Consider the following 132191-nt stretch of genomic DNA (forward strand, 5'->3'; position numbering starts at 1 on the left):
CAAATTATAGGAGGATTTTAATTAAGTTTTTCAAAATTGCTTCATTTTTTTAGTTTAGAAGCACTGGAATAAGAAAAATGAGGTGTAAAAGAGGACATTCCCTTTAAGCAAATCCATGTACATAGTGTAACAAAAAATAATTCTAGCCACATTTAAATGCAAAGAACGTGTAACAAATGCTTGCTAAAGGTTTACATATACATTTTCTTTTTATTCATAATAAGACATTTCCAAATATAAATAATTACGAAGACATCTACTATTTTCCTTTAAAGAGGACCTGTCACCACTCCTGACATGCCTGGTTTAATAGCTACATGCATTCCCCATGTAATACCAAATCTGGAGCATCTATTCTTATGGCTCTATGATGTGCCATTCCTTTATTATTTCTACTAGCCTTCAGTAAGGGTACAGAGGGGTGGTAACCAGTTGGAGGGTGTACCTGAACAGTCTGAAAATGGCAGCACTAATTGGATAAAGTCAGTCTGTACAGGTACTCCCCCCAACTGGTTACCACCCCTCTGTAACCTTACTGAAGGCTAATAGCAATTAATTCATAACTTCTAGTGCAAATAATAAAGGAATGGCACAATATACAGACATAAGAATAGACGTTCCAGAATTATTATCACATGGGGAATGCGTGAAGCTATTAAACCAGACATGTCAGGAGTGGTGACAGGTCCTCTAAGTCTTTACATGTATGTACAGAAAACAAGTATCCTATTGCTGCAGCACAAGGTGCGTGAATAAGGCAGAGGCAGTCTTCTTAGCTCTTCTTCGATTGCTGCATATGTAGCCGTAGAATCAAGTCTCTAATCTTATCCCTTTTATGCTTAACTGCACTCGCAGGAAACCAGTTCTCCAAATGCATTGGAGGAACAAAGCTTTCAATGGGTTTCTATAGGAGAAGGAAAAAAAAAATAAAACTAAAATGTTTTCTAGAAATGAACATTTTTGAATAATATTAAAGAAGACCTATAAGAAAAAAGTTTTTTTGTTTTTATATGTACAGAGCTGTGGTGTTCTGGTTCTGTACACTATTTAATTCCAGAACCGTCGACTGCTGCTAACAGCTGATACTGATATCATATTGATAACCTATTTTATGAATAGGTCATCAATATGTTGGTCCTGAAAAACCCTTTTAAGGTGCATCTGTCACAATGATCAACCCTATTACACCAGACATAACACCTGGTAGGGCTGATCATGGTGAATAAAATGAGCCCTCTATTGCTGTACACGGATGTTGCTTTGCATCCTAATTATTACTTTTATTTAATGCAAATAAGTTGATCAGAGCACTGAGGGCCTGGCTTAACCCCTTGGAGCAGCGCTTCACCTCCTTCTCATGGCCTGATTGACAGGGCCAGGCATCATAAGTGTTGGAGTGCCTGGCCCGAATTCTTGTGCCGTCGACACTTCACTCGGTGCATGCATAGTTGATGTCAGGAGGCTCTTCCCACTCCCAATTATACATAATACGATTCTTAATGTTGAAACATCATGCAAACTGTTTTATATCTTGTAATTAACTTACTACTATCACCTCTACATAATGTACACACCTGAGCAAAGCTTTCCACGTATTGCAAGACGTACAAGCCGCAGTCTGTGCTGTTATTCTGTTTTGGGACCTTAGGATATAAGTCTCTCATGCTTGACCTGCTAAATTCCCTTGGAGTTTTGCGTTTAACATCCCACTCAGCTTTTAGATACCTGCATCAGAGAATAATGGAAACTGTTACTTGAAAAAACATCCTTTCAAATTCATATAGATTTATCAATATGTATGCAGCAGATGCAACAAAAATCCATGCTAATTTGTCTTCAAGAAAACATGAACAATTAAATTACAATAAGACACACTGAAGGAGAATTATCAAAATGAAAAGTCCAGCAAGGGTACCCTGTAATAACATCAGATAACTAAATTTATTAAGAAATGTAAGAAAATACACAATCAAAGAAAGTCTCACAACTGGATCCGGGGTAAGAGGCCAGTGTAAACCAGATGCAGTGGGTAAGTGGTGGGGAATAGGTCCCTAGCACTAATGCCCTAAACTGGTCCTCAGCCCAGGGACGTCTCCTGATGGTGGGGACGCCCTGTCCACGTACCTAATCTCAACCTCCTAGCTGTCCCTGGTAAGGTGAACAGTGGGGGGAGATGGGTGAAGAGTGGTACCCGTACAGATTCCCAGCACACAATTAGAAAATAGAGAAGATGTCCCCTGTATGCTGCCCTCGTGACAGTTTGCCAGGAGGTACAGGGTCCACCGAGAGGATAAAACTATACAGACAAAATCACGCACACAAACATAAATCTAACAATGTAAATAGATGACCTACAACCCCGACGCGTTTCACCCACAGCAGTGGGATCATCAGGGGGTGATATGGGTTAGGTAAAGTATGGACCGAACGCCCGTGACAGTAAAGATAACGGGCGCAGTCACATGATATGCGCGTAGATACATGTGTATATAAACACTTATAACGCTACAGCAGACCCAGAATAAGTAAGGAGTTGCCAATTGGCAGATAACATACTTTCAAACAGCGGCATGGATAGTAAGTTCGACCGCCTAGATGCAGCCTGCAACTCTGAGATAGGCGATGGCAAAAGGATCATGTAGGTATACTTTGTGCAAGGGTTCATGCAGGGGCATAGAGAGTGATCACCCCGGACCTACCTAGCTATTCAGTGCTCCAGGAAAATAATAACAAGGTTCGTAGCTCCTCAGGTATAGGGCTACCCGCCTGGAAAATGCATGGTGACGCCGTCGGTGTGGAAAGCTGGGTCTGAATTATCAAAATGGGTGCAAAGGAAAACTGGCTTAGCTGCCCATAGAAATTAGTTCTCAAAAATTAAAGGTGGAATCTGATTGGTTGCTATGGGCAACTAAGCCAGTTTTCCTTGGCACTAAGCTTAATCCAACTACCCCACTGACTTCTTAAAAGGATTATGCCATGATTGATGTAAAAAAAATCTAATTTTGCACATTCTACTCCAATGATACTCTAAGGGTACGGTCACACAGGGCATAAATGCATCAGATTCTCCACAGAGGAACAGTGTGTGCAAAATCTTCAGCATTTTACATTGCTTGCATAGTGGAAATCTCAATGCATAGGTTGAAATCTGCAGCATCAAAAATTCTGCTGAGAAATCACAGCAAAATCCACAGTGGAAATTCCACTCCTTGTGGCGATACCCTAATGCATATCCCCAATGACGTGAGTGAAACATTTCACCAGGCTACGAAAGAGGTCATCTGCAGTCCAATGACTGGCCTCAGCAGTGACGTGTTTACAAGTGGCACATGGTCTAGTAGGGTAATACCTAGGGACACGGCACAGCTGAGACTGCAGAGATGCATGTGACCAAGTCTGTAGCCCGGCCAGAAGTAAACAAGCCAGGGATGGGAAGTTTGCTGAATACAGCCAGGACGCAGAACTGAAGGTGCGGGCATCAGGCGAGTATGACTACTGAATTAGGTCAAACTTGCTATTTAGGGTCCATTCACACATCCGTATGTGTTTTGCGGATGCGCAAAACACGGACATCGGCAATGTGCATTCCGCATTTTGCGGACCGCACATTGCCGGCACTCTCATAGAAAATGCAATTGCGGACAAGAATAGGACATGTTCTATTTTTTGCGGAACGGCCCCATTGAAAATGAATGGGTCTGCACCTGTTCCGCAAAATTGTGGAACGGATGCAGACCCATTTTGCGGACGTGTGAATGGACCCTTAGAGATGAGCGAATTTCAGGTTATGAAATTCATTCACGCTTCTTTTACTGGTAAAAGGGGAATTGCGCTATGGATTCCGTTACCACCGACCAGAACGCAATTCTACGACGGAATGCAGTTATTCATTCCGCTATAATAAAAGTCTATGACCTGCAAAAGAGATCCGTCCCGTTTCCGTTATGCAGGAGAGGACTCCCCTGCATAACAGAAATGGGACGGATCCGTTTTGCAGCCCATAGACTTTTATTATGACGGAATGAATAACGGAATGCCTCTAAAGGCATTCCGTTATACATTACGTCATAGAATTGCGTTATGGTCCGTGGTAACAGAATCCATAACGCAATTCACCTTTTATCACTAAACGAAGCGTGAATGAATTTCAAAATATGAAATTCGCTCATCTCTAAAGCTATTGCCTGGCTTGAATGTAATGTACATAAAGGAAAGAAAGAAAACTAAACAAACATTCACGTCACTTACTCCCGTAAAACCTGTACAGTTGTGTGTGCAGATCCGATTTTTAGAGAATCAAAGATGAGTAGACATGGCCTGCATGGAAGAAAGAAATATGTTTCACAACTGCAATTTCATGGTATATATTTGCTGACATTCAATCTGCTAAAGACTATTTTTACATTTTTAAGATAAAATCCTGACAGTTTCTCGCTGTTAGGGCCCATGCACAAGACTGTATGCCCTTCGAGACATACGGTCTGTGAGCACTGATGGTGTGCACGGGAGAGCCCAGCATCATAGGTTACTATGGCGCTGTGCGTGTCGGGCCGCCCGTGGGACTACTGGCCCGCACTCATAAAACATATGAGTGCGGGCCAGTAGTCTCATGGGCGGACAGATCCGCACAATGTCATAGTAACCTATGATGCTGTGTGCTACTGTGCACACGATCAATGCCACTCACGGACCGTATGTCTCGGAGGGCAAACGGTCGTATGCATAGGCCCTTAGGGAAAGAAATCATAGAAAGATCAGATAGTTTGTTTGGCTGACGGCTGCATTACCATCTGAAGTGAGCTATACGTGCTCTGGTAATGGGATATATGGGCTGACCACAGATGGCTATTCGACAATATTTTTAAGGGATAAGGATTTTTGATCACCCGAAGCACTTGTTAGTGCACATATTTTCAAATAAGGATGAGAAACACAAATTTAGATGTTTAACCGCTTCCTGTTACAGAACTGACCATTCACATCCTAATAAACTGAGCCACTTTCCACAAGGACATGGATAACGGTCTTCTGTTCCTCCTCTCACAGCATTCTGTGCCCCCTTTTCTGACTTGCCTGTGGTCACCATGATTAACTCCTTCAATGCTGACCATAGCACTGACAAAACTGGATTTTTGTACTCCCCTTTTCTCGTAGGATGCATTGGGGGACACAGCACCATGGTTATATGCCCAGCTGACACTAGGAGGCTAACACTAGAAGTAAAAAGTGTTGGCTCCTCTTATCTGGGCTATACCCACTGCAGATGCAGGAGCAAACCAGTAGGTAGAAAAGCAGTAGGAGCACAATACAAAACTATAAGCCAACAAGTCCTAAACCAGAGAGGACCAACAGAAAAAACTAGCCACAGAGGGTGGGATCTGTGTCCCCCAATGCATCCTACGAGAAAAGGATTTTACAGTGAGTACAAAAATCCAGTTCTCTCTTAAATGCATTGGGGGACACAGCACAATGGGACATCCTAAAGCAGTCCACAAGGGAGGGCAGAAAAAACGAGATTTTTGTATAACTTACCAGTAAAATCTCTTTCTCGCTCTTCCTTGGGGGACCACAGGAAACCATGGGTATAGCTCAACTCCCTAGGAGGCGTGACACTAAGTGAAAACTGTTAAGCCCCTCCTCCAGCAGCTATACCCTCAGCCTGGAGAGAGAGACTACCAGTTGCGTGGCCAAGTAGTGAAAGAAAGGCAATGACCAACCAAGTAAAACCAAACAAGTCAACTACCCGACAGGGGCAAGTAAACCGTAACGGTAAACCAGAACAATGGGTGGGTGCTGTGTCCCCCAAGGAAGAGCGAGAAAGAGATTTTACTGGTAAAGTTTTCTCGCCCAATTCCTTGGGGGACACAGGAAACCATGGGACGTTCGAGAGCTGTCCAAGAGGGGAGGGACTACAGCCCAAGGCGAAACCACCGGAGGTACCAAGAAACCGCTGCCTGCAAGACCAGGCGGCCCAAAGCAGCATCCGCCGATGCATAGGTGTTCACCCTGTAGAACTTGGTGAAGGTGTGCAAGGAAGACCATGTGGCCGCCTTACACAGTTGTTCAGCCGAAACCCGATGCCTCTGAGCCCAAGAGGCACCGACCGCTCTGGTAGAATGAGCGGTAACACCAAAAGGCGTCTCCTTGCCCTTGGCGCGGTAAGCCTCGGCAATAGCCATCTTGATGAAGCGGGCAATAGACACCCCGGACGCCGCCAACCCCTTGAGCGACCCTTCCGGAACCACAAAGAGAGAGTCTGTGCGCCGAAAGGGTCAGGTGACTTCCAGGTAAATCTTCAGGGCCCTAACAACATCCAGGCGGTGAAGCTCCCGTTCTCGAGGATGCGAAGGAGACGGACAAAAGGGAAGGGAGGACGATGTCCTCATTGAGGTGAAAGGCGGAGACCACCTTCGGAAGGAAGGAAGGAACCGGACGGAGAACCGCCTTATCCTGGTGGAAGACCAAAAGGGGCTCCGTGCAAGAAAGTGCTGCCAATTCAGACACTCGTCGAAGGTACGTAATGGCCACAAGGAAAAAGACCTTACAGAACAAAAGGCGAAGAGAAACCCTCCGCAAGGGCTTGAAGGGGGTAGACTGGAGCGCCGAGAGCACAAGATTAAGGTCCCAGGGCAGAATGGGGGAGCGATACGGGGGAACAGAGTGAGCGACTCCCTGGATAAAAGGTTTTGACAGGTCCGAGAGGGGCCAAAGGCCGCTGGAAGAGAATGGAAAGCGCCGAGACCTGACCCTTTAACGAGCTGAGACCCAGACCCAGGTCCAGACCAGACTGCAAGAAGGACAAGACCGTGGGAAGGGAAAAATGAAGAGGATGAACATCCAGATTTTCGCAAAAACCCAGGTAAGACCGCCAAGTCCGGTAGTAAATCCTGAACGAGGCCGGCTTCCGTGCGCGGATCATGGTATGAACCACATCCGCCGAAAAACCCTGTCGCGTTAAAACTGCGGTCTCAATAGCCATGCCGTTAAACGTAGCGACCCTAAATGCTGGTGGAAGATCGGCCCTTGAGAGAGGAGGTCCTCTCTTAGAGGCAGCAGGCAAGGCGTGGCTCCCAGGAGCAGCATTAGGTCGGCATACCAAGGCCGGCGAGGCCAATACGGAGCTATCAGAATCGTAGGCATGCCCTCTGACGCGATTTTCCGGAGAACCCGTGGCAGAAGAGGGAGGGGCGGAAACACGTACAGGAGGGAAAATTCCGTCCACGGAAGAACGAGAGCGTCGGCGCCGTACGCCCCCGGGGTCCTTGGACCTGGACAGGAAGGTGGGGAGCTTGTGGTTGAACCTGGAGGCCATGAGATCCACATCCGGACAACCCTAACAGAGGCAAATGGACTCGAACACATCGGGATGCAGAGACCACTCGCCCGGGTCGATCGTCGTCCGGCTGAGGAAGTCCGCCGCCCAGTTGTCCACCCCCGGAATGTAAATTGCCGACAGGGCCGGAACATGAGTTTCCGCCCAGTGGAGGATGTGAGACACTTCCCGCATAGCCGCTGCACTGCGAGTGCCCCCTTGATCATTTATATACGCCACAGCCGTGGCGTTGTCCGACTGGACACGGACGGGATGGCCCCGAAGCAGTGGAGTCCAATGCCGGAGCGATAGGAGAATCGCCCTCAGTTCCAGAATGTTTATCGGCAGTTTGGACTCCGATGGAGACCAAGTGCCCTGGACGGACCGGGGAGGAACCCCCCCCCCCCCCCCCCCCCCAACCCTGCAGACTGGCATCGGTGGTAACCACCAACCAGGTCATCGGCAGAAAGGATTTTCCCTGGAGGGGGGTCCGTAACCACCAGAGGAGGGAGGTCAGAGCATGGTGAGGAAGGGGGAAGGGCCGGTCTAGACTCTCCGTAGACTTGTCCCAGGCAGACAGAATTGCCGTCTGGAAGATGCGGGAGTTATATTGCGCGAAAGGAACGGTGAGAGCCGAACCGCCGCCGCTTCTGTATCCAGTAGCATCCCCAGAAAGACGAGTTGTCTGGATGGGGTAAGCAAAGACTTGGGAAGGTTGATTATCCAACCGAACCGCTCCAGGGTTTGCAGCGTGAGGTTCACGCTGGTGGACGTCTGGGAAAAGGAGGGCGCCTTGATGAGCAGATCGTCCAAGTATGGAAGTAGAAAAACGCCCCTGGAGTGGAGCAAGGCCAGGACAGGGGCAAGGATCTTGGGGAACACCCGAGGAGCCATCGCCAGGCCGAAGGGGAGGGCGACAAATTGATAGTGGTCGTTCCCCACTGCAAAGCGAAGGAAACGCTGGTGACACCGAGCGATCGGGACGTGGAGGTAAGCATCCTGGATGTCGATAGACGACAGAAACTCCCCTTTTTCCAGAGAGGCCACCACGGATCTGAGGGACTCCATCCTGAACCGACGAAGACGGAGAAAACGGTTTAACCGCTTGAGGTCCAATATCGGTCTTACCGAACCTTCTTTTTTGGGGACCACAAAAAGGTTCGAGTAGAACCCCTTGAATCGGTCCTTTAGAGGAACGGGAGTGATCACTCCTTTGTCCAGAAGGGTGCGAATAGCTTCGGAGAAGGCGGCCGCACACTGGGGGTCCCTCGGGACACGGGAGCGAAAGAAGCGAACCGGAGGGAGGGACGCGAATTCGATTTTGTATCCGGAAGATACAACTTCGAGAGCCCAGGCGTCTGAGACGTGCGCCTGCCAGATGTCCCTGAACAGGAGTCGTCGTCCCCCCACCCGGGTGGGTGGGGGCGCATCTTCAGGCGGGGGTCTGCTTGGCCGAGGGAGGGCGAGCAGGCTGGGACTTACGCCAGGAGGGTTGAGTCCGAAAAAAAGGCTTTTTACGCCTATCCTGGGAAGAATTAGATGACGACCGGACGCGGATCGAGGGCCGGAGGCCCTGCGGGAGGACCTAAAACGAGAGAAACCAGGACGGCCTCGAGTGGTGCTCTTGGTCCTAGGCTGGGGAAGATGGGTGCCCTTTTCCCCCCCGTGGCTTCAGAAATGATCTCGTCCAGGTCGGGTCCCGAATAAGCGGGAGCCCGCGAAGGGAAGGCCAGCAAGCGACCGTTTGGAAGCGGCATCCGCCGTCCAAACCTTTAGCCAAAGTTCTCTCCTAGCTGAAATGGCCAGAGCAGAGGAACGGGCCATGAGGGCACCTGCATCAAGTGAGGCCTCACAAATGAATTTCCCTGCCTGAACAATGAGATGGGCTAAAGCACGGAGGTCCTGAATGGAGACGTCCGAATCAAGTTCCTGATCCAGCTGGGAAGCCCATTCCGAGACCGCTCTTCCGGCCCAGGCGGAAGCAAAGACCGGCCTGAGGGCTGAACCGGAGTTGGTAAATATGGCCTTTGTAAGGGATTCCATGCGCCGGTCCTCAGCGGACTGAAGAGAGGAGCCGTCCGCCACAGGAATGGCCGTGCTTTTAGACAAGCGGGCCACGGGAGGGTCAACCTTAGGCGGAGACGCCCAAGTGGAGATGCAATCCGCTGGGAAGGCATAACAGATATCCAACTTCTTAGGAAGGGGGGGGGGAATAAAACGGGCATGAGGGCGAGACCAAGCCTTAGAGACTACCGACGAGAAGTCGGCATGGAGAGGGAATACTGTGGACGCCTGCTTGGGGCGGAAAAAGGACACACCGGCCTTGTCAGAGCTGGGAGGGTCATCGTGAATTCTCCATCTGAGGGCATGTCCTGTGAGGAGGAGAGGCCCGACTGAGACCGTACCCTTGGAGGTGACAGGGATGCATCCGAGGATGACACGCACTCTGCCCTGGACCGCTTCTGGGGGTGCCGGGCCCTGGAGGCGTCGCTGGGAGCGAGGGACCCAGACGGGTCGGCCGAAGTAGCGGACCCGGAGGGTACGGCAGGGGGTGTAGCAGGCTGCGTGGCAGGCTGTGCATTCGCAAGGCAGCCCACGACATTAGTGAGGCTTTCCACGGCCTGGGACAGGGATCTTGCCCATTCAGGAGGATCCAAGAGGACAGGGGGCGGCACAGCAAGTGGCGGATCCTGTATTGGGACCTGGCATGCAGAGCAATGCGGGTCTGATTGCCCCCGTGGAAAGGGTGCTTCACAGGCGGTGCAGGCGTGATACCAGGGCCCAGAGGCCCCTGAGGGATCGGACATGTTGGCTAAAATGGCATGGCCGTCCAGGCTAGGGGTTGCTGGCACTAGGAAGGGGTTAGCAGTCCTACCAGAACGAAGATCTCAGGGCAGTCAGCGGAAGCAAACAGCAGGAGCAGAGACAAGAGCAGGAGCAGCAACACGATCTCTCCTCAGGGAAGAAGCGGCAGCAGTGATATGCTGGTCTCCTGGGATGATCGGAAGGCAGGGATAAGAAGCGAAGCCCCGCCCCCCACCTGCTTCGTTCGCGCGCGCGATTTAAATACATATAAGGCCGGTGGTCTGTGGCGCAGAAACGAGGTATGCCGCCGCAGAGAGGTATCGGCCGTACCGGCAGGAAGAGCGATGCCGCGATCTGCTGTGCGGCCGTCGCGATGCCGGCTGCCCGATGCAGAGGCAGGCATAGCCTGCCGGCGCTTTCTGGGTGCCGCTGCTGTATGTATCTGCGGCAATCTGAGGGCTCTTCCAGTACGGACACTTTTCCCCCTGCCCCACTGTCTCTCGCCCCTGAGAGAAGTAGAGCCTGCATCAGCTGTATATCGCCCCTCTCCAGGGAGTGGGGGCTCTCTGTAGCCCCAGAACTTCTGCATCCAGCGTCAGTGAAAGGAGGCCTTGGGTGCAGGAAAGGGAGGGGGGAGCAGGGCTGGAACAGCCACTTTCACCATCCCGATGTCTTCACTCTCTGTCCATTCCAGCAGGGTCGCCCCTTCAGCTACTGGCACCGCAGTGGCAGGAAGCTGGAGAGGAGCTTGGCGTGCGGGCAACCCTTACGCTGGCGGGATGCAGGGGAGCTGGGCTGCCCTGGTCCTCCCTGTCTTCTGTGGGGGAGGCAGCAGTGTGGATGGCCGGCACTGGTGCAGCTCGACTCCAGGAAAAACAGAGAGGTCCAGGCATCTCTGCTGTCCCTGTGAAAAATGGAAAAAAATAAAAATAAAATTTAAAATGAAGGAGAAAAAACAGCCCTGCAGAGCAGGGAGTGTCTTGCCTCCTTGGACACTAAGCAAAAAACTGGTAGTCTTTCTCTCCAGGCTGAGGGTATAGCTGCTGGAGGAGGGGCTTAACAGTTTTCACTTAGTGTCACGCCTCCTAGGGAGTTGAGCTATACCCAAGGTTTGCTGTGTCCCCCAAGGAATTGGGCGAGAAACAGCCATGCAATGCAACTAACTCATGGCTGCTTGCCGAACCCTGCAACCCAAACTGGCATCAGCAGAAGCCAAGGAGTGGATGTGATAAAATTTGGAAAACGTGTGGACAGAGGCCCAGGTGGCGGCCTTGCAGACCTGGGAAGCTGAGGCCTGATGTCTAACTGCCCAAGAAGCCCCGACCGCCCTAGTGGAATGAGCGGTCAACCAAAAGGGAGGAACACGACCCTTCGCAACATAGGCCTCCATAACTGCCGACCTAATCCAACGGGATATGGTGGCCTTGGAAGCTTGCAGGCCCTTGCGAGGACCCTCAGGGACCACAAAGAGGGAGTCCGACCGGCGGAAGGACTCAGTCAACTGAAGATAGAGGTGAAGAGCCCTAACAACATCCAAACGGTGAAGAGAACGCTCCCTAGGATGAGAGGGGTTAGGACAGAGGGACGGAAGAACAATCTCCTCATTAATGTGGAATGAGGACACCACCTTAGGGAGGAAGGAAGGGACCGGACACAGAACCACCTTATCCTGATGAAACACCAAGAAAGGGGATCTACAAGAGAGCGCAGCAAATTCAGAAACTCTGCGAATAGAAGTAATCGCCACAAGAAACGAGACAAAGGAAAGAGAAATATCCTGTAAAGGCTCAAAGGGAGAGGCCTGAAGAGCGTCCAGAACAAATGTTCAAGTCCCACGGTTCCACAGGAGGACGAAAAGGCGAGACGCGGTGAGCGACCCCCTGCAGAAAGGTTCTCACTTGGCGGCGAGAAGCCAGGGGTTTCTGGAAAAGAACAGATAGCAGCAAGACCTGCAGGAAAAAAGCAGGTCGTGTCTGCCTCCTACAGACACTAGAAAAAAACTGGTTTGCTCCTGCATCTGCAGTGGGTATAGCCCAGATAGGAGGAGCCAACACTTTTTACTTCTAGTGTCAGCCTCCTAGTGGCAGCTGGGCATATAACCATGGTGCTGTGTCCCCCATGGTGCTGTGTCCCCCAATGCATTCAAGAGAAATGGAGAGGGGTCATCTGTAGCTTGCTAGCCCCAGCACTGGGTTTTCTGGGTTTGATGGTTTTATATGGACAGTCTGGGGCCTAGCAAAGGCCTCCAAGGCTGGCCAGAAAAAAATGTTGGGGAGTACCTAAGATATGCTCTAACAAGGTTCCTCAACTCTAGTCCTCGGGGTCCACCTGCCAGCTATGATTTGAGAATATCCTACAGAATGAATACCTGTGGTAAGCCCTGAAAACATGACTGGCAGGTGGGCCGTGAGGACTCAAACTGAGGAACACTATCCTAACAGATACCTATACACAGGCAGCAATATAGTGTTATATAGTATTATGAAATTGCTATATAGTTTAAAAATGAAATGCCTCAAATATCACTGTACACATAAAAATAGAAAACCTATAGCTGAGAGACTATATAGGGGCAAACAGAAAAACATTTCTGGGATTTGCTAGAACCTTAATGGGTTAAAGAAAGAATTTAAAAGTGTAACATAAAGGACATATTATTTGGTGAGGATGGCAGTGATGTCTTAAATAAAAAAGACCAACATTTGGAAATGCAATTAATTAAGGAGATTAATAAATGACTGCATACACTTCTGAGCATAAGGAGCTGAAATTTTCATCACCATATGGTGAAAGAGGATTAGCTAGTTCAGGAATCTTCTTCTATTTGTTAATTTTACCCAAGTCTGTGTGCATTATAGCAAATAGCATTACAGTCTAACAGCATGGTCACTAAATTGCAATATTCTAAAGTGCTAAACAAATGCAATTTATCATTGAAATCATAATCCTTAAAATTATTATTGAGGATTCTCTGCGCTTTTTAGGAATTCAGACCTTTTTTCTATCCTTTGGAAGAAAGACAGTTTAGTTAGTACCTAACCCTCCATCTCCACTGCATTCACACAGGCTGCAGGCTGTCTGGTTGGGTACGTACAGGAAGTGTGCCCGTATCTTCCTGTCCAGTTGCAGAATATTAAAGGCAGCTGAACAGCAAGAGAAGGGCACACACCGGGTCGGGACCCGAACTCAAGAGCCTGTAGCCTGTTTGAGTGCAGCAGAGATAGCAGCACAACGGATGAGTAAGTGCTAACTAAACGGTCTTTCTTTCACAGGACAGAAGAAAGGACTTAAAGGATTTTTAAAAAAAGACTCCGTAGAACCCCTTTAAGACCAAAGTGTACAAACAGTAAAGTTAATGAAATTCTGATTACCTTTTACAGAGTTTACCATGGTGCTCGTCTTTCTGTTTCTAAAAATAAAAAAAAAGCATTATTGGGTAAAAATGTAAATGTTATCTACCAGTGGCATTCAACAAAACTTGTATAGCTACTCGCCTATCAGTGGTTTTTGTTACTTTTTATTTGATGGGTGCCGTATTGCACGTGTCCTGACTAGGGTTGTCACATACCAAAATTTTGATTCGATTTCTATACCATAAAAAAGTATTGTGATACTCAATACCATGCGAAAAAAATAAAACACCAAAAAAGCCGCTGGCATGTTACATTTTATGGAACATCTGGTCCATAACAGAACAGTCCTATCCTATTTTTTGGGGGGACAAGGTGACTAAAAAATGGCGAATCATCTGAGGGGTTAATTGCCACGGATCGCAGCCCCTTGTCATAGAGGTCGCACGCTGGGTATGTAATTCTGCCGCAGGCACCCGCTGCCTATATTTGTATTAAAAAGTTAGTTATCTTTATTGGTGGTGCAGTGGCCACAGTCCCTCCTCCTCTACTGTGCTGAGGAGAACACAGCGCGCCATGCTCTCCGATACTAGGCTGCGCTATCGGTAAATGGCAAATCCCAGTATCGAATCGATCCGGGTACAGAAGTATCGATTGGATATCGATAATTCGATACCCGATGCAACCCTAGTCCTGACTACCTACAGCGTCAGGACGCAGTGCACGTAGGTGCACAGTATGACCTGATGCTGTGCGAGATCAGGTGACAGTGTAGTGCGGGCCGGGATAAGAATAGGGATTGGTGAGTGCAAGGGAGACTGCCGGATCTACAGAGTGGCAGCACCATCTGGAGCAGGAGAGGTAAGTTCATATATTTTTATATCTGAGGTCTGGTGGATCTTGGGGGTCTGATCAGTATGTAATAGTATGCAAGAAAAACAACTTACAGAATGTTTGGGATTGCACCTTGTTTCTGAGCCTGTAGAACCTGCAACATATAAACATTAGAAGAAATTAAATGGGCTGTCCCACGCCCACAAAAACTCTTCATTGTATTGCAAATAGAATTTCCAGCTGTATTAGCATACACACTGCTGTCAACCTGTAAGTCTATAATCAGATTCTTTGCAGTGGCCTCATATTGTTTCTGTTATAGAGGGAGTCCCTTTATATTGACTAAGACACAATATTAAACATTTATAACAATTGAGACTAATGCACTCATCTTAGGCTACTTTCACACTGCCGTTTCTGGGTCCGCCTGTGAGACCCGTTTCAAGGCTCTCACAAGCGGCCCAAAACGGATCAGTTTAGCCCCAATGCATTCTGAATGAATGCGGATCCATTCAGAATGCATCAGTTTGGCTCCGTTCCGCCTCCATTCCGCTCTGGAGGCGGACACCAAAATGCTGCTTGCAGCGTTTTGGTGTCCGCCTGGCGATGCGGAGCCGAACATCCATCCTGACTTACAATGTAAGTCAATGGGGACGGATCCGTTTAACTTCGGCGCATACAGAGCTGCTTCTAAATGTAAGAGAGCTTCCTAGGCGTCTTACATTTAGACCATTTTCTACGTCTAATACAGTTTACGTCTACGTCTAATGCAATTTTAGACCTGGCGTCAGCGGTGGAAGAGTCGCAGATGGGGCCCAACTAACCATTGCAACCTAATATAGGCGTATTTCAGTAAAACAAATTACCCCTATAGCCTAAATTTTTACATAATTAAATGTATCTGTATAGTGCCACCTGCTGTTTCTACTTTTCCTTATTTTTTGTATGTCTTACTGAGCTGGTCGAATATGCTCAGTTTAAATCCTCAACTGCCACCAGCCATATGTCCTGTTAGAAGCTGTGCCAGTTACAGGGACAGAGCTGCAGCAGGAAGGTCACTCCCCCTGATCTGCCAGGCTGAAGATAATCTAGCAGAGCAGTGAACATGGAAATTTCTGGACCCATGTGAGGTACAGGGCTGGTGCTAGCTTTGTTAGAAGGCATTGCCATGTACTATATGATGTCGAATTTTCATTTTTTTACATTAATCATGGCATAAGCCCTTTAAAAGGTCAAAATGTGGCAAAGACAGGAAACAGAAAACAAGAAAATAAAAGCAGGAGAAAACACCTTCAGATTCGCTGTTGCTTCCTTCTCCTAGAGTTTCCTCTTTCTTTGACAAATGGTCATTGAATACAATAACAGATCCACTATTAGAACCAATTTTATTTTCAAAATCTTGAATGGTACTTGGTTCTTTTTGGTCTTCATAAACTGCTTTCTCCAGCCAAGGAAAACATATCACTATGAGATACCAGTGGGAACTGAAGAACAAAAACAACATGGGTAGTTACATAGTGCTATAAAAAAAACATAAAATGACAAAGAACTATAGCATCACTAACAGATCCTAACGACTTATATGCATCAGCCAAAATATAAAATCCAAATTATTATAGCATGAAGCGCAAGACAAATTTTTCCCAAACTTTGCTGCTTTTATGAAAGGGGCATCATAACCCGACATCAGAGGTCACTTCACGTTACAGGACTGTAGCAAATCAATCATGGACAGCATTAACTGGTCACCGTGCTCATGTGATGATAAGTTACAATGCCGCTTTCATCCATAAAGAACGACGTGTATCAACTGGGATTAGTGATGGGAACAAGTGAAAATATAAAAATGTATGTATATTGCAGAACTTGCAACCTCTGAATCATAAGAGTTACAACATTTTCCATTTAGTTTTTTTGTACTAATGAGAATCCTTGTGAAACACTTACTTTTCATTAACGGGAACAAAGATAAAATCCTTTGCAAAGATATCAACATGCCGGGTCCAGTTTTTAACTCTATAGTGTCTTCTCTGTGCCGCACTTTACAAAAATAGATTAATTTTACAATTAAAATTAATCTCACATCACAGTGTATAAAGCTTTCAGCTTAAAACAGTTTAGTCTAAAATATGAATAACATGACAGCCTAATAAAGACAAAAAGGCATAACTTAGGGCTCCTGCACACAAAACGTATTTTCTTTCCCTGTCCGTTCCGTTTTTTTTGCGGACCATATGCGGATCCATTCATTTCAATGGGTCCGCACAAAAAACCGAAGGTACTTTGTGTGCATTCCGTTTCCGTATGTCCGTTCCGCCAAAAAATAGAACATGTCCTATTATTGTCTGCATTACGGACAAGGATAGGACAGTTCTATGAAGGGCCAGCAGTTCCGTTCCGCAAAATACAGAATGCACACGGACGTCATCTGTATTTTTTGCGGACCGCAAAATAAATACGGTCGTGTGCATGGGGCCTTAGGGAAAGATTTTCAATAGGGTTGTCAGGCGGTGACTCTGTCACACACTAATCAGGTGATTTCAGTATTGCCACTGAACTGAGGGCACAGAACGGGCAAGAAGGCCTGGGTCCCCTGGGAGAACTTAAAGGGAACCTGTTACCGGGATTTTGTGTATAGAGCAGACTCATCTCAGGTTAATTTGCATATGTATCAAATCGGGTTTTTTACACAATAAAAGCACACAGAGCTATGGGGACTGGGTATTGCGGACGTGCTAGCGGCGATCTAGCAACCCATGTCCTCAGCTCTATACACAAAATCCTGGTGACAGGTTCCCTTTAAAGAGGTTTCCAAAGAGAACAAATTGGTGGAAAAATGGGTTAAAAAAAAAACCTGACTACTTAACAATCCTCCATTGCTCCTGCTCCACCACTGGTCTCTACATGGTCCTAACGCAACACATAGGAAATACCTGCTCAGCAAATGACTGCACCAGGAAGTAGAGACCAGAGGGAACCGGGGCAGCATCAGAGAAGGAGTGGAGTGATTGGTTGCATATTGGTTGTTACTTTTTTTTTTAACCCATTCTGAGCCTGATGTTGCCAATTTATTTCCGGTAGTAAAACCCCTTTAAACCAAACACTTCTATACATCTTCTGCCACACTAGTCAGGTGTGTGTAAGAATAAATGTAGGTGGGGATCACTTTAACAGAAAATATTTGTTCCTAGTAAACTGCATGAGGGCTTATTTAATGGAAAAAATCCAGACTTACGGTATTTCTGGGTTACTGTCATTTGTAACATTATCCTTTCTTGTTAAACATCTGAAGAAAAAGCTGCTAAATACATGGCATTTCTCTGCCAAATTCTTTGGATACTTTTCCAGTAGAAGGTACCTGTGGAAGATATCATGAAATAATAGTAACATATAAGTAAATCACTGAGTTGATGGCCTATCCAGTCTGTAAGTTAAAGGCTATGTACACCTTCCCAAATACAAATAAACCATGTCCAGTGATGCTACAGCTCTTCCATCTGTCCCCTACACATCTTGCTAACTATCCGAATGTATGTAATCAAAAAGTGTGAGACAGATGAAAGGAAGTAAGACTGAAGAATCAGACAACATGGGGTTTGTTTGTAGTCTGTTACCATGGAGATCTGCACAGGAACTATAGAAACAAAATAATAAGACATTTCTAATCAATACCTATTACAGTGTGCTTTTGTATTTCATTTTAGACACATCGGGTACAATCAAGAAAATTTGGAAGTGAAATTTGACATAGCCTTGAAAGGGAGCATGTCACTATGACAGTGCAGAGCAATCTGCTGGAGACAGGTGATAAAACAGGAGGAGCTGAGCAGATTGGTATATTGTTTTGTGGGAAAAGATTTAGGATAACTTGTATTTTATTCATTTATATCACTGCTCATTCTGAGCTCAGCAGACATGTGGGTCATCTCATCAGTGATTGATATCCTTCCCTTTAGGAGTATGAGCACCTATGCTTACGACTCCATGATGTGCCATTCCTTTATTATTCCTGCTAGAAATAAATTGCTAGCAGTCTGCAGCAAAGGTATTGCTGGGTGTTACCAGTAGCGAGTGTGTCTGACTGTCCAATCAGTGTTGCTGGTGTAAGACTGCACAGGTACAACCCCCCAACTAGTTAACACCCATCTGTACCTTTACTGCAAGCTGCTGACAATTCATTCATAACTTCTAGTAGAAATAATAAAGGAATGACACAACAAAGTCATAAGAATAAATGCTCCAGAATCATTATTACATGGGGAATGCAAGTAGTTACTACAACAGACATGTCTGGAGAGACGACAGATCCTCTTTATCCTTTTTTCCTTTCAAAAAGTTATCCTTTGATGCAAATTTGCATGGTGTCTCTTTTAAAATGCTAATTACTTGGTGGAATTTCTAACTTTGTCCCAGGCGTCCATTTTCTCAATTATATGGGCATGGAGAGACACAATAGTATTATTATTATTTTTTTTTTATAATTCAAGTTTTATGTGTAAATTTGTGCACATGATCCTAGCCTGGTTACAGCCTACAATGAACGTGTCAATCATCACTGATGATGCGTTCATGGCCTGCCCCCTGTGCTCCATCACAACAGCGCATGAGTGAGAATGAATCTCATTAGTGATGCGAGAGCACAGAATACTATCTAGCCCCCCGCCACCTTGGGTGTTGACCTGTATGACATGTAACTGCCATGTGTGAATGCCCTCTAAATGAATGGAAAGGTTAAATGGATGCTATATGCTGCCATCTGTCACATGTGGTGTCCCACTGTAAGAAAAACGCATACCACACGGTTGTCTACTACGCTATTCAATATCCTTCTTTTTTGCAGTATACTGACATATCACAGCTAGATAATAGGCCAAAACGGAGCCCCATTTAGTGAGCACATCAGGAGCTTTCCTGCTACATGCCAAATGATGTGAACATAGCCTAATATCTGCTTATACAATTTCCAGCAAACTGTTCAGCTCAGGGTATAATCCCAAAAGAATTAGCTTTCTCAAGCATTTCTGCTGAATAAGGAGCAGCTGGCATGTCAGTTATGATTAGCGTCTGGCTCCAAATGTCAGAGAGATGGCACGAGATCATTCACACAGTGCTGCAAAAGGTGAGAACCTTGTATTAAGCGGCATTCATATTTTCAGGCGGGAAACAGTGATGCTATAGAAGGCAGGCCAAGATCATATCAATATATTTTTTTTTTTACTGATGACCTATCCTCAGGACAGGTCATCATTATCTGATCGGTGGGGGTGCGACACCTGGGACCCTTGCTGATCAGCTGTTTGGGAAGGCAGCGGTGCTCCTATGAGCGCTGCGGCCCTCTCTCTGCTTTACCTAGGCCAGTGACGACAAGTTCATCGGTCACATGGCCTACCAGTGATGGCTAACCTCCGGCACTCCAGCTGTGGTGAAACTATAACTCCCAGCATGCTCTATTCATTTCTATGGAGTTCTGAGAACAGCCAAGCAAGCAAGTGTGCATTTTGGGAGTTGTAGTTTTATCAGAGCTGGAGTGCCGGAGGTTGCCATCCCAGGCTAGGCGCAGGTCAGCTCCATCTAAGTGAATGGGGTTGAGCTGCGATACCAAGCACAGCCGCTATACAATGTACGGCGCTGTGCTTGGTGAGCCGCGAGAAGGCAGTGGCGCCACTGCCTTCTCAAAACAGCAGATCGGCAGGGGTCCCGGGTGTTAGACACCCACCAATCAGATACTAATGACCTATCCAGGTGATAGATCATAAAAAATCTTGGAAAACCCTTTTAATTTTATGAAACCATGTAAGAATGTTGCTATAAATGTTACAAACAAACTGCATTTTGCTTAAGAAAAGTGACCAATAATTTGAAACTTTAAGGCCAGGCTTCCATGTAGCGGTAGCCACATGAAGCTGAAACCACGCCAAAGGCTTTGGTTTTTGTCGCAGATGATGTCAGTCCTATTCACAGCAGAGGCTATCAAAAAAACACTTTGGGGGGAGATTTATAAAAAAAAATGGTGTAATGAAAACTGGTTTACTTGTCCATAGCAACCATTCAGATTATTCCACCTTACATTTTCCAAAGGAGCTCTGAAGAGTGAAAGGTGGAATCTGAGTGAAAGTCAGTTTTGATAAATCTCCCCCTTTAACTGTTTTCCTGCCAAGGACATATCTCATATGCCCTCCTCCAACAGCTCATAAATATCAGATGGATGATCCGGCATCCTCACCGATTAGCTGTCTTTAACAGTCAACAGTCGATGAAGCAGAAGGCTCCATCCACTGTGGGGTGGACACGTCGAGTACTGCATCTCAGCTCCCATTCAAGTGACGGCAGTTTCCAGTGCCTGGGGTGGGTGCCAGCCCTGCACCAATCTGATAATGACCTATCTGGAGCATAGGGCATCATGCAAATTTAGGCCCAAGCGGTATGTATGAACGCTGAAAATGTTGAGCTCTTATCTTTAGGAGTTGTAGTGCATATAACTTTCTGCTTCTGCCATATTTCTAACCACCAATATCAACTTATGCAATTTTTATGGAAAGTTATGCAAAATTGAATAAAGCTGCCTGAGTACATAAAGTGCTAAGTGGCATTCTGACAATGTTGTGTGTACTCTCAGAAATTATATAAGTACGGGGGCTTGGTGTGATTTTTTTTTTTTTCTTAATACACATTTTATTTATACCTGTCAAAAGTGAAAAAATTGTACTGGTTACCAAAGGTGCAAAAAAAACAAACAACGAAAAACCTGATAGTAAAAAGGGTTAATGTAATAATTACATAATCTTCTGACATATCTGTGAGAAAATGTACTCCCACCGACCAATACAATGAAAAGATGATAGAAGCTGTTTTGGATAAATAACTGCAAATATGCTTTAAAGGGTTTTACATGGGGTTACATTATTGATGACCTAGCCTCAGGATAGGTCATCAATATCTGAAGAGAGGGTCTGACTCCCAGCACCCCCACCCATGTCATATCTGAAGGTGCCACACTGTTCAGACAAGTGACAAGGCCTTCAAAGTTCATCAAGCACAGTGCCATACTGACCGATGGATGTGACATCACAAGCTGGGGAAGAGGCTGCAGTGCTCACCTGAGCACCCCAGCCCCTTTCCAAAAGCTGATTGTCAGGGGTGCGGGCATGGAGTTCCATGCATCAGATATGGTCCATCAATTCTACAGCACACAGTTGCTAAGGGGTTAGAAAGTACATTAAATACCTGAACAGATGGTATTTTCTAACCAAGGCTGTTAATCTATAAGAACCAATCCATATAATCCTATTATAAAAATACTCACTTTAGATAAAAATCAATAATAACATCATTAAGAAATTCTCCATGTTCCAAACACTCCAAATCTTCATTAGTTACAGCAAGGCCTCCTTTAGTTGGGGGAGGAGGATAAACCAGTAATCTGAAAAGTAAGTAAAAAAAATAATAGTAAAAAGGCAAGAGAAAATAAACCAAGTAACATGCATATTTTTGTGATCTGGGATGTGCAATGTTTACTTGATTTATGTCCTAAAAACTATAATTATCTGACGTTAACCACTTTCATAAACCAATAGTCAAATAAATTATCACGATTTAGGCCTCATGCACACGGCCGTTGTTTTGGTCCGCATCCGAGCCGCAGTTTTGGCGGCTCGGATGCGGACCCATTCACTTCAATAGGGCCGCAAAAGATGCGGGCAGCTGTCCGCATCCAATGCTCCGTTCCGTGGTCCGCAAAAAAATATAACCTGTCCTATTCTTGTCCGCGTTTTGCGGACAAGAACAGGCAGTTATATTAATGGCTGTCCGTGCCATTACGCAAATTGCAGAACGCACACAGACGCCATCCGTGTTTTGCGGATCCGCGATTTGCGGACCGCAAAATACACAACGGTCGTGTGCATGAGGCCTTAGAAGCAGAGTTTATAATTGTTTACTCAAAGGGGTTGTCCATTTTTTCTTAAGTGATGCCCTGTCCTCAGAATAGGCCATCAGTAGCTGATCGGCATGGGTCCAACATCCAGGACCCCCACCAATCACTTGTTTGGAAATCGCTCCGGTGCCAAAAACTCACAGCTCCACCTACTTTGTAGTAGATTGAGCTTGTCACTGCAGCGTGACTCCCAGTGTGTTAAATACTTGTTCGATAGGACAAAGACGTTGTTAGACACCTCTAAAGGAGGTTTATCTCCTGCCAGAAAACAAAGGATCTCTGCCAATCAGCTGGCGATGGCCTATCCTGAGAATAGGCCATCACTTAAAGGGAATCCATTTTATGCTAAACTCACCGAGGACAGGATAAAGTAGTGAAAGAAATGCTGATTTCAGTGGTGTGTCACTCATGAGCTAAAAGTAAGTGGTTTCTGAGAACCAGCATCATAATCATTGCAGCCCAGGCCTTGAAAAGAGTCAGATCTACATGAGAAGAGTCCTGGTTATCCATAATTCCCTGCTCTCCCCGTCCATCTGCTGATGATTCGCAGTTCTCTCCTAGAGAGAAAGGGAGAAAACTAGGTAGAAGACTGTCAGTCATCAGCAGGTGGGCAGGGAGAGCAGGAATTCATGAATAACCAGGACTCTTCTCAGGTGGCCGGGACTCTTTTCCAGGCCCAGTCTGCAATGATTATGATGTTGGTTCTCGGCAACCACTTACTTTTAGCTCATGAGTGACACACCGCTGAAATCAGCATTTCTGTCACTACTTTATGCTGCTCTGAGTGAGGTCAGTACAGCAAGAGGAGCTGGGCCGATTCATATATAGTTTTTCAGGAAAAGATTTAAACATTTAAGACTCTGCTTTTTTTTATACTTAAGACCATGTACAGCTATCAGTGACTCTCAGCTAACCTGATAACACCTCCCTAGGTACAACTGAATCAGAAAGAACATAGACTTAAAAGGAGTTGTCCAAGTAATTTTTTTGTTCTTTGCATGTGTCTAAGAAAACGTAAGTGCTTTTTATTTCACTTACTTCATCTACAGTGGCCCTGTTCTCCTAGTTAGCTGAGTGTCAGCTTCTTTGCCTGCTCTGATGACTTTCCGAGCACAAGCCTAAGGGAGCAGGTCTGCCTCTGTGCACAGAATGTCACTGTGGGCTGTGCTGGATGGAGTGATAAGCCATACCCGCTGCACTGCCCACAAAGTTTAACCCCTTCTACCATCAGCAGCACAGACTCAGGGCTGGAGGCTCTGCCTCAGGTACTGAGCAGCTGCAGGGTTTCCTCTTCTCCAGACACTGAAGAGACAATTGCTGTACACAGGATCTTCCTTCCCTCCATGCAAACACAGAGCTGACAAAGAACGGCAGAGTCCTCTCCTCTGTACTCTTCTGCTGGCTGTGAGGAAGTGTCTGCAGAGCATTGCACAAGAACAGGTAGGGGGAAGATCCTGTGTGTACCAGCAGTGTCACTGTATTGTACACCTGAGACTTATAGTCTCATATTGGATTAGGGTCAGGAAGCATTTGGCTAGGGGGCAGTGATTGTTTAATACTTTGTAGGGAATTCATGCTAAAAGTCAACATCTAGACAAGGAATCTGGACAGTTTAGGCTACTTTCACACTACCGTTCAGAGCGGGTCCGTCTGATGTCTGCCCAGACGGATCCGCTCATATAATGCAGACTTGGGATCCGTTCAGAACGGATCCGTCTGCATTATATTGTAGAAAAAATTCTAAGTGTGAAAGTAGCTTCAGACGGATCCGTCCAGACTTTACATTGAAAGTCAATGGGGGACGGATCCGTTTGAAAATTGAGCCATACTGTGTCAACTTCAAACGGATCCATCCCCATTGACTTACATTGTAAGTCTGGAAGGATCCGCTTGCCTCCGCACGGCCAGGCGGACACCCGAACGCTGCAAGCAGCGTTCAGGTGTCCGCTTGCTGAGCGGAGGCTGAACGCTGCCAGACTGATGCCTTCTGAGCGGATCCGCGTCCACTCAGAATGCATTAGGGCTCCCTTCAAACGGAGCTCACAAGCGGACACCCGAACGCTAGTGTGAAAGTAGCCTTAGCCATGCTGTATGGCAGCTAAACTGTATGAGCCTCAGTACGTTTTTCCCCCAACCAACAAAATATAAACAAGCAAAAAACAAGCAAAAAACAAGCAAAAAACAAAACTAAATAACTGTTCCCTTGATCATTTCTGAAGATGTAAGAAACATACAGTACAAGAAAAAAGGTCTACTAAGGATCTGAGGAATAATTTGTTTAATCCTTAGATGTTCTAAAAGATCATGCAACTAATAGAGATCAATTAAAGACACAGACGACTGTAACAGCAGTGTACAAAGTGCACGTGTAATTTTCTGTACAAGGAATTACCATTCAAGGTTAAGTCCATTAACTGCACTGGTTTACAGAGTACCTGTTAAAGGGAATATGTCACCCATAATTTTTCTGCCAGCATTTAGAGATATGCTTTACAGGAGTCACAAACACAAAGGAGCTGACCCTATTGACTTCTATGAGAAAGTTTTCTGGGCATGTTCTGTGACCTGTGCAGAAGTCACTGTACAAGAATGGAGTACATAATGTGTAATCTTAATAAAGAAGTGTCATCTTTCATACGAAGGCTAATATTACACGAGTAGATCATGTAGGTGATTGTCAGGAGGGAAGCGTTCCTTCCTGGCAAATCGCCTGCTTGTCAGCTGAGGAGTCCGCTGCTATTACAAACAGCGATCTCCTCCTCAGTATGGGGAGGGTAATCGGCACCAGTATTACACTGACAGATCATCGACAACGAGCGTTCATACGAACGCTTGTTAGCGATGATCTGAAAGATTATCTGCCCATGTAATATAAGAAAGTATTTAAAAATATGTCTAAATTTGTCACATTGTGGCGGTAGGCTGTTAAATGCACAAAAATGGCAGGTTACATTATGACCTGTTAGTGCCAACTGGCACTGCAGATCAATGTAACTGAGCTCTAACTAGACAGCTGCGGTCACAGTGAAGACCCCGGAGACCAATAAAAGCATGTGATCACTGTGACAGCCTGTCAAGGTGATCACTAGTACACACTCTACTGTGTATAAGGATAGTTATATACTAGAACTCTCCCTATATACTGTAAAATAGCTTCCCCCTGCCTCCCTGCATTGCCAGTAGCGAGCAATTACCGCTCACTCAGGCTTCTCTCCCGGTGGCTGGTTAGTTACACAGTGTGCCAGGAGAACAGGACAAGAGCTCACTGACAGCGCTGGCCACGCTGATCAATGAGCAAGAACAAAGGGGGAGATTTACCAAACTGGTGTAAAGTAGAACTGGCTTAGTTGCCCATAGCAACCAATCAGATTCCACCTTTAATTTTTCACAGCTCCTTTCCTAAGTGTGTAAATATTTACTTAATTTAAACATATTAGTCTACTGTCCCCAGACTTTAAGGAAGCAGTGAGGGCAGAGGCCCAGCAACTCCTGTCGCAGCCGGTCATCCTACCGAGAGCAGCACTGTGCTGTTAGGAAGACGGATGTCCCTTAGAGCTCATGTACACGACTGTTGGATGTTTTACGGTCCAAAAAATGCAGATCTGCAAAACATGGATACCGGCAGGGTGCATTCCGCATTTAGCGGTGCGGAAAGGCCAACCTTTAATAGAACAGTCCTATAATAGGACATATTCAATTTTTTTACAGAACAGCCCGGTGGACACCGAATGCACACTGAGTCATTGCCGTTTTTGTGGCCTCGTTGAAGCGAATGGTTCTGCATACGAGCCGCAAAACCCCTGGAACGGACAAGGTAAAAAAATACATTTGTGTGCATGAGCTCTTACCAATTATCTCTGAAAAGTTGGCTGCTAAGGGACATTTCAGCCCAAGTTTTCTACTATAAATAAACGATTTCCCTAAATAAAGTATATTGGAAAAACTTTCCCCGTCACTTTCCCTATGTGTGTGTGGGGGGCCTCCAGACTATCAACGGACGATGTGGGGGAAAGAACAATCAGGCTAGATAAAATTCAACACACCCTCCTTTCTTTTCTGGCAGGAGAGGTGTCCATCAGAGACTTTTTCTCTTGCCATTGAAAACGAAAGCACACTAGGCCGAACTCAGCATACATGTGTATGGTGGAGTCGGGAGAAATAGATGAGTTTTTGGCAGACAGGTATTAATGGTGCATAGGTACCTTTAATTGATAACATAGATAAATCTCAGATTTACCTAATAAGTGTTGCTCCTTTGTCTACCTCCTTCAAGGTGTCATCTTGTCTTGGGACCATAGATACTGAATGACGGCCTTCTCTGTATCTCTGTAGCAAGGTGTAGGAAGATGTTACTTTTGACTCCTGGAAAATATAAATACCTACAGTAAAAGTGCTACAAGTCAAATAATGACTGCCACAACCAGACTTCCATTGTGAATGGGTTGTTACATTTCAATCCCCTCCTCCTAAGTAGTACATTAGGTAGGGAGTGCTGCTAGGTAGATCCAAGCTAATCAATAATATCTGGATGTCACAAAGTGCTGGTACAGTTTTATCATTCTTTCATGACCTATACTCCAAGCCAGAACATTTAAGTGCCATATTCTAGCAACATAACGTACAATATCAAACTAAGTCGGCAGTGGGTCCACCTGAAACATTTTACAGCGTGCATAAAAACTTTAACACATGCTCTAAAGATGGTGTGCTTTAAGAGGACCTAATGCCTTGGACTAATACAGGGATCAGCAGCATTCGGCACTCCAGTTGTTGTGAAGCTACAACTCTCAGCATGCAAACATGCTCAGCAGTTCTTATAACTGCTATAAAAGTGAATGAAGAATTCTGGGAATTGTAGTTCCAGAACACCTGGAGTGCTGGAGGTTGCTGATCCCTGGACTAATAGTAACATAGTAACATAGTACATAAGGCCGAAAAAAGACATTTGTCCATCCAGTTCGGCCTGTTATCCTGCAAGTTGATCCAGAGGAAGGCAAAAAACCCTGTGAGGTAGATATATGTGAGGTGTGATATATAACTTAATAAGAGATCTCTAACAAAGCCTGGCTGTTTTTTCAAATTGACAGGATGGAGATGAGGACTGCCTGTAGACATCTCAATCTCTAGTGCCGCCTACACATGATCACTTGGTTGCTCTCTGTGTGTAATTGGTTGATCACCCAGGTTGCGCTTCTCAACACTGGTAATGGTGAAAACCAAAAACAAGGCTGTACTAAAATGTCCTTAATTTTAATATTTTAGACATAAACTGGCTTTAAAAAAAAAAAAAAGTTTAGAAAACCTTTAAATTTGCAAATTAAGAAATGTGCCGCATTAAAGATATTCATGACGATTTCTAATATGTGAGGCGAGTGCAGAATGAAGTGTATAGCAAAACAACCTTTACCAGGGAAGCTGCAAGGATTTCAAAATCCCCCAGCAGACCTGCTGAACGTTCCAAAATGTCTTTCCATGCATGGTATATGTGTTTGGACCATCACCTAGCAGCAGGAACAGTATTCAGGGACTGAATGTGCTACTGTGTGCCTGTGAAATCACCTGTGTATTTCTGAGTCAAATCTAGTAATTCCATATTATTTTGATGCATACTGTATATTTATACATTATAGTATAGTTTGGTAAAAGGCAGCAGTAGAACCTTAAAGCTAGGGGTTGTCCTTCAAAAAGCCTACCTCTGGTGGGTCTGCTGAAGAAAGGGTATTGCTCGATTCTTGCTGCTGTTGGATTTTAAAGGCAATGCCACAAATTGCTCTGAAAGAGCAGTCTTCATTAGACAAATCCGCCAGCATGGAATGTATCTCGCTCCAGGTTAGAATATCAGCAAGGGTAGGTAACCCGTTCTCACTGGCTTCCTGCATAATCTTACACATGAGAGACTGCTCTGAGCCTGTGAGAGGTACAACCAACTCCAGAAAGATGAGTTCATTTGATTTAGCTGACGGAAAAAAAGTAAATATAGTGCAATTACAAGACTACAATGACAGCATTTTATTCACCACATACACACCTACTGTACGTATGCCTAGAAGCAAGCTACAAGCACAATGTGGTGTGGGGATTGGTCTTGCATTAGGCATGCCAATAATCTGGAAAAAAACCATAAGCAACTGACACATTGTTTTCTAAAGCTGGAAAACACTTTTAGGGTCCATTCACACGTCCGTTGTTTCTTTCCTGATCTGTTCCGTTTTTTGCGGAACAGATCTGGACCCATTCATTTTCAATGGGTCCTGAAAAAAAAAAATCATTGAGCTGTCCGATTTTTTTCAGGACCCATTGAAAATGAATGGGTCCAGATCTGGTCCAGGTCTGTTCCGCAAAAAACGGAACAGATCAGGAAAGAAACAACGGACGTGTGAATGGACCCTTAAAAGGGGGAGGATTTCCAGTTCTTAGGCATTTATTGCAAATCTAGAAAGAGGACTAGTTTGGCTGTTTTAAAGAACTCCCATAGAAGTGAATGCTATGAGCTGAGCATGCAAAGTCACCCTGGAGGGATGTGGGTCAGGGGATCTTTGTTCCACAGATAGGTGCTGGTGGCATAGGAGGGACATATATCAATCTGACATTTATGACAGAATACAGGGAGTATGTGCAGCCCCTTGTACGCTTAGATGCTTGCATTCAAGATTTTTCCTGGTTTCATTTTTTTGGAATAGAAAGTAGATCTCAGACAGCTACCACTGTCAGCTATATTAGTTATTAGTAGCCTACTTTTCCATTCTGTAGATACTGTCCATCAGGAATGTGTCAAATTGACCATGTGTAGTTCAATAGAAATACCAATGAAGGAGGAAGTATCCAGTATGTCTTCCTACTTGGCCTTCAACAAAAAGTGTTATAGTTGGAGGCGTAGTATGTAAGAGCATGAAAAAAAGGTGCTGAAAGTCCAAATCTGGGAAGTAGGGGTAAATTACCACACATGAATACCGTATTTTTCGCCCTATAAGACGCACCGGCCCATAAGACGCACCTAGGTTTTTGAGGAGGAAAATAAGAAAAAAAATATGTGGATGGCACTGTCATGGTAGCCTGTGGATGGCACTGTCATGGTAGCCTGTGGATGGCACTGTCATGGTAGCCTGTGGATGGCACTGTCATGGTAGCCTGTGGATGGCACTGTCATGGTAGCCTGTGGATGGCACTGTCATGGTAGCCTGTGGATGGCACTGTCATGGTAGCCTGTGGATGGCACTGTCATGGTAGCCTGTGGATGGCACTGTTATGGTAGCCTGTGGATGGCACTGTTATGGTAGCCTGTGGATGGCACTGTTATGGTAGCCTGTGGATGGCACTGTTATGGTAGCCTGTGGATGGCACTGTTATGGTAGCCTGTGGATGGCACTGTTATGGTAGCCTGTGGATGGCACTGTAAGGCTCCATTCACACGTCTGCAAATGGGTCCGCATTCGTTCTGCAATTTTGCGTAACGGGTGCGGACCCATTCATTTTCTATGGGGACGGAATGGATGCGGACAGCACACAGTGTGCTGTCAGCATCCGCATTTGCGGAGCGCGGCCCCGATCTTTAGGTCTGCAGCTCCGCAAAAGATAGAACATGTCCTATTCTTGTACGCAGCTTGCGGACAAGAATAGGCATTCCTATAGCGGGTGTGTTGTGGATCCGCAATTTGCGGGTCCGCAACACACCACGGACGTGTGAATGGCACTGTTATGGGGGCGTCTGTGGATGGCACTGTTATGGGGGGGGAGGGGGAACTGTGGATGACAGATAAATAGCATCTTATGCTATTTGACATCCACAGATCTCCCCCATAACAGTGTCAGCCACTGTGAATGACCCCCAATACAGGGGGTGGGGGCTGGCATCTACACTAGTTTTTAAATGGCAGCAGGGGCCCAGTGCAGTCATTGTATTCTATTGCACCGAGCCCCGCTCACTGTACTAATGGTATCTACTGTAACTGCAGGCAGGCAATGTTTAACTATAGATATGTTCGATAAAGCAGCCTGTACTTACGATCATAGCAGGCTGGAGGCTGGGCGGGCAGGCACTGGCAGCGTAACTTCCTACGTCACGTGCCTGCGCCGCCTGCTTCATTCATAAAGTGGGCGGAGCAGGCACGTGACGTAGGAATTACGCTGCCAGTGCCCAGCCTCCTGCCTCCAGCCTGCTATGATCGTAAGTACAGGCTGCTGGATCGAACATATCTATAGTTAAACATTGCCTGCCTGCAGTTACAGTAGATACCATTAGTACAGTGAGCGGTGCCCGGTGCAATAGAATACAGTGACTGCACCGGGCCCCGCTGCCATTACAAAACTAAAAGCCGCCCCCCAGCCCCTCCTTGCTGATACACACGCCGGCCACACTGTGCAGCTTGCAGTCGGCGGTGTATCAGTGTAAAAATGGCAGCCTTCGCCCCATAAGACGCACTGCCATTTTCCTCCCACTTTTGTGGGGGGGGAAGGTGCGTCTTGTCTTGTAGGGCGAAAAATACGGTATCTGTATTCTTATGACCAGGTGCAGAAAATACTATGATGTTGCATTCCACACAATGTTAGGTATGTCATAGAAGAAAAAGCTTATACTCACTGGCTGGGTTTCTGGGCACAGCTCCCATCTGTTTCACAATGTGAGGTACGTAATCGGTGGTTATCCATAAGATAATAACGGCACTGCATCTTACAGGACCTTCACCGCTCGTCAGCCACAGACCATACTTCTGTAACTTCATTGTATCCAAAGAAATACATGTACTTTGCTCTAAAGGCACTGCAAACAAAGATTTACATGCTTATGAAATTGTCAGCACCATGAATTACAACTTAACGTACTTGGACGTTTTTTCTGTGAACACTGCAAAAACTCTGTTTTTAAGAAGTTTTATACATACCATGTGACTAAGGATCGGTGTACTTCCATGAACTCATTATAACTTGTCTCAATAAAGATGTATTTTCCTGTTTCTTTCTAAACAGTTGGTGACACTCAGTCTTACTTGCTGGTCTTTGTTCTCTTCATAGACATACATAATATGCCCACAGAGGAGGACCCTGACCGGTACACTACTGAGATAGTAAAGGGGGGGGTACTCTGGCCGAGTCACCACCCCTCACTCCTCCCTGGTCATGATACAAGTCCAGACAGATAGAACTCTGGATATACTAGCAAACGTCACCCAGAAAACCATGCACATAGAATGGTTTCAGTGATGCTGGCACTTTATTCACTTATACAGTGATCCCTTAAGATACAATGGCCTCAGGATACAATATTTTCAACAGACAATGGTGTTTTCTGCTTTTCTGACCCATCGTAAGTTGAAACTAGACTCAACATACTGTACAATGTCTCAGACTCAGATCCAACCAATCAAGGCCCCTTCTCTAGTAAAATGGCTGTACTGTTATCAGTAAGGACTTGTTTTATCTGTCTTAGTTATCTGCTTATTTTTTATAAATCTTCATTTTCTCTTATCTTGGATGAAATTTTGGGGCTTTGGAACAGATTACTCAAGTTAGGCTACTTTCACACTCGCGTTTTGGCTTTCCGTTTGTGAGATCCGTTCAGGGCTCTCACAAGCGGTCCAAAATGGATCAGTTTGCATTCTAATGCATTCTGAATGGAAAAGGATCCGGTCAGAATGCATCGGTTTTCCTCCGTTCCGTCACCATTCTGCCCTGGAGGCGGACACCAAAACTCTGCTTGTAGCGTTTTGGTTTCCGTCTGACGAAACTGAGCCAAACGGATCCGTTCTGACACACAATGTAAGTCAATGGGGACGGATCCGTTTTCATTGACACAATCTGGCACAATAGAAAACTGATCCGTCCTCCATTAACTTTCAATGGTGTTCAAGAGGGATCCGTCTTGGCTATGTTAAAGATAATACAAACAGATCCGTTATGAACGGATGCAGACGGTTGTATTATCTGAACGGATCCGTCTGTGCAGATCCATGATGGATCCGCACCAAACGCGAGTGTGAAAGTAGCCTTACAATGGTCTTCCTGGAACCAATTAATATTGTAACTTGAGGGACCACTGTATATGAAACTATTTCTGAGTGCTGCCATCTTCTGTTTTTCGGTGGATTAAAGAGGACACCGAGTCAGGGTCTAAGGCTTGCAGCTTTGCTATCTTTTTTATATGTATGGTGCCTTGGATTTTTCTCGCTGGTATCATTGGGGGACACTGGACCGTGGGTATAGCTTGCTGCTGCCACTAGGAGGCGACACTAGGCTGAAAAAAGACTTAGCTCCTCCCCTGCAGGCTATACCCCCTCGAGCCTGGAGAGAGCATGCCAGTTTTTAGCTTAGTGTCGTAGGAGGCAGACCCCCTGCTCTGCAGGGTGGCTGTTATTTTTATTTCCTTTTAGGTTGGGGGTCCAAGGTTACTAAGAGCACTGCATCCCCGGGGAGGCTGACCGGTGACGCTTATTCCACCGCTCTGCCTCCCACAAGAAGACAAAGTGGACCAGGAGGGCTTGACCCTCCTGCTCCCCCCAGCCATAGGGCCACCCGTTCCTGCCCTTCAACCCGGTCCCTGTCACTTGTGCCAGGGACTGAAGAGGTGGCTCTGCTGGTCCATGTCATAAGGGTGAAGAACACAGATGAAGGCAGGTGAGTACTCTGGAGTGGGTAAGTATCCTCAGCTCCCCCGACACCCCCCCCGGTCACCTCGTCAGTAAATACCTTCTTGTCTTTAAAGTGGACCATTCCCCGGGGATCATCTAAGGGCGCATTTCTGAGGGGGGATCTCATACTGCGGCCTCACCTTATCCAGCCTGTGGGGGTGAGCACCCGCGGCTGGTATGCATCAGGGTGCTTGAGAGCGCCGCTCCGGACATAACACTTCCCGGCCCGGGCGCCGAAAAATTTAGGCCCCGACTTCTCTTCGGGCCTCCGGTACTCAGCCCGTGCTGTTGCGGCCGTGGCAGGTGGACGCAGCGGACACATCCGACCACCGATTGGGAGGTAGAACTGCCAACTCCCTCCTTGTACCGGTTGGTCATGCCGACTTTATGTCCCGGCTTTATGTTCCGATGATGGAGGGGGCGGGTTCGTCCCTTTGGCGCGAATTCTCCCCGGCTAGCGGTCCCCCTCCCCAGATGCCAGCTTAGCTCCGCCTCCGGTCCGCTAAGCTGGGTTAACCCTTCATGGTAAGCTGCATTTTTGCAGCAGGCACTGGACATGCCAGTGTCCCCTTTCTGCAGACCAAATGATTTAAGTTTAAGAAATTTTACCTCTTCCTGCCTCTGATTCATTTTGCGGGGACATTACCAATAGTCCTGCCCCCCTCAGCCCACATCACCACCGGACCATCCTGATGGTGTGATACCAGACTGGCCCATGTCCTATCCGGACAGTGGAGGATTGCTCACAGTTCCTAATCCGCCCTTCAGGGTCGTTTGGTTGATAAAGGACTGAAGAATTCCCAAACCACCCTTCTGGGTCGTCTGGTAGATATTCCACCACCTGTGCTATCCAGTCGAGGACCTCTGTAATTCCCAATCCGCCCTACGGGGCCGTTTGGTTGATGATACTCCACCTACACAAATCCGCCCTCTGAGGCCGTTTGGTTGATAAAACTCCACCTGCACAGATCCAGGGGAGCACATCGGCAGGATTCCCAATCCGCCCTACGGGGCCGTTTGGTTGATAATGCTCCACCTGTGCAATTACAGGGGAGCACATCTGAAGGATTCCCAATCCACCCTCCTGGGTCATTTGGTTGATAATCCTCCACCTGTGCATTCCAAGGGGGACCTCTGGAAGTTCCCAATCCACCCTCCAGGGTCGTGGGTTGATTAAGTACCGCCCACTCAATCCAGTGAGCGGTCCTGTGGAGGGTCTGATTCCACCTCCTAGGTGGTTTGATTGTTATTTCATCACCGACTCAGCCTGCATCCGCATGGCTGATGCAGAGAGGTAGAACTGCGCACGAGCGGGCCAGAGCAGGACAGGTTTCCTCCTCGGACTACTCCGCACGTCCTCCCTTCCTCAATAAGGTTATATTCAGCACCCTCCATTCCGGCAGGGGTTGGTTCTGAGGAAAGGGGGGGGGGGGGATCTGGTCTGCGGACTCTGATATGAATCCAGTTCAATCTTCTATGATTGCATCCATACTAACCAGCTGTACTCATGGTATGCATTACCCCCTTCCTTAGGCGGCATTGCACCACTACTGGATAGGTGAACGGACTGCACTAGCACTTGTCTCAGTGCCAGCCATTTGCGTCCCTCCTTCCGTACTTGATGGAATATCCGTTCCACTGTGTACAGTACTGGCAGTATACATTAGCCTCTCTCATAGGGGACGTTATGGCAATATCTCTGGTGGCAGTGTTCATCGTAAGCATTCCCCCCTTACATAGGTGGAGGAATTCTCGTCCCACCGGGTACAGGACTGATCATATGCATTCTTCCCCTTCCTTAGGGGCGTAATTCTCTACCATTGTTCAGTTCCTGCTGGGTGCATTGCTCCCTGCCATAGACAAGGTTCTTGTGCTGACTCAGGATACAGTACTTCCTGTATATTTTTCTCCCCTATATAGGAGGAGTAATTACACTTCCACTGAGTTCAGTGCTTACCGTAGGTACCCCCCCCCCCCCTCCCGCTCCATGGAGGGGCGATTACACGACCGTTGGATACGTTTTTGATTATCATGCTACCCCCTTTCCTTGACCGGAGGTTGTGCTTCTACGGAATACTATTCAACAGTCGTGGCATTACCCCTTCTACAACTAACAGGAATTCACTAAGCATCTTGCATGCTGTATTTCAACTAAAGCCACGGCACTAGATGCCTTGCCTTCTTTCAGGTGAGCCGTGGCAACAGTCTTCACTGTTGGTGCCTTATACTCTTCATCTAGTGACATATGGATACTGCCACTGGATACTGTGGCTACTCCCATACTGTATCCTTCCGTTTCTTCCGGTGCTTGTTGGGGGGCGCAGATGTGTCGTCCTTGTGCCATCACCCTTCCTTATCTAGGTGAGGGTGTTTTGCTGGCAATCTGCAAGGGCGACTACAGAGCGTTCTTCTAAGCAGGGGAAGCTTTCACACTAGGGCCGGAGATCGTAGTCGCTGCAGTGGGACAGCCCCCTCGGGTAAGGGCTCTACCCTGGCACTGCTTCGGCGGTCGCTCCGGTTCACCCCCCTTTATTCACGGAGTACCTCAGGATGGCTCTACTTAAACTGAGACAGCATGGTACCATGCTACTTCTGGGTATCCTTAGGTCTCTCTCTCGGTTGTTCGCTGGCAGAGCATGCTGTAGCTCTTACTGTACAAGGGGTATTTGCACCCCCACTACATACTAGGGTTCCTACTGCACAGTTCCTTCGTCAGATAACGGTTTCTACTGACTCTGGAATCAGTATCCTCTACGGTGCGGCTTGGGTTGGACGGCACTCCTCTAGTGTCATTTTGGTACGGTGCTCAATAGTAATTTGAGGTAATATAGTGAAGGAAAACCACGGCACTCGTTTGCAGTAATTTTGAAAAATTAGATTTTCATTTCATAATATTCATTTCATCATTTCATTTCATCATTTATCAGCATCCAGGAATATACATAATTTGCACAGACTGGCCAACGTTTCGGTCCTAGTATGGGACCTTGATCACGGCCTTAGTCTTGGTTGCATGTTGCCTGTATGGGATGCGCTTCCCATACAGGCAACATGCAACCAAGACTAAGGCCGTGATTAAGGTCCTCTACGGTGCGGCCTCCTCCTCAGCTGGAGTATGGCGTTAGCATTACCCTTGTGGCTTCCCTTAATCGGGCTCCTCCTCAGGCGGTGTATTGCATTACCAAGAGATTCTGTAGAGTGCCAGTCTCTTATGGCAATGGGCTTTGCCCTGGCCTCTTAATGGTCTATACTACTGTTAATTGAACGTTGCTCTGACAACTGTTGTTCTGGTGTCGTAAACTTGGGCTTTGCATTGACGTACATGCCATAGCTATCAGCACCTTACTTGGGTGCGCTCTATTGGGTAGCCGAGTCCCTGCGTCACTCGTCTACCACTACAGTGATACCTTTCTTCAGATATGATTACAGTCTGTGTTTCCTCAAGCCGTTGGTGGTCTTTCCTTTCACTGCTCATTCCGGGAGTGGACTGCGGGTCCCCCCACGCCGGGCAGAGCGGGTGTCTTCACGCCTTGCCACCACTGGTGGGGGTTTAGTTCCTGGAACGGGACACCCTTTTTCTTTCCTGTCCTTCCTCTAGCTGGATATGGCTGGCCATCTTCCCCTTCGATCTACTTGACCGGTAGCACTGGGTTGTACGGCTCGGGAATCCGGAATCTATTTTTTCCACAAGGAGTATTCTCGTTTCTTGGTCATCTGCCCGTCCAGGCAGTGTCCCGCATGGTCAATATATATCACTTATGGGGCTTTCCATCACCGGTGATGCTCACCTAGTTTTTTTGCTTCTACCTTTATCCGAGGTATTGGTTCTTGGCCTGCAGTTGGGCACGCCTGGCTCAGGAATTTTTTTCTCTGTAGTTTCTCAAGCAGCTTCTCTCACTAGAAGTCTCACCACAAGCCCGAAGGCTCTAGGGACATTCGTCTACCAAGTTACCGCTTTCTCAGGGGTGTCCTTTTAACCAGAGGAGGACCCTGCGGACCTAAATTTTGCTTCTGCTTCCACAGTTGTGGCCAGCAGCCGGCTTCGTCCCAGCCACCTCTGGGACTTCTTCTTCTCTGGGACTTCTTCTTCTCCTTTTTTATTTCTGGGAAGGCGGCATTCCGGGTGGCGGGATCTTCCACCCGGTGGCTTTCCGAGTTGATAGCGCCTTCCTGTACGTACTTTTTTCCAAGTCATCTACATCCAGGGTTAGGGCCAGGTATCTGGTTTCGTCCAGACGACCGATGGGTCGTTTGGTGGCGTTTCAGTGAGGAACATGTCCCCTCTCTGTGAGTCTTCTTCCCCTATTTTTATTCTGGGAAGGTGGCATTCCTGGGGGCGGGCTTTTCCACCCAACGAATTTGGGAGTACCTTTCTTGTAAGTACGTTTTTCTTATCAGGTACGCGCATAAGGCAGTGCTCCGCCCATTACCTACGGTAGTCGCCGCCTTCCACGTCAACAGGACATTGTTTTCCCTTCTTTTTCCTTCTCCCTCGCACTAGAGAGAGTGAGCTCACCATCAGAATGTATTCGAGCTCTGAGTTTTGCTTGTCCATGACTAGCTCTTCCGCTGTGCGGATTTTTACCTGGTCATTCCTGGGGGTCCTTGGAGGTGCTCCAGGTGGATCCGTTGGCAGCTGCTTAGGCATTCCGCCCCCGGAGCAAGACACCTCCCAGCGGAGTTCGGGACATCTGACCAGCGGTCAGCTCTTCGGGGGATACATGTTTCACCCTGCATCAGCTTCGCGGTTGTATACGGCAGTGCCTTGGTCTTCCTGGCGCACGTTCACCAAGTTTTTTCTGCCAGGTGCTTCCTAGGCATCGGAAAATAGACATTTGTATTTTCCGTTTGTATATGTATTTCGCCATAGTGATGTGCACCTACATACAGGTTGTGCTGACTCAATCCCCCACATTGCTTCCTAGGCATCGCCAGTGCGGCTTCGGGCTTCCGGGTCTAGCAGGCAGCAGTGCATTTAGCATCCGCGTGGATGCTATTCCATGGGCGTGGATCTTTTTCCCTCCCCGTGGACTGCTTTAGGACGTCCCACGGTCCTGTGTCCCCCAATGATACCAGCGAGAAAACGAGATTTTGTGAAACTCACCTGTAAAATCTCTTTCTCGCAGGGTTCATTGGGGGATACAGCACCCACCCAGTATTTATTATTGTTGCATTCTCCTTTACTTGGCACATGTTTTCTACTGCTTGTGCACAAACTGACATGCTCTCTCCAGGCTGGAGGGGGTATAGCCTGCAGGGGAGGAGCTAAGTCTTTTTTCAGCCTAGTGTCGCCTCTTAGTGGCAGCAGCAAGCTATACCCACGGTCCTGTGTCCCCCAATGAACCCCGCGAGAAAGAGATTTTACAGGTGAGTTTCACAAAATCTCGTTTTTGCTTTCTTCTCTAAAAAGCCATTCACCCATACTTTTCATATAAAAAATATTACATGGAACGTTCAGATAAAGATTAAATATCTTTATATGATAATAAAATTGATTTAAGTGTCACTTTAAGATTAAAACATGAAAGGAGAAGGTATTACAATCTTATCTTTAAGGCTCCATTCAGACGTCCGTGTGTGTTTTGAGGATCCACGGATCTGCAAAACACGGACACCGGCAATGTGCGTTCTGCATTTTGAGGACCGCACATCGCCGGCACTTAATAGAAAATGCAATTGCGGACAAGAATAGGACATGTTCTATTTTTTTCGGGATCGGAATTGCGGACCTGGAAGTGCGGATCTGCATTTCCGGATCCGGGCCGCACATCGTGCGGCCCCATAGAAATGAATGGGTCCGCAACATTGCGTACGTGTGAATGCTGCTGTGGAACCTTTGCAACATTAAGTAACCTCACATTAAGATTTCCTAGAATGTCAGTTAAGGAAATGAAACCGCTTTCCAATGAAAACATTTACTATGTAACTATAGACGTGACTGATACATGGCATATGCAGGTCGTAAGTTTCTTCTGGGGGAAAAAAACTGGGTAAAATCTCTAAAACTAACACAAAGAAAAACTAGCAAATGCCAACAAAACCAATGAATCAGGTAGTTACTTTGATACTCAAAAATGCCTTGGAAAACTTGCGCTGTGCCCTGAGCATATTGCAACCTGCCCCAAGAAACCCAATACATAAGATGTTCATGCGTACCATAGCTACTGCAATAAATAGACTTCTCCCTGATGGGTACAATGGTTATATAACACCAGCATGATGCCAGGTAAACAAGCACTTAATCCCAAATCCCTTCCCATCACAGGCCGTGGAAGACTCTGATTCTGACACAAGCTTTTCCACTTCCACGCAGATTCTTAGCATTCTCAGGTTACGTCCATGTCTGTATTACGATACTCATGAGCAGAGGAGCAGACTACCAGAATTATCGCATCCGGCATAACCTTTTTGTTAGGTCTCTAAAAGAAGACAGTGAATGGTAGATCCGGCAGGCTCTGGCTATGCCAGATACGGTAATTCTGGTTGTCTGTTCTTCAATAGGAAGGACCACTGGAATACCATAATGCAGCTGTGAACCTAGCCTTACAATGACTATGATGAAAGAGCAAAATAGAAATAGCAGATAGAAATCACCTGTGTGAAAAACATCCACAGATTGTACAGGCCATAAAACATGACTCTGACATCACAGACTTTGCTGCTGATACAGCTATAAGAAAGATGCAAACCAAGAACAACCTGGAATAAGCAGCAGGAAACTGATACTTGCCTTTCAGGGGGATTTCAATAGATGATGGGGTAAGCTATATTTTAAAGAAAAAATAAATATAGATAAGATTCTTAAAAGAAACATTCAGGCAACAAATAGCATAGCAAAATGCAATAAATAGCATTATCCTTTGTTTAAGCTATATAATCACACTAAAAGGGTTGTCCCAAAATTAAATACTGTATTTTCACTTTCAAGATGCCCCCCCCCCATGAAAAAGTGGGGGGGGGGGGGGTGGCCATGTGTCTTATAAAGCAAATACAAATGAGTGATTTCATTTTGGAAGCTCTGATCTGTATGCAGGAAACGCTGGCAGTGTAGCACTGCTGGCGCTGACTGAACTCACTGCTCCCTGGTCTTCTTCTGGGTGCCCGCTGTGTTGTGTCCTGACTTTGTAAAGCGTCAGGATGGATGCTGTGTGACGTCAGATCACAGTGCAGCAGAGCGCTGGCAGAAGACCTAGTGGCAGTGAGTGCAGGAAGAGCATGCCGTCCAGAGCAGGAGAGGTAAGTTGTTTTATTTATTTTATATCTGATCTCAGGTCTGATAAAAATGGGGGAGGGTCTGATGACTATAAATATCTGAAAGGTTGACAATGTGCCTGGAAGTCTGGGGAGTGTGCAGTAACAGCTACGGTCCTCAAAGAGAAGACAGGACCATTTATTTTTTTTAACTGGCACTGCCTTTGCAATCTGCATTGCATACACAGATCAGGAATCAGTAATGCCACTCCCTGCTTCAGTCCTACCTGATATATATTTTTTTTATTATTTATATATTTTGTATGTAAAAATGGGAAAGGGGAGTGATTTGAACTTTTAATATATTTTCTTAGTTTTTTTTAACCGTGTTTAACCTTTTAGCCCCGAGAGTTAGAACCTGTGATCTTTTGATCCCTTGTCTCAATCACCATAATAGAGACCTATGGTGAATGCGATTCTGATGTGCTGCCTGCTGAGCTGTACCTCGTGCACAACTTAGTAGGCAGCTTACCATGGCAGGCTTGGGAAGCTTCAGTAGGCCCCCGGCTGTCATGGTAACCAATCTGAGCCCCATAGTTCTACTATGGGGCTCCGATCAGAAGGCAGAGTGAGCTATATGTCTCTGCCTAACCTCACAGATGCCATGATCTCTGTTGAACATGGCATCTGAGGGGTTAGAAGACCAGATTCAGCATCATCACCGAACCGAGTCATTGCAGCCAGGGGCCTGCTGTATTATACATGTATGGGATGTGTTAAGGGGTTAATAAGGACCAAATGAAAAAATGATTTTGAGCCCAAAATAGGTAAAATGAAATCCTAAAAAAAATGCGCCAAAGACCCATGTACTGAAAAAAAAAAAAGGAAAATGAGCCTGATCAGGAAGGAGGTTAAATGGATCATTCCAAATCGAAAAAAATGTTCTGTTCTGCATTATCCAAAAGAGTAAATTAATGTTAGTCTGTGAAACGACTAGAGATAACTGTGATTAACCTGTCAGTACATTACCTTAGCGCAACCAGTTGCTTTTCCTTTCTTTATACCATAATATACGTTAAGACACTTTAACAGCAGCACTGATTTCTCTGATGTTGGACGATCTACTAAAGCGGCAGAACAATCCTGTATTACAAAAACAAAAGTAGAAAAATAAGGACTACAACCTCTTCCAAGTGTAAGCTGACATTTTGTCGTAGCTCCATATACACTGCTCAAAAAAATAAAGGGAACACTTAAACAACACAATGTAACTCCAAGTCAATCACACTTCTGTGAAATCAAACTGTCCACTTAGGAAGCAACACTGAGTGACAATCAATTTCACTTGCTGTTGTGCAAATGGGATAGACAACAGGTGGAAATTATAGGCAATTAGCAAGACACCCCCAATAAAGGAGTGGTTCTGCAGGTGGTGACCACAGAACACTTCTCAGTTCCTATGCTTCCGGGCTGATGTTTTGGTCACTTTTGAATGCTGGCGGTGCTTTCACTCTAGTGGTAGCATGAGACGGAGTCTACAACCCACACAAGTGGCTCAGGTAGTGCAGCTTATCCAGGATGGCACATCAATGCGAGCTGTGGCAAGAAGGTTTGCTGTGTCTGTCAGCGTAGTGTCCGGAGCATGGAGGCGCTACCAGGAGACAGGCCAGTACATCAGGAGACGTGGAGGAGGCCGTAGGAGGGCAACAACCCAGCAGCAGGACCGCTACCTCCGCCTTTGTGCAAGGAGGAACAGGAGGAGCACTGCCAGAGCCCTGCAAAATTACCTCCAGCAGGCCACAAATGTGCACGTGTCTGCTCAAACGGTCAGAAACAGACTCCATGAGGGTGATATGAGGGCCCGACGTCCACAGGTGGGGGTTGTGCTTACAGCCCAACCCCGTGCAGGACGTTTGGCATTTGCCAGAGAACACCAAGATTGGCAAATTCGCCACTGGCGCCCTGTGCTCTTCACAGATGAAAGCAGGTTCACACTGAGCACATGTGACAGACGTGTCAGAGCCTGGAGACACCGTGGAGAACGTTCTGCTGCCTGCAACATCCTCCAGCATGACCGGTTTGGCATTGGGTCAGTAATGGTGTGGGGTGGCATTTCTTTGGAGGGCCGCACAGCCCTCCATGTGCTCGCCAGAGGTAGCCTGACTGCCATTAGGTACCGAGATGAGATCCTCAGACCCCTTGTGAGACCATATGCTGGTGCGGTTGGCCCTGGGTTCCTCCTAATGCAAGACAATGCTAGACCTCATGTGGCTGGAGTGTGTCAGCAGTTCCTGCAAGACGAAGGCATTGATGCTATGGACTGGCCCGCCTGTTTCCCAGATCTGAATCCAATTGAGCACATCTGGGACATCATGTCTCGCTCTATCCACTAACGTCACGTTGCACCACAGACTGTCCAGGAGTTGGCAGATGCTTTAGTCCAGGTCTGGGAGGAAATCCCTCAGGAGACCGTCCGCCACCTCATCAGGAGCATGAACAGGCGTTGTAGGGAGGTCATACAGGCACGTGGAGGCCACACACACTACTGAGCCTCATTTTGACTTGTTTTAAGGACATTACATCAAAGTTGGATCAGCCTGTAGTGTGTTTTTCCACTTTTATTTTGAGTGTGACTCCAAATCCAGACCTCCATGAGTTTAAAAATTTGATTTCCATTTTTTAATTTTTGTGTGATTTTGTTGTCAGCACATTCAACTATGTAAAGAACAAAGTATTTCAGAAGAATATTAATTAACTCAGATCTAGGATGTGTTATTTTTGTGTTCCCTTTATTTTTTTGAGCAGTGTAGAAAGGATAGACTAGAAGACGACACTAAAAATCTCCCTGCATACTTACCTACATAGGAGACAAACCTACCATACTCTATGGGGACAGCCCCTGACCCACTATGATTCAGAAAGCTGAAACAGATGTAATGACCTAAAAATTCATGCCCCCTCCCACAAAAAAAAATTAATAGCCATTTTTTTCATAACATATCTTATGAAATACTTTTTCTGTTAAAAAGATTTAATTCTCCAGATCCCCTTCTCTACATCATACAGGCAAGTGATAAAATCCCAGGGGACCGCTATCAATTAAAAGGGTTTTCTGAGAATTTAATACTGATGACCCATCATTAGCATAGGTCATCAGTATCTGATCGGAGGGTGTCCGACACCCAGGAGAGCCCCTGCCTTTTCTCAGCTGTCCCTAGGCCAGTGACAACACATTCATCAGTCACATGGACTAGGCACAGCTCAGCCGCATAGAAGTGAATGGGGCTGAGCTGTGATAGCAAGCATCACCACTATACAATGTACAGCGCTGTGCTTGGTAAGCTGTGAGAAGGCAGCGGTGCACACAAGAGTGTCGATGCCTTCCAAACAGCTGATGGGTGGGTGTCTGATCCCCACCAATCAGATACTGATGACCTATCCACCTATCCTGATAATAGGTCATCAGTATTTACATTTCAGAAAACCCTTTTTAACCACCTCAGCTCCCCTAGCAAAAAAACACCCTTAATGACCAGACCACTTTTTACAATTCTGCACTACACTACTTTCACGGTTTATTGCTCGGTCATACAACTTACCACCCAAATGAATTTTACCTCCTTTTCTTCTCACTAGTAGAGCTTTCATTTGGGTGGTATTTCATTGCTGCTGACATTTTTACTTTTTTTTTTTTATATTAATCAAAATTGACCGAAATTTTTGCAAAAAAATGTCATTTTTCACTTTCTGTTGTAAAGTTTTTCAAATAAAACTACATTTCGATATAAATTTTTCTCTAAATTTATTGTTCTACATGTCTTTGATAAAAAAAAAAAATGCAATAAGTTTATATTTATTGGTTTGGGTAAAAGTTATAGCGTTTACAAACTATGGTGCAAAAAAATTAATTTACGCACTTTGACTTTCTGAGCACCTGTCATGTTTCCTGAGGTTCTACAATGCCCAGACAGTAGAAACACCCCACAAATGACCCCATTTCGTAAAGTAGACACCCTAAGGTATTCGCTGAAGGGCATAGTGAGTTCATGGAAGTTTTTATTTTTTGTCACAAGTTAGCGGAAAAAGATTTTTATTTTTTTATTCTTACAAAGTCTCATATTCCATTAACTTGTGCCAAAAAATAAAATTTTACATGAACTTGCCATGCCCCTCACGAAATACCTTGGGGTGTCTTCTTTCCAAAATGGGGTCCCTTGTGGGGTATTTATACTGCCCTGGCATTTTAGGGGACCTAAAGCGTGAGAAGTAGTTTGGAATCCAAATGCGTAAAAAATGCCCTGTGAAATCGTAAAGGTACTCATTGGAATTTGGGCCCCTTTGCACACCTAGGATGCAAAAAAGTGTCACACATGTGGTATCGCCGTACTCAGGAGAAGTAGGGTAATGTGTTTTGGGGTGTATTTTTACATATACCTATGCTGGGTGAGATGAATATCTCTGTAAAAGACAACTTTTCCCATTTTTTTATACAAATTTGTCATTTTACAGAGATATTTCTCTCACCCAGCATGGGTATATGTAAAAAAACACATTGCCCTACTTCTCCTGAGTACGGCAATACCACGTGTGACACTTTTTTGCAGCCAAGATGCGCAAAGGGGCCGAAAGTCCAACGAGTACCTTTTAGGAGGGCATTTTTAGGCATTTGGATTCCAGACTTCTTCTCATGCTTTAGGGCCCCTAAAATGCCAGGGCAGTATAAATACCCCACATGTGACCCCATTTTGGAAAGAAGACACCCCAAGGTATTCCGTGAGGGGCATGGCGAGTTCATAGAAGTTTTTTTTTTTGGCACAAGTTATCAGAAATTGATTTTTTTTTGTTTTTTCTCACAAAGTCTCCCTTTCCGCTAACTTGTGACAAAAAGTAAAATCTTTCATGGACTCAATATGCCCCTCAGCGAATACATTGTGGTGTCTTCTTTCCAAAATGGGGTCATTTGTGGGGTGTTTGTACTGCCCTGGCATTTGAGGGTCTCCGCAATCATTACATGTATGGCCAGCATTAGGAGTTTCTGCTATTCTCCTTAGGCCTCAAGCACACGACCGTTGTTTGGGTCCGCATCCGAGCCGCCGTTTTGGCGGCTCTGATGCGGACCCATTCATTTCAATGGGGCCGCAAAAGATGTGGACAGCACTCCGTGTGCTGTCCGCATCCGTGGCTCCGTTCCGCTGCCCCGCTAAAAAAATATAACATGTCCTATTCTTGTCCGCGCTTTGCGGACAAGAATAGGCATTTAGATTGCCAGCGCCCGTTCCATAAATTGCGGAAGTCAACACGCCTTCCGTTTTTTGCGCATCCGCGGTTTGCGGACCGCAAAAAACGGCACAGTCATGTGCATGAGGCCTTATATTGAGCATACAGGTAATGAGATTTTTTTTTTCCCGTTCAGCCTCTGGGCTGAAAGAAAAAATTAAAAGGCACAGATTTCTTCATTCGCATCGATCAATGTGGATGAAAAAATCTCTGCCAAAAAATGTGCAAAAAAAAAAAAAGCTGCGATCGCTAATAAAGATCCAAAAAGCTCAAAAGTGATCTTTATAGCGCCGCAGCGATTTTACGGTGTTTTTGCAGTGATCAGAAAAAAAAAACATTTCTGTCACTGCGGTGGGGCGGACTGAACGCAAGTGTGCGCACAAGATCAGGCCTGATCGGGCGAACACTGCGTTTTTTGTAGAGCCTAAGGTGACCCTAATGTACTGATATAGATCTGATTGCGATCAGTCTTGATCACTTACAGATACTATATAGTACTAGTGCTGATTAGTGACAGCGATGACGCTAATCAGTGACTAATCAGTGCGGTGGGCGCTAACTACCAGGTGGCTAACTAACTGGCGGTGATAAGGGACCCTTAGGCCCCATTCACACGTCCGCAATTCTGTTCCGCATTTTGCGGAACGGAATTGCGGACCCATTCATTTCTATGGGGACAGACTTTGTCCCGCTCGGATCCGGAATTGCGGATCTGCACTTCCGGGTCCGCACTTCCGTTCTGCAAAAATATAGAACATGTCCTATTCTTGTCCACAATTGCAGACAAGAAAAGGCATTTTCTATATAGTTCTGACAATGTGCGGAAATCGGTTCTACAGCCTTGCCGTGAATGATCGCCGCTGGCAGGTTGTAGATCAGCTCGTTTACCTTCCGATCCTGTGAACACGCGCTCCTGTGTGCGTGTCCTGTGTCCGGACCTATCGATGAGGCAAGAGACTTGGAGGGCGGGCAAAGGCAGAGACTGGGGAGGTGTAAAGTGAAAAGAAGGCAGAGCAGCCTGGGCACCTACACACTGAACGCCGCCCCTGGGCACTTGCGAGTGCTCATTTGCATATGAATTAAACTTAGTTTTTCCTACTTGTGCAAGTCTAAAGAAAAGAACAAAGGTACCGTTACAATCCTGTATAGGTGTGCTACAGAGCCATGTAAGCACTGTATATGGCCATATGGAGGTGACAGACTCCCTTTAAATCAGAATTTCATAACCAGGTGTTATCTAAACTTTAAAACCCCTGTATGTGAGATATGACCAACCTTCATTTATCTATAAAATCTGTTATTACCTAAATACAACAGAAAGAATTTTCAATTGTCACATATATACGGAAAAAAGCTATCAACATACCATAGGCTCCACATCATCACAGGGAGACGGACACTGATTGTCACACACATTGTCTTCCTTCATTTCAACGGATGTTTCTGCCAGGGTTTGCTTCAATATTACATGTTCTTCATGTTCTCGCTCCTCCTCATCACTTGACACCACAACTGTGTGTCAACATGAAGAAACAATATAGTATATTATTGTATGATGAAACAAAGTTTGGCTATTTCCTTAAAGGGAACCTGTCACTGGGATTTTGTGTATAGAGCTGAGGACATCGGTTGCTAGATGGCCGCTAGCACATCCACAATACCCAGTCCCCATAGCTCTGTGTGCTTTTATTGTGTAAGAAAAAACCTGATTTGATACATATGCAAATTACCCTGAGATAAGTCCTGTCCCTGACTCATCTCACGTACAGGACTCATCTCAGGTTAATTTGCATATGTATCAAATCGTTTTTTTTTTACACAATAAAAGCACACAGAGCTATGGGGACTGGGTATTGCGGATGTGCTAGCGGCTATCTAGCAACCCATGTCCTCAGCTCTATACACAAAATCCCGGTGACAGGTTCCCTTTAAGCCTGTCCACCTAGAGCTGACGCTCAGTCCTATCTTGCAGTGGAAATGGCAAAATCAGACAAACCCTTTAATTGACGCAGGAAGAACCAAATAGCGGTCAATAAAAATTATTATCCAGGAGTTTATTCTAATTATTACAATCATATAAGTGACACTGCAACTCTATGTGCATTTGCAATGATAATGCACTGGAAAAATGATCAGAAAATGTTAAATCAAAGAATGATATGTGCAGGAACAATAATGCCAGCTGAAGATGGGCAAGTAGGCAAGCAGTGAGGGCAAATCACTGCCTATAACTAGGCTTTTACAAATGAGAAATATTCTGGGTGAACTAAGTGACGGACAATTGCAGCTCAGAGGTCTGTCATACAGAAGACTATCAATGTAGAGGTAAACCAGAGCCACATCAGTCGCAGACATCACAAACATCTAGGATACTGTTGGTACCTAAACTCTACAACAGGTAGAAGTACTAGGAGACACCAATAATAGTGCAAAAAACATTTATGAGGTCTCACTGGTCTTTTGTAAGAATATCATTACTAAAAATCATATTTAAAAAGGCAATTACATTACTCGAGTTGAAAACTAAAGGAATCCATGTATGTGGCTCTACATGGGCATGTATTTATACATGTGTGTACCTGCATAGTATGGTAGTTATTAGTGGGCATATGTATAAGGGTGTATGCGTCAACATACAGGTATCTGAACATCTGCACTTTCAAATACTAGGCCAAATGGCATAAAATAACAAAAGAACCAATAATTATCTGTCAAATCCCCTGTTGCCTTAGTGCTACCCCTACGGTGGATCTTGTCAATCTTTGTTTGCTTTGCTGCAGCTATGACATGCCTTTCTACCAACATGACTGCTGCAGCCAATCACTGGACTCAATAGTGTACAGCAAAAGACAGCAGAAAACTGTGATTCTTTACTTTGCCAAATGACTGCTGCAGCCAAAGACCAGCGGGAACCAACAGTGCCACAAGGGATTTAAAGGGGTTCTCCAGAAATTATTTAACCCCTAACAGTTTTGCCTAAGCTCTGCTCGAGCTTTCAGAAGAGGCACTAACAGTTCAGCCCAAGAACAACTCGGGCAACACGGGGAGGCCTACTTTAACCCCTCATATCTCAGGCTTGGGAATGGCTACATAGGAGACTGGTTTTCTTTGAAAACAGACAGCCTAGGCCAGGCATCCTCAAACTGCGGCCCTCCAGCTGTTGCAAAACTACAACTCCCAGCATGCCTGAACAGCCTACAGGTATCAGCCTTCAGCAGGTCATTGTGGGAGTTGTAGTTTTACAACAGCTGGAGGGCCGCAGTTTGAGGATGCCTGGTCTAGGCTTTAAAATAAGACCAGAATTGCAGCTGAAAGTGAAAGAAGGTTTCAGCTTTCTAACAGCATATCTAGCGATTTAAAGGCCTAGACTATCACCTTTCAAACAAGGCAAACGGGTTCCATATCTTTAGCAGTTAGCAAACCTGAGATGTGGAAAGTTAAGGCAGCCCTCCTCCTTCAGCTGGCTGTGATCCCAGCCTGCCTGGAGAAAGATAGGGGGCAGTGGGGGAGCCGACAGGTGCAGGTAGAAGAGAAAAAAAATATTTAAAATATATTTGGCATCATAATAATCATACTGACCCACAGAATAAAGGTAACCTATTATTTACAGTCAGGTCCATAAATATTGGGACATGGACACAATTCTACAATTTTTGGCTCTATACACCACAACAATGGATTTGAAATGAAACAAACAAGATGTGATTTAACTGCAGACTGTCAGCTTTAATTTGAGGGTATTTACATCCAAATCAGGGGAACGGTGTAGGAATTACAAGTTTGCACATGTGCCTCCCACTTGTTCGGATACGTCATGACCACCACTGAAAGTCAACGGAGGATGGATCCGTTTTCTATTGTGACAGAGAAAACGGATCCGTCCGCATTGACTTACATTGTGGCTCGTGACGGATCCGTTTTGCTCCGCATCCCATGACGGAAAGAAAACCGCAGCTTGCTGCTGTTTGCTCTCCGGTATGGGAACACAACTAAACAGAACGGAATGCATTTTGGAGCATTCCGTTCTGTTCAGTTATGTTTTGTCCCTATTGACAATGAATAGGGACAAAACGGAAGCGTTTTTCTCTGGTATTGAAACCCTATGACGGATCCCAATACCGAGAAAGAGAAACGCTAGTGTGAAAGTAGCCTAAGGCTTGCTGCCTTTTCAAACAGCTGATCAGCGGGGGTCCCGGATGTTGGACCCCCCACGATCAGATACTGATGAACTATCCAGAGGATAGGTCATCGGTATTAAAGTCTCGGAAAACCCCTTGAATACAAAATGGTCCATAAAAAAAAACAAAATGGTTATTAAAAAACAACTTGTTCCTCAAAATTCAAGGTATCATTCAACTAAATTTAAGAAAAAATAAAAAAAAGTTATGACCACCAGAACACAGAGGGCTAAAGTGAGAAGGCTAAAATTAGTCATGTCACTAAGGGGTTAAAAAAAATGCACTTGTGTCCCCTGAGTTGTGCGTCAACAATATTTACTTCAGATATAAATTCAAAATCTACAATAAAAAAAGTGACATCTTCAGGAGGGTTTTTTCAACTTTAATGTGAGTGTTGAGGGGTTAAAATGGCTGCCAGCATACTGTCCTAGAATGTGAGCAGAACTGGTTGCCTCCACTTGCAGAGCTGTCTATGGGAGGTGACGGGACGGGGCCTCACTGGTACTATATATACTACACATTGGTAAGCGTTCCTGTCGGGCTGCTCAGCCATTATAGCATATCTTAGGCAGGGTCACATCATTACCACCTGTAGTAGAGCAGTGCATTGTGTAGAGAGGCCCTGCCCCCTCACCTCCCTAGACAGATCTGCAAGTAAAGTCAAGCAAGCCTGCTCACAATCTAGGACAGGCTGCTTGCAGCCATTTTAGAATTCCTGGAGAACTCCTTTAACAGTTGCACATTAGTTTTGTTTTTTTAGCCCATTTCCTCTTTCTGGCCAAATTTTTTACAATCTTGGAAAATCCCTTTGAGACTTTTGTAGACACCCTTAAACAGTACTAAGCTTTATTATTTGAGCACTGTATGGCAGCATTAAAGGGTTTCTGTTACCAGAATTAACCCTATTAAACTAGCTGACATTAGCGATGTGCTAATGTCAGCTGAACCTAACTAGCCTATTCCTACTTTTTATCTAAGCCCCTGTTATTGCAGAAATAGAACTTTTATAATATGCAAATTAGCCTCTAAGAGGCTACGTTCTCCCACCTCTGGCCACGCCCTGCTACACTAGAATGACAGGGCCAGGCAGCCTTCACCTCCAACTGCTAGCCCTGTGTGCTGGGAAAATCATGCGCCGTTCAGCATTCGGCGCAGGCGCAATGAGGAAGCCTGCAGCCGGCGAGCACCCTTCAGATTTACACGGCAGACAGGGCCGGCAGTAGGAGACCAACGTTGCCTGGTCCTGTCAATCTAGTGTAGCAGGGCATGGCCAAAGGTGGGAGAACGGAGCCTCTAGGAGCAGGGGCAACGCCCCCCCCGCCTTGCACCTAGAGGCTAATTTGCATATTATAAAAAATATATTTCTGCAATAGGGGCATAGATAAAAGTAGGAATAGGCTAAGTAGGTTCAGCTGACATTAGCACATCTCTAATGTCAGCTAGTTTAAGGCCCCTTTCACACGAGCGAGTTTTCCACGCGGGTGCAATGCGTGACGTGAACGCATAGCACCCGCACTGAATCCTGACCCATTCATTTCAATGGGTCTGTGTACATGAGCGTTGTTTTACATGCATCAGTTCTGCGTTGCGTGAAAATCGCAGCATGTTCTATATTCTGCGTTTTTCACGCAGCCCTGGCCCCATAGTAGTGAATGGGGCTGCGTGAAAAACGCACTGCATCCGCAAGCAAGTGCAGGTGCGATGCGTTTTTCACTGATGGTTGCTAAGAGATGTTTGTAAACCTTCAGCTTTTTATCACGCGCGTGAAAAACGCATCAAAACGCATTGCACCCGCGCGGAAAAAACGGAACAACTGAATGCAATCGCAGACAAAACTGACTGAACTTGCTTGCAAAATATTGCGAGTTTCACTGAACGCACCCTGAACGCATCCGGACCTAATCCGTCACGCTCGTGTGAAAGAGGCCTAATAGGGTTAATTCTGGTGACAGAAACCCTTTAATTAGGGGAGAACTGTAGTGGCCATATGTGCTGCTCTTTGCTTCTATCATATAACATTTTATTTCACTAGACTGATTAATGGTTGAATTGGATCTAAAGGCCACATCAAAAACATGACTGATCATAGCCTTTGAGAAAATACCCCTAAGATATACTTTTAAATACGGTACATGAAATAATAGAAAAAAATTCCAGTATAAAATGATTTCTAGAGACGTGGCAGGCTTCATATACATTATAAACACACTGTGGGGGAGATTTTTCAAACTGGTGTAAAGTAGAACTGGCTCAGTTGCCCATAGCAACCAATCAGATTCCACCTGTCATTTTTCACAGCTCCTTTGGAAAATGAAAGGTGGAATCTGATTGGTTGCTACGGGTAACAGAGCCAGTTCTACTTTACACCAGTTTGATAAATCTCCTCCTGTAAGCCTGTGATTTTTTTTAAACACATGACTTAAAAAGTTTTATATTTTTCAAATGTCATATAGTAAGTCAGTATCAGGAATGAGCGAATCGACTTCGGATGAAATATCCGAAGTCGATTTGCATAAAACTTTGTTCCAACACTGTACGGAGCAGGAGCTCTGTACAGTATTAGAATGTATTGGCTCCGATGAGCCAAAGTTATTGCTTTGCGAAGTTTCCTCCGAAGTCGATTCGCTCATTCCTAGTCAGTATCTAGCTAGGTACAGTGCAGATGAATTAGGGCAGTGTCCAGTTTTTACAGAAGCAGCAGCTACAGTCAGCACTGGTCATACAAAGCAGACAGACGTTCCTCACAATGGGCCACATATAAACTTACTTGGCTCAAGTGGCAGATTTCCTTTACTGGCATTTTGCCGATGCATCTTTTTTCTGCTCAACCGGTTTTTATTCGAGGAGGAAGTGATCACTGGTGGACTCGGTGAAGAGCTATCAAGTGAAGACTTTTTACTTTCCCTAGAAGTCCGGCTGACACGGTCTCCCATATTACTTTCTGATGATTTCAGAAGACGGTCTGTAGCAGATTCTGATGAAGAGGGTGAAGGTTTATCTCTAGCAGAAGGCACAGATACATTTGTCGGTGGGCTCTTCTTGTTCTGGTGCTCTGCTCTTTTGTAGCAGTAGGTTTTCTCCCGTATATTTGGGGAGCCAATATTATTCTTCAGGGAATTTTTCTGTACAAGTAGAAACATATAGAAATCCTTTATTGGACACTGTTCTGCCATACACTGATATTGAACAAGTGCTCCAATATGATGGAGATGGAGGTCCGACAGTTGGTACCCCTACCAGCTGCTTCGGTGCCACAAACTAACCCGTAGATAGAGATGAAGCAGAAGGCTCCGTCCACTGTGTAGTAGCTATGCCGGCAGTTCTGTATCCGGTTTTCAGTACTGGGATTTTAATATATGATGCTGGACTTAGAGCTTTCTCTGAATTTATAGCTAACATTAAGCTCTGTTGGAAAGTAGAGAAAGTCCAATCCCTACAAAGTGACCTGATCCAAAACAGTGAGACAGAAGGAGAGAGGACCCCACCCTTAGGAACATATAGCCCCTGATTTATCACTACATCTTCACTACAGAATTCTGGCATCAAAAAGTCGCAAAAATAGGACTTTTGCAACTTTTTGTACTCACTTGCACAAAATGTAAGCGTTTGTGCAAAATTTTGCAACTTTTTGTTGCACTCGCACAACATTATCCGGCTTTTTGCATTTTTACCCCACTCACTCTAGTTTTGTAATGTTGGTGGGAAATCGGGTGTGGTTACCTATGTCAATACGTTTCACTCTAGACTTATCATTAAAACTCTTTTTTTTTTTTAAAGTCGCAATCTCGCACCAGGAGGAGGGTGGAGTAGGAAAACTGGAGTATTTTCTGTAGACAGACATGTTAGGTTTAAGGATGAGACAAATTTATCAAGTAACATGAGACATTTGATAAATGTGGCATAAAGTACTTTAACGCAGACTCAAGCAAAACAGACTTAAAATTTTCCCCTCATGATAAATCTCCCCCATAGTCTATAAGGAATAACACACTATGGTAGGAATAACATCTGTTATAGAAATGGGCAGCAATTTCTCCTAATACCTTGGAAGAACATTTGATTTATGACATCTATTGTTTACACCAATATCAAGATGAATCCCAATTTCATGAGGGGTGCCAATAATGGCAGCACTGAACATATATATATATATATATATATACATACTGCTCAAAAAAATAAAGGGAACACTTAAACAACACAATGTAGCTCCAAGTCAATCACACTTCTGTGAAATCAAACTGTCCACTTAGGAAGCAACACTGAGTGACAATCAATTTCACATGCTGTTGTGCAAATGGGATAGACAACAGGTGGAAATTATAGGCAATTAGCAAGACACCCCCAATAAAGGAGTGGTTCTGCAGGTGGTGACCACAGACCTCTTCTCAGTTCCTATGCTTCCTGGCTGATGTTTTGGTCACTTTTGAATGCTGGCGGTGCTTTCACTCTAGTGGTAGCATGAGACGGAGTCTACCACCCACACAAGTGGCTCAGGTAGTGCAGCTTATCCAGGATGGCACATCAATGTGAGCTGTGGCAAGAAGGTTTGCTGTGTCTGTCAGCGTAGTGTCCAGAGCATGGAGGCGCTACCAGGAGACAGGCCAGTACATCAGGAGACGTGGAGGAGGCCGTAGGAGGGCAACAACCCAGCAGCAGGACTGCTACCTCCGCATTTGTGCAAGGAGGAACAGGAGGAGCACTGCCAGAGCCCTGCAAAATGACCTCTAGCAGGCCACAAATGTGCATGTGTCTGCTCAAACGGTCAGAAACAGACTCCATGAGGGCCCGACGTCCACAGGTGGGGGTTGTGCTTACAGCCCAACACCGTGCAGGACGTTTGGCATTTGCCAGAGAACACCAAGATTGGCAAATTCGCCACTGGCGCCTTATGCTCTTCACAGATGAAAGCAGGTTCACACTGAGCACGTGACAGACGTGACAGAGTCTTGAGACGCCGTGGAGAACGTTCTGCTGCCTGCAACATCCTCCAGCATGACCGGTTTGGCATTGGGTCAGTAATGGTGTGGGGTGGCATTTCTTTGGAGGGCCGCACAGCCCTCCATGTGCTCGCTAGAGGTAGCCTGACTGCCATTAGGTACCGAGATGAGATCCTAAGACCCCTTGTGAGACCATATGCTGGTGCGGTTGGCCCTGGGTTCCTCCTAATGCAAGACAATGCTAGACCTCATGTGGCTGGAGTGTGTCAGCAGTTCCTGCAAGACGAAGGCATTGATGCTATGGACTGGCCCGCCCGTTCCCCAGACCTGAATCCAATTGAGCACATCTGGGACATCATGTCTCGCTCTATCCACCAACGTCACGTTGCACCACAGACTGTCCAGGAGTTGGCAGATGCTTTAGTCCAGGACTGGGAGGAGATCCCTCAGGAGACCGTCCGCCACCTCATCAGGAGCATGCACAGGCGTTGTAGGGAGGTCATACAGGCACGTGGAGGCCACACACACTACTGAGCCTCATTTTGACTTGTTTTAAGGACATTACATCAAAGTTGGATCAGCCTGTAGTGTGTTTTTCCACTTTAATTTTGAGTGTGACTCCAAATCCAGACCTCCATGGGTTGAAAAATGTGATTTCCATTCTTTTATTTTTATGTGATTTTGTTGTCAGCACATTCAACTATGTAAAGAACAAAGTATTTTAGAAGAATATTTAATTAATTCAGATCTAGGATGTGTTATTTTTGTGTTCCCTTTATTTTTTTGAGCAGTGTATATATATATATATATATATATATATATATATATATATATATATATACATATATATATATATATATATATATACATATATACATATATACATATATACATATACACACACACACAAAGTTTCATTCTACTTCATAAGTAATTGACAGAAGGTTACTCACATTGTCGCCTCTATCTTCAGTGCTGCTTTTCTTCACTCCGAAGTTGAGATCTTTTTGTGTGGAAACAGATGTATTGCTGACATCCTGGCAGACACTACTCATCAAGCGTTTCTGGGCCTGTTCTGTTGCTTTCATGTAAGAAGAGGAAATAAACACCCCATAAAACATGCTAAAGGTATATAAAAACTTGGTACCTTCTATTGTGGTCATTGTTATATCCCAGTAATCAGATTGGCAACAGTTTAACCACCTGTTTTGCCGGAGTCCAGCTCGAGCAGTGGAAAAAGTACTCATCTGTTCTGCCCGAGTTGAGCTTGGTCAGAAAGTGGAGGGCTGCTTTAAATGTTGCTATCTCCTGAATGGTAGAAGCTAGAAACATGTAACTGGTCTTGTTTGAAAGCTGACCTTCCAGGCTTTCAGACCACAATGACAGCAACAGAGGAGACATCACTGTTAGAAATAGAGTCAGGAATAAATCGCAGGTAAAACGAGATTTTTGTGAACTCACCTGTAAAATCTCTTTCTCGCGTGGTCCATTGGGGGACACAGGCCCGTGGGTATAGCTTGCTGCTGCCACTAAGAGGTGATACTAGGATGAAAAAAAGACTTAACTCCTCCCCTGCAGGCTATACCCCCTCCAGCCTGGAGAGAGCATGTCAGTTTGTGCTCAAGCTGTAGGAGCAGTAGAAACATGTGCAAAGTAAAAGAAAACGCAACAAACGCCGGCGGAAGAGAACCCGCTAAACACCCGACCGGCAACCAAACATCACCATCAACAATAATAAATACTCGGTGGGTGCTGTGTCCCCCAATGAACCACGCGATAAAGAGATTTTACAGGTGAGTTCACAAAAAATCTCGTTTTCTCGCTGGTATCATTGGGGGACACAGGAATGTGGGAAGTCCGAAAGCAGTCCACGGGGAGGGAAAAAAATCCACGCCCATGGAAATAGCACCCTCGAGAATTCTTAATACACTGCTGCCTGCGAGACCATGCAGCCTGGAGCAGCACTGGCGATGCCTAGGAAGCCCTGGTAAAACTTGGTGAACGTGCGCCAGGAAGACCAAGACGCTGCCTTATACAACTGCAAAGCTGATGCATGGTGAAAGTGAACCCAAGAAGAGCTGACCGCTGGTCAGGTCAGGTGTACCGAAACTCCGGGAGCGGAATGCCTAAGCAACTGCCAACGGATCCACCTGGAAACGCCCCTTGGAGGCCATCGAGCCTTTCCAAGGACCTCCAGAAATGACTAGGTAAGAAGCCGCACGGCGGAAAGAACTAGTCAAGGACAAGCAAACCTCCGAGCCCGAATCCATTCTGATGGAGAGCTCACTCTCTAGAGTACGAGGGAGAAGGAAAAAGAAGGGAAAACAATGTCCGTGTAGACGTGGAAGGCGGCGACTACCTTCAGCAAAAAAGAAGGTATTGGGCGGAGCACTGCCTTATGTGGGTACCTGACAAGAAAAACGTATGTACAAGAAAGGCGCTCCCAACTCCCAAATTTGCTGGGTGGAAAAGCCCGCCACCACGAATGCCACCTTCCCAGAAAGAAAAGGGGGGAAGAAGACGTTGCAGAAGGGGGGTCATGTTCCTCACTGAAACGGCACCAAACGACCCACCGGTAAAGCCGATGTGAGAATCACCGGCGGTGAGGATATATTGACAGTGTGGCAACACTGCTCGACGGAAATTTCGACCAGACCAAGATAAGAGAAAGACTCCTGCCAGATGGAGTGCGATGACTATGTCTAACGCACCACCCGTACCTGAGAAAACACTGGTCACATAGAAAAAAAATTGTGATGGGATTCCAGAGCAGTGGCAGGCATGGCTACTGGCCAGGTAGACAGAAGGGAGAGACAAGCAACATTCAGCTCGAGGAGTAAGAAGAAATAGAAAGGGTGTTCCATTCCAGGAATGAAATGTCTATGAGCGGTGGTCAGGCGTGACAACACCCCCGCTCTGCCTGGCGTGGTGAGTCTCATAGTCTACCCACAGAATGGGCAGTGAAAAAGTATGACCACCATCGGACAGACATGACAGTCATTACTCATGTTGTAAGAGGTAATTGTAGATACAGGTAGCACACCCAGGACCAATGGGAAGGATTCACCTGTAGAAAGAGGGATGTGGTAGGCGTCGCAGCCCACCAGCCGGGACCAGAACCAGTACCCCGTGCCAATGCAGATGAGGGGAAAATAGTAATGTAGGAGCCACCAAGGCTTGTGGGGTGGCCTTGAACCATGAGCCAGAGAAGGAAAAGGATGGAAGGAGAAAAAAGGCCAGGGCTAAAGCCCATTCCCCATCTGAGACTGGCACTATACAGAAGACACAGGATGATCGTGGCGCTGCCAAACTCCGCCTAAGTAGGAAACCATGCAAGGGAAGCCACAAGTCTATGGCTAGCACCATATTCCAGCTCAGGAGGGGGCCACACGGCAGAGGCTACCAAATGCGGCACTAGAAGAATCCGCCACCGACGAAAGAGCTGTGGAGGAGGAACCATAGTATGTCGTGACAATGCAAAGATCCCTCGTACCGTAGTAGCCACAGCATGCCCCGTCAGCGCAAAACTGAGGGGGGAGGCCTGAGGACTTGCAGTAGAAGTCATGGAACCATACTGCCCCAGTTAAGTAAAGCTAACCGAAAACACTCCACCAGGCAAGGGCGCCGAACAAGAGCAATCGCCAAAACTAGCGTCAGGGAAGAACCCCTACCCTACGCCCCACTGCAACAACTATGACCCCTAGCACCAGCGTAAAAGCTGCACCTGCGGAGGAGAACACACTGTAGTAGCTAAACCAGAGTGCCAGCATAACCACTTTCCCAGATAAGGGGGAGTGGAGCTAGAGAATACAGAGTCAGTGCAACCCTTGACTCGCTGGAGCGGAATCACAATATTATGTGCAATGGCAAACGCATTCCATATTGTTGAGGACAAATACCATGACCGACTGGAACGGTGGAGGCCCATGGAGATGTGGGTCTCTAGGACACTTAAGTGTTGCCGGGTAACCCGCTGAGAAGACAAAGGGTGACATATTTATGACTCAAACAAGCACCGGCAAGAGAAGAGGATACAACGGGGAAATAGCCACGATATCCACTGGCGACACCCATATACCACTAGGTGAAGAGTACAGGGCACCAAAGAAGCTAAGGCATCTAGAGCCAAGGCGTAGTTGAATTGCAGTATCCCAAGAAGCTTAGTTATCCCTCCGTTAGCGATCAATAAGGAAAGGGTAATGTGACAGGTAAGCATGGAGATGTCAATGTGACTGAAGAAATAACCTCCAGTGGTAGTGCAATACTCCGCTTAAGGAAGGGAGTAGCGCGACAGTCAGAACCGTAGCCAACGGTACTGGAAGTACCCCACCAATGGAGTTTGGCAATGCCTATGTCGAGCAGTGCCTCAGTGGTAGTGCAACCACTCTGCCACAAAGGGGGAAAAACGCATACGGCAAGAACTGCATCCCGAGGAAGTGCAAGCACACCACCTAAGGAAAGGGGTGATGCATATGGCAGGAACTGAGTCCAATGGCAGAGAAATTACACTGCTTATGGACAGGGATAATGCATATGGCGAGACCTGTACCCGGTGAGAGTGCAATTACTCCACCTAAGAGAGGCGTAATGCATACGGTAAACACTGAAACAAGTGATAATGCCACCTATGGAAGAGGCTAATGCATACAGTAAGTATTGTACCCCGCAGAAATGCAATTCCACCACCTACAGAAGGGGGAACGCCAGCGCTAGTGCAGTTAGTCCACCTAAGGAAGGAGGTAATGCCTCAGGCAAGTACCATGTCCGGTAGGAGCGCAAATACTCCGCCTAAGGAAGGGGGTACTGCATACGACAAGCACTGCTGTCTATCGTGAACGCAATCTTGGAAGATTGCGCGGGGTTCATGGCAGAGTCCGAATCAGTGATCCCCCCCCTCAGACCGAAACTCTCCAGGGAGGAAGGGTGCGTCTGAGCGTGACCCTGGGGAGGCGGGTAGGAAGGGTAGGGGTGCGGAGGTGACCGAGGAGGAAAATATCCTGCTCTGGGCCGCTTGTGCCGATGCAGGCTGCGCCGGCAGGCACTATCAACCAAACTACCCGGGGGTGGAATGGAAATTCTAGAGGATCACTCACCGGATTGCGCAGGCGATGCTTTATCAACCAAACGACCCCGAAGGGTGGATTGGGAAGGTCTGGAGATGCTCTACTGGAGTACGCAGGCAGGTGCCTATCAACCAAACGACCCCGGAGGGTGATTGGGAAGGTCCGGAGATGCTCCACTGGAGTGAGCAGGCGGTGTCCATCAACCAAACGACCCCGGAGGGGGAAGGTCCGGAGGTCCACCATTAGATTGCGCAGGCAGGTGCTTATCAACCAAGCGACCACGGAGGGTGATTGGGAAGGTCCGGAGATGCTCCACTGGATTGCGCAGGTGGAGAAATATCTACCAAACGACCCTGGAGGGTGATTGGGAACTATGAGAGATCCTCCTCTATAAGGGATAGGACAGTTTTTTTTTTGTTTGTTTTTTAGGAAACTGGGATTCCCAGCCTTAAGTGGACAGGAGGCAGGAAGGTGTTAAATTCTTCAGATTAGAGCACCTGCACTGCATACATAAATGACAGATAATCCTGTGTCAGCCCCAAGAGGTGACTGGAGGGGGAAGCTAGGCGGGAAGAATTTACGCCAGTACCGCCCAAAGGGTCTTCTTCTTTGGTGGACCTAGGTAACCCCTTGGCTGGCGGGAAGCAGGAGAGCTGGCCTACCCTGGTCCTCCTTTTGCTTCTGTGGGGAGGTTAGCGGTGGATTCCCTCACCGGTCTTGCTAGCCGGGACAACAGAGAGGCTGGGCGACTCTGTTTCCCAAACTTAAAAGGAAAAATAAAAAATAAAGAATCAATTAAGGAAGCCGCCCTGCAAAAGGCAGGGAGGTCTGCCTCCTACGACACAAAGCTAAAAACTGGCATGCTCTCTCCAGACTGGAGGGTGTATAGCCTGCAGGGGAGGAGCTAAGTTTTTTCAGCCTAGTGTCGCCTCCTAGTGGCAGCAGCAAGCTATACCCACGGTCCAGTGTCCCCCAATGATACCAGCGAGAAAACCTGCTTTTACTTTCACTTTAAGCTGCATTCACTGCATCCCGATTTCTATCAGTGATATCTTCCCCTGAACTGAAGATGTTACTGGCATTCTAGTATTCTGGACAATATCTCTAGCTGTTACCAAACCAGAGATATGAGCAGCTAAAGTAGCCCCCCCCCCCCTCCTGTCAGTCTGGAAAAGAATGAGGGAGCAGATGCAGAGCTGACAGGAGGAGAGGAAAAACAGTAAAAATATATAGAATTGTGGTATTATATTCAGTGTACAGACCCACATAATAAAATTACTTTTTTTTTTTTTTTTTAACCAAACAATGGACACCATATATAAATTCCACAAAATAATGTAAAAATTGCTGTTTTTTAATCTTTCCCCCTAAAAATAAAATGATAAAAGTCATTTAGTACACTATATATACCCCAAAATGGTTCCTTAAAAAATCTACAACTAAGTCTACTTTCACACTTGCGTTCGGAGCGGATCCGTCTGGTGTCTGCACAGACGGATCCACTCCTATAATGCAAACGATGGGATCCGTTCAGAACGGATCAGTCTGCATTATCTTTCAGAAAAAATTCTGAAAGTTAGTCAGACGGATCCGTCCAGACTTTGCATTGAAAGTCAATGGGGGATCCATTTGAAATTGCACCATATTGTGTCAACTTCAAACGAATCCGTCCCCATTGACTTACATTGTAAGTCTGGACGGATCCGTTTGGCTCCGCACAGCCAGGCGGACACCCGAACGCTGCAAGCTGCGTTCGGGTGTCCGCCTGCTGAGCGGAACGGAGGTCAAACGGTGCCATACTGATGCATTCTGAGCGGATCCGCATCCACTCAGAATGCATTGGGGCTGTACGGATCCGTTCGGGGCCGCTTGTGAGAGCCTTCAAACGGAACTTACAAGCGGAACCCCGAACGCTAGTGTGAAAGTAGCCTAATCCCAAAAAATAAAATAAAAATTTGAAGAAAACATTAAAAAGTTATGACTGCTGGAACACAAAAGGGGAAAATATTATTGGTCCTTAAGGCTAAAATTAATTATGTCACTAAGGGGTTAAAAATGTAATTGTGTCCCCTGAGTTGTACGCCAACAAGATTTACTGCAGACACACATTAAAAATCTACAATAAAAAAAGTGACATTTTTGGGAGGTTTTTCCCCCTCAATTTTAACAGTACTGTTAGGAGGTTAAAAGGAACGTGTCATCAGAAAATAACCTAATGTTTATATCACATTTTTAAAGAATTTTTGATGATGTTATTTTTAATCGTCCATGTCAATATCTATTAAAAAAAATAAACCAAACTAGTGACAAACCTTTGGGCTCCAATGACACTCTTTTTTCAGAAGATTTAGCTTCAGGTTCCTTTTCTACCTCCTTGTGTAGACTTAAAATGTGTTCTGTCCTGAAAGAAAATGCATTGCTTACCTTAGAAATTAAGTCAGGTAAAGTAAATGACAGTAGACATTCTTTTAGGGTATGTTCACACATCGGATTATAATCTGTAGCAGAAATCCAATATGGGTATTAACCACCTGCCATCAATTTCCAATGTATGTGAACAAGGTTGCGGGAAACTGTTATATTTTCATAGAAGGCAGATTGTCATTGGATTTGATGCAGATTTTGCCACCTGTATGAATATGTAAAGCCGGTCATACACATTGGATGTTTATCGTCTGAAACTGCCGACTTCAGGGGAGATAAGAATTGTGTAAGTTTGATTTTCTTGCCTGTTCTCAGAAGATAACCCCTCTCACCATTCACTAAGCATGCACGCTCCGTCAAGCCAAGCATGCATATGTATGGGTGGAACATATAATATGTATGGATAGCTTAAGAGGTTCCTAATTTTGAACACTGGGTGCAAATGAACAGCACCTTACAAGATTTCCATACGTTATACCTATTGGGATTGATTTATGAAGATTAGTGTACTCCTGAGCCCCTGGCCTATCATTGTGTTCCACTACTGTGGAATATAACACCCAATATGGAACAATGTGATATCATACCCCGAGGTGTTCACTGCCATGCTTCTCTGGAGAAACGTGGTGGAGATCAGTAAATTAGTCCTAGTCTGTGACAATGGGAGGACAAAAGCTAACATTTTCACAGAGAGACAGAAAAGCATAACACTTACTCACTGTCTATACGTCAGAAAGCTGGCGTACCTGCATTGATAAATCTTTCTCAATAGGAAAGGGACTGTACTCACTCTGTGGACCTAGGGTACCTGTCATTTTAACTAACTTTTGGCAAGTCAAAATTGTTAATAAGTGCGGGTACCAATACTGCCACCGACTGCTGAGCACTCTGCCGCTTACTTTGTGCTTTTCTTCTCCAAGCGAGGGGTATATAGAAACATAGAAAGACCACAAAATCTCAATACCACTCTATTCTCTGAGGACAGCCGAACAGGATCAAAGAACACAGCACACAGCCTCTTAGTTTATAGCAATCAGTGAGGGTCTCAGCACCCTGACCCACCAATAAAAACGTCCGACATATCACTACCCCGCACAGTAGACATAGGTGTAGGTCCCAATGCATCTACTGGACATGTATCACATATTCTGTGGATATACCATAAAGGTCTAAGATGGGAATAAGCCTTTAACTATGTCCAGGAGTCTCCAACTGCCATATTTTCTTACCCTGGCAGGAGCTTAGATGTCACTTGACTGTACACCTGCCAACTGACACCGCTACATGGTGGAGTGTGACACCGTTTATCATGCATTATAGGTACCACAGCTTCAAGCTGCTGTCATATGCTTAATTTGATGGACCTGTGCCTTCTTTCAACCTGTGTATCCAATGTACAGTTGTGGAAGATGCACAATAGCTACATGACAGACTACATTAAATTTTAGACTATTTTCACATTTTCCTTATCAACTCCAGCAGCCTGTTCGAGCAGAGGAATTCACCATATCTGGATAGAGCCACGCACCACCAGATCTCTATTTCATGGTGATAGCACTGGGGTGGGGGGAGAGCTGAAGGCACTGGGGGAACGGAGCTGATGGCACTGGGGGGCGGGGGAAACTGATGCACTTGGGCTGATCGCACAGGGGGAAATCGAAGGGTGTTGGGGACTGATGGCAGGGGGTCTGATGAGTTTTTATAAAGGAAAACAGTCTATCAATTCATTTTTTCTTATTAGATTACTTGATTAATCTCAAAAATAATCGGTAGAATATTCGATTACTAAAATAAACGTTTACTGCAGCCCTATTTGGAACCAGTTATATTATTTTGTGCAGACGGGCGTCCTGAAGCAGACCTTAGTACATCCGTCAACATAACTTTGGGTTCCCTGTTGTTTAGATATAACAGATACATATAAAAAGACAGTTTCTCTTAAAATGTATTCCATTAAGTGCCAGCGTCACACACGTGCTTTCTGATGTCACACTTGGCATACCAATCTGCAGAGCCTGCAAAGCTGGCAACAACTACCAGGTTATTACAGCCATAATGACAAAGGACACAGAACAAGCCAAAGTGCCACAAAAAAAGCTTTATTTAAAAAGATGTCTATATTGAATCAGCCAGCATGGGGGAAGATCATCATTTCTGGGACGCTCACCAGTCGGGAGACCAGAGTGGCAAGTTTTTCCACTAAAATGAATGGAGAGGAGGCAGAGCACGTTTAAGTATCAACATGCATTTTATTCCAGAGTCACCTGAAACTTTAGAAAAATGGCTGTGGAAATCCAAGTGCTGGAAATGGTACAGAAAACCTCAGTTTGTGGGCTAGGGGGCTGCTGAGTACCACTACACAAGACGATCAGAAAGGTTTTATATATTGCTGAAACATAAAGCAGATTCTGTACTACTCTTTGTCCATATTTAAATCTGGACAGAAAACCATATGTAAAAACTTTACATGTACTGAATACCTTTTCAGATGTGTAATGATGGTCAGAGAATAGATAAAGGGGCCGTCTGGCTGAGAAAACACATTCTGAAATACCTATTAGGGCGTTCTGAGTTATCAGGTAAGAATCACTAGGAATATTCTGATGATTTCAAGAAATATGATAGGTAAGATGCTGTGCATCGGTCATGAAACCTTTCCTCATTATTTCTATTTAAAAAAAAAGACTGTACAATGAATAAAAGGATTAGTCTGGTATTTTCTATCAGTGGGCCCATTAATGCAAAATACAAATAAAATAAACACCAAAAAAGAGAGATGTAAGCAAATAAGAGAAAATGAGCCCAACAATGCTGAGAGCATACACATATAAGCACTGTTAATATTAGAGGCTTATCAGTAGTAACTAAGGCTACTTTCACACTTGCGGCAGAGTGATCCGGCAATCTGCATGCAAACGGACAGCATTTGTAGACTGATCTGGATGCGGATCCGTCTCACAAATGCATTGCAAGAACAGATCCGTCTGTCCGTTTGTCATGCGGACAAACGGATCAGTTTCTATTTTTTTTCTCACATTTTTATGTGCATGCATGCGCAGACTGGAAGGACGGATCCGGCATTGCGGTATATTTAATGCCGGATACGGCACTAATACATTCCTATGGAAAAAATGCTGAATCCGGCATTCAGGCAAGTGTTCCGTTTTTTGGGCTGGAGATAAAACCGCAGCATGCTGCAGCATTATCTCCGTCCTGAACAGTCAAAATGACTGAGCTGAAGACATCCTGAACGGAATGCTTTCCATTCAGAATGCATGTGTATAAAACTGATCAGTTCTTTTCCGGTATAGAGCCCCAAGGACAGAACTCAGTGCCGGAAAAGAAAAACACCAGCGTGAAAGTACCCTAACACATAGCAATGCTTGTAAGGAAGCATCTCTAAACGTAAGATAAAAATACACACAAGCAACACAAATATCATTGCAAAGTAAGGTGTAGATACCACACACAGACACTCAGATCCAATGAAGCGGACAGGTAAATTGACAGGTAACACTATAAAATGATGCACTTTATGTCATTACTATACTTTGCTTGCCTGCTCTAAAATATTGGTGGCCAAATCCCTACTAAGAGAATCTTGGTAAAAGGTTGTGAAGAAAAGTACTAAAACAGCAAGGCTAGGTATTGGGGAGCAGGTTTCCATGTTATAGGTACACCCCTATCCAGTGCAACACTGGATATATCTTCCAATACATCAGAAAGCCTGATGTGCATGGAACAAAAACAGGAAAGAAAGAAAACTGCGCTGAAGAGCTGTGGAAAGTCAGCCAAGCACAAAAGCCAGATAACGGATATCAAAGAATAGGACACCTGAAAAGGCATCCAATGATAAAGAACGTCTGACAATCCCCCACTAGCTTCCAGCACATAAGTGCAATATAATGTGGAGTTTTCACCCCACTTTCTTGCCCTGTAGTGCATAAGAAGCAGGTACAATAAAAAAGAAGCATACTAGCGGACTATGTCTCACAGTCTATGGATGAAGGGTGGATGCTAGAATTGAAGGTGGCAGTGGTCTATCAGCTTCTGAATAATCCCATATGCACAATCCCCATGTATGGGTCGGGCCAGAATAAGCTGCAGGAGCGTGTGCAAACAACGTAGGCATAATCATGGTAGTTTTCTTCACTATTCAAGCATAAAAAAACTACAGTCCCAAAACCTATAAGCTAAGACAACTTTCCTGAAAGCCTGGAGTTTTTTTAATTGCTGTACAAAATTTGCAAACAATATCACAAGTAATAACTGGTGACGTGGTACAGCGGAGAGCGGGCAACCGAAATAACAATGACTGTTAAAAGATAAAAAAACCGGGGAGCATATGGAGTTGCCACCTGTGGAAAGCTGGTAATTGGGAGCAAGATGAGGGTAGACCAGGAATTTTTTTGGGGGGGGCAAGGTGTAAAAGAAATGAGAATTTGCTACGTGATATGTTAAAATGCTTAATAAGACATTTAAAAAAAAATAAAAAATAAGTATAGAAAAACGTTCAGTAAGAATTTGCATCCCACCACGATCTCATGTGGAAAGATGGAAACGAAAAAAAGAATTATATTTTTGCAGCCTTTGGGGGGCGCTCTGAAAGTTTTCGTGGCCAAGCAGTACTTACTTCTCAAGGCATTAACAGAAAACACCAATACGGTGAATACCCTGACAGGAATTTCTAGGCACTGACTACCTAGGTTCTAAGGGTACTTTCACACTAGTGTTTTTTCTTTTCCAGGACTGAGTTTCGTAAAAAGGGCTCAATGCCGGAAAATAACTTGCAAAATCAGGCACATCCCCATGCATTCTGAATAAAGAGTTAGGCTACTTTCACACTTGCGGCAGGACGGATCCGACATGCTATTATCAAATAAGAAAAGGCTCCACCAGCAAACTACTGGAGCTCAGCCTTTCAGTTACCAGCTGAAAAAAAAGAGATCAAATCAATAGAAATATAGGCTGGCTCACAGTATTTTTGCATTAAAATTTTTATTAATACACTAAATTAAATGACTTGTACCATCATACAACATACATACATGCATACATGTGTAAATATAGGTATATAAGTGCGGAGCTCACGCACAATCCTATATAGCTGGAGTACTCCTAATAGGACCAAATGGCTAGAGTGAGGCTGCAAGAGATATTCAAATGAACCGCTTGTATGTCCAGGACATGGATGGCAAATTGCCAGGTGATTGAAACAAAAGTTCAAACAAAGATTACAAAATGTCCTTGCTGTATTCTCATCAAGAGAGGTTCTGCATTCACATAACCTGTAACAGATCTTAGCTGCAACTGTTAGGCAGTGCTCCACTTACTTTTTCGCTTGCGGAGCAAGATTTCAGACAAGCTCACTCAGCGTCTCACGTGTTCAGCCAGGTAATGAATCGCTGGGTTAGTGACGCAGGCGTCTGAAGCCGTCAGACCAACGGAAGCTGGTTGAGCTGAGCTGAGCTGGTGATTGCCTTAGCCTGTCAGGCCGGCAGCAGTAGATGTAACAAGGTTTTACCTTGAGTTGCGGCAATAGTGACACAGGTGTAGTCCACTTTTTGAGTAGTTAGTGAATGCAAACCTTTAAAGCGGTATGGGACGTCTTCGGATACTTTAAAAATCCTCAAAGAACTGGAAATTGAAGCAAAGTCCTCCTCTTGCAAAAAACCGCACCAACAGCCTTGGTCTCTATACACACTAGACGCGTTTCGGAAACAAGTTCCTTCCTCAGTAGATAATCATAGAATGCTGAATGTAGATACAAGTCATGACTTTAAATACCCTTTTTCAGGTTAATACAAAATGTGGGTCGGATTGTGGACTGGGCTAATTACACAGCCTCAATCCACACCTATACAACATAAGCAGTGATTGCTCACAGTTTCATTGCAACCTATAACTTCCTATCACACTATGAATATATATGCGCACAGTATATACTAAAAATATATAAACATAACCAAGAATAAATTATAACATATGCTGAATAGACTAAGTTGTAGTATTGAAAAGATTTAATAACAGATGCGGATCGAACTGCAAACTCAATTCATATCACAGCCCCTATTTCCACCATATATAAATGATCTGTAATCAATACTTTACAGCATATGTTTATAAATATTCAAAGTATGAACATTTATAACAATAAAATAAATAAAAGAAAAAAAACAAAAAAAAATTTTAAAATTTTTTTTCAAAAAAATGTTTCCAAAAATGTCCTTCCAAATTATTATTTTTTTTTCTTTTTTTCTCTTGAAATAGGTAACCCATGCTAAAGATGTCTAGATTGAGATATTTTTGTGGCTTTGGGAGAGAAGGGAAGGGATGCAGGAGGAGTCAGTGCGGTGATTAACAACCTGGCACCGACTCCCCATGTAAACCAACCCGTCTCCCCTAGAGAAACCCAAAAATCTCAATTTCCGAGTTGAGGCCCTGGGGCATCAGGGACCCAAACTCAAATATTTTCTTGGACTCTTGTCTAGACATTTTGGCCACAAAATCTCCTCCTCTCCAATCTTCTTTAACCGATTGGATAGCTGTGTATCTCACCTGCATGGTAAAGTTTAAAATGTTTGGATAAAGGATGCGTTTCAGATTGTTTTTTGATGTTATTTATATGTTCAGATATTCTAGTCTTAAATGTCCTTTTTGTACGGCCAATGTACTGTTTTGGGCATGGGCACTGAATAATATAAATTACTGCCTTACTATTGCATGACAATATTTCTTTGATTTCCCATTTAAAATTATTGGACGTTGACATTATCTGTTGTGTGTTTCTATTAAAATGTGTCTGTCTACAATTGAGACAGCAACCACATCTGTAGAAACCTTTTAAATTAGCCCATGGGGTTATCAATGATTTTGTCTGGTGTTTTCTTATAGTAGGAGCTACTTGAAGTCCCAAATTAGAGGCCCGAGTATACACTATTGGCGGATGTGCTGGAAGTATAGGGCCCAGAACCTTATCGTTTTTCAATAGGTGCCAATGGTTATGGACAATACTGCTCACCATCTTATGATCTTTATTATATGGTAGAATTATTTTAGCTGTAGTGTCTTGTTCTTGTAAAGTAGTCGGTACTTCTTTGGGCTTAAAAAATGAGGCTCTATCTAATTGTCTTACCCTTTGGATTGAATTCTCCAAAAGTTTATTGGGGTACTCTTTTGCTAAGAATTGAGCTTTCATATTTAGTGCCTCTGCCTCAAATTGTTCATCTGCCGTACAATTTCTTCGTAAGCGCCTAAATTGGCTAAAAGGGACATTTAAGAGCCACCTCGGAAGATGGCAACTTGTATTCAAAATGAAACTGTTTTTAGCTACATCTTTTTGATATGTGCTACAGGCAAAAGTTTCCTTTTTCTTTTCAATGTGTAGATCCAAAAAATCCACTGAACATGGGTCAATATTGGCTGTGAATTTCAAATTAAACTTGTTGGTGTTGATGTGGTCTATGAACTCCAACAATGATATATGGGATCCCTTCCAAATTAACAGGATGTCATCTATATAGCGCCGCCATAGGACCAGGTCCGCTCCAAGCTTTGGGGTAATGGTGTCTTGTTCCCAAGCTGCCATAAATAAATTGGCATAGCTCGGAGCGAACCTGGTACCCATGGCGGTGCCCGTAGTCTGTAGATAATAATTGGACCCAAATTGGAAATAATTATGATTAAGCACAAAATTGATGCCATCTAGTATAAATTGGAGTTGTTCAATTGCAAGGTTCCCCTTTTGAGACAGGATTTTGGACACTGCCTGTATACCCTGATTGTGATTGATGCTTGTATACAGAGAACTTACGTCCAATGTAGCAAGCATCCAGTCTGGGTGACAGTACATATTCTCCAACAGTGTCACTACTGTAGAGGTATCCCCAAGATACGAAGGAGTGTCTCTGACATAGGGTTGCAAAAACCTGTCCAGATATTGAGACAGGTTTGATGTTAGAGATCCTATGCCAGAGACAATTGGCCTTCCAGGAGGGTTGACCGAATCCTTATGTATCCTGGGGATACAATAAAAGATGGGTAATCTTTTCTGTGTACCCAAAATAAAATTACATTCAGTTTCATTTAAAATTCCTGTTTCTTTGGCTTGGTTGCACAACAGTGTTAATTGTTTGCAATATGTCATTAAGGGGTCCTCTTGCAATTGAATATAAGTTGTAATATCAGACAACTGCCTTGAACACTCTTTATTGTATTTTTCAGTGTCCAAGATCACAATCGCCCCTCCCTTGTCTGCTGGGCGTATTGTGATCTCTAGATCTTCCTGTAATTGCTTTATTGCCTGAATTTCTTGTTGGGAAAGGTTTCTATTTCCTTTTTGTTTTGGATTCAATTTTCTTATGTCTGCCTCAACAGCTCCTCTAAATGTAACCAGTTCCTTACTTAGTTCTTGTTTGGGATACATTCTAGATTTTAACCTTACATCAACATGTTGATATTTGGTGGACACTATTTCAGATTGGTAAAAATTGTTTTTCATAAAATATTTTTTACAGCATAATTTTTTAATATATTTTTCAATTCCAATATATGAATCGAATTTATTGAGATTGGCACTAGGGGCAAATTTTAACCCTTTTGACAATAATGATTTTTGGGAGGGGGTAAGTACTTTTATACTCAAATTAATTATATTGTCTCCTGTGACTTCACTATCTTTTGTTGTGGGCCTTCGTTTATTTCTACTTCTGCGTATTCTCTTTTGCGTGTGGTTGTGTTCAATTGTGTGAAAGGATTGTGTATTTGTGCTTGTGCTGTAAATATTTTTGGCCTCATGTTCAATGGTGAATCTATTTTGTGTGTTTCTATTATTGGTTCTCTGAGTGGTTCTAATGGTGGGTACAGTTCCTTGGATAGGGAAAATGACCAAGGAATTTTTGACTGAGGTGTCTGTTTCTCTATCATGTTCTTGTGATGTTGTGATTGTGAATAAGCCCCCTTCTGTTGTTGTCTTAGATGTTGGTAATTTTGTTTGGGTTTGTATTTCTGATATTCTTGTTTTTTTGATCTCGGACTTTTTACTAAAAAAGGCGATGTATTATAGGCTCCATTTTGTATTCCACCTATATCTGGTTTATTTTTATTTTTTGGGAAATTAGAATGATTTTTAGAGCTGTTTATACCAGGAATTGGAGCATCTTTTTCTCCTAATATTTGAGTACCAGTTTTTATATTGGCAGTTTTGTGAGCATTGCTCTGTTTTCTCGATGTTATTGCGAATTTTTTTATTTTTTTCTCAATAATTACTTGCTAAATTTTATCCAGTTTTATAAATAACTCATTTTGGAGTCTTAAATATTCATCATCTTTCCTAAATGTGTCCATAATTGCCCTTTTTTCATTTATTAATTGCTCTAACTCAATTATCAATTCCTCTCTTCTTTGTATTACTAGTTGTACTAGTGCAGTAGATTGGATTTTGAAAAAACATTCCCATTGGGAGTCAAATTTTTCCCCACATAAATCTGAAGCAGGAGATTTAAACAGAGTCAACCCTTGTGGGGTGATTCCTGCTTTGAGATATGTCTCATCCGTCCTGCGGCTATTTCACCGTGCCGCCGGACCGCCGCTCCGTCCCCATTGCTGTATTTTTAGTCCGGCGGCCTTTCGCCGTGCACCGCCGTGCTGCGCCGGAGCTCCGCCCCCGTCCCCATTATAGTCAATAGGGACGGAGCGGCGGTCCAGCGGCACGGCAAAATAGCCGCAGGACGGATCCGACATGGTGAACAGCATGTCGGATCCGTCCTGCCGCAAGTGTGAAAGTACCCTAATCCGTTCAGGATGCATCAGGATGTCTTCCGTTCAGTCATTTTGACTGATCAGGCAAAAGAGAAAACCGTAGCATGCTACGGTTTTATCTCCCACGAAAAAAACTGAAGACTTGACTGAATGCCGGATCCAGCATTTTTTTCCATAGGATTGTATTAGTGCCGGATTCGGCATTCAAAATAGGTGGAAAAAAAAATGCCGGATGACACTGGAAAGACGGGTCCGGCATTTTAAATGCATTTTTTTTTGACTGATCAGGCATTTTTAAGACTGATCAGGATCCTGATCAATCTTACTAATGCCATCAGTTGGCATACGTTTTGCCGGATCCGGCAGGCAGTTTCGGCGACGGAACTGCTTGCCGGATCACTTTGCCACAGTAGCAGCTAGACAGTAGAATCTGCATATGTGGACTGACCAGTGTGTTTCACATAGATGCCACACAAATGGGAATTAGGTGCAAGGAAAACCAGACATGGTACACCGGTAGTAAAAATATTACATTTTCACCAGTGTACTAATGCACATATATATGTGCTGTGAGTATGTGTGAAGCTGATTAAAATCGCCAAAGCACAAAATACAACAACCATCCGGTTAATTTTTTTCTATATAATTTTTAAAAATAAAAAAAACATAGAAGCAAAATTACCTCGTAAACTTGTAAGACCCTGATGATGAATAGTACGTATGGGCCTCTTTATTCCGTGGCACATTATAGGATTCATAAGACGAAGCATATGGTCTCTGAAAGGTAAAAACATGTCTTTGTACATATGAGTCAATACACAGAGGAGAAAACCAAATACAAAAAAAAAATTCCCATCTTGTCCAGGTATAATTGTGTATGGCCCACTGTCACGAGTTCCCTGACGTTTACAGCATTTCCTATGGGTAGCTTCTTCTTCCAAGTGACGGACAACTAGGTGCTATCAGTAACCTACATACTCATTATTCAGTAAAACACACCAATGGGAACACCCAGTTGTCACTGCAGTCACATAAATAATGTACCGACCGTGATCAAAGCAGGAGAGTAAGCAGAGACCTGAAGGGACCACCGCTGCAGGACTGAAAAGGGGAGTATAGATTTTTTTCCACATATCCGGCTCTTGACTAATTCCTGTAAAGGTGTGACTTTGAGCAAGCCACAATGATTTGTGAATAAATTATTAAAATCCCTCATACCACTAGTTATCTATACCAAACATTTATATGCTGCCAGTACAATGCTAGATTAACCAGCTCAAGACCAGGCCCTTTACCCCCCTTCCTGACCACACACATTTTCCATTTTTTAGTACATGCGTCTTTGAAAGCCTTAAAGGGGTTGTCTGGGTTCAAAGCTGAATCCGGACATAAGCTCCCCTTCACACTCGCATTTTGGCTTTCCATTTTTAAGATCCGTTCAGGGCTCTTACAAGCGGTCCAAGACAGATCAGTTTGCATTCTAATGCATTCTGAATGGAAAAGGATCCGCTCAGAATGCATCAGTTCAGTCTCCATTCCGCTTTGGAGACAGACACCAAAACGCTGCTTGCAGCGTTTTGGTGTCCGTCTGATGAAACTGAGCCAAACGAATCCATCCTGGCACACAATGTAAGTCAATGGGGACGGATCCGTTTTCACTGACACAATCTGGCACAATAGAAAACGGATCCGTCCTCCATTGACTTTCAATGTTGTTCAAGACGGATCCGTCTTGGCTATGTTATAGATAATACAAACAGATCCGTTCTGAACGGATGCAGACGGTCGTATTATCTAAACGGATCCGTCCATGACGGATCCGCACAAAACGCGAGTGTAAAAGAAGCCTAACCTGTATCAGTGGAGAACCAGAGCATTTATATCTCTGATGCAGAGAGCAAGGACTGTTTGTTTACTGCCGGTGATGTACCTAGCTTTTTTTCAGTATGCAAGGCGGAACGCCTTTATTCTCATTAAAAAGGTACATGATGTAAACTGTAGTGAAGGTAATCTTCGTACCGGTGACTGTATTTGTGAGTTATCCCCTCCCTTCTGAGCCTCAGCTATATGTAACTAACACTGATCTCCTACTGACAAAGTAAGTAAGGCTACTTTCACACTGGCGTTTCTGGGTCCGCTTGTGAGTTCCGTTTCAGGGCTCTCACAAGCGGCCCAAAACGGATCAGTTCAGCCCCAATGCATTCTGAATGGATAAGGATCCGTTCAAAATGAATCAATTTGGCTGCATTTGGTCTCCGTTGCGTTTTTTAGACGGTCACTATAACGCAGCTTGCAGCGTTTTGGTGACCGTCTGACTATGCGGAGCCTAACGGATCCGTCTAGACTTACAATAGGGACGAATCCGTTTTTAACTGACACAATATGGTGCAGTTGAAAACGGATCCGTCCCCCATTAACTTTCAATGTAAGTCAAGACGGATCCGTTTTGACTTAGACTTTTTTTTAATGAATAATGTAAACGGATCAGTTATTGACGGATACAAGCGTTTGCATTATTCGTGTGGATCCGTCTGTGCATCTACAAGACGGATCCGCACAAAACGCGAGTGTGAAAGTAGCCTTAATTCTCTATTTATTCCTATGAGACTGACATTGAGGCTCCTGTAGGAATACATAATGAATCTGGCTTACTGTCCACACACAAGATGTTGTGTTATTTGGAGAGTCAGCGTGCTGTCACATGACATATCTGAGGATCAGAAGGGAGGTTGACTCTCACAAATATGTCACTGGTAAGAAGATTACCTTCACTACAGTTTACATCATGTACCTTTCTAACAGTGCAGAGAATAACTAAATTTTTGTACTTACCGTAAAATCTGTTTCTCTGCCGTTCATGGGGGGGGGGGGGGGACAGGCTTGACCTTGGGTATAGCTGTTGCCGCTAGGAGGCGGACACTAAGCACACAAAGTGTAAGCTCTTCGCCTTCAGCTATACCCTTTATACAGGGACTAAGCTAAATCAGTTAGTGCAAAAGCAGTAGGAGAAGCAACACAAAAAAAAAAAAAAAAATCACACTATGTACAAACCCAGAACACACAGGCCCGAAAAGGCCCCTAAACAAAAGAATGGGTGGGAGCTGTCTCCCCCCCCCCCAATGAACGGAAGAGAAACAGATTTTACAGCAAGTACAAAAATCTAGTTTTCTCATCCGTATCATTGAGGGACACAAGCTTGACCATGTGACGTTACAGAGCAGTCCCAAAGGGTGGGCATAACAAGCAACACTCCCATCAGAAAACCGCCGTCTGCAAAACTCTACGCCCCAGAGAAGCGTCAGCAGACGCAAAGGTGTGCACCCTAGAAAAATTGGAAAAAGTATGCAAAGATGATCAGGTAGCCGCCTTGCACACCTGAAGGGCAGAAGCCCCATGATGCACAGCCCACGAAGCCCCCACTGCCCGAGCTGAATGAGCAGTCACCCGGAAGGGTGGGGCCCGGCCATTAACGCAGTACGCTTCCACAATGGCCAAACAAATCCATCGGGAAATGGAAGTCTTCGACGCTGCCAGCCCTCGTCTCGGCCCCTCTGGAATCACGAACAGGGAATCCGTCCGCCGGAAACATGACGTCTTGGACAGATAGACTTGAACGACTCTTACCAAATCCAGGGTATGGAGCGACTGCTCCCGAGGATGGGACGGGCCCAGACAAAATGAAGGGAGAATAATCTTATTTAGATGGAATACCGACACCACCTTCGGCAGGAAGGACTGCACAGAGCGAAGGACCACCTTGTCCTGATGGAGGATCAGGAAAGGCGACCGACTTGAAAGCACTGCGAGTTCAGACACCCTACGGATGGACGTGATCGCCACCAAAAACGCCACCTTGTAAGACCAGAAGTGAAGTGACACCTACTGCAAAGGTTCAAATGGAGAAGACTGGAGAGTGTCGAATACTAGATTAAGATCCCAAGGATCCAACGGAGGACGGAAAGGGGGAGCAGCATGCGCCACCCCCTGCAGAAAAGTCCAAACCGCCGCAAGTGAAGAAAAATTCTGCTGAAAAAGAACGGAGAGAGCCGACACCTGCCCTTTGAGGGAGCTGAGAGCCAGCCCCAAGTCTATGCCCGACTGCAGGAAAGCCAAGAGTCGCGGTAAAGAGAACCGAACAGGAGGCAGCTGATGCCGCTCGCACCAACTAAAGTAGGTCCTCCAGGTCCGGTGGTAGATTCTGGAAGACAGCGGCTTCCTGGCCCGAATCCTGGTCTGGACCACCGCACCTGAAAGACCCTGAACCTTCAGTACGGCGGCTTTAACAGCCATGCCGTTAAATGTAACGACCCCTGCGACAGAAGGTCCTCCTGAAGAGGAAGACGCCAGGGTTCGTCGGCGAGAAGGGCGACTTGAGACGCGTGCCACACCCATAAACCGACTCCACGGAATCACCAGTGCATCGCACGGCAGGGCCATGGGGTCCCAGGACCGCGCGACAAAGTCCTCAACCTTGTTGTTGAAGCGGGAGGCCATGAGATCCACATCCGGTCGCCCCCACCGCTCGCAAATGGCTCGAAAGACCTGCGGGTGAAGAGTCCATTTGCCAGATCGAGATGCTCCTGGCTGAAGAAGTCTGCGATCCAATTGTCGACGGCGGGGATGTGAACTGCCGATAGTGCCGGAACATGTTTCTCCGCCTAGCTGAGATTTAGCTCCGTCTCCGCCATGGCTGCCGGGCTCTGGGTGCCGCCCTGGTGATTGAGGTACGCCACCGTCGTGGAGTTGTCGGACTGAACCCGAACCGGACAACCCCTGTCGCAGAGAGAGCCAAAACGCTCTCAACTCCAGAATATTGATTGGAAGGGAGCGTTCCTCGCGTGACCATACTCCTTGAACAGAGAGATTTTCCAACACACAGAATCTGCGGCTGAAGGAGAGGTCAGAGGAGACGACCAAATAAACGAGAAGGAGGGGATGACTTGAATTCCAGATTGTAGCCCTCTGCAATGACCTCCCTCACCCACGCGTCCGAGATGTGAGCCAGCCAGACATGCCAAAACAAATGAAGACGGCCGCCAACCCGAGAGGAGGGCACCGGGAGCTGCCCGTAGCGGAGTTCTTAGGATTAAAGGACTTGGAGCCCTGTTGACGGGAAGGCCAAGGCCTGAGGGAAGGTTTGCGTGAAAAACTCAGAGAGAGGGGCAAAAAAAACGGAATTAGACTTACCGGTAATTCAGTTTCCATGAAATCACCATGACGGCCACAAGGAGATTGACCCATGACCTCTGTGGGGGCAGGAAACAGAGAAGAGGTTAAATTGCCCCCTCCCACCACCACACCTCAGTGTTCCAAAGATATCAAGTGCCAGAAGTGTATTAGTATTTCCCAGTATTACATCATACCAGAAAAATACCGGTGAAAAAACTTCAAACAAAAGAAAGGGAGGGAATATATGGGCAGTCATGGTGATTTCATGGAAACTGAATTACCAGTAAGTCTAATACCGGTTTTCCCATATCATCACCATGACGGCCACAAGGAGAGTTATAAAATTACTTCTTATGGGGGGGGGGGGGGGGGGGGGGGGGGCAACTGCTTGAAGAACTTTCTGACCAAAGGAGAGGCCAGAGGTTCCAGATAAATCTAAGCGGTAATGTTTCACAAATGTGTGAATACTAGACCAGGAGGCAGCCCTGCATATATCATCCAGGGAGGCCCCTGCTCTTTCAGCAAAAGTAGTGGAGACAGCTCTGGTAGAATGTGCCCTAATATTGCAAGGAGGATCCAGATTTAGATTCTTATAGCATAGGGTAATGGTGTCCTTTATCCATCTTGCAATGGAGGATTTTGAGACCCTGGATCCCTTATTTTTTCCAGCAAATTGGACAAGCAGGGAGTCAGACTTCCTGAAGTCCTTAGTGGCTTCTAAGTATCTAAGGACTGTACGCCTAACATCAAGGGAATGAAATTTCTCCTCCTCCTGATCCTTAGGATTGTTGAAGAAAGATGGAAGGAAGATCTCTTGGCCTCTGTTGCGGTCTGAGGCTACCTTTGGCAGGAAACCTGGGTCTAATTTAAGCACAATCTTATCATCAGTGATGGCAAGGTATGGTTCACGAATAGAGAGAGCCTGAATCTCTCCTAATCTCTTAGCAGAAGTAATTGCTATAAGGAAAGCGGTCTTGAATGAAGCTATTTAATTGAACAGTTCTCCAACGGCTCAAACGGGGAACACATAAGGTTATTGAGTACTAGATTTAAGTCTCAGGTCGGGGTGCGGGATCTTAAGGTGGGTCTAAGTCTACGGGCAGCTCTTATAAATCGTTTAATCCATCTATGGTCTGCCAGGTCAGCATCAAAGAAGGCGCTTAATGCAGAAATTTGAACCTTTAAGGTAGATGGAGAGAGGCCTATATCCAGACCCCTTTGTAGAAATTCCAGAATCTTTTGAATGTTAGGCCCTTCAAGATTTAGACTGAGAAGGGTCGAACAATAATCGATTTTTAAATTCCTTGGATACTCCAAGTCGTTTTTCTGGTTCTGACCACTCCTCCAAAATCATCTCTCTTATATGTTCGTTTATGGGGAAGACCTTGGATTTCTTCACTCTAAGTCCCCCGAACATTTCATCCTGAATGGATAGAGACCTAGGGGCCTCTTCAATCCCCATTGTCGCTCTGACCGCTTTTAATAAGTCACCCATTTCTTCTGAGGAAAAATAAAATTTTCTATTACTTTCACAGATTTCTCCTTCAGAGAGAGAGAGATCATCCTCCCATTGCATGGAAGTAGAAGCTTTGTCATCAGCGTCATCAGATCCCGAGGTAATGATCTTAGAACGCGGACGTTTGCGAGAGGGCTCGCCCTGGGAATCAGATGAAGCAGCTTTAGCGGCCCTAAGTTCTTCCTGAAGCACAGATCTTTTTTAACCTTTTTTTGAGCCTCCTTAGCCTGAAAATAAATAAATATGGAATAGAGGCATCAGAAAATATGCCTAGCAGAAAATTCAATACTATCAACAAGCGGACCCCCAGAGGGATACTTATAGGAGGCAGAGAGGGAGCATCAGGCTCCATAACAGTTTGTAATTCGGGACCTGACATATTCTGGAAGTAAAACCGCATACACAGTACTCACAGACCTCAGATCAGCGTGCCAAACCGCTCTGCCTTCTGCGCTTTACTTCCGGGTTGCGTCACATGACCGAACCAGGAAGTGACGTCACAGACGTCGGCGTGCGCACACGCCGGCCACTACACAGCCCGACCCACTGGGGAGGAGGAGGAAGTTTGCGGCCCGGGAGCAGGCTCCAGACCAGCCAGAGTGAGCCCTCCCGATACCCCCCAGCCCAGCATCAGCACGCGGCCGCCGGCGGACTGGGGGAGCTCCGATGAGCTTCAGGTAAACCAGGAGACCGTCCTCGGACCTTCCTGGAGAAGAGAAAAATAAGAAAGGGTGTAGGAAACCAATTTCCCCATCTTCATCTCCCTGCCCGTCCGCAGGGAGACTCTTCTCTGACCCTGGCCACAGTGGGGACAGGAACACTGAGGTGTGGTGGTGGGAGGGGGCAATTTAACCTCTTCTCTGTTTCCTGCCCCCACAGAGGTCATGGGTCAATCTCCTTGTGGCCGTCATGGTGATGATATGGGAAAAAGGCTTCAGTTTTTTGACCTACTAGACCGCCCCCTGTTCTGTGGTAAATGCATGCTCTTACCACCTGTAGTGTCTGAAATGATCTCGTCCAGGCGTTTACCAAAAAGTCTGCTGCCGGTAAAGGGGAGGGCCGTCAGGTTCGCTTTGAAGCATTATCTGCCGCCCAGCAGGAGAGCCAACAGGGCTGACAAACGAGCCATAAGCCTGGCTGCGTGTAAAGATGCTTCACTAATATACGCACTGGCATGAGAGAGATGCAGGGCCATATCTGCAAGTTCCCCCGTGGGGACTCCCGAGTCGAGATCCTGACGTAAATTACTTGACCACTCCGCTATAGCCTTGCTCACCCATGTAGAGGCAAATACCGGCTGCAGCGCTGTGCCCACTGCCTCAAAGGCAGATTTTGCAAACGCTTCCAGCTTCTTATCTCTGACATCAGAGAAAGAAGCCCCATCCGCCATTGGCAAGGTAGTATGTTTAGCCAAGCGGGAAATCGGCGGGTCCAATATAGGCGACGACCATTTTTTGTCAAATCCTCCGAAAAAGGATAAAGGTCATCCTCGGAAAGAGAGGAATCAAATCCTGGTGGTTGGGGAAACACTTGTGCGAGCGACGGGACCTTCTAAAGGAAAAACCCAAGCTGGCAGACAACGGTGCGGGATCCTCAACATGCAACGTCTCGATAACTGCCGTAATAAGATTGTCCACCATGGAGGACAGTTTGGACGACTGACCCTCCGGCGAGACAACATCCTCATCTGACCCCCCCTCAGAATATGCCTCTTCCACTGAGGACACATCGGAGTGAGACTCTCTAGCAGGAGGAGGAGAGGCCGAGGAAACGGGAGACAGACAACCTTTTGGGGGAGGATGTTCTGGCCCATTTTGCGAGACGGCCGTGATGGGCATGCGCCTTATGATCCCCAGAGTCGGACCGGTCAGAGGACTGCCTTGCCCACAAAGCCGCAATATTTCCACAATGACCTTGTTGGTATTGGAGACATCCTATACCACCCTAGACAGGGAACGCGCCCATTCCGGTTCTACCATAGGCTGGGCAGCAGGAACCATCGGGGCCGAGCCACTTGATGGCGGAGCCGCACAAGCAGAGCAGAAGGAGTCTGACTGAGGAGATGGAAATTTTGCGCGACACGACACACAGGCAAAATGACGCACCAAAGGAACCGCCTGCTTTGGGACCTGGGCTTAGACATAGTGACAACCCTGGCGCCTAAGCGAGGAAGAGGGGAAGGTTAGGCCATGTAAGAAGGGACAAACAACACTTACCCAGCCTGTGTCCCTCCAAGCAGCAAGACCAGCGTCAGCGTCCCATCAGGTGCTTTAAATTGCATAAGTGAGCGGAGCCTACTCTCCCTCTGCTCTGCTGCCCGCCCCCCTGCCCACTTGCCACCAGTATCCCCGGCTGAACCAAGACGCCAGCGGAGGAAAATAAACCACAGGGCCGCGGTAGGCCGCACAGCAATGTCCCCGGAACCGAGCCCATGCGCCGATCAGGAAGCACATGCTTCCAAACCCATAGGAGGATAACTCCACCCCCTCCACAATCACAGGTGCATCATCACTGAACGGTGCCCTGGACGCAGCTGAGATGAGCTGTGGTGTGCCCCTTGCTGGCACTGGAAAACTGATGCCCCCAGGAGCAAGTACCAACCCCATATTACAGGGCGACTGGTCCGTCACCCTGCATACCCCCCCCCCCCTCCAGCAGCGACCTCCTGGAGGGTCCCAGCAGCCCCGAGCACTTTGGGGCAATTTCCTTTCTCTCTTTTTTTTTTATTTATTTTTTTATACCTGTCCAGCGTCTTCTGTCCCCCTGGCTCCAGCCAGATCACAACCTTCGGTGTGCGGCCCCTTGGGAAGGTACGCTACACCGGGACAGAGTGGACTTGCGTTGGACGGCCGTGGCGATCCGAACACTGGCGGGATACAGAGGTTTTTACCAGAACCTCTGGTCCTCCTTTGCTTCTGGAGAACGGGAAGGAGCAAGGTGCTTGGGGGACCCCCTGGTCTCCCGTTCCTGGGTGGGAGTGCAGGCCTCCTAGTGGCAACAGCTATACCCATGGTCAAGCCTGTGTCCCCCAATGATACAGATGAGAAAACTAATTTTTAACTGCTTCTTTAACTTTTTTTCCCCATTCGGTTATGTAAATAATTTATGTGCCTTTTTTCGTTCATTTCTGGGGTTTTATTTTATGTCATTTTTATTTTAGTATTTTTGTTTTTATTTTTTAAATCCCAAAAAAAAAAAAAAAAAAGGGGGAGGACTATTTTTCACATTTTCTCTTTGTTAATAGCACAGAGTGGAACTACAGTATTTATGTTAATTACATCTCCTTTCCATAACTGTTGTTTTGATATATTGGATGCACTGGTTATGGTTGAGGGGAAAAAACAAAAGAAAAGAAAAAAGGAACCTGTATACGGCGCCAAATCCCTCAGAGGTAGTCAGCTGCTTATTTTAGAATGGTAGAACAGGGGGTAATGGAGTGCCAAAACCAGCCGTTGTCTCATTCACTATTGAAAAATCCCAGATGCTTGTGCAACCCAGCAGGGTTACTTTTAGGATTAAATAGTGATGGTGAATTGAAGATGGTATATTAGAAATACTATATTAAAAGTAGTATATTAAAAATAGTATAATAAAAAAGCCCCAGTGGGAACAGAATATATTTTTCAATCAAGGTATTCCCTCTAGAAAATAATTTTCCAAAATGCAATATTAGAAATGGAAATTTTCAAGTAAAAAAACTTTAAAGTAAGAAAACTCACTTCACCCAGGAGGGGCAGGGTGGGATAAAGCACATAACACCCACTCTGCTTCCTCCTGCGCCTGGGTCGCCTAAAAGATCGTCTGGAAATAAACGGCAGTCACAGCTGGAACGTCTGGTAAATTTCCTCTTTATTAGCACAGGGTGGGGTAAAGGTAAAAGTGGGCTCAACGCGTTTCGGGGTCACCAAGGATCCCCTTCATCAGGAGCATGCTCATGCTCCTGATGAAGGGGATATAAAGAGGAAATTTACCAGACGTTCCAGCTGTGACTGCCGTTTATTTCCAGACGATCTTTTAGGCGACCCAGGCGCAGGAGGAAGCAGAGTGGGTGTTATGTGCTTTATCCCACCCTGCCCCTCCTGGGTGAAGTGAGTTTTCTTACTTTAAAGTTTTTTTACTTGAAAATTTCCATTTCTAATATTGCATTTTGGAAAATTATTTTCTAGAGGGAATACCTTGATTGAAAAATATATTCTGTTCCCACTGGGGCTTTTTTATTATACTATTTTTAATATACTACTTTTAATATAGTATTTCTAATATACCATCTTCAATTCACCATCACTATTTAATCCTAAAAGTAACCCTGCTGGGTTGCACAAGCATCTGGGATTTTTCAATAGTGAATGAGACAACGGCTGGTTTTGGCACTCCATTACCCCCTGTTCTACCATTCTAAAATAAGCAGCTGACTACCTCTGAGGGATTTGGCGCCGTATACAGGTTCCTTTTTTCTTTTCTTTTGTTTTTTCCTTCATGCACCATGTCCACTTTAGATTAATTCTATCTGGACATTACACCTGTGGCAGCCTTTAACATCCTACACACAAACAAATATATTAATAAATATATACAAAAAAGTACAACAACAATAACAAATATCAAAAAGTATTTATCCGAAATATATTTTGGACCCTAGATACATCATATCACCACCTAACGGTCCGTTCCTCTTGGCGCCCTGCCTGGATATCCCAGACTCTCTAGACGCCAGGGAGTCTGTGACTAATCCCCTCTTCTTTTTTCCCTATATCTCTGTCTTATGGTTGAGGGGGGCAGGGCTAGGAACTGTGGTGGCTTTTTATTAAATCGTTTTTTTCTTTTATTTTGTATTTTTATTTTTACACTTTGTGCCCCTCATAAGATCATACAACACCCTCAGGGGGTATTAATCATTATTTTTTTTTTAATGGCTGATTTCTCCTGTAACTAGGGCTGACATATTAGCCCCAGTTACATCAGGAATGTAGCCCCCCAAAGAGGAGGTCCAGGGCTGTACAACCTCACACTAAACTGTCTGGGTCTGCTAAGACCCAGTGGTTCACCCAGACATCCGGCCCTAGCAATCATATAACTATTGGGACCGGAGGAAAAAGTGACATAGATGCTTCCTGATCTCTATTCTATATTCATGATCTCATTGAGTGTTGTGTATAGAGCAATGGGGAAGGCAGGGACGACAAGAAACCATCCCTTCCTTCTCTGCTGACAGAGACGCTCCTGCAGCTGCGATCTCTGCAAGTACACTTAGTAATGTCCATGCAGAGGTAAATGCCATCCACCGGAAGTATATAGAAAATGGGCAGTTGACAGGCAGTTAATCTTCTTCACCTCTCACTATTACAGTTGCATACAATTAAACTTTACCTTCCGAATAGTGACATTTCCAAAATCACGATTGGCGAGCCTAGTTAAAGGTGAACTTGTTTCAAAGTCTTCACACCAATCATCAGGCTTCTTTTTTGGAATTTTAAACTAAGAAAATAAAAATACAACATGTTAAAAACAGTCTTAAAGAGGTTGTTCGGGCTTTTCATTGCTGACTTACCCTCAGGATAGGTCATCAATATCAGATCGGAGGAGGTGCTGGGTGTGGGAGCTGTATGAAGAGAAGGCACACACGTGTCGTCTCCCTTCTCTCTTCCTGCTCGCTGATGTTGTCTATGGAAAAGATCATAGACAGAAGCAGAGGACAGGAAGAGAGAAGGGAGACGACACACTGCACGTGCCGTCTCCACATAGAGCTGATCGGCGGGGTGTCGGACCCCAGCCGATCTGATATTGATGACCTATCCTGAGGACAAGTCATCAATATGAAAATCCCAGACAACCCCTTTAAATTCTAATTATTCTGGAGTGTAAGACTCCTTAAAATCCTTTATAATGGATAAAGCGGCAATGTTTCTAAATAACATCATCCCCTGCAACATACAGCCCCATGTAAATAACATCATCCCCTGCAACATACAGCCCCATGTAAATAACATCATCCCCTGCAACATACAGCCCCATGTAAATAACATCATCCCCTGCAACATACAGCCCCATGTAAATAACATCATCCCCTGCAACATACAGCCCCATGTAAATAACATCATCCCCTGCAACATACAGCCCCATGTAAATAACATCATCCCCTGCAACATACAGCCCCATGTAAATAACATCATCCCCTGCAACATACAGCCCCATGTAAATAACATCATCCCCTGCAACATACAGCCCCATGTAAATAACATCATCCCCTGCAACATACAGCCCCATGTAAATAACATCATCCCCTGCAACATACAGCCCCATGTAAATAACATCATCCCCTGCAACATACAGCCCCATGTAAATAACATCATCCCCTCCAACATACAGCTCCATGTAAATAACATCATCTCCTCCAATATACAGTCCCATGTAAATAACATCATCCCCTCCAACATACACTTTACTGTACTGTACTTTATCACTTGGCTATAATTGCCTGCATTTACTGAAGACCCCTCCCAGGGACAAATTAACCCTAGCCACTCCAGGCCAGGGGTTTGGAAATGTTAGAGCTTTGTTATTGGATGTTTCAGGCACTAGCAGTATTGTTATGCTGCCCGTGCCCTTAACAGCGTGCAGTGCAATCGGTAACAGCGGTTCGTGGATCTTCACTCTCTACCAGTGCAGTCACATTGTAGTGAAGGCCTGGTGAGGCAAAATCATGCATGCTGCCTGCATTTCTGGTCCTTGAGCTAAGGATCAGACCAGAGGGGGTCTGACTATTGCACCCCCACTGATCAGCTGTTTGAAGGGGCTGTTGCACTTGTGTGATCACCATGGCCTCTTCACAGTTTACATCAGTCCATCTGCCTGTCTCTTTATTAGCGGTGGTACAGGATATTGCAGCTTCATTCAAATTAAATCAATAGGACGTATCTACAATACCCTGCACTGCCACTACTAGGCAAGTCCAATCAGCACTGAAAACTATTGTGTTGTTTGGCCAATTAGAACTACAAAAGAATACAGAGGATTTTTGCACACGTGAGCCATGCATAAATGCAAACACACAGTGGCCTTAAAGGCTATGTACACCTTTGGGGGATTTTTATATATTTTTTGCATTGTACTCCTTTTGAGCTAAAAATAATTTTTTTAATTGGTCTTTATTAAAAATAATATATGCTCTAGTAGCCCCCTTTGGATTTTCTGTCTTTTCCGTCATCGGGGAAGCAGACGGACTCCTTTTCTCATCCGTATCATTGGGGGACACAGTCTTGACCTTGAGTATAGCTATTGCCACTAGGAGGAGAAAATAAGCAAAAAAAAGTGTTAGCTTCTCCTCTCAACTATATCCCTCCTGCAGACACTGAGCTAATCAGTTTTAAAGAGGACCTTTCACTAGAATAAAACATCTAAACTGACTATACAGACATAGAGAGCGGCGCCCAGGGATCCCCCTGCACTTACTGTTATACCTGGGCGCCGCTCCGTTCTCCCGTTATAGCCTCCGGTATCGTCACATGTTAGGCTCCACCCAGGGGAACCTGCCGGCATCTCATTCTCCCATGCTGTAGCGCTGGCCAATCGCAGCGCTCAGCTCATAGCCTGAGAGAAAAAAAAAACCCTCTCAGGCTATGAGCTGAGCGCTGCGATTGGCCAGCGCTACAGCATAGGAGAAAGAGACGCCGTCAGGTTCCCCTGGGTGGAGCCTAACTATGAAGATACCGGAGGCTATACCGGGAGAACGGAGCGGCGCCCAGGTATAACAGTAAGTGCAGGGAGATCCCTGGGCGCTGCTCTACATGTCTGTATAGTTAGTTTAGATGTTTTATTCTGGTGAAAGGTCCTCTTTAAGCTTAGTGTCCACAGGGAAAGCGTACCGCTTCAGTGGCCGGGATCCACCCTTCCGGGTTACTGCTCATTTTGCTCGGGGAATGGTAGGGCAGTACATCATGGGGCTTCGGCCTTTCAGGGGTGCAGGGCGGCTGCCTGGTCATCTGGGCACACTTTTCCAAGTTTTAAAGAGTGCACACCTTTGCATCTTCTGACACTTCTCTGGGGCGCAGAGTTTTTCAGAAAGCGGTCCTCGGATAGGTAGGATGGCTTCTTTGTTTAGGAGTCACCCTGGGGACTGCTCTGGAACGTCCCAAGGTCAAGACTGTGTCCCTCAATGATACGGATGAGAAAACTAGATTTTTGTACTTAACGTATAATCTGTTTCTGTTTCGTTCATTCGGGGACACAGCTCCCACCCTGTATGTACATTACTGGTTCTCCTAGATGGGTCCTTCTGGTTCTTCAGGATGACCCATCTCCGGTTTTCTTCCTTTTTTTTATTATTTGCTGTTGGCTTCTTCTGACTGCTGCTACTGCTTTTGTACAAACTGATTAGCTCAGTGTCTGCAGGAGGGATATAGCTGAGAGGAGCAGCTAACACTTTTTTTTGCTTAGTGTCGCCTCCTAGTGGCAGTAGCTATACCCAAGGTCAAGACTGTGTCCCCCAATGAACGGAAGAGAAACAGATTTTACGGTAAGTACAAAAATCTAGTTATCTCTGCTCTCTGACCTACTAAACACTCATTATGGCTCAGGTCCTATCTTACTGATAAGAATGTGGCTTAAATAAGTGTTTATGACTTCTCAGTAGTTTAGAGATGAGGTTTATTAGATGCCCGACACAAGTAGAAAGTGAAAGTATCAGTCACACAGCTAGAAAAACAGTTAATCCTTTGTGACAGAACTGCTCAATATTTTTTAATAAAGGCCAATTGAGAAAATAATTTTTAGCAAAAAATGAGTAACACGAAATCATAATAAAATTGCCTCCGAAGGTGTACATAGCCTTTAAAGAAATATTGCAGGATTTTAATAATGATGGCCAGTCCTTAGAACAAAGCTGGTTCCCATCAATGTGAATGTGTTGCCATAACCAGCTCCAACCACTGCACAATGGATGGCGCTGTGAAATTCCAGCACTGAAGTTACTGCAGAATAGCTGTACTGTGGGGATGCGCAGACCCCCGACAATTAGAAATTGATGGCCTACCCTGAGAATAGGCCAGCAATACTAAATTCCTGAAATACCCCCTTAAACAGGAACTGTCACCTCTACTGACATTTTGGAAACTTAGTAGTGTTCAGAACTTCACTAGTAGCATGGTGCTCGTGGAGGGCCAGAAATTTTATAAAACTCACAAAGTCTCGGCACTCATGTCTTTTAGACATTCTGCAAAATTACAGTACTATTTATGGTACATGCTCTGAACAAATAAGAAGTCACTGCAATGAAGATGTGAGTGCCGGGGCTTGGTGAGTTACACTGACCTCCCCTGTTTTAGTAACTCCTTAATTTACCAATGTAATAACAAATCTTTTCACATAACTAAAATTCTGGTGGACCCTATTGCTGACTGTTAACAATTCATTTATAAGCATCCAGAATAATGGAACCGGGTTAGATGAAAAGATGCTCCAGAATTGCCATTACATGGGGAATGCATTAGTTACTAGAGACATGTCAGGAGAGGTGACAGGTCTTCTAAGGGTACTTTCACACTAGCGTTAGTGTGATCCGGCAGGCAGTTCCATCGTCGGAGCTGCCTGCCGGATCCACCGATCAGTGTGACAACTGACAGCATTTGTAGACGGAACCAGGTGTGGATCCATCTACAAATGCATTGCAAGAACAGATCCGTCTCTCCGCTTGTCATGCGGATGGACAGATCCGTCTTGCGGTCTTTTTCACCGTTTTCCCGGTCTGCGCATGCAGATCTGTCCTTCAGTTGTTTTGTAATGCCGGCACTAATGCAAGTCAATGGGAATAAATGCCGCATTCCGGCGACTGATTAGGCATTTTGGACGGACATAATACCGCAGCATGCTGCGGTATTATGTCCGGCCAAAACGCCTGACAGTGAGTGAACGGAAGGCATACTGATGCAAACTGAACGGATTTCAATCCATTCAGAATGCATTGGGATATGCCTGATCAGTTTTTTTCCGGCATAGAGCCCTTTTGACGGAACTCTATGTCGGAAAAGAATAGCGCAAGTGTGAAAGTACCCTAAGTCACTGGTGAGCAGATTGGGACAAGGTAAGGGCTCCCCTGAAATTTTTGATTGCTTCCATTAGCCAAAAGGCACAATATTTATTGTTCTATTTGGTCTAATAATCCAGTGGACCTGTCTATATACTATACTGCCCTTACAGCATGGGCAGCATAGTATGATGACAGATACCCTAAAAGAACCTGTCACTGGGATTATGGGTATAGAGCTGAGGACATGGGTTGCTAGATGGCTGCTAGCAGATCCACAATACCCAGTCCCCATAGCTCTGTGTGCTTTTATTGTGTAAAAAAACGATTTGATACATATGCAAATTATCCTGAGATGAGTCCTGTACATGAGATGATTCAGGGACAGGACTCATCTCAGGTTAATTTGCATATGTATCAAAACTTTTTTTTACACAATAAAAGCACACAGAGCTATGGGGACTGGGTATTGCGGATGTGCTAGCGGCCATCCAGCAACCCATGTCCTCAGCTCTATACCCAAAATCCCGGTGACAGGTTCCCTTTAAACGATAGCTGCTGTCAGTACAGCCATCTGTAATATCAATCTGAATAATGTCAGCACATGAGATCTGCCATGTGTTCTAACTGCATATACTATAATACGAACGTCTGTACAATACCTACCCCATTACTTCTGCCACTTGGCGATGTGAATGGCGGGGACTCCCTTTTCTGTTTATCCATCATGGTTACTCACTCACTGAAATATAACCATTATAAAATGTTAGATCATGCTGGCACAAAAAAAACAAAGACATACTGATAGGGAACTTAGACTGTGAGCCCCATTGGAGACAGTGTAATGCTAATGTCTGTAAAGCGCTGCGGGACATGTCAGTGCTATATAAGGCCCCTTTCACACGGGCGACAATTCCACGCGGGTGCAATGCATGAGGTGAACGCATTGCACCCGCACTGAATCCAGACCCATTCACTTCAATGGGGCTGTGCACATGAGCGGTGATTTTCACGCATCACTTGTGCGATGCATGAAAAATCACAGCATGTTCTATATACTGCGTTTTTCACGCAACGCAGGCCCCATAGAAGTGAAATGCGTGAAAATCGCATAGCATCACCACTTGCTTGCCACGCATCAATGCGATTTTCATGCATGGTTGCTAGGAGATGATGTTAGTAAATTGATTAAAGTCAATTTACTGTATTATTTTCCCTTATAACATGGTTATAAAGGAAAATAATAGCATTGTTAATACAGAATGCATAGTACAATAGCGCTGGAGGGGTTAAAAAATATATATAATTAACTCACCTCATCCTGTTGTTCGCGCAGCCGGCATCGTCTTCTTTCTTCTTCTTTCAGGACCTGCAAAAGGACCTTTCATGACGTTAGCGCAGGTCCTGCTGAATAAAGATAGAAGGATCTTCTATCTTTATTCAGCAGGAACTGCGCTGGGATTACATCATCAAAGGTCCTTTTGCAGATCCTGAAAGAAGAAGAAAGAAGACGATGCCGGCTGCGCGAACAACAGGATGAGGTGAGTTTAAAAAAAAATGTAACCCCTCAAGCCACATTTTAGTAAGCATTCTGTATTCAGAATGCTATTATTTGCCCTTATAACCATGTTAGAAGGGAAAATAATAAAATATACACAACACCTAACCCAAACTGGAACTTCAGTGAAGAAGTCCGGGTTCGGGTCTGGGTACCACATTCAGTTTTTTCTCACGCGCGTGCAAAGCGCATTGCACTTGCGCGGAAAAAACTGAACATCGGAACGCAATCGCAGTCAAAACTGACTGCAATTGGGTACCTACTCGCGCAGTTTTCCCACAATGCATACACACAACACATCTGGAGCGCCAATGTGAAAGAGGCCTAAGTAATACTAATATCTGTAAAGTGCTGCGGAACATGTCAGTGAGTAAAATAAATAAAATCCTAAAACCATATGGTTCTACTGGCAGACATTCAGTACAGTGTGTCCAAGCTAAAATCCTCCATATCCTCCATCCCCTCAGGGAAGTCAGGGACAGAAACCCCTTCAGCATACAGCAACTCATGGTCATTTTCGGCTTCTGCCACAAGTGGATGAGATATTTACATACAAAAAGCAGCAGCGAAGGAAACCGTAAGGATGACTACTTATTTCTCCTATTCAGGGACCCCCGCTGCCCCCTCTGACCTGTCATATTCCTATGGCACACATTCCCAGAGCCACCGCACAGCACAGAAGCCGCACAATACATACACAGCGTCCATTAAAGGTTTATTTGCAGCTCAGGACTGTTCAAATTACTTCAACTGAGGTCGAAAACAAAAATAGTGACGTCACGAGCCATGCGCCATTTCCAGGGGCCCAGCGACTACATGTTCTCGGCGTACACTGACCATAAACCGTCACTGGCCACAACACACAGTCAGCCGTGGTCAATCCCCTCCCCCAACACCCAGCCTCTACCCCTTCCCGACAGCTGTACTCGCGGAAGTGACGTAGGAAGGCTACGTAATGAAACGTATCATGTGACCTGTCACGTGACTGCAGTGCTGGCTGCCCGAGAAGTGAGCAGTACCATCTAGTGGCTGTAGGTAGGCAGTGTGTACTGTATGGTCCGTAATGGCGTACTACCCGCTGTATAGATTTGCACCATAGGCATTGACGCCAGACCTGTCGGTTTTAATGGCTTGCATTCTTCAAAAGAGCTAGAGTTGCCCACTGCACTTTACCACCCTCTATGCCAAGCAGGGGTCTCAGCAGTAGGCATTGATGGCATATTTAAAGGGCTTGTCCAGCTTTTATTAAGTGATGGCCTGTCCTCAGGTTAGGTGGTAACTAGCTGGTGGGGGTGCCACACCCTGCACCCCAGTTATTAGCTGTTCATGTGTAGCTCGAGAACTACACCGCGCTGTCAACTGTACAATGGGGGATCTGCATTGACAAGCTCTGTCTACTGGCCAGGTAACACAGCTGTGTAGTTCCAACGCTGGGGTGCAGAGGGTCAGAAACACCCCCTCCCCCATCGATCTAATATTGATGGCCTCTATGCCAAATCCTAGACAACCCCTTTAAGATACGTAACTTTTCCATAAAACCTTTGATGTGTCACAGAGACATCAAAAGTTTAGATCTGAGCGCCGAGACCATCCCAATCTCTAGAACGAGGGAAGAGAAGCGCACACGTCGCACTCTGTCTGCAGAGGACGCCATCGAGATGAGCCCATCTCGTGTAGCGATGGGAGAGAGGGCCATATGCACACACTTCCTTCCCCTCGTTCTAGGGATCGGTGGGGGTCTCAGCACTCAGACCTCCACCGATCTAAGCTTTTCATATGTCTCCATCACATATCAAAAGTTTTTTGAAAAGTTAGTTAATGGGTTACACGGCGACAAAAAGGGTACAACTACACTGTGTCATGTGTCGCACATCTTTTGTAATACTAGTCAATGGTGTCGCACTGCGACATACTGCGTCACGACAGTCGCACAGAAATCCCACTCAGATGGCAGTCGCAGCATCTCGCGGTGTGACACCATTGACTATCATTATAAAAAACGTCATGCGGCTTTTCTGCGACACATGTTGCCGTGTAGCCCTAGCCTAAGGGTGCGGGGGTGAAAAAAATGAGTTGCAAAATTCATGGCCCAATCTGCGTGTTTTATGTTTTTGCAGATTTGCATTGGATTTCAGCCCACGCTATTTAAAAGGGTGACATTTGAGGTGAAACTCCCTCAGGAAGAATTCACCCGCTAGCCGCACCACAGGTCATTTTACATGGTTTTTCTTGTTAAAATCTCACCCGCTTTGCTCATAATGTAATACGCTGCGGATTTTCCTTTCCTAAAATCCAAACAGGAAATCTGCAGCATTCCTCCACACTTGGGCGCAGCCTCACAAGGAAAGGAGTTATTCCTTCTGTCCGAGGACATCAGCTGCGGAACCCTAGAAGGTAAAACCCACCTGTATTGTCTCATCTGTTTGTAGTAAGACGACATCAGACATTATTGTTGGAGATCCCAGGTGTTCACACTGCGGATTCAGCACCAAAATCCCGGTGGCTTCTGCATGGCATCCAGCGTTTTTGAAGTCACGACTGCACCAAGAAAGGAAATGTCCTTTCTTGGTGCAGTGTCTGAATTGACACTGCTACATGCTGCGACGGGTACCCGTTTGCGGTTTAGCTCCATTCAGTGAGGCTAAACTGCGATCACGTACGTGGCATTGAAAGTGAAAAACCACAGCGCGTTTAGTCTCTGGGAAAACCAGTTTGAGCATACCGTAAGGGCTCATTCATCACAAAACATTGAGGACGCCCGTGTGCCTTTCACCATTTACGGAACTGACGGCCCCTTATAGAAATGCCAATTCTTGTCCACAAAATGGACAAGAATAGGACATAGAAACATAGAATGTGTCGGCAGATAAGAACCATTTGGCCCATCTAGTCTGCCCAATATACTGAATACTATGGATAGCCCCCGGCCCTATCTTATATGAAGGATGGCCTTATGCCTATCCCATGCATGCTTAAACCCCTTCACTGTATTTGCAGCTACCACTTCTGCAGGAAGGCTATTCCATGCATCCACTACTCTCTCAGTAAAGTAATACTTCCTGATATTACTTTTAAACCTTTGCCCCTCTAATTTAAAACTGTGTCCTCTTGTGGTAGTTTTTCTTCTTTTAAATATGCTCTCCTCCTTTACCGAGTTGATTCCCTTTATGTATTTAAAAGTTTCTATCATATCCCCTCTGTCTCTTCTTTCTTCCAAGCTATACATATTAAGGTCCTTTAACCTTTCCTGGTAAGTTTTATCCTGCAATCCATGTACTAGTTTAGTAGCTCTTCTCTGAACTCTCTCTAGAGTATCTATATCCTTCTGGAGATATGGCCTCCAGTACTGCGCACAATACTCCAAGTGAGGTCTCACCAGTGTTCTGTACAGCGGCATAAGCACTTCACTCTTTCTACTGCTTATACCTCTCCCTATACATCCAAGCATTCTGCTGGCATTTCGTGCTGCTCTATTACATTGTCTTCCCACCTTTAAGTCTTCTGAAATAATTACTCCTAAATCCCTTTCCTCAGATACTGAGGTCAGGACTGTGTCAAATATTCTATATTCTGCCCTTGGGTTTTTACGCCCCAGGTGCATTATCTTGCACTTATCTACATTAAATTTCAGTTTCCAGAGTTCTGACCATTCTTCTAGTTTTCCTAAATCCTTTTCCATTTGGCATTTCCCTCCAGGAACATCAACCCTGTTACATATCTTTGTGTCATCAGCAAAAAGACAAACCTTACCAGCGAGGCCTTTTGCAATATCACTTATGAAGATATTAAACAAAATCGGTCCCAGTACAGATCCCTGTGGAACCCCACTGGTAACATGACCTTGTTTTGAATGTTCTCCATTGACTACAACCCTCTGTTGTCTGTCACTCAGCCATTGCCTAATCCACTCAACAATATGGGAGTCCATGCTCAATGACTGCAGTTTATTGATAAGTCTTCTATGTGGGACAGTGTCAAAAGCCTTACTAAAATCTAGATATGCGATGTCTACTGCACCTCCACCGTCTATTATTTTATTCACCCAGTCAAAAAAATTTATAAGATTTGTTTGACATGATCTCCCTGAAGTAAACCCATGTTGTTTTTCATCTTGCAATCCATGGGATTTTAGATGTTCCACAATCCTATCCTTTAATAGGGTTTCCATTAATTTGCCTACTATTGATGTCAGACTCACTGGTCTATAGTTGCTCGATTCCTCCCTACTACCTTTCTTGTGAATGGGCACGACATTTGCCAATTTCCAATCTTCCGGGACGACTCCTGTTACTAATGATTGGTTAAATAAATCTGTTAACGGTTTTGCCAGCTCACCACTAAGCTCTTTTAATAATTTTGGGTGTATCTCATCAGGCCCCTGTGACTTATTTGTCTTCACCTTAGACAGCAAACTTAGAACATCTTCCTCTGTAAAGATACATGCATCAAACGATTTATTAGTCATTCTTTCTAGTGGAGGTCCCTCTCCTTTTTCTTTTGTAAAAACTGAACAGAAGTATTCATTAAGGCAGTCGGCTAGCCCTTTATTCTCTTCTACATACCTTCCGTCCTTTGTTTTTAATTTAGTTATTCCTTGTTTTAATTTCCTTTTTTCATTTATATATCTGAAGAATGTCTTATCCCCTTTTTTCATAGACTGAGCTAGTTTTTCTTCTGCCTGCGCTTTAGAAGTTCTTATAACTTGCTTGGCCTCTCTCTGCCTAATCTTGTAGATTTCCTTATCTTCATTGCTCTGGGTTTTTTTATAATTACAAAATGCTAGCTTTTTATTTTTAATGATTTGGGCCACTTCTGCTGAGTACCACAGTGGTCTCCTCCTTTTTTTGCTTTTACTGACAAGTCTAATGCAATTTTCTGTTGCCTTCAATAATGCACCTTTTAAGTAGTCCCATTTCTCCTGGACTCCATGTAATCCGTTCCAGTCTGATAAGGACTCATTTATGACTAATTTCATTTTTGAAAAGTCTGTTTTTCTAAAATCTAAAACTTTTGTTTTTGTGTGGTGGGACTCTTTCACAGTTCTTATATTAAACCACACTGACTGGTGATCACTAGATCCCAAGGTTTCGCCTACAATGACATCATATACCGAATCCCCGTTTGTGAATACCAAATCCAAAATGGCCTCCCTCCGGGTTGGCTCCTCAACCACTTGTTGTAGAGATAACCCCAGTAGGGAATTTAGAATATCTGTACTCCTGGTAGAACTTGCTATTTTGGTTTTCCAGTTTATATCTGGAAGATTGAAATCTCCCATAATGATAACTTCTCCTTTTATTGTCATTTTAGCTATTTCTTCAACTAGTAGATCATCTAGTTCTTTAACTTGACCAGGTGGTCTATATATCACACCTACACGAGTTACTGCATGGTTAGCAAACTGCAATGTAACCCAAACTGACTCTATGTTGGCCTCACCAACTTGTATTAGGTTAGATTTAATGCTATCTTTCACATACAGGGCCACTCCTCCTCCTTTCTTGCCTTCTCTGTCTCTTCTGTATAAAGAGTACCCTGGTATGGTTATGTCCCAGTCATTTCTTTCATTAAACCATGTCTCCGTAACAGCCACTAAATCTACATTCTCAGATGCCATTATTGACCCAAGTTCATAGATTTTTTTACCTAAACTGCGAGCATTTGTAGACAGGACTCTGAGCTTATCATTTCTTAACCTCTGTGCTTCTGACCTGTTCTGGCATTGTTTCGGGGGGCAATTGGACTCTTTTATTTTCACTCTTTTGCCCCCCCTTCCTAGTTTAAATACTCTTTCGCAAATTCTTGGAGTTGTTCACTAAGTACATTTGTTCCTTTGAGAGAAAGATGCAAGCCATCTTTTTTGTACAGTTCCTTTCTATTCCAAGTAGAGCTATCATGAGAAACAAAGCCAAATCCTTGCTCTTGACACCATTTACCAAGCCATATGTTGAACTCCTTTATGCGCCTCTGCCTATCATTCTGAACATTATGCACAGGCAGAACTTCAGAAAATGAAATGGTGGATGCAAAATCCTGTACGTCATTACCAAGTGTGATAAAAGATTTTTTCACCTCTGACACTTCATTGCAAGCCAGGTCATTTGTCCCTAGATGGACAAGAACATCCACGTCCCCTTCCTGCTTTGCTTGCTTAACAATATTAATAATAAGCATTCCTCCACACATCTATCTTTTTTGCAGCGCCACGGAACGGAGCTACGGATGCGGACCCATTCATACTTTCATGTGAATGAGCCCTAAGGGTAGTTTCACACCCAGCTTTTTTTGCCAGTTTATTTTTTTTTTTGCTGTTTTTGAGCAAAAGCCAGAAGTGACTTGGAAGGGAATGAGAAATACAAAGGAAGGACTTATACTTCTCTGTCCTGCTGGATCCACCTCTGGTTTTTGGTGACACTACCCTAATGGCGATGTATTAGGGAATTGCAATTCACGCAGGGTTGTCCATCTAAAGAACTCCTCTTTAAAGGGGTTGGCCCATCTCCTACATTGGGGGCATATCACTAGGATATGCCACTAATGGCCTCATGCACACGGCCGTTGTTTTGGTCGCATTCACTTCAATGAGGCCGCAAAAGATCCGGACAGCACTCCGTGTGCTGTCCGCATCCGTTGCTCCGTTCCGTGGTCGACAAAAAAAAATATAACCTGTCCTATTCTTGTCCGCGTTTTGCGGACAAGAATAGGCAGTTATAATAATGGCTGTCCGTGCCGTTACGCAAATTGCGGAACGCACACGGACGCCATCCGTGTTTTGGGGATCCGCGATTTGAGGACCGCAAAACACACAACGCTCGTGGGCATGAGGCCAATGTCTGATATGTGCACGTCCCACCTCTGGGACCCGCACCTATCTCTAAAACTAAGTGCACAAAGTGACGGAGAGTGGATCACGCATGCGCGGCCGCTCTGCATTCATTTCTATGGGAGTGCTGAAAATAGTCGATCGGCATGCTCAGCTATTTTCGGAAGTCCCATAGAAATGAATGAGAAGCGCACCATGGAAACTGTGATCAGCCTGCAATGAATGCAGGATAAATGTGTGATTACATCTAGTCATACCGAATAAATGGGGGACCACGTGAGTCTCCTGGAGCATGCTGTGTGCGCCAAGAAAGTCCCTCTTTGGACGGATGACAAAAGAGTGGCTGCCCTCTGTTGGGCTGATATACGTGGATATATCTGTTGCTGCATGGAACAGTCTGCTGGGCTATTCCACCCAGTAATGTCTATACACTCGCATCCATTGGAGGTATACATCTGACGGACAGTGTAAAATGCAGTATGAAAGACGCCTGAGCAGTGTTTCCTCTTCCAGCTGCTTTGGTCTGTCGTAGAATAAGGTACCTGGATGACAGCCCGTCCCCTTCCCCGCCCCACGTCACACCCACTTTTTTCGACCTGGCGTGAGCGGGGGGGAAAGTCGCAGATTGCTGTGCAAATAACCATTGTGCCGAAATCTACCCCTGAAATACGCCTAATATAGGCATATTTCAGCCTAATAAATGACCCCCATACTGTCTATGTGCCGTCTCTCTTTTTTCTTTTCAGACCCATTAAGGGTGCTTTTACACATGGCAGAAAAATCCACAGGAAATTACGCAGATGTGGATTTTGTTGCAGATTTCTGTGTGGATTGCATCCCCCACAGAAATGAACGGAGACATTCTGGGGGTCATTCAGAAAGCCCCGCTTTACGACTTTTTAAATGCTATTTTGCCGCACAGCGTTTTTGCTCCTTGGTCGGGAGTGACAGGGCACAGCAGTGGCCAGGACTTAGGCCCCGACTCATTTACTGTCTTTTGACACCTGGAAACAGGCGTAAAAGCGGAGTGAAGACTACTCTAGTCAGGGCCTGGAGTAGTTTTCACCCTAGGCGCAGGGACTGCCAGCAGTGCACCTAATTTATTAAATCAATTAGAATTCGAGCCCGAAGAAGGGGAAACTGGTGCTAAATGCAGGGTATTATATCTGGGACATTGCCTGACTGGATAATGGTCCGAGGGTGTTATTCCCCTATGTACACACGTCACCTTGTAATGATAGGTTTGCTTTATTATTATTTTTTTTTATTACTTAGAAACGATGGAAGGACTGATGAGATTCATACCAGGTCTTGAAATTCCTAATTGTCTCGAGGACTTACAGTACTCTTTCAATCAGCGTGGAGAGCTGAGGCATTTGGTTACCAAGGAACCGTTTGTCTACAATTACTACAAAAATGAACACGATAGAAATCACAAACGCTACAAAATTCTTGGCGATATGATTACACTTCATGTATATGAGCTACTTGAGAAAGAATGCAATCTTGAACAAATTACCATTCCTATTGATGCCAGCGACGAAGAACCAAAGTCCTTCTTTTTCATGAGTAAGCAACCGCTAAGTAAGCAGACAAACCTGGTCATTCTGCTTCAAGATAGTGGGGTAATCCGAGCTGGACAATGGAGCCAAAAAGTGATAGTCCATCACTCTCTGGACAGAGGAACCCAGATCCCATACATTACCTCTGTCTTAAGGGACAATAGCTCTGTAATTGTCCTAAACCCCAATGACAATTGTGTGGAGATGAAAGAAGAGCCCCAAGCTCTGTTGAAGAAAGAAGATGAGGCCAGCTCACTTGAAACCAGGCATGCATCTGGCTTATTTAGAACTGATGAGGAACTCATTCTTCCCAAAAGATGTAGCAGCTCCCCAGAAGAACACACCAGCTATGTCTGGGAGCACTTTATTTCGAAGAGTGCAGCTAGGAATGTGTCCTTTATTGCACACGGGTACGGTGGCTTAGTGTTTATGGATTTGCTTTGTAAGAAAAGCCAAGAGGTCATGAGTAAAGTAAGTGCGGTGGCATTCATAGATTCAAGGCATCATGCTCTTCATCAGGCAAGAACTGACCCAGAAATACAGACTTGGATACACTTGCATTGCAGAAGCTGGGTATTAAGTAGCAAACCTTTAGACAGACCTAGTGGCCCCTTAAGAAAACAGGACTGCAGCAAGGTATCAGCTGGAACGGAAAAACATGAACTCGCACCTTCTTTTGCTCTTCAATCTATTTTACGATTTCTTAGTAGATCTTCAAAGAGTCGTCGAAATTCAGTTCCACCTATACGCACAATGCTAACTAGAAGTTCTACAAGGAAGTCTGTGTGAAAAGCACATCTAGAAAAAAATGTACAAAAAGCATAAAAAATACATTTCAGTGTGTGCCTAAAACACAGCATGTTGTGAACTACAGTACTCCAAAAAAGGCATTGTCATTTACGTATTCAGTTTACAATTTTGTCTTCTCTATGATGGATTCGTATTAAGGCTAGGGCTACATGGCGATCTTGGGCGTGATAGGTGTTGCACAGCCAAGGATCGCAGTTGTAGCACTGTAGCCATAGAAATGAATGGGGTCGCAGCCCAACTTTCATGTTTGCCACGACCGCAGATTTGCAGAAAATCCATCAGGGTTGTTTTTTTTTGCGATTCTGGGGTCATGGTTGTGGCAAGCACATGAGTCGTGCTGCGGCCCCATTAATTTCTATGGCTGCAGTTCCATACTGTGGTCCTTGGCTGTGCAACACCTGTCACGCCCAAGATGGCCGTGTACCCCAGCCTAAAGGTTCCTTTACATGGGACGACGATCTAGCAGATTGTCGGGAAACGTTCATTCCCAAGAATCTGCTGATCGCTAGCGGAGGAGACCGCTGTATTTACATGCACAGATCTCCTCCAGAGTATGGGGAGAAGTGATCGCTAATGCCATCGCTCTTTCCCATACTGTCTCATTGTTTCCCAGCAGCAGATCGTGTTTACGCAGCACAATCTTCCACCGGGAAATGATGATCTTTTGTGCTGCACAAAAGATCCAATTACCCGGCGGATGAGCACTTTGATCATCCATCTGGTAATTTTACACCGCTAGGTCATCGCTAGCGAGTGTTACTAGTAACGAGTTAGCGATAATCTGTTCAATTGTCGGCCAGTATAAAGGGCCCTTGGAGGAAATCCTAATGTATTATCAAGTTGAGTTTACGACGAATGGTGAGATTGGTGATCCTGCGGTTTCAAGTTAATATTCAAAGTGATTGTCCGGATGGAAAAATTATTTAGAAAAGAACATGTTAAAGACTATGTACACCTTTGGAGTCCATTTTGTTTATTATTGCATTTAACAAATTTTTGGCTAAAAATCGTATTTTCAATTAGGGTGTATGCCTATAACAGAAAGGGGGTATTGGGCTCAATTACTATAATGTCTGCACCTGTTTTCCTCAGTAAAAAGCCTGTTTCCGGCTGTCTTATTTTTTAAGTCTCATTTACCAACTGATTTGGTGCCTGTTTTGGAGGCATTTGCACCTGTTGCGCCTATTTTAAGTTTTAAGACTAATTCAGAAGTTTTCAAACTTTTGCTCCTATTTTCCGACTTTTTTTGCACCTAATTTTAGATCACTTGCGACACATTTTCATGCGCATACTAATTACACCTGTCTTTGTGACTTTTAATCTATCTTACAAGAAAACAACCACTAGATGTCAGACTTAAATGGGTATTCCGGTAAAGTAACTTAATTTTGGAAAAACTAGATAAAGGATGCAAGCTGTGACCCAACCAGAACCCATACCTATACATATAAGCAGAATTTCAATTTACCTTGCAATCCATTTGTCTAGCTCCTATGTGAGCCTGCAACACACTGAGAGTATCATGGCGCCTGATCTTCCCTCACAGAACTTCAAAGACTACAATCCCCACAATCCCTAGCTTTTCTGCTGTGAGTGTTGATGATTAGTTGCCTGATATACAGTCCAGTCACGCCCCCTCTACTCAGTAATCAGCAGCACACTAAGGCCTCTTTCACACGGGCATCATGTTTTTGGCCCGGGTAAGATGCGGGTGCGGTGCAGTAAAATGCACAATTTTTCCGCGCGAGTGCAAAATATTGTAATGCATTTTGTACGCGCGTGAGAAAAATCGCCATGTTTGGTACCCAAAAATCGGCATGTTTAGTACCCAAAAATCAGCATGTTTAGTACCCAAACTTCTTCACAGAAGTTCGGGTTTGGGATCGGGGTTGTGTAGATTGTATTATTTTCCCTTATAACATGGTTATAAGGGAAAATAATAGCATTCTTATTACAGAATGCATAGTACAATAGGGCTGGAGGGGTTAAAAAATAAATAAATAATTTAACTCACCTAAGGCCTCTTTCACACTTGCGTTGTCCGGATCCGGCGTGTACTCCACTTGCCGGAATTACACTCCGGATCCGGAAAAACGCAAGTGTACTGAAAGCATTTGAAGACGGAACCGTCTTCCAAATGCGTTCAGTGTTACTATGGCACCCAGGACGCTATTAAAGTCCTGGTTGCCATAGTAGTAGTGGGGAGCGGTATACTTACAGTCCGTGCGGCTCCCCGGGCGCTCCAGAATGACGTCAGAGCGCCCCATGCGCATGGATGACGTGATCCATGTGATCACATGATCCATGAGCTTGGGGCGCCCTGACGTCACTCTGGAGCGCCCGGGGAGCCGCACGGACGGTAAGTACACTGCTCCCCGCTCCCCACTACACTTTACCATGGCTGCCAGGACTTTAGCGTCCCGGCAGCCATGGTAACCACTCTGAAAAAGCTAAACGTCGGATCCGGCAATGCGCCGAAACGACGTTTAGCTTAAGGCCGGATCCGGATCAATGCCTTTCAATGGGCATTAATTCCGGATCCGGCCTTGCGGCAAGTGTTCCGGATTTTTGGCCGGAGCAAAAAGCGCAGCATGCTGCGGTATTTTCTCCGGCCAAAAAACGTTCCGTTACGGAACTGAAGACATCCTGATGCATCCTGAACGGATTTCTCTCCATTCAGAATGCATTAGGATAATCCTGATCAGGATTCTTCCGGCATAAAGCCCCGACGACGGAACTCTATGCCGGAAGACAAGAACGCAAGTGTGAAAGAGCCCTTAATCCACTTGTTCGCTCAGCCCGGCTTCTCTTCTGTCTTCTTTCTTCAGGACCTGGGTAAAGGACCTGTGGTGACATAATGATGGATCATGTGATGAGCGCAGTGACGTCACCACGGGTCCTTTTCCTACTGCACAGCAAAGATGAAGACAGAAGAGAAGCCGGGCTGCGCGAACAAGTGGATTAAGGTGAATTACATTTTTTTTTTTTTTTACTTTTTACCCCTCCAGCCCTATTGTACTAAGCATTCTGTTTTAAGAATACTATTATTTTCCCTAATAACCATGTTATAAGGGAAAATAATAATGATCGGGTCCCCGTCCCGATCATCTCCTAGCAACCGTGCGTGAAAATCGCATCGCATCCGCACTTGCTTGCGGATGCTTGCAATTTTCACGCAGCACCATTCACTTCTATGGGGCCTGCGTTGCGTGAAAAACGCACAAAATAGAGCATGGGCTGTGCACACGAGCAGTGATTTTCACGCATCACTTGTGCGTTGCGTGAAAATCGCAGCATGCTCTATTTTGTGCGTTTTTCACGCAATGCAGGCCCCATAGAAGTGAATGGGGCTGCGTGAAAATCGCAAGCAAGTGCGGATGCGGTGCGATTTTCACACACGGTTGCTAGGAGACGATCGGGATGGGGACCCGATCATTATTATTTTCCCTTATAACATGGTTATAAGGGAAAATAATAGCATTCTGAATACAGAATGCTTAGTACAATAGGCCTGGAGGGGTTAAAAAAAATAAAAATTTATTCACCTTAATCCACTTGCTCGCGCTGCCGGCATCTCGTCTGTCTCCTTCTTTGCTGAACAGGACCTGTGGTGACGTCACTCCGGTCATCACATGATCTTTTACCATGGTGATGGATCATGTGATGACCGGAGTGACATCACCACAGGTCCTGTTCAGCAAAGGAGACAGAAGAGAAGCCGGGCTGCGCGATCAAGTAGACTAAGGTGAGGTAAATTATTATTTATTTATTTTTTAACCCCTCCAGCGCTGTTTTACTATGCATTCTGTATTCAGAATGCTATTATTTTCCCTTATAACCATGTTATAAGGGAAAATAATACAATCTACAGAACACCGATCCCAAGCCTGAACTTCTGTGAAGAATATATTTAATTTCCGTGTCCATTCCGTTTTTTTTGCGGACCGTATGTGGAACCATCCATTTCAATGGGTCCGCACGGAAGTTACTCTGTGTGCATTCCGTTTCCGTATGTCCATTCCACAAAAAAAAATAGAACCTATTCTTTTATTGCTCCGCATTACGGACAAGGATAGTACTGTTCTATTAGGGGCCCGGTGTTCTGTTACATAAATATGGAATGCACACGGACGTCATCCGTATTTTTTGCGGACCACAAAATACATACGGTCGTGTGCATGAGCCCAAAAACTGATGGTTTTGGACCCAAGTTCAATCAGTTTTGTCTGCGATTGATTTAAAGGGGTTGGCCATTTTCTAGTTTCACATGGAGGTGATCTGCCTGGTCACATGACCCTCCATCAGCAGCCATCTTATGGACAGCCAAATGACTTTTTCACACAAGCCCCATTCACTCCTATGGAGCTAGAGCTGTGTGAAAAACGCAGAATATAGAACATGCTGTAATTTCTCCTGAACGCAAATATGATAATCATGTGCACAGACCAATCGAAATGAATGGGTCAGGATTCAGTCCGGATGCTATTCGTTCACTACACACGTCGCATCCAGACGGATACTTCTCTTGTGTAAAAGAGGCCTTAAAGTGCACCTACGTGGATGCTCTTCCTGCCCGATCTGAAACTGGGCATGGAGAAACACAGCTTAGGCTACTTTCACATTAGCGTTTTTTGCGGATCCGTCATGGATCTCCAAAAACGTTTCCGTTACAATAATATGAACGGATGGGGGACGGATCTGTTTTCTATTGTGTCAGATTAAATTAATCCGTCTTGCTCCGCACCACATCACGGACAGAAAAGCGTTATTCTGTCCGCGATGGGAGCGCAACCAAACGGAACGCATTCAGTTTAGTTTTGTCCTCATTGATAATGAATGGGGACAAAACTGAAGCATTCTCATCCGCTCTTGAGATCCTATGACGGATCTCAATAGCGGAATTGAAAACGCTAGTGTGAAAGGAGCCTTAAAACGGAGTGGTATCGATAAGTCTGGCATAGATTGTGCCCAAATCTTAGGGTACAGCTACATGGCGACACTGGTCGCATGAATGGGATCGCCGCGCACGTGGCAAGAAATCCAGCAGTGTAGCCGTACCCATATTCTAGTTATAAAGAACCCAGCAAAAACCTCCCCAGGTGTTACGGTTGCCTTGGGACCTCAACCATCCCCCCTCCAGATAACTCTCTTCCTGCTTTGAGGCAGATGGGGCAGGACTGTGTCCCTGGAGGAACACTTTAAGGGCTCATTCAGACGACCGTATGAATGAGTCCGCATTTGTTCTGCAATTTTACAGAACGGGTGCGGATCCATTTCAATGGAGCCGCAAAGGATCCGTAATTCCGTTCCACTGCCCCGCAAAAAAGACAGCCAATGTCCTATTCTTGTCTGCAATCGCAGACAAGAATAGGCATTTCTATCATAGTACCGGCCATGTGCGGTCTGCAAAATGCAGAACGCACATGGGCTGGTATCCGTGTTTTGCGTTTCTGCATTTTGCGTACCGCAAAACACTACGGCCATCTGAATAAGCCCTAAAGGCAATTTTACTTTAGGTTTGATTATCGCTTTTCTGCTCAGCTTTTTGGTTTCCTCAAATCCCTCTGTAGCATAGTATCATATCTGGGGTCAGTTTAATGCAATGTGCACACTTTATGCCAGAGTTGTTAGCAAGTACCCATGTTGTGAGTGACACGTCCGGATCTCCGCAGCAGCGATAATAACACACATTTATTATCAAAGTAATTCATGAAATATAATACATTTTACACTTTTGTTTATCTCCATAAACAAGCCAAACAAAAAAAACAATATACAAAAAAAAAAAAAAAAAAGATAAAATTCTTCTCAGGTGTGTATTTGTCCGCATCACAGTTGTGAAATAGACCCCTTTTTCCCTTCATTGTGTGATGGTGGCTACAATGTCCTTGGCCACCCTAAACCCCCTGATACAACAGGTCATATTTTGGAATGTTCTTTGGGTCTATTGGACTTCGGACAATCAGTTTTCCTCGCATTGCTCCCCTGTAAATGACTTCAATGAGGTCGATAAAATCCTGTTTTGTCTTGAAGCTTCCCACAAACTTGGTGTGATCTGGTGACCTAGGAAAAAAGAAGTTGTCCCATTAGTATGTAGCTTCTAACCAATGACCATAATCCATTGTAATCACCTTTTCTAGTTACCGCTAGTCTGGTTTCACATGGCCATAAGATCATCTGTATTACAGTCGCACCGCAGCTCTACTGAACCAAATTTACATCGAAATAGGACCTGAAATTTGCTTCAGTAGCGGTATGGGGGCTCATGATATGGATGGTGAGGTGTGACAGGGTTTTTTTTTCCCTGAAAAAATGCTCATTTCTCATACAGCTCTACAGAGGGTACATACATTTCTCTAAAAAATGCTAGGCACGCCAGGTGGTAAAACACACTATATGTGCACTATATTCCTAAAAAAAAAAAAAAAAAAAACACAATCAAGTCAGGTGTTTTTTAAGGCTTTTTTTGGGGACAAAACTGTGTGAGAAAGAGTCCTTATTGCCATGCAAAACCAGCTTATGATAAAGATTAAAGGGGTTGGCCCAGCACAGACAATGGGGGCATATCGCTAGGATATGCCCCCATTGTCTGATGGTGAACGGACCTATATCGAGAACGGACGGAGCCCCGAAAACGGAGGGCGCACTGCGGGTGTGTAGCCGCCCTCCATTCATTTCTATGGGGCCACCGAAAATAGCAGAGTGCTGGCTCGGCTATTTCCGTTGGCCCCATAGAAATGAATGGAAGCAGTGGCTGCACAAGGTTTTTCTGCAAAAGAATCCGCACAGTGTGCAGGTAGCCTTAGGCCTCTTTAACACAAATGATACGGATTGTGTCAGGATGCATTCAGTGGAAAAAGATTTACAAACATCTCCTAGCAGCAACCATCAGTGGAAAACGGATTGCACCCGGACTGCGTCTGGATTACATCCGGGTGCAATACGTTTTTCACTGAAGCCCCATTCACTCCTATGGAGCCAGGGCTGCGTGAAAAACGCAGAATATAGAACATGCTGCGATTCTCACGCAATGCTTACACAAACCCATTGAAATGAATGGGTCAGGATTCAGTGCGGGGCTATGTGTTCACGTCACGCATTGCACCCACATGGGAAAACTCCCTCGTGTGAAAGGGGCCTGAGGGTTCTTTTGCTGTGCAGCCAATTACTGCCTGGCAAATCTGCACGTGTTTTACTGCAAACTGCCAGGTTAAAAATGTGATTTGTGACCACATTTGTGCTTCTACAAGTGCTTTCAACTCGTTTCAACTGTAAAAGCTGTGCATCCAAAAACTATACTGAAAATGTATGGCAATTCCCTTCAAAACACATGGGGCCAGATTTATCATTAGCTCAGGTCAGAATAATGGAGTGAAAAAGTCCCAAAAAAGTCCCAAACGCTAAAACTGCGCACAAATTTGCGACTTTTTTCTGCTCTGCACTATGCTCGCCAGTTTTCTGAAAGTGGGCGTGTTTTCTTATGTAAATGAATCTCTAGACAGATTTACTATTGGGACTATTTAAAAAAGTCGCAAAAAAGTCCCAATTTCACTCCAGTGAGGACCATGCTTATCTTATGAGACTTTTTAATAGAACATGCGACTTTTTCATAAAAACGTGCGACTTTTGTAAAGCTGCTTACTGACAAATAAACTGCTACCGTCAAACCACATTTATTACAGTCTTAAAGGGCCGATCATAAATCTGACTTTAGCCATATGTGAAAGTGGAGTGAGCTGTCAGAGTCATGATAAATCTGGCCCATGCAGTTTTCCTGAGTGGTATTTGTGCGCATGGTTGGTGTCATTTATCAAACTGGTGTAAAGTAGAACTGGCTCAGTTGCCCATAGCAACCAATCAGATTCCACCTTTCATTTTTGACAGCTCTTTTGGAAAATGAAAGGTGGCATCTGATTGGTCGCTATGGGCAACTAAGCCAGTTCTACTTTCCACCTGTGTTTCAGCATGTGTAAAAGCACCCTTATGAAAGCAATGACCAAGCTATTGGATATCATAAAGGTACCATTCCTAACGGAATGATTTCCAACCTTGCGAAACTAAACCTGAGCCTATAGCTATCAGGGCATGCTGGGAATTGTAGTGTTTCATCACCTGGAAAGCTGCCATGTTTCAATACAATACCATATACCTTTATACAGTATCCTATGAACAGATCCAGTCTTCTATGAAAGGCCTAAAGAGACACTAAACACAGCAGTAAAATGAAAGCGATGGTGGTTTTGCTGGCGAAGTATCTGCCGTTTAGATAAAAACAAAAAAAAATATTTAAAATTACCCATAATCCACTTTCATATGTTGCCCATTGAAGAAAAAGACAGTAGATGGGATATAGCTGATATCAAAGTATTGGCGGTAGACTGGCACTTTATCCACATCAACAAGATAGATGGCAGCCATTTTACTTAGGTCATGTGATGTCTTTGCGAGCTGAAAGGACAGGAACAAAGTGTTGAAGATATGCCTGAAAAACTTTGCAAATATAATGCACAAGCCACAAAAATGAGCAGTGAGAAAGGGCGTGGCCTCCCTAGGCCTTAGCGGTTTAATGGGGCTTTTTACCCCTGCGGACCTTTTCTGCATGGCCAGACTTGCAGTGGGAATCATACTTACCTGATCCCCACCACTGGTCACATGGCCACTGCAGCCCATAATGCCCAGCTTTTCAGGGACAGAGGGATGCAGCCTCACCACACTGCACTGCTACTGAGTCCTATCGATCATAACGGATCAGTGACTGAACTGCTGTGTCCTCACACTGCAGAGTATCCACATATTACTATGTGATGCAGCTACAGCATGTCTGCATCCCTGCCCATGTCAGCCCTTACATGCCGAAGGCAGGGAGAGCGGTGTGCAGCACATGGAGAGTCAGCACACACAGATAGTACAGTCAAGCAGTGGGAGTCAGGAGGTTTATATAACTGCAGCCAATTACTGTATACACTTACCTACTATATATCTGTACTTTTGGTCTATGAGAGAGGAGAGACATATCTCTTCAGCAGAATTCTATGCGTACGGTGATATACAGAGGAATAAGGAAGGGAGGGGCTTAAGAGCTGTCAAGAGGGATCAGATTGATGATGATGTCATCTTGCAGATAGACTGCTGGGAGACTGACCACCGCCGATTAAACATTAGAGCAAGCTCTGGGCTGGTAGTCAAACTTGAGCTCATATAGGATCCCATAATGAAAAGGCTGAAAATGTATGGGTGCAACTGCCTCTTAATAAATCTGGCACTTTTTAGGCCCCTTGCAGATGAGCGTTCCTCCCGCAGTGAGTCCGCAATGCAGCTCCTGGCCTGACCTCCCAGCACTGCCGGGGGTCACATAGCATTGTATTGATTTATGATACTATGTAACCCTTACAGTTCTGAAATGTATTGGATAATGCTGCCAGAACTGTAAGGGTTACTTAGCATCATAAATCAATATAATGCTATGTGAATCCCGTCAGTGCTGGGAGGTCAGGCCGGGTGCTGCGATGCGGACTCGCTGCGGGAGGAACGCTCGTCTGCAAGGGGCCTTACTCTGGCACACTTCTGAGTGAAGGGAATATCTATCACCAGTTTTATGATGCCCTATATGAGGACAACATAAACTGCTGACAGATCCTCTAAGCAGCAGTGATGAGAAGCGAGAGCTCATGAATTATATGGACTTCCCGTTCAGCTTGTACTGGAACTGGAGGAGTTCAGTCAATTCAAGTGACTCAGTGTTTTGTTAAGTGGATTTGTCACCAGGTTATGCTGCCCTTAGTGAAGACACCACAAAACTGCTGACAGATGCCATTTAAGCCTGGCATGTGAAACACCAGTCCTAAATTCTTCCATTGCCTTAGGTTTTAAGAAATAACGCACTTACAATATCATCAAGCTGCAGACAAACAGAGTCATCATCTCTTCCAAAGCGGAGAACCAAGACCACCTCAGCGATCGTCTTTATCACATGATCTACATCACGTTTACTACTCAATTTTGGCAGAAGAAAACTCATGATCTTTGAGGTTCAGCTGAAAATAATTTCTGAAAGAAAGAGAAGAATATTTACTAGATAACTGATCTGGTCTAGAGATGTCCAGTTCTTCAACAAATCGTTCTTTTGAATTGATTCCTTTCACTGAACTGGAGGAGTTGATTCACCTGACTGAGGCTACTATCACACCTGCGTTAGGTGCAGATCCGTCTGGTATCTGCACAGACGGATCCGCACCGATAATGCAAACGATGGTATCCGTTCAGAACGGATCCGTCTGCATTCTATGTAAAAAAAAAAGTCTAAGTCTAATTGTTAGTCAGACGGATCCGTCCTGACTTTACGTTGAAAGTCAATGGGGGACGGATCCGTTTGCAATTGCACCATTTTGTGTCAACGTCAAACGGATCCGTCCCCATTGACTTACATTGTACGTCTGGACGGATCAGTTTGGCTCCGCACGGCCAGGTGGACACCAAAACGCTGCAAGCTGCGTTTTGGTGTCCGCTTACAGAGCGGAATGGAGGCGGAACGGAGCCAAACTGATGCATTCTGAACGGATCCGCATCCACTCAGAATGCATTGGGAATGAAAGGATCCGTTCGGGGCCGCTTGTGAGAGCCCTCAAACGGATCTCACAAGCGGAACCCCAAACGCAAGTGTGAAAGTATCCTGAGCTGATCCCTGTGAGGTAGCAGAGACTCTAGCAGGTCTTGTGTAACATGATCCTAGAGTGAAGGCTGGGCCCTCCCAACCATTTTAATTATATTAATTACCCTTCCCCTCCAGTCCTAAGTTTTCCCCACCCTCTGCAAGCTTTTTTTTTCTTCTTTTTTTTTTTTTTTAACTCCAGAGCTTCAGTTCACTTGCTTGTCAGCCAACTCAGCAAGTGAATTGAAGATTTGATTCATGAATCGGTTCATTTAAAAGATTCGAACTTCCCATCACTAATCTGGTCTCCTTTTACCATACAGATTTTCTCTTAAAGGACATTTATCATGTAGACAAGGTTAATACAAGGCACTTACTAATGTATTGTGATTGTCCATATTGCCTCCTCTGCTGGCTGGATTCATTTTTCCGTCACATTATACACTGCTCGTTTCCAGGGGTTACAGCCATCGCGCAGATACAAGGTGGCCAGGAAGGGGGCCGCTGTGCATGTGTGCCTATACATGCCCCCACAGTCCTGTCCACCAGAGAGGCTGGTGCTTTTTCCTATAGTGTGAAAGTATGACCATCACTGATGGATTGCAGGGTGGTCTGTAACCATGGAAAGGAGCAGTGTATAATGTGATAAACAGTCCATTAGAAAGTGCCTTGTGTTAAAGGATATTGATGACCTAACCTGAGAAGAGCTCATCAATATTAAAAGCCTGGAAAACCTCTTTAACTTTCTCTACAAGAATGTAATCTGAAGTGAGACAACCTACAGTACAATGCTAGTAAACAGGCTACACTGTTAAAGACTGTATGCTGCAAGTCAGACTGCGGACAATGTGCACGCCATGTCATATAACCGGGTTCTTCGTCCTAATACTCAGCATCAGGGCAGAATAGATGTGCGGCGACACGTTACCTGCGCATAGCACCAGCACACAGCTGTGGGGAAGGAATAGAGCGTTACACCGGAAGAGGAAGTGGGCGCGTCTGTAGTGTAGTCCCGCGGCTGCATGTGTGGAGGAGCAGGAGGTACGTGTGTGCATGGAGGTCTGACAGCTGCGGCCGTCCTGGGCTCTCACATAAGTGACCTCTATGGTGACAGGGAGAAGACACCACTGCATTGCTGCAGCACGGCGGATTGTGCATAAGAGCTAATACAGGGAAAAGACATCACTGTTACATGCACAATCCTCCCTGATGCAACAAAAACCTCTGGTATCTTAAGGGTTAAAGTGGTATTAGCTTCCTGTAAGAGCTAATACAGGGAGAAGACATCACTGTCACTGTTACATTGTTGCAGCAGGAGGATTGTGCATAAGAGCTAATACAGGGAGAAGACATCACTGTCACTGTTACATTGTTGCAGCAGGAGGATTGTGCATAAGAGCTAATACAGGGAGAAGACATCAGTCACTGTTACATTGTTGCAGCAGCAGGATTGTGCATAAGAGCTAATACAGGGAGAAGATGTCACTGTTACATTGTTGCAGCAGGAGGATTGTACATAAGAGCTAATACAGGGAGAAGACATCACTGTCACTGTTACATTGTTGCAGCAGGAGGATTGTACATAAGAGCTAATACAGGGAGAAGATGTCACTGTTACATTGTTGCAGCAGGAGGATTGTACATAAGAGCTAATACAGGGAGAAGACATCACTGTCACTGTTACATTGTTGCAGCAGGAGGATTGTGCATAAGAGCTAATACAGGGAGAAGATGTCACTGTTACATTGTTGCAGCAGGAGGATTGTGCATAAGAGCTAATACAGGGAGAAGACATCACTGTCACTGTTACATTGTTGCAGCAGGAGGATTGTGCATAAGAGCTAATACAGGGAGAAGATGTCACTGTTACATTGTTGCAGCAGGAGGATTGTGCATAAGAGCTAATACAGGGAGAAGACATCACTGTCACTGTTACATTGTTGCAGCAGGAGGATTGTGCATAAGAGCTAATACAGGGAGAAGACGTCACTGTTACATTGTTGCAGCAGGAGGATTGTGCATAAGAGCTAATACAGGGGGAAGATGTCACTGTTACATTGTTGCAGCAGGAGGATTGTGCATACCTCCCAACTTTTTGAAAGGTTAAAGAGGGAAAATTTTGGGTCACTGTATGAAAGATCTGTTTCCCTGCATATTTATACACTTCAATAGTTTTCTTTTACACAATAGCGCATAAATATAGAAATTTCTACAATCCAAATTACATCTAATAATTAAAGGGGTTATCCAACCCTTATAATGCCCCCCAAAAATCCCGGGCACCTCATACTGGTTATACTTACCCAGCTCCCGATCTCTCAAGCAAGCCTCCGTAGTGTCACCAGCGATGCTAGGGAACCCCTGCTATTGGCTGCCCCACTTGGCATCGCCAAAAGATACCAGCTCAAAAGGGCCCTCATTGGGTGAATGGGGGTGGCATAGCTCCATCTAAGGTATGTCCTGGGAGTTTTACTAGCACAAACCGCATGCTACTATGGCAGTGTGAAAAGACACTTAAAGGGATCGTCTGGGATTTTAATATTGATGACCTATCCTCAGGATAGGTCATCAATATCAGATCAGTGGGGTCCAGCACTCACCAGAGTGTCAAGGCCTCTTCAAACAGCTGGTTGGCGACCCCCTCCAATCAAATATTCATGACTGTGACAAACTGCCATTTGCCACTGGGCATTGTAGAGGACTTATGGCTAGCCTCCTGCCCTACGACTATGGCCCCGGGACATGTTGCCCTTCAGGAACAGTGACAGAACTGTGCCGCATGTCTGGACTGTTGGTGGGACCGAACGCGGTCAGCGGTGTATGCTGGGGATTCTGTGGAGCTGGAATCGGATGCGCGGATACACGAACGCCGCTGACCCTTACCTTCTGCCATACTGAACTTTCAGCTCCAGAGACTAAGTCCCGTTCGAAGATGGGACTTAGTCGTTTTTCTGCATGAAATTGACCGACCGCACAGCCCAAATCTATGGAACTGTTTTGGGCAGGAAATTGTGCTTGCGGTAGGTCATAAAGGACTTCCACTAAACTTTTGATCCGCTGGAGGGATTTGTGTGATTTTTGGAAGTGTTTATGTTTGATGTATGCTGAGTTTAAATATATAATTTTTATGGAGATGGGATGTATGGTTTTAAAGTTACAGTGTATGTTTAAAAACTGTATTTTTACTGTCTGTGATAGTTATGTTAATCCATAATTATATCCCAGACAGAAGGGAGGATTTTGTGTATTCGGGTGGGGATTCCTCTCCTATTGTTCCCGCATGTGTATTGGTGATCTCCCTTTGTCCTAGGAGATAATTGAATTGCACTTCGGGTGTCTCCAGGCAGAGAGGAGGAGACCAAGATCCCTGGAGGAGAGATCTTTCCCACACGGTCCTGAATGCTGGAGGTTCATTCAGGGTGGAAGGAAGACGGCGCGGCTCCAGTTAAGCTACGGCGGTTGTGGAGTCTGCGGTGCTTGTGGTGTCCAGTGCGGTGCTTGTGGTCCTCGGCGCAAGCTAGGAAGCGTCCATTAACGGAAGCGGATCCGTTACAATGACCTATCCTGAGGCTATCAGTATAAAAATCTCAGGCATCCCCTTTAAGTTTTTGACAGTGGGGGGGGGGAAACGGCCTGGATGATTGTCATCTCTGATCCCGGCCACTTGTGGCAGATTATCCGCTGTGTAGCACAACATTCAGCTCCAGTTCCCTTGCCTCATAGCTAGACCATAGTCCCACAGGATAAGTGATAAGTAGCTGATCGGCTAGTACCACTGCTGTGCCCCCTGCCATGTAAATAGAGCCATAGTTGAGCATCTCTGCTGCCCATTCATTCAGCTCTATGGGATTAAGGGCTCATGCACACGACCGTTGTTTTGGTCCGCAGTTTTTGCGGCTTGGATGCGGACCCATTCACTTCAATGGGGCCGCAAAACATGCGGACAGCAAATGGAGTTGCTCCGTTCCGTGCTCCGCAAAAAAAAAATATAACCTGTCCTATTCTTGTCCGTTTTGCGGACAAGAATAGGCAGTTATATCAATGGCTGTCCGTGCCAAAAAACGGATGGCATACGGATGTCATCCGTTTTATTTTGTTCTTTGCGGACCACAAAACACATACGGTCGTGTGCTTGTAGCCTAACAGAGATAGTGCTGTACTTGGCTTCTCTTTGGCAGTCCCTTAGAGATGTCTGAATTTAGCCACATTGTAAAGGATTTGGTCCCCAGCAATATCCATACTTGTGGAGAAGAGATGGTGGCTCACTCACTGTTCCACTTTTGGGAAGGTGCACTGCCCTACAGCACTCCCTATTGCTGATAGAGTAAAGAGGAAAGTAATTAGGTTGGGCGTCACTCAAATATCAGGCAGACATATGTCCAAGTTGGGTTATATCAGACTAAATTTTATATCACATTTATAATACAAACAACATGTTGCATAAAAACAATATACTTTAAAAACAGCAATATATAAAAAACACAATTAAAATAGATGAATACCACTGAGTGAATTGTGCCAAATAAGTTCCAAGGTCTGTGGCCCAAGGAATAGAGTCTCATATGATATATGTCACTATGGGGCTGTATCACCGTGACCTTTATAATTCATCCCAAAGTTTATAGCATGGAAAGGAATAATTAATGGGGACAGCTATCCTAATTGTATATCCCCATATTAAAAAACCACATCCATGTCTTCCAAGTCCCTCACTGTCCCAACATGCAATGCTCCAATTAAAGATAATATAAAAAAGGACATTTGGCCCTCACTGTTTACACCACTGAAGAAGGGGTCCTTTTACCCCGAAACGCGTATGGTATTGACAGTGAGGGACCACCAAGATAGAAGCGCCTGTAACTGCATGTCCCTAATCGGACTTTAAGCAACAACGGAGCTGATCACCTGCACCTAAGGAAATTTGAAATCCCCGCATGGAAGCACAAATCACATGACCGCCTAGTGTACCACGTGGGACGCCACACAGGTCCTGGCAGGTCTAGCGGTGGAAGCAAAGTTATACCGCTCCTACGTGCAGGTCTTTACAGCTCACAACAGGGCACTGGATTAAAGCGACAGGTGTACAAGCGATCCCACGATTATAGAAGACGTAGAGTGGTAAAGTACCCTGATATATATATATCGCTTGAACATTGCTATAAGCACTTTTACGTATATTATGAATATATGACTTTTATGGTCAGCCCATTGTGACATACATTCGCATGAGACTCCATCTTTTTGTGCTATAAACTTTGGGATGAATTATAAAGGTCACGGTGATACAGCCCCATAGTGACATATATCATATGAGACTCTATTCCTTGGGCCACAGACCTTGGAACTTATTTGGCACAATTCACTCAGTGGTATTCATCTATTTTAATTGTGTTTTTTATATATTGCTGTTTTTAAAGTATATTGTTTTTATGCAACATGTTGTTTGTATTATAAATGTGATATAAAATTTAGTCTGATATAACCCAACTTGGACATATGTCTGCCTGATATTTGAGTGACGCCCAACCTAATTAATATCCATACTTGTAGATGCCTAAAGAAGGCAACTAAATCCAATAAAAATCCATTGGTCTGGCACAGAGTCAGTTGCAGAGTGTCAGGCTCTGGTCAGGGGTCTTCTGAGTTGGTCATCAGTATATGGGCCTCCATACAAACATATATAAGCCTGCTCTACTACGATATTTGGATATGCTAGAAATTATAGTTAGACTACCCTTGTGTAAGAATAATTGGAATAAGGTTTGCTACATGTAAAATAATTTTTCTTTTTTCCTTGCAGTCTCATTTCCACAAAAAATGGGTTTCCTAAACGCGTTCCTATGTGCTGTTCGGGGTTCTGCCTTCCATATTGTGAATAAGGGAGGTGTAAATAGACAGTTCCCCATGAGAATTTCTCAGCCACTCTTGCAGTGTAGGATGTTGATGCTAACTCACTGCTTGAAGAACCAAGAGAAGGCGAGCCCTTCCGAAAAGTTGGATCTAGACACGTGGAAAACTATTTTAAGGAGTGCCGCACCAAAGCCTGAAAGTGAAGAATGTGAAGAAGAAACGCAAGAGGAGTCCACCATAGAAAGTATGGAGAAACTTGTTGACATGTGGAGACTGGCAGGAAAGGCTGTACCTGATTCTATTAGCACAGAGGAACTACAGGTCCTTCTGAAGCTTGCCACAAAGTCTTCCAGAAGAAAATACTTGAAACAACTCCAACTTAAAGAACATAAAAAGAAAAACAAGCAAAAAAAGAAATTGGAAAAAGAGCAGACAAAGAGTGATATTGAGATGGAGATGAACACTGAAAAACCAAGTTCCTACTTCTTGAAGTTCTGGAGTAGGTCAGAAGATTGCTTTGATGCATGGCGAGGTGCCCAAGCAATGATATTTGGCCAGCCTCTAGTATTTGATATGGTTTACGACCGTTACATGTCACAGAGGGAAATGGAAAATACAGTGAGCCAGCTTCAGATGTCTGAAGGTTTCAACAGAAAGTCGATGGAGCCCTTTCATATCCACTTCTGTAATTTAAAGCCCAATGGTCCATACCATGAAGAATTGGTGAAACGTTACCAAGGTGCCTGGGATAATCTCTTAATAACTGCCACTGAAAAGTCTCATGTGGACATCTTCCCCAAAGATCGGCTGGTTTACCTGACCGCTGACTCTCCAAATGTGCTAAAGACCTACGACCATGATAAAATTTACATCATTGGTGCTTTCGTTGACAAAAGTCAGAAGACTGGAGTGTCTTTAGGAAATGCCAAGCGGCTGCAGTTAGCCACCGCGCGACTACCATTGGACAGCTTTCTGAAGTGGAACTGTGGAGGGAAAAATCTCACCCTGAACAATGTGATTGAAATCCTGATGACTCTAAGGGACACTGGGGACTGGGCGAAAGGACTGTCATCTGTACCGACAAGAAAGCACCATGGATTTAGGGAAAGATGTGACTCTTCCGAAGCAGTCTTGTCAAATACTAAACTATATGAGCTAATGAAAAAGAAGGCCACAGACCAGAAAAAGGAGTCTCAGACGGATTTTGCGCAGCAGGGGCCTAAAGACTGGTGGCAAGAGAAGGACTAATGTAAAGCATAGTAAATCTTATTTTTAGAAGTTTTATACTTGTGTAATTTACTTTATTGCATGAATATAGGCATAATGAATACTGAAATAAAACACATAAGGATAGCCTCCACAGCAGTACAATACCCTTATCCGTATGACATGTACAGCGGAAGTTGCCATTTTAACCCTTAAGATACCGGAGATACTTTTTTATTATTCTTTCTGATCTTCCTTGAGCCGTAAGTCTACTTTCACACTGGCGTTTTGGCTTTCCGCTTGTGAGATCCGTTCGGGGAGCTCACAAGCGGTCCAAAACGGATCAGTTTGCATTCTAATGCATTCTGAATGGAAAAGGATCCGCTCAGAATTCATCAGTTTGCCTCAATTCAGTCTCCATTCCGCTGCTTGCAGCGTTTTAGTGTCCGTCTGACGAAACTGAGCCAAACGGATCCGTTCTGACACACAATGTAAGCCAATGGTGACGGATCCGTTTTCACTGACACAATCTGGCACAATAGAAAACTGATCCGTCCTCCATTGACTTTCAATGGTGTTCAAGATGGATCCGTCTTGGCTATGTTAAAGATAATACAAACTGATCTGTTCTGAACGAATGCAGACAGTTGTATTATCTGAACGGATCCGCACAAAACGCAAGTTTGAAAGTAGCTAATTTTTTTTATATTTTTCCATTCACATAGCTGTATGAGGGCTTATTTTTTGCGGGACAAGTTGTACTTTCTAATGCCACTACTTAATATGGCATACGTAGTGGGAAGAGGGATTTTTTTTTTATATCGCCATATTTTGACCCCCATAACTTTTTTTTAATGATATCTGAGCTGGACAATCATTAGTTTTTATTGATACCATTTTGGAGTGTGTGAATTTTTTATCACATTTTATAAAAAAAATATTTGGTAAGAGAAGCGATCAAAAAATGGCAAATTGGCCATTTTGACCCTTTTTTTCCGTTACGTAATTCGCCGTATTGGAAAATATTTTTAAATATCTTTTAGACCCATGATGAAAGAAGAATTGCTCATTTCTTATGTTGACCTGCCACCTGCTGGCCAAAATAAGAATTGCAGCTTCAATACCCTGGGTCTCTTCAGAGAGACCCAGCATATTGAATTCAATTACCGACATCCTCATTGGCCGCAGAGGATGCCGGTAAGACGGGTTTTTCACCCATTAGATGCCGTGATCACGGCATCTAAAGGCTTTATTGACCCCGATTATTGCCGGTCGCAGTCATTAGCCGCGGTTCCCTGCTGTTTTCATGGCGCCCGCTGCACACGGACTCTATGTTTGCACTTCGCTCCAGCGCCGTACATGTATAGTGCTGGTAGCGAAATGGTTAAAGGGGTTGTCCCATCTCAGACATTGGGGGCATAACGCTAGGATATGCCCCCAATGTCTGCTAGGTGCGGATCCCACCCGTTAAAATGAATGGGAGGCTCACCACGCAAGCGTGGCGACTGCTCCATTCACTTCTATTGGGGTTAAGGTAAATAGCCGAGCCAGTGCTCCAATAGGAATCAATGGAGGGCAGTCACGCATGCACGGGCGCCCTCCGGGACTTTGCCGGCTCTGTTCAAGATTTAGGTGCGGGACTCACCTATCCTAGCAATATGCCTACAATGTCTGAGATCGTACAACTCCTTTATAGATGGCGCCCATTCGCGCAGGCGCCATACCCGTCAGGTTTCTGCTGTTTCAAACAGCAGAGACTCAAGGCAGATGTAGGCGTTTAACCCTTCAGATGCCACAGCATCTGAGAGGTGCGGGAACAGCTCACTCCTGCACCCATAACAGCGTTCCCCGGCTGATATCAGAGAACCTGTTGTAAGCCAGTATTAGCTTGGAGCCTCAAGAAGGCTCCGATAGCCAATAGTGGAATATACCAATACAGGCCAGCAGGTGGCAGCACTGTATTGTTCTATAGTAAAGTGCGTGTTCTATGAAGGCTATATAGCCATCACAAAACACAATATGCAATCTAATGATTGCCAATTTTAGTCACTAGGGTTACTTTAAAAAAAAATTAAATATGTTTTTATAAATATAAAAAAAATATAAAAGTTCAAATCACCCCCTTTCCCCAAACTCAAAATGCATTAACAATAAATATATATATCATGGGCATTGCGGCGTGCGAAAATGCATGTACTATTAAAATATTTATCCCAAACTGCAAAAATAATTCAAAATGGCCAATTTGACATTTTTGTCACTGTACCTACCCCAAAAAACCTAAAGGGTTTCTGTCACCTCAATTTTCGGTGCAACGCCCCCCCCCCCCTGCTCCTAGAGGCTCGTTTGCATATAATACAAGTTAAAATTACACGAAAACGGGGGCATACTTAAATAAAAGAAATGCAAGTTAAATTCAGGTGACATTCTCACATCTATAATGTCAGCCTGTTTAATAGCGAAAATTGGGGTGACCGAAACCCTTTAATAAAAGTGATTAAAAAGTCACATACACTTCAAAATGGTATCTCGGAAAAGTACAGATCACCCCCACAAAAAATAAACCCTCGCACAGCTCCGTACACACAACTACAAAAAAGTTAGAGGTCAGAAAATGGTGATAAAAAGAAAAAAAAAAAGTTAATGTTTTTATTTTTTTTCAGTACTAAAACGCAAGAATAACTATACAAGTGTGGTATCGTTCTAATCGTACTGACATGGAGAATAAAGGTAACAGGTTAATTTTTCCACATGGGAAATGCCGTAAAAAAAAAAAAGTAAAACTTCATTTGGATTTTTTTTTCATCTCCTCACTACATCATCTGCAATATTAAATAGTGCCATTAGAAAGTACAACTTGTCCCGCAAAAAAATAAGCTCTCATAAGGCTATGTAAAGGGAAAGAAGAAAAAAAAGTTATGGCTTTGGGAAGGCGGGGAGTGGAAAATGGAAAACAAGGCCCCTTTCACAAGGGCGAGTTTTCCCGCGCGGGTGCAATGCGTGAGGTGAACGCATTGCATTCGCACTGAATCCGGACCCATTAATTTCTATGGGGCTGTGCACATGAGCAGTGATTTTCACGCATCACTTGTGCGTTGCGTGAAAATCGCAGCATGCTCTATTTTGTGCGTTTTTCACACAACGCAGGCCCCATAGATGTGAATGGGACTGCGTGAAAATCGCAAGCAGGTGCGGATGCGGTGCGATTTTCACGCACTGTTGCTAGGAGACGATCGGGATGGAAACCCAATCATTATTATTTTCCCTTATAACATGGTTATAAGGGAAAATAATAGCATTCTTAATACAGAATGCATAGTACAATAGGGCTGGAGGGGTTAAAAAAAAATTAAATACATTTTTTAACTCACCTTAACCCCTGAAGGACTTAGGACGTATCGGTACGGCATGGGTCCCGAGTCCTTAAGGACCCATGACGTACCGGTACGTCATAACTTGAAATCGGTATTCCGGCGCCCCAGGGGTTAATCGGAACGGGATTTCGGCTGAAATCATTCAGCCGGCATCCCGTAACCATGCAAGGGGGGGTCATTTGACCCCCCCGCATCGGCGATCGCAGGTCAATTCAGACCTGCGGTTTGCTGCGCTTTCTGCAGTTTCTGATCCCCGCGGGCCCTGACCGCGGGGATCAGAAGCTTCAGTGTCCCTAAAATATATATTTTACACCCCCCCTGCACCCCTGCATGATTTTTTTGCCGGCGGGTGGTGGGGGCGGTGCGAGAGGCGGGCGGTGCGGCAGGCGGGATCGCGATCCCCCGCCCGCCTCCCCTTGAATAATCGTTGGTGTTCAGTGGGTATACCAGGGTGCCAGCACATTGCTGGCACCCTGGTATAAATGGCTGACATCGATAATGCGATGTCAGCCGTTTAACCCTTTCCATACAGCGGTCCGTACGGACCGCTGTATGGAAAAAGTTAACAGTAAGAGGGAGCTCCCTCCCTCTCCCATCGGGGGGCTGCTGTGCCTTTGCAGCCCCCCGATGGAGAGATCTCCCAGACAGCCCCCCGACAGATCCCCTCCTTACCCTTCCCCATCTGCGAAGTTCTGAGCAGTACTGAGCAGACGGGGAAGGTTCCCATGGCAACAGGACGCCTCTCAGGCATCCTGCTGTCCATGGTGCTGAACAGATCTGTGCTAAAAGCATAGATCTGTTCAGTGTAAGTAAAATACAGTACAGTACAATATATATTGTTCTGTACTGTATTACACAGACATCAGACCCACTGGATCTTCAAGAACCAAGTGGGTCTGGGTCAAAAAAAAAGTGAAAAAAAAGTGGAAAAAAAAGTAAAAACCAAAAAACACATTTATCACTGAATAAAAATGAAAAAAATAAAATTCCCTACACATGTTTGGTATCGCCGCGTCCGTAACGACCTGATCTATAAAACGGTCATGTTACTTTCCCCGCACGGTGAACGCCATAAAAATAAAAAAATAAAAACTATTAGGAAATTTAAATTTTGCCCACCTTACTTCCCAAAAAAGGTAATAAAAGTGATCAAAAAAGTCGCATGTACACCAAAATAGTACCAATCAAACCGTCATCTCATCCCGCAAAAATCCTACCTTACCCAAGATAATCGCCCAAAAACTGAAAAAACTATGGCTCTTAGACTATGGAAACACTAAAACATGATTTTTTTTGTTTCAAAAATGAAATCATTGTGTAAAACTTAAATAAATTTAAAAAAGTATACATATTAGGTATTGCCGCATCCGTATCGACCGGCTCTATAAAAATATCACATGACCTAACCCCTCAGGTGACCACTGTAAAAAAAAAAAAAAAAAAAAAGGTGTAAAAAAAGCAATTTTTTGTCATCTTACGTCACAAAAAGTGTAATAGCAAGTGATCAAAAAGTCATATGCACCCCAAAATAGTGCCACTCAAACCGTCATCTTATCCCGCAAAAAATGAGACCCTACTTAAGATAATCGCCCAAAAACTGAAAAAACTATGGCTCTCAGACTATGGAGACACTAAAACATTTTTTGTTGTTTTAAAAATGAAATTATTGTGTAAAACTTACATAAATAAAAAAAATTGTATACATATTAGGTATCGCCGCATCCATGACAACCTGCTCTATAAAATTACCACATGATCTAACCTGTCAGATGAATGTTGTAAATAACAAAAAAAAAAAGTGCCAAAAAATCTATTTCTTGTTACCTTGCCGCCCAAAAAAGTGTAATATAGAGCAACCAAAAATCATATGTACCCTAAACTAGTACCAACAATACTGCCACCTTATCCCGTAGTTTCTAAAATGGGGTCACTTTTTTGGAGTTTCTACTCTAGGGGTGCATCAGGGGGGCTTCAAATGGGACATGGTGTCAAAAGACCAGTCCAGCAAAACCTGCCTTCCAAAAACCGTATGGCATTCCTTTCCTTCTGCGCCCTGCCGTGTGCCTGCACAGTAGTTTACAGCCACATATGGGGTGTTTCTGAAAAACTACAGAATCAGGGCCATAAATAATGAGTTTTGTTTGGCTGTTAACCCTTGCTTTGTAACTGGAAAAAAATATAAAAATGGAAAATCTGCCAAAAAAGTGAAATTTTGAAATTGTATCTCTATTTTCCATTAAATCTTGTGCAACACCTAAAGGGTTAACAAAGTTTGTAAAATCAGTTTTGAATACCTTGAGGGGTGTAGTTTCTTAGATGGGGTCACTTTTATGGAGTTTCTACTCTATGGGTGCATCAGGGGGGCTTCAAATGGGACATGGTGTCAAAAAACCAGTCCAGCAAAATCTGGCTTCCAAAAACCATTCAGCACACCTTTCCCTCTACGCCCTACTGTGTGCCCGTACAGTAGTTTACGGCCACATATGGGGTGTTTCTGTAAACGGCAGAGTCAGGGCAATAAAGATACAGTCTTGTTTGGCTGTTAACCCTTGCTTTGTTAGTGGAAAAAATGGGTTAAAATGGAAAATTAGGCAAAAAAAAGAAATTCTCAAATTTCATCCCCATTTGCCAATAACTCTTGTGCAGCACCTAAAGGGTTAACGAAGTTTGTAAAATCAGTTTTGAATACCTTGAGGGGTGTAGTTTATAGAATGGGGTCATTTTTGGGCGGTTTCTATTATGTAAGCCTCGCAAAGTGACTTGAGACCTGTAGTGGTCCCTATAAATTGGGTTTTTGTAAATTTCTGAAAAATTTCAAGATTTGCTTCTAAACTTCTAAGCCTTGTAACATCCCCAAAAAATAAAATATCATTCCCAAAATGCTACAAACATGAAGTAGACATATGGGGAATGTAAAGTCATCACAATTTTTGGGGGTATTACTATGTATTACAGAAGTAGAGAAACTGAAACTTTAAAATTTGCTAATTTTTCAAAATTTTTGGTAAATATGGTATTTTTGTATGCAAAAAAATTAACTTTTTTGACCCAATTTTAGCAGTGTCATGAAGTACAATATGTGACGAAAAAACAATCTCAGAACGGCCTGGATAAGTCAATGCGTTTTAAAGTTATGAGCACTTAAAGTGACACTGGTCAGATTTGCAAAAAATGGCCAAGTCCTTAAGGTGAAATAGGGCTGAGTCCTTAAGGGGTTAATACACTTGATCGCGCAGCCCGGCTTCTCTTCTGTCTTCTTTCTTCAGGATCTGGGTAAAGGACCTGTGATGACGTCACTGGGCTCATCTCATGGTCCGTCACATGATTCATCACCATGGTAAAAGATCATGTGATGGACCATGTGATGAGCGCAGTGACGTCACCACAGGTCCTTTACCCAGGTCCTGAAGAAAGAAGACAGAAGAGAAGCATACCGATTTTTCTCATGCGTGTGCAAAACGCATTACAATGTTTTGCACTCGCGCGAAAAAAATCGTGCATTTTCCCGCAACGCACCCGCATCTTATCCGGGCAAAAAACATGACGCCCGTCTGAAAGAGGCCTAAGGGTTAAAGGGTGTGCGCCAAGATATAAAGTTTTCCCCTGACCACTGAAACCCCCACAATGATGAGACCTTATTGAGCCCCTAATAAATGGAGCTGCAGTTGAGCATGCACACTGCAATCCATTCTCTGTAGTACTGCCAGAGATATCCGAGTGCTGTACTCTGGTATTTATAAAAGTAGTGATGTAGAGTCGCACTCACCAGATCTTGCGGTCATCCGGAATGCAGCAGCCTGCCTGGAGCCCTAGATCCATAAAGGCTCCTGTGTATATAGTTCAATAAGTAATAATGGAGGCAGCATGTCCGGTGAAAAAAATCCCTTTATTGGGAACTGCTTACATGAACAGACGTGTAAAAAAAGGTTGTTACGTTTCGGCTAACACATAGCCTTTATCAAACACCAAGTGTTATCCAAAAGATCCTGTTTAAAAAGTATAAGCCACACCCACACGTACGGATGTGGCCAATTACACACTAGCTTAATTACTCACCGTGTCTCAAATGTGTGCATATAAATACGCATTATCTGTACAATGGTGTTCACCCATATAGAGCATAAGATCCCGTCGAGCACATACCTCTATGGTGCACGCTTCCAGCGCGTCCCTCGGCAGCCAAAGCGCATGTCCGGGGAGGAGGGGCCATTCACTCACGTGTCCGTCGCTAGTCACATGATCGCAGGCTGACATGCCCAAGTGATCAACAGTGACGCCGGATCTCCTCCCAATCCCCGCCCAGTCAGCGCATCGTTGCCAGGGACGCGCAGAGAGCCGCCCGCCCTCGTCTCTGTAACCTGTATAGTGTTTTTTAACTGACAAGTTTTTTTCACTAATTTTATATGCACTTATGTTCACTGTGTTTCATTTAGTGAACACTGCCTCTTGATCCACCTGACTGAGGAACTGGCCCCCCCTCTGTTATGATCGCTGGCGCTTTTGAATAAGGACACCTTCACAGGCGGCAGAGACGAGGGCGGGCGGCTCTCTGCGCGTCCCTGGCAACGATGCGCTGACTGGGCGGGGATTGGGAGGAGATCCGGCGTCACTGGTGATCACTTGGGCATGTCAGCCTGCGATCATGTGACTAGCGACGGACACGTGAGTGAATGGCCCCTCCTCCCCGGACATGCGCTTTGGCTGCCGAGGGACGCGCTGGAAGCGTGCACCTTAGAGGTATGTGCTCGACGGGATCTTATGCTCTATACGGGTGAACACCATTGTACAGATAATGCGTATTTATATGCACACATTTGAGACACGGTGAGTAATTAAGCTAGTGTGTAATTGGCCACATCCGTACGTGTGGGTGTGGCTTATACTTTTTAAACAGCATCTTTTGGATAACACTTGGTGTTTGATAAAGGCTATGTGTTAGCCGAAACGTAACAACCTTTTTTTACACGTCTGTTCATGTAAGCAGTTCCCAATAAAGGGATTTTTTTCACCAGACATGCTGCCTCCATTATTACTTATTGGACTCTGGTATTTAGGCAGCTCCCTATAGTACGAATGGCGTGCCAGCACACATGCCCATCCTGCTGCTCCATTAACATGGGAGGATGTCCTCATGATCAGTGGGGGTCACAGCAGTCAGTCGACCCACCAATAAGTTGCTTTTCCACTATCCTGTAGCAACTGGCTAATGTAATATCTTGGTACAAAGCTATGAGCTGAGTGCTGCGATTGGCCAGCGCTACAGCCTGGGAGAAAGAGACGCCGGCAGGCTCAACTGGGTGGAGCCGAACATATGAAGATACCGGAGGCTATACCGGGAGAACGGAGCGGCGCCCAGGGATAACAGTAAGTGCAGGGGGGTCCCTGAGCGCCGCTCTACATGTCTGTATACTTAGTTTACATTTTCTATTCTAGTGAAAGGTCCTCTTTAAGGTGAAAAATGGCAAGGTCCTGAAGAGGTTAAAGGGGTTGTGCAGGGGTTTTATATTGATGACCTATCTTCAGGATAGGTCATCAATATCTGATCTGCCGGTGTCAGAAACCCAGCAGCCCTGCTGATCAGCTGTTTGAAGAGGAGGCGGCACTCCATGCAAGCGATTGCTTCCTCTTCATCACGCTACACGTCTTCTCCCTCATAGTGTGAATAGAGCGAGTACTTGTAGTTATACTCGCGACCAAGACGATGAGCAGTGTAACAAACAGGAAGCGGCGCTTGCATGGAGCGCCGCCTCCTCTTCAAACAGCTGCCAGACCCTGCAGATCAGATATTGATGACTTATCCTGAAGATAGGTCATCAATATAAAACCATCCATAAAACTATCCATTCAATGCTGCCATCTACTATTAGGGCAATATACGCAGGCATGCCAATTGAAAAAAATATAGCCTTAAAGGGTATTCCCATCAGCGGTTTTCATACTTACCTGCGGCGAGTGCGACGTCCACTTCCTGGATTTGGCTGGGCTTGATTGACGTCTTCTCCCGGCCAGGCCGCGCTTGCACAGAAGACTGAAGATTTTCTCCCGGCCGGGCAGCGTAATGTCCTGAACGCGCACGCCGCAGCACATGCGCCACGGTGACTTGTTCCTGGCCTGTATAGTACAGAGCCGGAGTGCGCGTCCGCGGCTCTGTACTATACTGGCCAGGAAGAAGTCATCATGGCGCATGCGCGGCAGTGTGCGCGTCCAGGACATTGCGCGGCCCGCCAGGGAGAAAAAATTTAGTCTTCTGCGCAAGCGCGACCACAGGATTCAACAGGCGAGAGGTGGCCGTAACCAGGGGAGACGAAAGACAACAATCAGGTAAGAGGGGACTTATTTTCTCAAAAAGGGTGGGAATGGGGTAATAAAATGTATTTACAAAAATGATCACTGTCAAATCATTAACAGATTCAACAGTGATCATTGTGATGGGAATACTGCTTTAAAGAGGGTTGTCCATTCCCACTGATTCCGCGGTGAGATGGGACTAAACGGTGGGTCAGCTTTCTACTGTTCGCATAACTCCTATTGTGAATGGAAGCTACGCAACAGCATAGCAGAACAGGCTACGCTCCTGGACTTGCTGAAGCTGTATAGCTTATTCTGCAGTGCTGATTGCGTAGCTACAATTTACTACAATGGTGGTTAAAGAAACAGTGGAGGGCAGGTTTGCTCAGCTGTCTCCATAAAACTGGCTTCCTGAGGCCGGCGCTTAGTCCCATCTGGGTGTGGAAACTGCAAGATAGGACAACCCCTTTAAGACAGACATAATGTATGTGTCAGCAGAGGCTGAGGAAAAGAAGGGTAAGGGCTCATGCGCATAAGCGTAATGGCTCAGTGCCCTTTCTGTGGTCTGTAATGCACGGGCACCAGCCGTGTGCACTCTGTGTGCGGATCGCATTGACTTGAATGGGTCCGTGATCCGTAACATACAGCCAAAGATAGAACATGTTCTATTTTTTTGCCGCGCGGAGGCATGTACCTGAAAGCCCACGGAAGCGATTCGTAGCGATTCTGTGGGCTTCCGATTAGTGTTGAGCGAACTTCTGTTTTAAGTTCGGCGTCTAAAGTTCGGCTTCCGGTTAGCGGAGAATCCCGATATGGATTCCGAATTCCGTTGTGGTCCGTGGTAGCGGAATCAATAATCGGCCATTATTGATTCCGCTACCACGGACCACAACGGAATTCGGAATCCATATCGGGATTCTCCGCTAACCGGAAGCCGAACTTTAGACGCCGAACTTAAAACAGAAGTTCGCTCAACACTACTTCCGATCCCTGCCTCCGCACCGCAAAAGACAGGTGAAGTCCTATCTTCAGTCGTATCTTGCGGATTGCAGACCCATTCAAGTCAACGCGGTCCGCAAATACTGAGGTCCTAGGTTCGAATCCAACCAAGGACGACATCTGCATGGAGTTTGTATGTTCTCCCCGTGTTTGCGTCGGTTTCCTCCGGGTACTCCGATTTTCCTTCCACACTCCAAAGACATACTGATAGGGACCTTAGTTTGTGAGCACCTTTGGGGACAGCGAGTGATGATAATGTCTGTGAAATATGTTAGCACTATATAAGTGCATCAAATAAATAAATACGGGCAGGGTGGTCGTGTGCAGGAGCCCTAAGGCAGCTGGATTTCAACATGACTGATACTGTTGTTCCCCTCTCCCCATTGGGACACATGCAGCTCAGATTCCATGCATATGGTAGACTGACAGGTAAGGTGTATGGTCAGCTGTAGTCTCTGAGATCCTCTAACGTGCATGGCCTCTTCTAGTGACCATGTTGAGAATTCTTATTGAGAACTCTACTCTTTTACAACACAATGTCATAGCCACACTGCACATGCAATGCTTGAAGAAGTTCTCCATGTAGTGATGTCTGATGGTTTAGTGGCAGAACTCCAGGGAAAGACAGCCATTGCATACCTCCCACCATGTAGTGATGTCTGATGGTTTAGTGGCAGAACTCCAGGGAAAGACAGCCATTACATACCTCCCACCATGTAGTGGTGTCTGATGGTTTAGTGGCAGAACTCCAGGGAAAGACAGCCATTACATACCTCCCACCATGTAGTGGTGTCTGATGGTTTAGTGGCAGAACTCCAGGGAAAGACAGCCATTACATACCTCCCACCATGTAGTGGTGTCTGATGGTGTAGTGGCAGAACTCCAGGGAAAGACAGCCATTACATACCTCCCACCATGTAGTGGTGTCTGATGGTGTAGTGGCAGAACTCCAGGGAAAGACAGCCATTACATACCTCCCACCATGTAGTGATGTCTGATGGTTTAGTGGCAGAACTCCAGGGAAAGACAGCCATTACATACCTCCCACCATGTAGTGGTGTCTGATGGTGTAGTGGCAGAACTCCAGGGAAAGACAGCCATTACATACCTCCCACCATGTAGTGATGTCTGATGGTTTAGTGGCAGAACTCCAGGGAAAGACAGCCATTACATACCTCCCACCATGTAGTGGTGTCTGATGGTTTAGTGGCAGAACTCCAGGGAAAGACAGCCATTACATACCTCCCACCATGTAGTGGTGTCTGATGGTGTAGTGGCAGAACTCCAGGGAAAGACAGCCATTACATACCTCCCACCATGTAGTGATGTCTGATGGTTTAGTGGCAGAACTCCAGGGAAAGACAGCCATTACATACCTCCCACCATGTAGTGGTGTCTGATGGTTTAGTGGCAGAACTCCAGGGAAAGACAGCCATTACATACCTCCCACCATGTAGTGGTGTCTGATGGTTTAGTGGCAGAACTCGAGGGAAAGACAGCCATTACATACCTCCCACCATGTAGTGGTGTCTGATGGTTTAGTGGCAGAACTCGAGGGAAAGACAGCCATTACATACCTCCCACCATGTAGTGGTGTCTGATGGTTTAGTGGCAGAACTCCAGGGAAAGACAGCCATTACATACCTCCCAGCTTTAGGCTGGGTTCACACTTGAGCGTTTTACAGCGCGTTCAAACGCGCTGTAAAACGCTCAACACATGAAAACTAATGCTTCCCTATGGCCCTGGTTCTCACTTGAGCGTTTTACAGCGCGTTTGAACGCGCTGAAAAAACGCCCTACGCTCAAAAAAGTTCTTGAGCTCCTTTGGGGCGTTTTGTCGCGCGTTTGCGGCCATAGGACACTGCTGTCAATTACACAAACGCGCGTAATACGCGCGTTGACTATGGACAAAAACGCGCACAAAAACGCGCACATCAAATACGCTCAAGTGTGAACCCAGTCTTAGAAAAGAAGGAAGAGGGACACTATGTGCACATTTTTTCAGCATTAGACCACTCCGCTCAAAACATAACTAAACACCTAATCCCACCCAGTCCACTAAATGCCCCCACATAGTAATTATTCCTCCTTTATGCCACCACACAGTAGGTATGCCAGCATTGTGCCCCCTTCACAGATTATGTCCAGATATGTGCCTCCTCATAGTAATGCCCAGATATGTGCCCCTTCACAGTAGTGATGCCCAGATATGGCCCTCTTAGAGTATTATGCCCAGATATGTGCCCCTTCACAGTAGTGATGCCCAGATATGGCCCTCTTAGAGTATTATGCCCAGATATGTGCCGCCTTCACAGTATTATGCCAAGTAAAGTGCCCCTCACTGTAATATGCCGAGTTGTGCGTGCCCTCCTCACTGTAATATGCCCAGCTGTGCCCTCCTCACTGTAATATGCCCAGCTGTGCCCTCCTCACTGTAATATTCCCAGCTGTGCCCTCCTCACTGTAACATGCCCAGTAAAGTGCCCCTCACTTTGATATGCCGAGTTGTGCGTGTCCTCCTCACTGTAATATGCCCAGCTGTGCCCCCCCTCACTGTAATATACCCAGCTGTGCCCTCCTCACTGTAATATACCCAGTAAAGTGCCCCTTGATATCATGACTCTCCATGTGTCAAGAAGTGTACATTGTTATAACGCACTTTCCTGCTGTAGACCAAGCGTAATACATTCGCTGTTTGCTGCTGTCTGTTTACAATAAAGCTTTTTGACGAAAAAGAAAAAAAACACGTCAAAACATAACAATAGAGGGTAGTCCTCCTGAACGTTCTCCAACGACTGTCTAGCCTACTGCACCAGCTCTATGGTTAGACGGCTGGATGGAGGCTCGGCCTTTGCAGGCCGTGACGTCTTCTTGGCTGTCTAGTTAGCGTCGAGAAAGATGGCGGATAAGAAAGAGCAACAAGGAGGTGATATGGAGAGAGTGTGATTATGATAGCCGCCCTGTACCGCATCATTCGGTTGTGTGTGAATATGCAGCATGCATGTAATGTTCGGGTATAGCCGTGTTTGTGGAGCCCGTAGTATGCGTTCTGGCCCCGAGCCGAGAGAAGCGTATGCTTGTAAAGCGCTGCGTTGTACATGTTAGTCAATACTGTTTGGTGTGGGTTTCTGCCGACACTAGTAATAAGGTGAATTTTGGTATTTCTTGTGGTTGCTGTTCCCGTCATTCAGCTCAGTAACAAAAATGCTCATCTTGGTAAGTTGTTTCAACTTCACCAGGACCAGAAGAAGACGCAGAAAACCCAGTGAACACTAAGCCTGTTTCTTCCAGCAATGGAGGGGAGAGCTCAAGCCGAGGAGGGGCAGAGAAGAGGTCAGCATCCCCCGAAGAGGCCCATCCCTTCCCATCCAAAGTCTCCAAGTTGGGCTTTGGAATAGGAGGTCAGACTGGGAAGAAGGCGCCTTCCATATCCATAAAGCTTGGCTCTGCTGTACGTAACCAGTTGACGCTTTGTTCAGGTTGTGGTGTCCTAAGAGCACTGTGAAATGTAGAAGTGGCCATTAAAGGGGTTGTCCTGGTTCAGGGCTGAACCCGGACATACCCAGAATTTCACCCAGGCAGCCCCCCTGATGTTGGCATCGGAGCATTTCCAGCGCAGGGCAAGGGCTTTCTAATTTACAATAACACACTGCTAGGTGGAGGCTTGAGCCCAGCAGTGTGTTAGGTGATGCTCATTATCTTAGTGGGGCTGCCTGGGTGAAAATATGGGTATGTCCGGGTTCAGCTCTGAACCCAGACAACCCCTTTAAAGGGGGGTCTTAGAAGTGGCTATTATAGAGTATTATGAAATGGAATATGGTCTAGGAATGTTGTGAAACCACGTAAAATACAGTTATGTGGTTGTCTGTTCTGACACACTGTAAGAGAACCTGACCAGGGAATCCTCGCCTTGGACCGTCAGTTTAAGGCTACTTTCACACTTGCGGCAGAGGATTCCGGCAGGCAGCTCCGTCGCCGGAACGGCCTGGCGGATCCGGCAATCCTGACGCAAACAGATGGCATTTGTCAGACAAATGCATTGAAATACCGGATCCGTCTCTCCGGTGTCATCCGGAAAAATAGATCCCGTATTTTTTTTGCATTTTTTTAAAGTTCTGCGCATGCCGTTTTGCCGAAACACGTAATGCTGGATCCGGCACTAATACATTTCAATGGAACTTAATGCCGGATCCGTCATTCCGGCAAGTGATCAGGATTTTTGGCCGGAGAGAAAACTGCAGCATGCTGCGGTATTTTCTCCGGGCAAAAAAACGTAATAGGGACTGAACTGATGCATCCTGATGCATACTGAACGGAATGCTCTCCATTCAGAATGCATTAGGATAAAACTTATCAGTTTTTTTTCTGGCATTGAGCTCCTGTGATGGAACTCAACACCGGAAAAGAAAAACGCTAGTGTGAAAGTACTCTTAGGTAGAATTTTTTATTTTATAATTTACTAACTCGCAGTGTTGGACCGGGGGGCCTACTGTATAACTACATGCAAATATTGTCAGCTCACATTGTGGCAGACAGCAGCAAGACGCTACAAGATGATTATGGGGGGTCCCTGCAGTGACTAAGAGCAAGTCCCTGATGAAAGATGATACTGGGTGGCCTGCAAGTCATCTCAGCCCCCTGATGAATCTATAATAATAAACTGGGTAATTTGTCACATAATC

The 132191-nt window shown here is 45.1% G+C and overlaps 5 protein-coding genes across 12 annotated transcripts in view; 3 read left to right on the forward strand and 2 right to left on the reverse strand.

Annotated features, from left to right (window-relative positions):
- Positions 1-398: 398 nt before the first annotated feature.
- On the reverse strand, positions 399-90874 carry SENP7 (SUMO specific peptidase 7). 7 transcript variants are annotated; one of them, XM_040424968.1, is made up of 23 exons: positions 90846-90874; positions 90760-90811; positions 89058-89134; positions 83741-83848; positions 72371-72465; positions 61818-61906; positions 55396-55523; positions 52270-52624; positions 46691-46836; positions 41077-41190; positions 39587-39620; positions 30813-30992; positions 27928-28190; positions 26472-26596; positions 21605-21721; positions 17537-17659; positions 16249-16341; positions 15592-15785; positions 14415-14455; positions 13489-13526; positions 4249-4317; positions 1575-1725; positions 399-904 (listed from the first exon to the last, which is right to left on the reverse strand). In XM_040424968.1, the coding sequence occupies exons 3-23, from the start codon at positions 89118-89120 to the stop codon at positions 773-775; spliced, it is 2658 nt and encodes an 885-aa protein (XP_040280902.1). In that variant the 5' UTR covers positions 89121-89134; positions 90760-90811; positions 90846-90874; the 3' UTR covers positions 399-772. The 7 variants fall into 7 exon arrangements, with proteins under 7 accessions (XP_040280902.1, XP_040280901.1, XP_040280903.1 ...); XM_040424967.1 differs by lacking the exon at positions 90846-90874 and having other exon boundaries at positions 89058-89133; positions 90695-90809; XM_040424969.1 differs by lacking the exon at positions 90846-90874 and having other exon boundaries at positions 55396-55517; positions 89058-89133; positions 90647-90809.
- Positions 90875-92253: 1379 nt separating this feature from the next.
- Positions 92254-99691, forward strand: LOC120993449 (putative protein FAM172B). Its single transcript, XM_040421956.1, has 2 exons — positions 92254-92343; positions 98048-99691. Exon 2 carries the CDS (start codon positions 98053-98055, stop codon positions 99121-99123), a length of 1071 nt encoding a protein of 356 aa, XP_040277890.1. The 5' UTR covers positions 92254-92343; positions 98048-98052; the 3' UTR covers positions 99124-99691.
- A 5146-nt stretch (positions 99692-104837) lies between these two features.
- Positions 104838-110788, reverse strand: TXNL4B (thioredoxin like 4B). 2 transcript variants are annotated; one of them, XM_040424974.1, is made up of 4 exons: positions 110721-110788; positions 109031-109191; positions 107441-107592; positions 104838-105207 (listed from the first exon to the last, which is right to left on the reverse strand). In XM_040424974.1, the coding sequence occupies exons 2-4, from the start codon at positions 109160-109162 to the stop codon at positions 105042-105044; spliced, it is 450 nt and encodes a 149-aa protein (XP_040280908.1). In that variant the 5' UTR covers positions 109163-109191; positions 110721-110788; the 3' UTR covers positions 104838-105041. The 2 variants fall into 2 exon arrangements, with proteins under 2 accessions (XP_040280908.1, XP_040280909.1); XM_040424975.1 differs by having other exon boundaries at positions 110612-110733.
- On the forward strand, positions 110783-117121 carry TRMT10C (tRNA methyltransferase 10C, mitochondrial RNase P subunit). The gene is made up of 2 exons (XM_040424972.1): positions 110783-110833; positions 115593-117121. The coding sequence occupies exons 1-2, from the start codon at positions 110815-110817 to the stop codon at positions 116888-116890; spliced, it is 1317 nt and encodes a 438-aa protein (XP_040280906.1). The 5' UTR covers positions 110783-110814; the 3' UTR covers positions 116891-117121.
- A 13174-nt stretch (positions 117122-130295) lies between these two features.
- The window catches only part of LOC120995634 (PEST proteolytic signal containing nuclear protein), a 7958-nt gene continuing 6062 nt past the window's right edge, over positions 130296-132191 (forward strand). The window contains exons 1-2 of the mRNA XM_040424977.1: positions 130296-130435; positions 130749-130960. Coding sequence (XP_040280911.1) covers positions 130408-130435; positions 130749-130960 — 240 coding nt within the window. The 5' untranslated portion in view covers positions 130296-130407. The remainder of the gene's footprint in view (positions 130436-130748; positions 130961-132191) is intronic.

Source organism: Bufo bufo, chromosome 3 (genome assembly GCF_905171765.1).
Source record: "Bufo bufo chromosome 3, aBufBuf1.1, whole genome shotgun sequence".
In the NCBI taxonomy this organism is placed as follows: Eukaryota; Metazoa; Chordata; class Amphibia; order Anura; family Bufonidae; genus Bufo; species Bufo bufo.

What these genes read in the sequence shown, in the direction of transcription:
- SENP7 (XM_040424968.1), bottom strand. Translation starts at nt 89,120, where the DNA reads ATGATGGATAAACAGAAAAGGGAGTCCCCGCCATTCACATCGCCAAGT. An exon ending in AAATCTGCCACTTGAGCCAA is followed by an intron (nt 46,837 to 52,269) that starts GTAAGTTTATAT and finishes GTTGACACACAG; the next exon opens with TTGTGGTGTCAAGTGATGAG. An exon ending in AAGCAACTGGTTGCGCTAAG is followed by an intron (nt 39,621 to 41,076) that starts GTAATGTACTGA and finishes TTTAAAATATAG; the next exon opens with CTTACCCCATCATCTATTGA.
- LOC120993449 (XM_040421956.1), top strand. Translation starts at nt 98,053, where the DNA reads ATGGAAGGACTGATGAGATTCATACCAGGTCTTGAAATTCCTAATTGT.
- TXNL4B (XM_040424974.1), bottom strand. Translation starts at nt 109,162, where the DNA reads ATGAGTTTTCTTCTGCCAAAATTGAGTAGTAAACGTGATGTAGATCAT. An exon ending in GTCTGCAGCTTGATGATATT is followed by an intron (nt 107,593 to 109,030) that starts GTAAGTGCGTTA and finishes CTGTCCTTTCAG; the next exon opens with CTCGCAAAGACATCACATGA. An exon ending in CATATGAAAGTGGATTATGG is followed by an intron (nt 105,208 to 107,440) that starts GTAATTTTAAAT and finishes CTTTTTTCCTAG; the next exon opens with GTCACCAGATCACACCAAGT.